At 44.3% G+C, this 121,164-nt stretch overlaps 4 protein-coding genes across 5 annotated transcripts in view; all 4 read left to right on the top strand.

The window, feature by feature from the left end:
• nrp2b (neuropilin 2b) overlaps positions 1 to 14,006 on the top strand; it is a gene marked incomplete at its 5' end in the record, with an annotated part of 60,023 nt that extends 46,017 nt beyond the window's left edge. Inside the window, 3 exons of the mRNA XM_076162006.1 lie at positions 808 to 840; positions 9,636 to 9,698; positions 10,570 to 14,006. Coding sequence (XP_076018121.1) covers positions 808 to 840; positions 9,636 to 9,698; positions 10,570 to 10,901 — 428 coding nt within the window. The remainder of the gene's footprint in view (positions 1 to 807; positions 841 to 9,635; positions 9,699 to 10,569) is intronic.
• A 21,448-nt stretch (positions 14,007 to 35,454) lies between these two features.
• tmem177 (transmembrane protein 177) lies at positions 35,455 to 38,841 on the top strand. The gene is made up of 3 exons (XM_076161887.1): positions 35,455 to 35,501; positions 35,896 to 36,141; positions 36,746 to 38,841. Exons 2-3 carry the CDS (start codon positions 35,941 to 35,943, stop codon positions 37,475 to 37,477), a joined length of 933 nt encoding a protein of 310 aa, XP_076018002.1. The 5' UTR covers positions 35,455 to 35,501; positions 35,896 to 35,940; the 3' UTR covers positions 37,478 to 38,841.
• Positions 38,842 to 39,334: 493 nt separating this feature from the next.
• Positions 39,335 to 90,093, top strand: ptpn4a (protein tyrosine phosphatase non-receptor type 4a). 2 transcript variants are annotated; one of them, XM_076161933.1, is made up of 27 exons: positions 39,335 to 39,854; positions 57,835 to 57,989; positions 63,367 to 63,474; positions 64,001 to 64,043; positions 64,805 to 64,883; positions 65,679 to 65,723; positions 66,023 to 66,075; positions 68,971 to 69,091; positions 69,369 to 69,456; positions 70,208 to 70,296; positions 72,992 to 73,055; positions 73,764 to 73,936; positions 74,693 to 74,761; positions 74,865 to 74,999; positions 75,110 to 75,271; positions 78,338 to 78,497; positions 78,790 to 78,873; positions 79,092 to 79,148; positions 79,407 to 79,563; positions 80,316 to 80,482; positions 80,626 to 80,716; positions 80,928 to 80,989; positions 81,503 to 81,649; positions 82,401 to 82,529; positions 83,975 to 84,123; positions 84,437 to 84,572; positions 84,767 to 90,093. In XM_076161933.1, the coding sequence occupies exons 2-27, from the start codon at positions 57,852 to 57,854 to the stop codon at positions 85,151 to 85,153; spliced, it is 3,093 nt and encodes a 1,030-aa protein (XP_076018048.1). In that variant the 5' UTR covers positions 39,335 to 39,854; positions 57,835 to 57,851; the 3' UTR covers positions 85,154 to 90,093. The 2 variants fall into 2 exon arrangements, with proteins under 2 accessions (XP_076018048.1, XP_076018046.1); XM_076161931.1 differs by having other exon boundaries at positions 63,977 to 64,043.
• A 1,354-nt stretch (positions 90,094 to 91,447) lies between these two features.
• On the top strand, positions 91,448 to 118,677 carry epb41l5 (erythrocyte membrane protein band 4.1 like 5). The gene is made up of 26 exons (XM_076162007.1): positions 91,448 to 91,638; positions 92,650 to 92,862; positions 97,588 to 97,692; positions 98,726 to 98,768; positions 98,963 to 99,041; positions 99,214 to 99,258; positions 99,465 to 99,517; positions 100,717 to 100,837; positions 101,238 to 101,325; positions 101,510 to 101,598; positions 101,689 to 101,758; positions 103,117 to 103,286; positions 103,962 to 104,068; positions 104,332 to 104,350; positions 105,414 to 105,459; positions 105,624 to 105,745; positions 111,737 to 111,888; positions 112,094 to 112,191; positions 112,275 to 112,409; positions 112,533 to 112,600; positions 113,616 to 113,723; positions 114,587 to 114,671; positions 114,904 to 114,984; positions 115,659 to 115,721; positions 115,817 to 115,956; positions 116,163 to 118,677. The coding sequence occupies exons 2-26, from the start codon at positions 92,683 to 92,685 to the stop codon at positions 116,230 to 116,232; spliced, it is 2,337 nt and encodes a 778-aa protein (XP_076018122.1). The 5' UTR covers positions 91,448 to 91,638; positions 92,650 to 92,682; the 3' UTR covers positions 116,233 to 118,677.
• The last annotated feature ends 2,487 nt before the right edge of the window (positions 118,678 to 121,164 follow it).

Raw genomic sequence — 121,164 nt, 5'->3', positions numbered from 1 at the left:
TCCGCACCTCCACCCCTTGCTCGCCGCCATTTCATTTCTTCATCCACACCTTCCTCCTCCATCTCCCATCCATCCATCCATCCATCCCCCTGGCATGTGTGATGGTGGATAAAGCAGTGAACAAGGGAAGGGAAAGAGAGCGAGATGATGGAGGGAGGGAGGGAGGGAGGGAGGGAGAATGACCAAGCAGGAACACACTTCCTGTCTCCCCGCCCTGTTATCACACCCTATTGTCTCCCCTTCTCTGTATTTCCTCTCCATTTTGTTAAAATAACTGTCATCTAGGAAGATTTATGGGCCTGAGACTCTCATGCCATCTTGAAACTCCACAAAGCGTTATTGATTCTCTAAGGACTAACAAGTGCCAAAAAAGTGCAGCATGGAGCATTTTTGCAACTCAGCTGTATTAAAATACATTACCTTTAATAATCACCAGGTTGAAGGCCAACATGGGGCCAATTTAATCAAGGAAATGCCAAATAAAGTTGGTATTTGGCACTTTATCCTAAATCGCAAGACATCAATAGCTTATATTTGATCTTTTTGGGTTAAGACAGACACTGAAGATGGTAGTTTAGTCTCTTGCATAGCAGCGATCCACAATATAACACAACATTAACTCACCAAGTCGGACTATTGTGAGGAAATACACAGCAGGAGCCTGGATTAGTGTTCTAAAAACATCAACAACATGAGTCTAACACAGCGGTTCTGTCCGGGCCATTCTGAACCTCCTGACCCACTCTGCTGCATCACATCCTGGTTCCTTCCGTCTATGTGAACGTTCTTCTTCTCTTCCTCTTACAGAGCCGTTCCCTGCCTTCCCTCCTGACATGACCGGTGAGTTGCACTTCCTCTTCCTGTCCCACTGTACTGTTGTTCTGTCAGAGCCAAATGTTTGTGCTTTCTGCTCGTTGCTTAGCTCAGCTTGCAGCACTGCACTGGCCCTGAATAACCTGTTGGTGTATAACGCACAGTGTGTTACCAATACACACCTGAGCAGACTAAGAAAGGGAGAACGTGACTTAAATGGGACATATTGTGCCTTTTTTACATACAACAACACACAAACATACACACCTGGTTTGACAAACAACCCCTAAAAACTCCCTGTTGTCACTCAGTGTGCACAACATAGAGCTGAAGGGGGGGTCAACGCATTTCAGCTCAGTGAAGCATCGCAATCCAGCCCCAAATAAAAAAAAAATCATAAATAAATGCACAATATGTCCCTTTTCTGTTATTGCACCAATCCAAGTCTCGGGGCGATAAGTTTCAGTTGTGTCTGTGTCATAGAAAATATGTCAATGACATCATTGCGACCGGATGGCATTGAGAGCTGGAGTGAATGTGCCGCATTGTTTCCAGCATGTCTCCCTGCATCCAACCCGTGCTCATGCAGTTTGCTTTGTGTACGTTTCCTCACTGGTGATCACTAGAGGAGCAAACGCCACATTATTTACCACAACAGCAACATGGGCCCACATGAATAATTTACAGCAGCAGCAGCAGCAGCAGCAGAAGCAGCCGGGGGTTTAGCAGAGTGCTCAGGCTGATTTCTGGTCTGTCAGGGTGCAGACTATAGTTTGTCATATGTCACCGCCTATATGCTGCACGGGACATTGGCAGTGTGCAAAACACCATGTGAATAATTCAAAGGATGTTTTGTTGTTTTTTTTTTGTCCTTCGCTTGTACCCTAAACAACCTATGGTGCCGCTGGAGTGAAAACTGTTGTGGTTGTTTTGCTCAGTTTAGAGAATAGAACACGTGTTCTTCATCAGTCCATCTCTCACTACTTCCTCATGGGGAAAAAAAAGCAGAAGTTCTCTTTTCTATCTTTTGCTCCTCTCTCTTCTCCTCCTCCTCTTCCTCTTCAGTCTGTTCTCCTGGCCTCTCCTCTCCCATCTTGCTTCACTTTCTCTCCCCCCCTGTGCCTCCACTTCCTTGCTTCATTACTCTGCCCAGTGAGCTGCTGATCCCACCTGAATGAAATGCAGATCTGTTCGCCATCCAACTTCTCCTTTCCCCCCCCTTTTTCCTGTTTTTGCCTTCATCCTCACACAGGCCAGACTTAAAGCAGATATAAAAGGGCTTAGACAGATTATGCTGTTAGATCTTTCAGTCTGGGTTCTGGGACCCCAAAAATGGTTGTAGGTCTGCATTTGCTTGGGATTATGTGAAATCAGAATCCTGGTATGTTAAGCACTGTGGTCTGGGTATGAGCATGGCCTTGTGTTTGGACTCCAGATTGAAACAGCAGATATGTTTGACATATAAAGGCTTGCATGGTTTTTTGGACTCTTGGGCTATTTGCTGATTTACGACTTTATCAAAGTGCTGCGGAGCCAAAACCGGAACTGATACGTTGCATATGTTAATCCAGCAAAGATGGCGGTTCGTTTGGGGACAATGAGAAGGTGCACTGGTGTGTGTGTGTGAGTGTGTGTGTCTGTAAATGGTCCGTGAATATTGTCCGAGGTTTGAGGAGTGTTTTATTTACTTCACTTCATTCAATTCAAAGTGTAAATATTCAGAACCTGAGTCGTACCTCAAACCCACAAACAAGCGCTCCTTTATCCTGGAATGACACAAACCACCATGGCAAGCTGGTTGGGGTTTGCATCCATGGCAACCAGGGAGGCGTTTTGGCTTTTCTGGCAAGAGAAGGCTGGCAGACTGACCGTGCATGCTACAGACATACACACACACACACACACACGCACACTCACACACACAAAATATACAAATTACGGCTTCAAATCAATCACCCATAAAAGAGACTCCAGCTCCAGCTCTTAATCTTCCCTTAAAACGTCTCATTCATGCTCTCATTCAGTCGGAGGCCCGGAGCGACTGACACGCTTACGTGAATTCACAGAATCACGACTTCCTCGCTCCGGCTTCCATGAAAGCCACACACTTTGGATTGCTCTTGTGAAACTTCCTAATTCTACCCACTTAAGACCTCAAAAGGGAAAAAATAAGATTGAGCTTTTTTGCGTATTAATCTAGCAGTGGTAAAAGTCTGGAGCTGGACAATTAAGGCACATTTAATCCCTTAGAGCGAAAAAAGCCTGAATTTAAGAATAAAGGTCCCCCGGCTTCCCTCTCGCGGCTCCTCTCCTCCTCTTCTTCTTCTTCTTCTTCTACCCTCTCATCATCCCATTCTTCTTCTTCTTCCTCTCTGGATCTTGCCTCCGCTTCCTCTTTTCTTTCTTTCCTTTTTGCTTGCGTGCTTGCTTTCCTTTCTTCCCTTTCCTGGCTTGCTTGCTTTTCCTCCCCCCCTCCGTCTCTCCTCCTCTCCTACAACCTCTCGCTCAGCAGGTTTCTTTCACAGTGAGTTGACAGAGTATTGAAGTTTCAGACAAACCCTTTAATGCAGGATTAAAGATATCATGGCAGGATTAGCTCCCTGCCTGCCTGCTCCCCCCTTTATCCTCTTTCCTCTCACTCTCCGCCACACCACTGCATTCTTTCTCCCAGCACAATGTCCTCTCTCCCTCTCTCTTTCTCTCTCGCTCGCTCGTCTCTCCCCTTTCTGTCATTCCCTCAACTTTCTCTCCCCGCCGTGTGATTAAAGCAGCTTCTTCCTTTACAAAAACACACACACACACACACACACAGCCACTTAACACTCACTCATTCCTCGTCAAAGTGCACATCCAAAGCCTTTCTTTGCACCGAGCCGATCAGATCCTGACGCATGGCATGAGCCTCTGCGTGTCAATGTGCACTTCATGCTTGTGCCAAAGATCCCACAGTGTGTCAAACCAAAGCGCTCGCCACAATATATGTATTAGATATGGAACGTTCCTACTTCTTAGGGGAATTAAAATGATATGGATTGTTTAAATATTGAGACAGTGAGCTAAATTAAAGGCTGTAATTAAGCTGACTGGCTTCTTCTTTGTTTACGCTGTTTCATAGCCAAACTCAATAACTTCAGCTCACTGCCTCAGTAATTAGACGATTAACAGCCTTTAGCTGTGCGATGCAGTCTGCATGCCTGCCTCCCTCACCCACAGAGCCCACTTGTAATGTATCCTCCTGCCCTCCAGGGGGTGCCATATCTGGGATGGAGCCCACAGTAGACACAGTGGCCGAACAGCCCATCCCCGCCTACTGGTACTATGTGTTGGCGGGAGGCGGCGCGATCTTGCTGCTGGCCACCGTAACCGTGGCGGTGATTCTGTGCTGCCATCGGTACCACTTGGCCACCAAGAAGAGCGCCGGCAGCCATCATCATCATCATCATCATTCGGTGGTCTACCACAACAGCCAACACCCTAATCAGCAATGTCACCAAAGCTACTACCAGAACCAAAACCTCAGCTACAATCTGATGCACGGGCCCAACCAGAGCCACCTGTACGCCTGCAGCGGGCCGGCAGGGCAGGGAATTCAACCCGCACTCACCGTCGGGCTGGAGAAGGACGACAGCTACGACTCCCAGTGCTGAAAATGGACCGGACGAAGCGTTATGGCCATTCTTCACCGCTCCAACTTTGATGACGGGAGAGGCAGCAGGTTTGTGTGGTTGACCTCTGCTGACCTCTGCCCGGCCCCCTTCCTTAACGGGTGGAACTTGACAGAAAGGTGCCCGGACTACCCAACTCCCACGAGGGACGTTGGGGGGCTTCATGAGCCGGCTGTGGCCCCCTGCTGGCAGACTTACTTTACTACAGTGCCATTTGATTGATGTTCCTAACAGTAAAGGAAATGATGGCAGACAGAGAGGTTTTTTACATGGACACCAAAGTGTGTAAATGAGATGGATTATCAACAGGGGGGGGGGCAGGTTAAAGGCAGGTAGACCACCCAGGCCCGGACATGCAGCCAGTACGGCCAAAGCAACAGACTCTCAACAGACACTTGTGTGTGTGTTAAACAGCATATTTTCCTTTTCTGTAAACATCATGGCGGGACGCGTCTGTCTGAGTTACTCCCACCACGGTCTGGACACCACCTGCTTCAAAATCCACTGTCTGACAGGGATTTACAGTCGGAATGAGAGGGAGAAAGAGAGAGAGAGAGAGAGAGAGGAACCAATTTTGTGTGTTTGTTTGATGTGAAAAGAAAGGCTATCTCTCGGGGACGGAATGAAGCTGTGTGTTTTGTTTGTCCACTCGCATTTGAGCGAACGAGTGAAAGGGATAGATTAAGAAAGCAAAAGTGTTTGTGTGTGTGTGTGAGAAAGAGAGAGAGAGAGAGAGAGGCAGAGATGTAAGGAACTGAGGTCCATCCAGCCGTGACAGATAGACAGCTACACATCCACTGTGTGCTGCTGCTTTGGTGTGTCAACCAGGAATCAGTGTGTTGTGTTGTTGTCTGCCTGGTTTACACTGGAAGGAAGAAGAGACGAGACGGCTCACTTCTCATCCTGCACACACACACACACACACACACACACACACACACACACACACACACACACACACACACACACACACACACACACACACACACACACAAACACACACACACACTTAAAGACTTCTGAACCGACTCATCACCTGGGTCTGGATATGCCTTCTGGATGTGCTTTATAACCGCTACCTCGTCACCTCCAGAGCGATGGCGGCGCCTCTGCGTCCGCCGGACAGTTTGTTGCCTGAATCTGGATGCTCGTGTCTGTTCATGTTCAAGCGCAAATCACTCGTTGAATGTCTTATACGCGTTAGACCCCCGGAAGAATGAAGCCAAACTTCCACGTGTCTGGTATTTATCCGGTTCTGATCCTTCTGTGCCACCGAGCCGACCCGTTCTCCTCTGTGTGTTTGCTCAACGTGCTGTGATGTTTGATTTTTGCAGCTGTAATCTAGTTATGTGTTGCCTACCAGGAGGGAACCTTTGTGTTGTGTGGGTCATTAATGTGGAAATTAGATCTATCCGGGCCACGGAATTGTCTTGTTTTGTTTCTATGCAACAGGTGAGACCAAATACAGGCTGTGTGTTTCTGAATCCCTCCAGAGAAGCAAAGATCACCTGAGACTGATTCTAGTGGAGCGTCGCTCTTCAACTGAGATTTACATCCATTATTATTCATTTCCCAGTCTTGATTCCAGTATAAATTGAGTTAATTTGAGGAATCACAATCCCAACGTGGAAAACATGGAACTGTGCCCCTCTGATAGATTTTGGCTGCATGTTGTTTTAGTGTTGAACTCTGCACTTTCCTGCTTCCTATCACAGTTTGGTGTCGACTCTTTGTCATTGTGCTTTTTTACGGTGATTGTCAGTTCTGTCACTGCACAATGAGAAGACGCGTCAGTCACCGCGCGACTCTTTGGACTTCAGTTTGCATGTCACACGTAGGTCTATGTTGTCATTGATTGACTGATTGATTGATTTTGTACTCACGGAGATCTTAAGGAGGACGACTTTACTGCTGCCTCACTGTAATTCAGACGGAGACACACGTGTATGCCTTGCCCACCATTTTATGCGTGTGTGTGCCTGTGTGTCTGTGTGTCTGTGTGTGAGCGCTCGCTTGCTACCTACTTCATTTTGTTCACGCCCCAAAAATCTCCCCAGCCGCTTTTATCAAAACTGGCTCGTTCCCGTTCTGTTTCTCCCCTCTGTGGCAAATCTCCCCCACCAGTTTAGAAAAAGGACGTGATGGAGGAGAGCAACACATCTCTCCAAGGAAAAGGGCCCATTAAGCCCCCTCCACCCTCCCTTCCTCCCTTCCTCCCTCCCTCCCTCCACCCCCCATTCCCTCCAAAGAATGCACCCAGAGATGGAGAGAGATGAAAGAAGTTTAAAGAGAAAAGAGGAGAGAAGCTGCCGTCTATAGTTTCTAAAGATAGAGAGAGACGCAGGCTAACAGGGAGGCAGGTTGGGTTGGGATTGAAGGAGGAGGGCAGGTTGTTCCAAACACAAAAGCAGATGAAAGTAGTCTTTTGGCAGAATGATGGAGACACACATTACACACCAAACACGCCACACACACACGCACACACACCATCTGACAAACGCACTACACCGCTCCAGGCCTCAGTCTACTGTAAGTAATGTTTCATGCGTCTACCCATCACGTATTCCCTATTTTCCATTATTTAATGTTATTGTGTCCCATAAAGTGCTGTAGTTAGTGCTTTAGTCAACAAGTATTTGCAGTTATTAAGTGCTTGCATATCCATTTTCTGCCTCGCTAGTCCCGCTCTCTTATATTTCTATCGACTCGTTGTATGATTTACACATTATGTGACTCATTCTAGCAGACTGTGCCTTAACCAAATCAATGTAGGTCTTAAATTAAAGCAGAGTTGTGATATATGATTGTATTTATGTTGTGCTGCTCCTGCACTTTTTCCTTTAAACTGTCTTTATTTTTTCTCTCTGTCAAATGTCTGTTTTGGAAGGTTTGGAGAGCGAGCTGGCGTCTCGTCATGCAGCGCCGCTAAATCAACCTCCTCTCCTCCTCCATCACAGGCGGCGCTGAAGCCCTTTAATATTTCTAATTAGTTAATGGAGATGATTGCGTTCATAAAACACTGCAGTAAGCAGTTCTCGCCCTCCGGCCATCTCTTTTCACTCTCCTCCTCTTCCTCCTCCTCCTCCTCCTCTTCTGTTTTGTGCAGAAATACTAACGAGCAAAAGCACTCAAAAGGGTCCTTAGGCCCCCACTGGAACGACATACGGTGCCAAGCAGCCGTCCGTGTCTTTGCCTGAATAAAAAAGCCCTCTTTTCATTCCTCTCTTTACTAATTGGAGAGTAGAGATAAAATGGGGCTACAGGGACTTTAAATCTCTTTTCAGATCCGCGTGCTGGTTCTTCTCAGGATCCTCGCCCAGGGGCTTTCAGCCTAGATCATTAGAAAGTCTTCAACAGTCCTCCAAAGAGTGTCCAAGAATTGTTTTTTACTCGGCTTCCTCTATTATTTCTCTGTCAGTAATTTCATGTGAAATTGTTCAGGGCTGCAGCGACAGAGCGAGCGAGCCGCACGGTCTCAGCACTGTGAGGATCAAACTGAGGAGATGTTTCCTCAGCGTGCGTCCAACAAAGTCTTACATCAAGACGAAAGATCAATGAAACATAACATCGTCCAAAGCAGAAATCCTTTTTTGTTTCGAGGATGTGTGTGTGTGCCTTTACTATAACTTATGATTTTTAGATTTTCGGGTGAGGAGGAAAAGCCACCTTGATGATGTCATTTTTATCAAATGAATAATAGGTCTTATTTCTTGTTTGTTTTCTGGTCCTGGTAATGGATTTAGCTTCTTTTGAACGTTTTTTTTATGTGAGCTCAAACAGAGAGAAACCTCCAATTGTAAGACTGAACGATCAGACTGATGTCAGATAGTGATGTCATCTCCCCTTTGACTCATCACACTCATGCTTAAGAAACAGAACAACCAACTCTCAACATGCAAATAATCATGATTGGAATTATAATTTACATGTGATATCATGGTTTATGTGATATCCCACTGGTTGGTCACATTTTAATTTAAGGTCTTTAAGGGCCTAAATTGTTGTTATGCTCGTGAAGCTCGTTATTATGACAAAGTGAAGTTAATGTGACCCACACTGTGAGTAGGTGAACTGATCTATTGAGAATTGATCTGCTGCAATTAGGATTTGTTGTTATTTACTCAAACTGGAACCAAGCCGACTCCATTTGGTTGATTCTCTAAATGGAGTTTATGGAGTCAATTTGGACCGATTTGGATCACTTCTTTTTAGATTCCAAGGAATAACATCATATTTAATTCAATTCACAGACAAATCTCACCCAGCAGTGTGTGCGTGTGTATGTGTGTGTGCCATACTGTGGTACCAAATGTACTTTAAGTCTCCAAAGGCGTTCTATGAGATATTTAATTTAATGCAATGACCTTATCTCATGAAGGAAATGAGTCCTGGTATCTCTTTTCATATCTCCTAAATTAGTTTTTCACCTGTTATCTCTTTGAATATCTATTACATTTTCACTTCATAATGTGTTTTTGGTTCCTCTGCCCCGGCTCTAAGCCATTTTAATGCGAGCAGATAGGACTCTTTTTTTTCTCCCTCCCCCTGAAAACTGTAATATCCCATTTCCTTGAATAAATCTGAATTGAATCTGAATTGAGCCCCCAAATCCAGCGGATCCTTGCACTCCGGCCTGCCTGGGATATATAAAGTGGTATTTTAGCTTGTTAAATATCATGCTGTCGGAACAAAAAGAAAATATATTGTGGGGAATGTGAAGGTAATAAAAGTCATATTTTTCTATGAAACGGTGTGTGTGACTTCCTTTCAATCTCTCTCTCTCTCTCTCTCTCTCTCTCTCTCTCTCTCTCTCTCTCTCTCTCTCTCTTTCTCTCTCTCTCTCTCTCTCTATGCTTATCACATAATGAAGCAGGTTAGGAGCAGCAGATTAGTTACTTTCCCTCTCTTGATGGACTGAACACAGAAACAGGCTGCGTTTTTTTCTGGAGATCTCTCCATCCGTGCAACATGTTCGCTCAGAATCACACACTCTTTTTGTGAACCATTTGTGCACTTTTGATTTCCATCTGCGAGTGTCAGCTTTGTGCGTCGACACCGCAAGAGATGGAAAGATGTTATCAGGACACGGCGACGACTCAAATGGCTCAGACTGGACCGTTGAGATTAAAGGCTGTTTCCTTTCTGTCTCTGTTACAGATCCAAGACCTATGGACTTTGGGAAGGACGCTGCATTCAACCACCGGCCCCGAATCAATAAAGGTGAGGCCCTTCTCTCCTCTCCACTCCACTCCACTCCTCTCCCCTTCTCTCCCTTCCTCTCCTCTCCTCTCTTTTAAATGCCGCTGTAATGCAGTGGCTGTCAATGGGTTCAGCCTGAGGCGATACTGGGTGTTTTACAAGTCTCACCCAAAGAGAGTGAAATCACCCTTTAAGCAGGCAAATGCCGATGGCTCTCCATATTTTAACTGTGATTCCACCAGAAAAAAGCCTGTGGCAACTGTGATAGACAGGCTCTGGTGTGTGTGTGTGTGTGTGTGCGTGTGCGTGTTTCTCCCTCGCTTCTTTCCTTTTTCTGTGGTAGACCGCTTTCTCCTGGGCATCTACAAAAACATCTGTCTGTAACAATCACCGTTTACTTCCCCTCACTGTGTCTCCTTCTCTCTCTCTCTCTCTCTCTCTCTCTCTCTCTCTCTCTCTCTCTCTCTCTCTCTCTCTCTCTCTCTCTCTCTCGCGCTCTGTGTGTGTGCGTTTGTGTGTGTATGTGTGACTCCAAACCCCTTGTTTCTCACAGCCTCTTGACAGAAACATAAAGAGGACTCAACTCCTTACCTCAACTGTCTTTTTACTGTGTGTGCGTGCGTGTGCTTGTGTGTGTGCGTGTTTCCATAAGTCACTCTAAATGCAGTACTTAATTGCAAATTGGCTTGTTCATGTGTATACATTCATTAAGTGGATTGGACTGATTGCTTGTAGATGTTGAGTGGATACATACTCTTCACACACACACACACACACACACACACACACTCAACACACCACAGAGCAGCTTTACAGTAATTAAACTCATCGTGCTTCCAAATTTCTGAGGACATTTGCGCCGCCGTTATCCTAACATTCTGTGTCTCCTCAGGAGACAGTTACATCATCCCAGGATGGCCCTCCTCTTCCTCCACCCCCTTCTCCGACGGGGACCCCCCCTCCGTCACCGCAGTGTCGGATCGGGACAAAGACAACGCCTGGCTGTACACACTGGACCCCATCCTCCTCACCATCATTGTGATGAGCTCGCTGGGCGTTCTGCTGGGCGCCGTGTGCGCCGGGCTGCTGCTCTACTGCACGTGCTCCTACAGCGGACTCTCCTCGCGCTCCTCCACCACGCTGGAGAACTACAACTTTGAGCTGTACGACGGAATCAAGCATAAAGTCAAGATCAACCAGCAGAGGTGCTGCTCAGAGGCGTAAAGAGGAGGAGGAGGAGGAGGTTTCTCGGAGAAAGGTGGAGAACAAGGTTTGCTGTGTTCTCCTGCATAATGATGCTCCATCAGTTTGGACAAAGAATAGAAAAACAAGCAGCACTATCTGTTACTTCAAACCCCCCCCGACTTAGAATGCTGCTACTGCATTGCTCTGATGTCTAAAGGGGAAACGCTGATCCCAGATTTCCCCACTTATTTGTGTGTAAGGGGAACTCCTGACCTTTGATCTCCCCTAACCTGCTATGAGGCCTAAAATTGGGGGAAAAGTCCGTCCCCAGTCTCCCCTTACCCACCGCATCCTCCTCTGCCTGCAGGAGAGAACCTGCTCGATTCTAAAAAGCCTGTGAATGAATGAAGGAATGAATACACGAATGATCCAAATGAATGACAGATCTACCGTTGAATATTATCACCCACCAGCCACTGGAATGAAGCTGGAGAACCCCCGACAATCTGGACGTTTGGACCACCAATGACAGTGGCAGACAGTCCGGGGTTTGTTTGTTTTTGGTTAAAATGTCGAGATAAAGATGGGGGGGTTTTGGTGAAGCCGGATTTTGGAATTTTGATGGCGGCATGTGAAAATGGTGACATGACATGATGTCAACGCTGCATCCAGTGGACCTTTTCACTTGGCGTGGGTACTTTTGGAGTGAAATCGACACATATCAAGTGAATGCCTGCCCCCCCGCCCCGCCCTCCCCCGCCCGAAAGAAATACAATTAAAAAAGATTTAAAAAAACAATAGCAAACACAACTCAAAGGAATCTAGATTTCTAAAGGTGAAGAAAGAAAAGGAGGATGAACAAAAGGAGGACATTTTTCTTTCATTTCTTTCTGAAGGTTTTGATTTGAGAAGTCCGTTCGCCCGCCATATGACGCTCGCTCTCTCGCTTGTTCGCTCGCTCGCTCGCTCGCGCCTTTGTCCGCCCTCGGTCTACGCTTTGTGAATCCAGTGGCATAGAAGAGTGATGGTGACTGTTTATGTTCCGTTTTAGACTTGTGTACGTTCTTTGAGGAAAAAAAAACAAAAAAGGAAAAAAAAAAGGAAAAAAGAAGCAAGCTTGAGTTTGTCGCCGCCCTATAGAGCTCGTACGCCATTTTCTTTTAGTCTTTCTTTAGCATTGTGTTGGACTTCATGGTCTTAAATGTTACTTCAGTCCTCTCCTATTTTGGCATATTTTCCATTATAGACTATCGGTCTTTAAAGCATAGAGGGAAGCTAAAGAATGAAGAGAGAAAATCAGAGGTTTATCTAAATCTAACATGCTGTTATTGAGTTGTGCTTTAGATTCAGTATTCTAGAGTTTGTCTTTGGTATATATATATATTTTCTTTGCTTTTCAGACTGTGTGATGCCCCTATGTTACACACATGGACAGACACTGTGTAATCAAAATGTCAGTGATTGTTTTATTGCAACCTATGGATTGCCAAAGAGCTGTGTATGTTCGTACGCGGGGGTCTGAGAAGAGGCTCAGTGGAGGAAAGACTGAGAAGGAGAGGGTGATAAATCATTCTGCCTTTACTCCACCAACTCTGCATGTCACCCTCTGGATGAAGAACGCTCACGCCGGATGAGGAGGAGGATGAGGACTCGTGGTTTGGTCGCGGGCGGAGCAGGATGGAAATCGTGCTGTCGACTTTCTTGGATACACAATTGAGCCTTAAGCTAACTACAGTATACGCTGTATCGGAGGACAGCCATTGAGAAGGGCCAGTGCTGCTAGAGAGACTGACAAAGACGAGGAGGGGGGGGGACACACACAGACACACACAGAATATGACACAAGCAGATACAGAGGTGAAGCAGACATGAGGAGGCCATTTCCTATAGTCACAGTGGCGTTTCCCCGAAGTTCATAGAAAAACAACCTGAACCGTCCGTGCATGCTAACATTTTGTGGACGCGTCCAGATGGTTTTGAACAGACTGCTGCTTTATCGGAAATTATCAATCGGGAACACTGTCAACGGCTGTCAAGTTGTCCAGCCGATGCAACAGTAGGAGATCAGTTCAGTCATACAGTGTCTGTCTGAGGTCAAAGGAAACAGACAGTGGCTTTGTTTACATGAAACAGTTAAGCCAATCGTCCACTCGCCGACTGTCAACGCTTCGGATAAACAGGTTAACGCAAGTAAGACAATTACCGGAGTGTGGACAGAGGAGACGTGGCTCTGGGCAGACAGAAACAAAATGAGACACTCAGCCAAACAGGTGGAGACTGAGACAAAACACAATCACGGCTCAGACAACAACAAAGTTGGTCTCAACAAATGAAATTTGACGGCCAGACCCTGACCTCTTGTCCTCTCATTTTGCATTTGTTTTTTTTCTCTCCGCTCGGCCACAACAGGTGGTGGATGGCAAGAAGGCCTCTGTGTTTTCCAAATATAACAAGATGTTGCGTTATTGTTTCTGTCGCCTGGGCGCGACTGTGATAAAAGGGGGAGGGGACGAAAGGAAGGAGGAGAAAAAAGGAACAATCTCCATCTCTGCTGTTCATCTCTGGAAGCCTGTTCTGTCCTCCGTCTTTCTTCTTCAGCAGCCGTGCAAATATCACCTGTGGGCCTGTTTACACGTGGGATAAAATAATGCGTTTATTATGAAAAAGTAATGAAAGATACAAGATACAGATGGAAGGAGAGAACGAAAGAGAGATGGAGGGTTTCTGTCCATCTAACTGTGTTTTCTTTGGATTGTCAGACTGTTTTCCAAGTGCCTTGGAGCCACTCTGTTCCCCTCTCTCTCTCTCTCTCTCTCTCTCTCTCTCTCTCTCTCGCTCGCTCACGCTCTCTCTCTCTCTCTCTCTCTCTCTCTCTCTCTCTCTCTCTCTCTCTCTCTCTCTCTCTCTCTCTCTCTCTCTCTCTCTCTCTCTCCATCTCTCTGACTCTCTCGCCTCCAGACAGTATTACCTCTCCTGTCTAGATGGATACATACACACAGAAACACTCACTCGTACACACACACACACACACACACAGACACACCTTCGGCACTGGCCAGATAACTCAAACTGTTGTTTGTAGACTTTGTACAGAAAATTTCTTTTTTTAATGTTATTATTATTTAATAAAGGCTAAATAACAAGTGAGTTATGTGTGTTTGATTCTTTTGTCTTTGTTTGTGTGAGTGTGTCTAACATGTGCAAGTGTGTTCTCCTCCCTCTTGTCCTTACCACTAAATAATTTCACAATTTTTCTGTCTGTCTTCATTTGTCTTTCCTGTTTATTTCCTATGTCCTCAATTCTTCCTTGCCCGCCTTTCTTTGCTCACTCTATCCCTCCCTCAGTCTGCTTCACACATTTCTACAGCGTTTTTCCGTATGTGCTCACGAGAGGCCAAAGCATAAAAGATCATTTACAGTAACGTGGCCATAGAAGCTTATTATATCATTAACACGTAACCCCCAAAAACACACAAACAAAGGAACACAGCCTGCAGAGATTAGTTGGCGGATCACAATAGGAAATGTGTCACCCACTCAACTAATTTGCCATAAAAGTGTGAGTGAGTAATAATGAATATATTGCATGAAACGTGTGTGTGTGTGTGTATGTGTGCGTATGCGTGTGTTGGGGGCCATTCTTACTATGAATCAAAACATTTAAGAGGTAGTAATGAAAAACAGCGGAAAGAAGTGGGAAGCCACCATGGTAGGGGAATAACAGGCAATTCAATCCAAGCATATAAAACTTAGACTTCGTCACTGATGATACATTAAAAATCAAATATAAAGCAGAAGTTGGGCAGTAGCCTAAAGTGGAACCACTGCAAGTCCAATAAAAGTATTTTCCACAAAGACCTACAATAGGTCCTTGTGCACAGCGCGACCCAAACTAGAGTTCCTGAGAAAATTTGAGCTCTGATTGCAGGGTGCTATTATTAACGGCCAAGGATGTGATTGGTCAGCTGCCATCACACGAGGCCGCAATTTTACCCAGATTTTGCAGGATTGTGGCCGTATAGTCGCAAGTTCAGGCTACATGAGTCTGCTCCTAACCATGCAATACCATGTTTCAAGATGTTTTGAAGATTCAAGTCAACTACAGTCTGACTAGACGTGTGGTGGGGATGCAACTTTAAACTGGCAGCCGTGTTGTTCCTGTCCCAGATAGTTCCCGGGAAATAAGTTCCAAATTAACTTCTGAACATTAGGTCTAAAAGCTGTTAACCTCCTCTGTGCCACATGTCTTATCATCTTTACAAGTTGGTCTTTTCTTAAGTTTGGTTTTAGCCTCTAATTAGCTTAGGGAGCCATTATCACTGATCTCTCTGGATCAGCATTTCTTCATCCCTCTCCTCTTCTCTTACACCCCATCACTCTTTGCCCTCATTTATTCAGTGCTTGGTCATACTCCTTCCACAGGAGACTGACCCCATTCTCACGCTCGCTTCCTTACAAGCCATAAACACACAGGAACATGCTACTCACACACAGATACATTGTGACACATACACTGAGAAATTAATCAAGTAAAACACATCAATGTTTTTCTCTGGCTGGTTGTAAAGCCATGTCAGGAGCAGAAACACAGCATCACCACAAGATTTAGGAGGCATTTTGGGAAATTAAGGAAAAATTAGTGAAACTCCTCTGTGGACTGCAGGAGTGAAAATGGGCTAAAAGCATTTTTAGAAGCAATTGTTAAATATTAAAATAATCTTGATGGAGAGTTTAGAAAACACAAGTCATCACTTATTAAAATCTGTGTTATAGTCTTGCAAAATGAATGCCAAAAGTATTCAAAAAGTCAATTTTAAAATGTTAATAATGTGTTCTCTTAATAATGACTACATGTTAAATTACAGTGAGTGTGAAAAGTGTGTATTCTGTAACAGTAGTGAGGAAAGGAAAACTCAAATTTGTGTCACATTGTATAAATCAATGTATGCTTTGTTTAGATCCAGTTTGGAAGTTAAGACACTTGATGCCTTGCAAACATGGCCCAACTCCAATGATTATATCACCACACCTCTGCTAACCTCTCCTCTGCTTACTGTATTTCCCTTTGCTCCCCCTCTCTCTCACTCACACACACACACACACAAACACACCAAAATACACACAGCACCCACATAAAGCAACAGGCCCATATGAAAGTGGTGAGCTTGGAATTTATAGGAAGGCAGTAACTCTGCAGCGTCAACAGTCAGGTGAACAAAGCTGTTTCAGCTGTGGAAAGAGCTGGGGTTGTGTGTGTGTGTGTGTGTGTGTGTGTGTGTGTGTGTGTGTGTGTTCCTGATACTATGCTATTAATGAGAACCAATTACAAATATAATGGCTGCGTCTGAGCAGGTTGGGCCCACAACAACACCAACACACACAATCTCATCACCACAGCTCGCAGAATTAACATTACAAGAAGAACTTCTGTTGTATTCGAGTTATTCTGTGTGTGGGCTTATGTTTACCTTCCTCAGTGTGTGTGTGTGTGTCTGTTTCCGAACTGTGTGCCCACACAATTAAGTTTGCAGAGGCACTGTTGATTTGTTGCAGCCTGGTTGGCAAGGCAGACAGAAAATGTTGCCTTCAGCTGGGAGAGATTTGAGTAACGGAGACCAATGAACGCTTTCATTTCTTCCTTCCTTGAAATGAACGTCAAACTTGATCTCTCTTCACTTTACAGAAACTTGTAGCAAACAATTTGGTCCCTTCATCAATACCTCTTCTTCCTAACAAATGTAGCAATCTTTTTTTCGAAATTTCATGTTTCTTTTTCCACTCCATCCAATTGAATATCTACCTTTCCTAATTTCAACCTTCTTCACTGAAATGTCAATTTGTATCCTTCCTTCCTTTTCTCTATATCTGCTCCACTATTTTCATTGTTTCTTCTATTCCCAGTTTAATACCTAATTATTTGAACAGCATTTATAAAGCAAACTACACACACATGCTGGCACAGAGGGCTGCTGAAAGTCATCTCTGTAATGACTGCATGAAATCCACGAGATGTTTTTTGTTCCTCCCCCACCTGGGAGAGGAAGCCGTTCCTGGTCTTGGCAGCTCCCACTCTCCCGTTCTCCTAATGTCCTGAGCTGGATGGTTACCTGCTGCTAAACCAAATTACATTTCATCAAACAAAAGCTTTTTTTCTCTCCGTACAGCCGTGCAAATACGATTGCTGTAAATCTAATCACAGCAGAAGGTTTATTGCTTTCTGATTTGGGCTTTCATTTATCTGGATGTTTGCCAGCTGCTGGCAACCGTCCCTGAATTTTTGCCAAATCAAAAATGTATTCTAAAGTTCAGCAACTGACCTCATGTGTACTTTGTAATTTTCCTCTCTTGTCGCGTTGCGCCTGCCATCTTTAAAGGCGCAGTATGGAAATGATCAACAACTAGAAACAAAATTTCCTGGAGAAAATGCGCTGTGAGAATGAGAGAGAATGAGAAAGAATGCCTGAAATATGTTTCAATGGTTTGAATTTATTTTAATAGGGAATGGCTGAAAAACCTTAACAAAACTGAAGTGTTTTTAAATTGTGCTATCTGAAAACTGTAATCCATTTTAAATGTTAACCCAGTGCCTGAAAGATTGAAGCCCGGAGGCCTGAAAAATGTTTGAATGGTTTCTGTACCTTAATGAATGAAGCAGGTAAAGGGGCCTGGGTGTATGAAGGGCCTGAATGAAATATGAATGTGTTTTAATAGTGAATGGCTTTCAAATGTGATTATCGTCCAAAAGGCCAGAAAGTAAAATGTTTCTTTCATCTGAAAATCTACCATTTGGCTAGATGAGAGCACATAGAGCAAAAACTACACATGTTACACTTTAACAAATTACATAATCTGAAAGAGAACAAATATTCCTACGTTTGTATGTATGTATTGTCTGTGAAGTATTGAATTGTGGACGTTATTAAGACTTGAACACATTTTTGAAGGAGTGTCTGCTGCTTCAGCTGCTCTCTCTCTCTCTCTCTCTCTCTCTCTCTCGCTTCTTCTTCCCTCCCTCCTTCCTGTCCTTCCTCTCTCTCTTCCTTCCTTTCATCCTCAATGTCTCTTCCTTACTGCATAATGCTTGTTTCAGTTATGAAACCTTTTATCATGTTATATCATGACTGTCTTCCTTGGCTGCATCCTTCTTGCTTCTCCTATGTATTGCTCAATATATCATAACATTTTCTCACTGGCTATTACAGGCACAACATTCTCTAACAATGATATCAGTCTTTCCATTCAGTAGCCTTTGGCTTATCTTAAACGTCTGCTCAGCCACAAACACTTGTGCTTTTAGAGGAGGCTGTTGACATTAAGACTCTCAACTATCCATGGCTGTGGTTTTCCCCCCTCAGTGGATTGTGAGTAAGGGGAAGGAGAAAATGTGTGCGTGTGCCTGTGCATGTGCGTGTGCATGTGCATGTGCGTGTGCGTGTGCGCATGTGTGTTTGTGTGCGCGTACCTTTGCATGCTTAGTTTAGATGATCCAGCCTCAGTGCAAATGTAGCAGGTCTTAAAAAACGTTTCAGCGTGAAAGAGGCAGCACAGTCACACAAACACACACACATATGCACAAGCGTTGCACACGAGTACATACAAAATCCCATAAACACACACACAGAGAAAAGATAAAGTACACACTGGCATGCCTGCTGACTCCTCATCCCATAAATAGCAACAATAGCCTTTGAAAGAGGCTCTGAGAGCTGCAGAGTGGCCTGCAACAGAGGCAACGCTTTCATCTGGGTAGGTGGTACATGTGCAGTATGTGCGGGCATGCTCTCTGTGTGTGTCTGTGTGTGTCTGTGTTTGTGTGTGTTGCTGGCACCAATGGTAAAAATGTCTGTGTTGTTCGCACCCTGTCTTCACCTACAACATCTAACTTTACCGTGCTGCTGAGGCACAATCCCTCTCGTACCTGTAAATGCAAACACGTGTTGGCTCAAACTGTCAGGTGTGGTTTTTCAGAGGCGCCGACGGGGCGACTCGACCCGTGGAACAATGCAAAAACAAATAAACAAGTAACAACTGATGTGGTGAGTTGAATTTTAAATCTGTAATCTTGATAAACCACCTGCTAGCTGAGATCAAGAGAGAGGGAGAGGCAAAGATAGAGAGAGATAAAGATAAAGATACTAATACATTTGGAGATCCAGAGTGAGAGATAGTGGCAGAGAGGTAGAGACAGTGTGACAGGGTGATAGAGAGACATCGTGGGACAGAGAGACAGTGATCGGGAGATTACGATAGAAAAAGAGGCGGAGGTATAGCGTCAGTGGAGAAATATCAGATACTGACAAAAATAGAATGAAAGAGAGAGTGAGATAGATCAAGATAGTGAGAGATAAAGATGATAGTAGTCATAGAAAGACAGATATAGATATTGATAGAAAGTGACAGATGTAGAGAGACGTTCAAAGAAAGATCGCCGTTGTAATATTAAGATGAAAAGTGATAAAACAGAGAGCGGCTGATGGAGAGATGCAGCTGGCTACGTGCTGCTGGCCGACAGTGTGATGTGATTGAAAGTTTTCCTTTTCCTCTTCCTCCCCAGTGATGGAGGGAGGCCTCTGTTAGCCCGTGGTCCTATTTAATGAAACATGTCACATAATAAAACCACAGACAAAAATACAACTAATGATCAAAGCTCGACGTGTATCATTAACTTTCTTATAAAGCTCTGTTTTTCCTCTGTGTGTGTGTGTGTGTGTGTGAGTGTGTTGTGCTTTCCAGCTCTCCAAGGGTTTCAAGTCCACCATCATTAATTTTCTAATTATGTACCTATCTGGCTTCACATGTGCACAGGGCTACAACACATCAATCACAGCTCAAAGTATTAAGGAGTACACTTGTTTACATGCACACACATTTCTGCTCTCGGGTCTAGTGTGTTTCTGTGTGTGTGTGTGTGTGTGTGTGTCGCCGTGTTGTGCTATGCTTTTCCCAGCGAGCCCACGGCACTGTGTGTTTAATGGATTGGTGACAGCCTGGTGTATTATTGATCACCAGATGGAAAGTGACGGATGGCTCCATGTATGTGTGCGTTCGTGTGTACCGGAGTATATATGTGATCATGTGATGCTGTGTTCACCAATCAAAAGACACAACTAAAGCCTCCTATCACATCCAGATTGATTAACAGCTCGGCTCGCGTTTAGTCAACAACTCAATCTTACTTATTAATGTGTTGATTCTGATAAAGCCTTTTATTTGTCCACAGTAGAACACAAAAACCTTTGCTTCCCATCAGCTGAGATGCACAAACAACCACTCAAACGCTTCAAATTCTATGTAATTCATTAAGATAAAAATTGGCCTTTAACCTTTAATCTGCTACAGGCCAAATGATTGGCCATCATAACCCTGACATATACTGTACAGCTTCACTCACTCTAAAGCCAACGCCGACATATAATATTGATCTTTAAATTAAGTGCAGCTTACACTTGAGAGAGCGGAAGAGGGAGAGAGAGAGAGAGAGAGAGAGAGAGAGAGAGAGAGAGAGAGAGAGAGAGAGGGAGCACAGCAGAGGTTTATCCATTTCCCGCTGAGTTAAAGGAAGGTGACTAGACTCCAAAGTTCTCCATCACAGCATGGTGTGTTTGTTTGCATGTGTAGTGTGTGTACACCTATGTGTGTGTATGTGTGTGTGTGTGTGTGTGTGTGTGTGTGTGTGTGTGTGTGTGTGTGTGTGTGTGTCCCGTCTCTTGTCTCTCCTCACAGCATGTGAGTGAGTGAGTGACAGCTGGTGATTTGAGCGACATCTGTTCGGCCCTGAGAAACCCTGGAGTGCCTCTGTAAGTAAAAGCTCCTTCTGATTAGCTGGCAGCTTGACGGCCTCCTGACTACCTGAAGAAGCTGAACAGTTTAACTTTACGCTCCAGAATGACAGCCCTGAGATTTTGCTTTGTACTGCAAAGAAGTGTACGTGTGTGACGTCACACCTATTCTGCTGTATTTATGAGAGGGTTCCTGTGCACATCATCTAAAATTGAACACTGCTGTCATTTCAGTAGACGTGGATGGAGACAGTAGATAAGTGTGATAGTTAACATACGCTCACACACACACATACACACACACACTTATCAATGATAACAGAGCGCAATCCAAAACTTAGGCAGTGTAGCAGATTTTGTGAGCATGCAACAGACGGGCATCTAGACACAAATGTACAAAAATACAGTCACTTCCACTCACATGCTGCTATGCAAATGTACATATGCACATACACAAATAAACAAAAGCACACAAACTAATCATGGGGCGACAAAGACACCTAAGGCCAGGAGTTTTTACATTACATCTAAGCTAAGCTACCATTAGCATCTCTAGCTAAAACATGTATACATCCAAATAATTTACACCAATTTCTGATCTAACGTACCAAATCTAAACTTCCCCCTGCCCTTTAACTTAAACACTTCAGATAGCTGCTCTATAATCAGCTCTCTTTTACTGTGAAACACTTCACATGCTGAATTCCCATTTAACATCTGAAATGTGCTCGACTCGGCACACACACTCACACACACGCATACACACCTGCTTTCTAAAACACTCCTTCTCTTACTTTCCCCAGCTGCAGCTTCGTCTTCCAGCTGGTCTCTGCTGCGCTCGTCGTCTTCCCGCAGCTTGTTTGGGGAAGCGCCACGTGGTGGAGCAATACGAACACGAAGACGCCAACAGGTTTTTCGTGAAATCCAATCAAGATTGTATTTAGCATCCTGCAAAGCTACACAAAGAAGAGGTTTAATCCATACATGTGTGCAGGTGGGAGGCTTAATTTGTGCTTAGAGATGTGAGTGTGTTTGGGGACAAATGTCTACAAATCTCTCTTTTTCTCCCACTGTGTGTATGTGTGTGTGTGTGTGTGTGTGTGTGTGTGTCTGTGTATCTGTAAAAGGAAACTGTAGGTGGCTCTATTAGCTCGTCTGAACACTGCAGCTAATTGTGCACATTTGAGAGATGGGCCTTAAAAACAGAACATTTCCCGAGTTTGTCCAAAGTTAGCGGTAAGTGAAAACTGACCAGGGCCCAAGTAACGTTTTAAGGCTTCAGATATTTAGTCAACGAAACTGTAACATTCTGCTAGCATAATGTGTAGTGGATGCACAGTCATGCTAGCGAGCTAGTGCTACATTGTAATGTTTACCTCAGCCAACCTCAGCTAGTGGCCTCACACTTATCTATTTGATGCGACTAGATGCATTTATAATTGTGGAGCCTCTACAGGACGTTGAATCTGTCTCTCAAGTATTTTGGAGACCAAAATCCACAAAATGGTTCACAGGTTACAAATACAGGCCAACAATTAAAGTGTCTTCCCTGAAAATGGGTTTAAGGAAGCAGTTTAAGAGCCTAAACACGTGGAAGAGCATAAAGTCAATGCGGTGGCTGTTCCAAAGCCTGATTCTAAACTTTCTGTGCAGTTGCTGAGTGGCGTTAGCTAACTGCCTGCCTCTACGACAGCTGAGGTCGTTCATACTGCTAACCGAATCGGACTGGAGCAGTCAGCGCTCAACCGGGTGAAAGTGAACGCATCTCTGCCTCGGACAACTTCACGGAAGAGACGCAGTTATCGCACGGTAAAGTGCCATAAAGTGCTGTATTGTTGGCATTTTTTAGCGGTTGCCATAGTGATTTTGTGTGCTCCCTCACAAAAACCAAATGTCTGTCCTGTAAATTTGCTCTGGAGCCAAATCTGCTACTTTACTGAACATACTGTAACAATGTTCCCTCTCTTCACCTCCTCCTCTTTTACCTTTTTCAGACATTTATCCTATTCAGCATCACACAAATACATCCATGTTCCTTATTTCTTTCCATCACTTTCTGGTTCTTTCCCTCTCAAGCTCTGTCTCAACAATTCTTCATTTCTGTTTGCATTTCTACTTTTCTACCCCCTCTCTCTCGCTCTCTCGCTCTCTCTCTCCGTTTCTCCCTACAGGCTATGGCGGCCCCTTTATTATGAGAACCCTAGATCTCAGTCTCAGCTTTACGGCAGCTCAATATTGTACCATCTATCACTCTGCATAGACCTGCAGGCAGCAGCAGCCTCAACGGGAAAGAAACGAGATTTAGTACGGAGGGCCGGGGTCTGCGTTTGTGCTGAGAGCAGAGACAGAAGGGGACGGAGATGGAGTTGGACAGAAATCAAGACTGAAATGTGATGGGGTGAGAGACAGAGAGACAGTGAGAGAGAGGGAGAGTCAGATGGATGGAAAGATAGAAGGAGACAGATCCCGGGAAAGGAGTGAAAATGGAGTGAAGACCGGACAAGAGAGAAGAGCAAAGAGAAATGCATGTGTGAGGAAGAGAAATATGCAGAAAGACAGATGAAGCAAAAGAAGAGAAAGCTAATGAGTTTGAGTGATTGAGAGTTTGCGTGATTGAGTGTGTGTGTGTGTGTGTGTGTGTGTGTGTGTGTGTGTGTGTGTGTGTGTGTGTGTTTGTATGTGTGTGTGTGCGTGTCTGCGTGTGCGTGTGCGAGTGCGAGTGTGCGTGCATGAGGGTAATAGACATAGTGCTTAAAGGCCATTGCCTGGCTGCATGTCCATTAGGTCTTTAGTAATGACTGAGGTGTGTGTGTGTGTGTTCAGTAATCATCAGTGTCAGAGTGATTGATGATGGACCATGGTTACTGTTTAAACATTTAAAGTCTTTCAGGACAGAGTGGAGGGGAGGAGGAGAAGAATGTGGGAAGATGTGAGAAGAAAGATGGAGGTGACAGAATGTTCCTAATGATCCAATTTCATCTTAATATGTTCAAACCCACATCAACGTTAGTGCTTCTCCGTTTTCTTTTCAACATCTGCTCACACTCGTGCACGGAAAATGATGGAAATCCCACGTACATAATGATAGGTTGTGAGTTTTCCAATTCCAAAGCCACTTCGGAACGTGAGGAAGTCTGGTGTCTTCTCAGCTTTCTTCAATATGTGTTTGATTTCTGTTTGCAGGAAAGAGTGAAGGCTTTGTCTACATTTGCGCGAAGAAGACGCGTTGCTCATTAGACTTCAGGTTGATGTTTTAGTAAAGACAGGAGCATGAAGTCATTGGCACCTCCCAGATCAGCTGATCGTCAGCTGATCCCGACTCCTCACCCGTTCACATAACAAACGGCTCTCTTTAGGCTGCAGGCTCCATACATCTGCTTCACATTCACGGGGTGATTCAGTGAGGCTCACTACATCACCAGCTGACACAAACCACCCCAGCATTCATCAAAACTGTTGTTTAAGATGATTTATGGGCCATTAGTTAAACATGCACACAACAGGCATTTCAATCACCTTATATGTTGTCATGTGATCAGAATCCAAAATGAGATTCCTGCAAAAAAACAGGAAATGTGGGGATTCTATTTGGAAATGAATGCGTTTGGATGTGCAATGGGAAAACTTGATCATTCACCGTTTTGCCCATACTGCTGAATGACATTGAGTCTGTCCCCACAGAGAAATCTGACAGGTGTGAGACTGAGAGGTGGAGTTTGTGTGGGGGGACGGGAGAGGGGACACGAGGGACAACAGACCAGGGATAAAGGGAGCAAAAGTTGCCGTGGATGACTGATGAGTTTGAGGAAAATTAAGTGTTTGGGAGAGAAAAGACGTGACGGACAGAGGCGGGGATGTCGGGAAATGGACAGAGGAGAAGCAGTGTGTGAGAGTGTGTGAGAGAGAGAGAGACCTGAGACAACTGGTATAAAAAAGGGTGAGAGAACTGGATGACGAGATCAACTGGGTAGACAGAAGCCTCATATGTTTTTATGCGTGTATGTCTCCCAGTGAGACAGTGACTACGCACACTTGTCTACCCGTATGTGAATGTGTGTGTGTGTATAACCGCCCAGATGGACAGAAAAGAGACTCCAAAAGTCTGGACACTCGACTGTTCTCAGGCTTTTCCGATATAATTCAGCCGTTCCGCCATGTCAAGTTCCCCCAACTCTGCCCTGTGCAGACTGCCACTCCCCCCTTTCTCCTCGCTTCCATATATGGGCATCCTGTCCCCCTGCGGCGCTGAAAGGGATTATTATGTTTATGTCCGCACCGCTCCAGTGACCCTGAAACAGGAAAAAAAAAAGACAGGCCGTTGAAGCTATTTTCACCCCGTCCACTGTGTCGACAAACCGTCTCCAGTAGCTCAGTGCTGAGACAGATGTGTGTGTGTGTGTGTGTGTGTGTGTGTGGGTGGGTGGGTGGGTGGGGGTTGGGGGGTAACATATTGAGACACAGCTAAGATTAAATCGTCAACCAACACACACTGCAAATGTTGTTTTTACAATGGATCTGATTCATTTTTATCAAAGGGAAACAAGCTTATCAAGTCCCATTGGTCAGATTCTTTGTAGAAATCATCAATCCTACTTTAGTCAATATATTCATTAGAGCTAATTCATCTAAAAATTCTGAAAATGTCACATTGGCTGTTACAGAGCGCTAAATGTCTTATTTGTCAAGTATTTTCAATATCTGGAAACAAGACTGAACTTTGAGAACACTCTTCTGTATTTGGTTGTCATGGGAAACGTTTTCGTCTTCCACACTCGCTCTGTAAATAAGAAATCCTTAACATACAACACAAACTTTCAAAAGTGATACTGTAGGCAGGATTACTCACGATGTTAAGTATGTGTGTGTGTGTGTGTGTGTGTGTGTGTGTGTGTGTGTGTGTGTGTATGTGTGTGTGTGTGTGTGTGTGTGTGCGTGCGTGCGTGTGTGTGTAGTCGAAGAAATGTATCTAAGTGAGTATAATGTGGTTAAAAACATAATCCTATTCACTCAGACATGGCAGAAATAGCAAAAGTATCATGTTAAGCTACGTTATCACAGTTCAGACTCCTTTAGCTGCCGGGTTTTGAAGAATTTCTAACTTTATTGAAGAAATATTCATTCAAATCAATGGCAGATTTGTTCAACAAACATTCCACCAGATGACACATTTGGGGATTTTAGTATAAGTAGTAATAACAGTTATCATAATGAGTCGTTTTTGTGACGTTGCTATTGCACAGCACAGATGGTTTGATGATGAAACATTGTGTTGGTATTGTGTCAATCCTGGAGAGTTCCGTCTGTATGTTCTCTCTGACATACAGTCGCGCTCGTAAAGTCACTGAAGTGGATGTAATTTGGGAAGAGAGGTTGAGTTCATGAAGAGAGAGCGAGGAACGGAGATAAAGGAGTGAAGAAAGAGAAGGCTTGAAAAGAGGGGAAACAGAGAGAGAGAGAGAGAGAGAGAGAGAGAGAGAGAGTCTTTAAGTGAGTGTGTGGAAAGCGTCCTGGCACTGGAGCAGACACGCCCCATCACACAACAGTGGAGACATTAACTCCTCCACTCTTCTGTTCTCTCCCGCCATCACTCTTTTCCTCCCTCCATCGCTCGCTCTCTTTTTTCTGCTTCTCTCCATCTGCCCTGCCAATGCACCTGGCCTCTTCACTTTATCTCACTCCGTTTCCCCTCTTTTGCTCCCCTTTTCCCCTCTCTATACTCATCATTTCTCTTTCTTCTTCCTGCGTCCCGTTTCACCCTCCTCCTCCTCCTCCTCCTCCTCCTTCCTCTCGCCGTTTTGCAACTGAATAGCTCTTTCTCTTCCGTCTGTCTTCCTCAATCTGTCTCTTCTCCGCCATCTGACAGCATCTCCATCTCTACTTTTGGCTCTTTTCAGATCCACTCTTTCTTCCTCCTGCATCTCTCCGCTCTCTTTGAAAGATAATCTGTCTCTTCCCTGTTCGGAGTCACTTATCTGACGCGATCGGGTCCAGAATCTTCCTCCAAACTTTTCTCTTATCATCATCATTCCTTTTTGGACCAATCTGTCCTCTCCCGTCCTCTCCCTCTCCCACCCTGGGGTGTCTCTGTCCCTCTGTCTTGGCCCAGCTTGAGAGCACAGTGAGGCAGGACCATGGGGTGATTGTCCCTAAAAAAGTGCTGTGGGGTGGTGCACAGTGACCATATGGCAGAGCAGTGAGCTAACAGCTTCACACACACAGACGGTGAGACGCGACCCGCACTCGGACAGACGCGCTGTGTGAAGGAATGATTGTGTCCCGTGTGGCCGCCGGGCATGTCCACCACTTATTAGCTTCCCATGGAGAATTGATATTATTCACAGAGCGGCTTGGCTCGCCTCAGATCACAACCCTGACCGCATGAATAGGTGTGTGTGTGTGTGTGTGTGTTTGTGTGTGTGCGCGTGTGTGTGCGTGTGTGTTAGTGTGTGTGTGTGTGTGTGTGTGTGTGTGTGCGCGTGTGTGTGTGTGTGTGTGTTAGCATTTGTATACATATACATGAGGTTTTAGTTCAGCATCACAAGATGTTATTTCTGTTTTTCTAATTTCCTTTGAGTTGTTTCCAAATGCTCATTGGGATCAGCGATGCATCACGTGTAAATATGTTTATTTATGTGCAAATAACGTGTCAAATTTAGCATATGATCTTGGAAATGTACCTTATTTGACATTTTAAAGACCTTTTTCGCCCTAATAAGATCATTTTTATTCACGCCACTGCTTCTGCCTGGATCAGTGTGTTCCCAGACATTACACACACACACACACATACGCACACACACGCGCGATGACTAAATTAAAAAGATTACTCACTTTTGACAATTTCAATGTTCCCTTGAACAGCCTCTAAGCGTCATACTCCATGAATGTGATGTCCTCATCCTGCACAAACCTTGTTCATCTTGTTGTTTTTGTCTGCGTATTATCTCTCTGTCTCCAGCAGAAGAGGCTGCTGTGTGATGGATCAGAGTCTCGTAGAACACTTACTCATGTATGAACTGTTAACACTTGTGCAATTGTCGAAAAATGTTCACCTGATATTAATTTTAATTAGAAGAACCTCGGAGAAGCATCAAAAGCGTGCTGTGAACTCATTGATCTGAGCCCCACACACGCTTTGTGTTGGGTAAGAGTGTGCTCCGCTCTGATCTCACCCACGGTGCAGCTTCATTTGTGCTACACTTTCCTATTACTTTCTTTCTTTTGAAAGGAAGAACCCGTCGCAACAAATGTGCATCTTACCCCGAGCCGCGCCGACACCTCCTGTGGCATTTCGAGAGCTTGTCAGGTTACCCTCCATTACGCAACAGACACAAGACGAGAAGGTTCAGCCTCATTAGCTGCTGCAGTGGTTCGGGCTTAATCCATGCAGGCTTGAGCAGAGTCCAGTGATTTTGGCTCCAAATAAAACAGCATCACCTCTGAGATTCAGTCCCTGAAACTAATGCTGTCGTTGAAATTTTTAGACGAGGGCTCATTCAAATCTGAGTTCTTTATAAACATTAGCGGCGTCTGTTAGATTGCTATACTCCAGACAACAGAACAATGGATCTCCTGTAAATGATAAAGATGCATAAAGTTTCTCTTCCCCTTCCCCCCCAACGCGGCAGATCTGATCCCAACCTGGTCCTATCAACACCTCAGTATGTCCCTGCTGTCCATCAGCAGCCTGTCTGAGGAGGTGGACTCAGGAGGCCTGTGAGGTGCTGCAGGACTGTTTTGAGACCACAGACTGAGTTGTGCTCGGTGAACCACATGGGGAGGATATTAATAACATGACGCACCATCACACAGCTTCCCTCTCATATTGGTGGAAAGTTCCATGACTGTGACGGTGATTTCTGGTCAGCCATGCAGCACAGCAGGAAGCATCTGTCACCAGTCGCCACAGAAACAGCAGGTTGACCTCCGAAATGAGGTCATTCTCCATAATATCCCGTCAGCTGCCTCATACACCTTCCTGTTAGCCATCATACCATCATCACTCTTCAAAACACCACTCTGCTTTCAACCAAAGCGTGTAAGCATTGAGATATGGTCTGGACTTGACGTCTTTACTGTCCGTCGGCCATCTTAGCGTCACCGGCTCATAACGCTCAGGGTCTGTGAGTTTGCAAGACCAAAACAAGCAAATGGTAGCCAAGACAAGTTCTGCAAAGGTTCTCAGTCATCATTTGGAAATGACATAAAACAGGAACAGGAAAACAGAGTGTGCTGACCAAAGCAGAGGCCAATCTGAGCCAATGTTGGAGGAAGGAGAGGCAAAGTACAAACAAACAAAATAACTAAGATTATATTTGGATATCTGATTTTCATTTCTGCTTATGTTTGATCAGTAAAAGCTCACGGTCGATGACATCACGACTCCCAATGTTCTCGTCAGAAAACACGTTAGCATCAGCAAACTGCAGGACAGAGAACACAGTGTAACTGAACGCCATAGTGGCCTGTGTCATCTGTCTGTCTGACAGAAAATTAAAAATTAGTATTTGTGTGTGTGTTTCTGTGTTTGTGGAGATCTGTCACCACCACTATTTGAGTGACACCTGCTTCGAATGTGTGTGTGAGCATGCAAAATTGCTTATGTGTGTGTGTGTGTGCGCACGTTCCGGTGACTGCTCGTGCAGCCTGGTGCCAGGTGTTTGTGTGTGCACGCCTGTTTGGCTCGGTAAGTAGGATGAGCGCTTGTGTGTGCGCGCATGTGTGTGTGTGTGTGGGATGACTGGCAGCGCCGGGTTTGGGTGTCATTGATAACACACAGGAGGGTCCACTGCCACAGATGAGCTCCGTCAAACTGTCTGTCAGATTACCCATCCCCCCCCCCCCCCCCCCCCCCATCTCTCTCTCTCTCCCACACACACACACACACACACACACACACACACCTACATCTCTATCTCTCTGCCAGTGACTCCTGCTCTCCCTAGTGTCCTTTATGTTTCCTTCTCTCTGCTCTCAAACACACACACACACAAACACCTCACAGTTTTGGTGTCTTACTCAGCCTCATCCTTTCACGTTTGCTTTCTCTTTCACACATACACACACACACACACACTGCACTCAACAACAACACACACGGACGCACACTGCACACATTAGCCGCCTCTCATCTCTTTTTTTGATGGCTGTCAACCCGCTCCTGCAAGCTGCCATTGAACCCGGCGCACCGATAACGGCAACAATAGCGCCTCTCATCTGCAGGTAGGCCGTCTCATTCATATGTATGGGCGGCTCGTACGCTGCGAAATCCCTCGGCGGCGTCACTCGTTAGTCATCTCGGACAGCTTGAAAAGATCAGGCTGGCATTTGGTCGTGCATATTTAAACAACACACAGATACATAAACAAAATTTGTGAGGGTTGTTTGTGTCGCTGGGTTGATTTTGGAGCGATGCTGGCCGTTACACATCACTGGTCTGTGTCGAGATTCTATTAGATCCAAGATTGTATTTGTGTTATTGTCTGAATATTTGCATCTTCTTCTGTCTCTTCTGTGATTTCGGTCTTCGCTCACCGTCCCCTCTGGTTGCATGCCGAGCTGTTTGAGCAGAAGGAGTCTCTTCTGCCAAGGTTTCCATCCTTTCTTCCTCGTCTTCCAAGAGAGCTTTGGGCCGGGTCGGGCACCTTTGAGGAGCGGGCCTGTGAAACTAACGCCAGGGTTTCTACGCTCGCTGCCAATTAAATGCCAAGACACTCCCGTGATTTTTTTTTTCACTAAATAAAATACTTTGCTGTTGGATATTTGTGCTGGCTGGCAGTCGAGCTGCGTGAACTTGCAACGCAGATAGGAACACACACTGCAGGTGAAGTATGTGGGGAATGTTCTGCTCTGTAGATTCAGCACTTCCTGACCGAGACCATCAGAATTATAGACACAACATTCAGCCCTTTTTTTTTCCACATCTCACCCAAGTCCAGTTTGCTCAGGGACTTACAGCGTCCCCAGATTGTCTAGAGATGAAATGTTTGTCTTTTGTGTTTAATGTTTTTTGGGAGGGGCTTCCTTAAATCTCACTGTGGCCTTTGCGCTCAGGTGTGTGAAGTTGGTGGGAGTGAATGAGGCAGCGTGTAGAAGGAGGCAGGTAGTAGAGGAGAGAGTGTAATTGGATGACATTCATTCCAATTACAAAGAACTTAAAAAAAAAGTCAAAGTGCTGCAACAGACCAGACCAGTGACTGAAAACCTGAACACCAAACAGTTCCTCTTTATTTTTTCATTTTATCGTACATCCCAGACGGGCCAGGATGGGATTGTATGGATGCGGGGTTGGTTGGGTCTCTGGGTGGGCTGTCCTCTCTTTTGATTTTTTTGTTTCTCTCTTCTCTCCTTCTCTTTACCACAGCCTATAATGCGATTTGTAGTAGCCTACATTGCTGTTTGACATCATCCTGTAAAAACTGTATTTATCCTATGAGATCATCGCATCAACATCACTGATGCCATCCTGGACTCTGCGCCCACACAACCTACAGCAGTTTCAATTTCAATCTACTTGTACCTCCTATTGCCTATTTTACCTCAGGGTCAACGTATAAAGTTTAACAACAATAGTAATAATAATATAACCTTCCTTCTTTCTCTATCTTTCTCTCTCTCCTTTTCCCCCTCTTTCTGTATAAATATTTATCTCCAAAATATCCTATAATTGTATGCGCAATATGTTTGCTTCAATAAAAACAAATAGCAAAAAAAAAGTGCTCCAACAGAATCAAGTAGAGCCAATGACTCATCAGCGATTTTTGGATTTCAAACTTTAATCTGTGGTCCATTTCCTGTTTTGGAACCCCCCCCACCCCCACCCCCCAACCACACACACACGCCAGCCCTGACATCTCTGAAGGTAATGCACTTCCAAGCCTTGGGTTTCTATAAACATTTATCCATTAACTAGTTTTATGGCACCAAGTTAAACCCCATGGGACCTGTAGGGGGGGGCGTTCCAACCCAAAAGCTGGTTATGATAATAGAGGAGAGTTAGTATGTGTGTACGGTATGTGTGTGTGTCTGTGTGTGGTCGCTTCAGCCCAGGCAGCAGCCCAATGGTCCTTAAACACAGATAAATAATAAGCTACTTTGACAGAAAGACAAGCTGCTGAAGTGAAAATTAACCGTGCGCGTGTATGTCTCTCTCTGTGTGTGTGTGTGTGTGTGTGTGTGTGTAAAACAGAGGGTAAGATGGAATGTTGAGAGAATGAGAAAGAACACTGTGTGCGTGAATGTGTGTGTGTGTGTGTGTGTGTGTGTCTCAATTCTCCTATGAATAATGAGGCTTTTTAGTAAATCTGGCACATCACCATCTTACCTGCCATGCACATACACACTTCCTGGCACAATACAGCCCTTTAGGGATCAATTACTGCTCACTCACGTCTTTATCATCTCAATGCTTCGACTATGAAAAGCTCCCTACGTCGACCACACACACACACACACACACACACACACACACACACACACACACACACACACACACACACACACACACACACACACACAACACGCACACACACACACGAGTCTAAGCTGGGTCTGATAGCTGAGATGTATAAGCTTCTTTTCACGCCACCCTGTCTTATAATGCTATCAGCTACAACAGCTCGCCAAATGACACAATAGCCTTTATTGTAATGACTGACAGTGTGAATGCCACCTGTGTGTGTCTGTGTGTGTCTGTGTGTGTGTGCATATGTGTGTGTGTTTGTGTGGTTCAACCGATACAAATACATCTGCTTGTTGAGATTCAGTACCTGTTGAATTTCCAGGTCTCTTGAGGAACAGTGACACTCTCACACGCGCACACACACACACGCGCGTTCTCTCTCTCCAGATGCTGCGCCATTTGTTTGTCTTTCTCTGGATGAAACTTTTCGTCGGGGGTCGTTTCATTTCGCCAAAAAACTTCAGCGGACAGGCTTGCGACGCAGACAGACAGCTGTGAGGTCGCGTCCGTTTCAAACACATCTGGATTTTAATGAAAGCATGAAAACCTGTTTACATCATTCTGACTGTGTCTAAACAGGAACGTTAGATACACATTACATTTGTTCTTCTCTCATGTAGGCGCAATGGACAAACAAAAAGCTATTTTGCATTTGAAAGAGGAATCTCTTCATTTTCCCTCTGGCTCATCACAGCACCGCGTTTGCCTTCTTACCTCATTACTGTGTTTTGACAAGCTTAAACATTCACTGTATCTAAAGCTTTTTGCATAATTTCATTGAGTTTTAATATAGTCTTTCTAAACAATATCTTCTATTAGCTTCAAGATATTGTAGATTTATGTTTAGGCTTTATGTGATGCACTATTCAAACTTACTTACTCAGAAATCACATTTTCTTTCCTGTCAGCTTTGTTTACTTACATCATATTCTTCCCTACCTCTTCCTTCTTTAACCCTTGGGTTCATTATTCTCTTCATCAAGCCTGTTCCTCTTCGACATGTGTCCTCACATTCAACCCTTGAGGTGTATTGGATGTTTAAGCGATTTCAGGCACTGTAACATTTGCATTTACTGGGAGGTGAAGCGGTGAGATCAGCATCTGTGAGTTGTGCCAGCAGATCTGTGAATCCACCCAAAGCTTGCAGCATGTTTAAGCAATTATGACCTGGCATACGGGGCTGTGTGTGTAATCAATTATTCATTTGGACGGTGGGGGAACATCAGTCCATCTGCGAGAGGAGCACACGAGGATGTGGGTTAATAACGATCAAACTATGCATTGTTCCTCTGCCTGCACCAGTTGGAATCACTTTTAAATCTCTAGAACACTGCAATTTGCTTAAATAAGAGAAAATACTCTGCCAAAATAAGGACAGAGACTCGGCTTACTTGGCTGGATTCTGCTACTGGGTATTCTCAGAGTCTCCATAGATGTCGCATACGTACTTGATATTAAATTTCATTAGCAGAAATTCTTAAGCAAATGAGACACTAATCTTGCACCTGGTGATATTAGACTGTGATCCACACACAGACACAGTCAAATAAATCCACAGAGCAAATCTCTGCATGTTTTATAAGTCAGTGATGAAGTCTGAGTCATCTGGAGGTTACTAAAACATCAGATAAGAAACTCATTATTCCATATGTTGATTAAGAAATAGGACTAATCTACATGAGCAAACTGTGTGTGGGTTTACCCGCTCTGGAGCTACACTGCCCCCTAGAGGTAAGAACAAGCACTAACACAGTCAGACAGCAAATCTACTTGGTAATGGGAATGATCACGATTAAAGACAAAAGAGAAACTACAGGTGAAACTACAAGCAGTTGAACTACTTCAGGAGTTTTAGAGAGGTCAGACCTGTGTGTGTGTGTGTGTGTGTGTGTGTGTGTGTGTGTGTGTGTGTGTGTGTGTGTGTGTGTGTGTGTGTGTGTGAACTCAAATAGACTGTGACTTGTGACTTCACCTTTGACCCTGCAAGACTTTTGATGCTTTACCCAAACAAAAGATGACAAATTACAAATATTATGTATACCTTTTTGTTTTTTTTAGACATCTTTATTTAAATTTAGCTAAAAAAAACACCCATATTTATGAATGAACGACTCTAATCAAAGTTGATATATGTGCACATTATGACTTGTTTAGGACTCCAAATGAAAGACTTGAAAATCACTTGATCACTGTTCTTGTAGGTACAGTTTTTACAGGATGACATCGTGCAACAGTGCAGGCAGCTTCAGAATGCATCAAAACAATAAAAATGTGTATGTTGACTACATAAAATACACAAAAGTCTTAATACATCCATTGGTGTGGGAATGGCCTCATCTCATACAGATCAAACGTTTTGTATGTAGGTGTGAAGGATAACGTCACTGATGAGGGCCCCTGAGATTAAAAATAATACCGTGCTGCCATCTTGTGGTCAATAGGCAAACATACAATAAATACCAGCCAGGTGTACAAAGATGTACAAGATTATTCAATTGGTTTCAAAACTCAATTTTGCATTTCTCATAACCTCTTATTTCTCCATTTTATCACCAATGTATCAATGTGATATCATTGCTGGGGTTTGGATTACGTTGCTGTTCTGACTTGTTTGTTGGATGACATTGTTGTGTTTATTTAAGTTGCTGTGGAGTTATAATATCGCTGTGAGCATCATTGGAAGCCACACGGTTTTTTGGACGCTACATCTGACGTGGTAATTTTGTGTTAGAAGTGAACAAGTCTTGTCTTGCAAGTGACAAACGCTGTTTGACGGACTAACCCAGGAAGTCACACATCTACACTGAAGAGGGTCCTGCAAGCCGAGTCACTAAACGTTTTGTGGCGAACACATCAGTTGATATGCCCAAACAGTCCTTATCTTCTAGGGTCCAGAGGCCCTGCTGGTGTGCAAAACTCCGCCTGTAGCAGAGCATCACAGACAAGCAGCGTCAGGCAGCAAAACTCCTACACAAGATGTTATGTCAAGATGTCTTTCAATAAAGGAGTGTCAACATTCAACTGAGTTCATCAATTATTTTTTTTAAATCTTGCCCCACCCTTCCAAGATATTAAAAACAGTTTTATTGTCCGTTCCTGCTGTGTGTGGTGAAGATTTTCATTCTCTTCAAGTGAACATCAGAAATGATCTTGTAGCTTTTATTTAAATAAAATCTTTTGTCATTTCTTCCATCATTCTCGAAAGTTACGTTTCTATTACGTAACGTATAAAATACCAAATAAACTATTGGAATTATCCCAATTTAAATTAAATTGCAAGTTGTATATCGCTTTAAAGAAGCAGCCGTAAAAGTGTCGCGCCGAGCCGGGGACGTGAACTGAATCGCTTTACGGCTGTTCTTCAGTCAGCTGCACTGTCCTTGCTGCACTGAACACAACGTGAGTACTTTTAGACGTCTGTTGCCTTCAGGGACAATAAACATTACACTACAGAAGTATTTGTACATTTATATATTTAACCGCATTTGTTTAGATATCGGTTAACGGTCCAGTTAAGTGACGTCGTCGCCTGTTCCGTGGAGGCTTGTTGTTGGGGCTTGTCAGACTGTAATAACTTTATATCTGATAACGATCGTGTTATTTTACAGCCGTTCTTCGTTATCGATTATTGATAATCTGTAAATGTGTTTACATGTGCTAAATTACTACGTGTTATGTGAGCTCTTTATTCTGCTTCATCGTCTACATGTTTATAAATAGTGGGGAAACTGAAACATAAATATCAAAATTTTAACTCTGAGCCTCTGTCGTGTGTATTTGACTGACGCTGCAGGATTGTAACCAGCTCAGACAAGAGCTTCCATCCTTCCAAACAAACATGGCTTCCAGCTTCCTCAAGTATTCGGCGCTTCTCCAGAAGTACCGCACTCCCCTGATGGTTGCAAGCTGCGGCAGCGTGTTTGCAGCCAATATCGTCTACCATGTTTTACCTGACATGTCCTACAGAAAGCTCTACCAGGCCTGGCACAAAGGAGAGCCGGCCACGCTGTCTGAGAACCTGCAGGGGCTCTTCCAGCAGGTACACTGTGTGTGTGTGTGTGTGTGTGTGTGTGTGTGCGCGCGAGCGCGTGCGTGCGTGCGTGCATGTTGTTGTTGTTGTTGGAAAAACGAGAGAAAAGAAAGATGTTGACTGGGGACTGCGGAGTGATACACACATGGATAATCTTGCATATTTTGCTTTAGGTGTAGTTATTCTTTGAAGTTTAAGAAGAAACACCATATCCCTCAGCAACATCTATTACATCTGTCCTCTACTTGTGTGTACATTTCTTCTTCTTCATCTTGATTTGGAAAAGTGGAGCCTTACACTTAAGCTGGTTGAGAGCGAAACGAGCACAGGACGAGACAGTGTGTAGTTTGTGTATGACTTCGTCCCACCAGTCCGTGTGTAGTTGGAGTTCAAGCTCAGCTTCCCAGGCAGTCTGTGTTTTAGAATTAGATCGGTCACCGAGGTCTAGGATGCGGTGATAGATCTCAGAGACGGTCCCTGAGAGATGGCTTTCTAATCAAGTCCAGCTGCTGAATTTGTTTCCATGTGCATGTTCAATGCTCAATCTATATGGTAAACATATAATGTACTCTACATGAAATCCACCATTGAGTGCCACTGTCATCATTTGTAGGTGCTGAAGGACTATGGCATCACTTCACACAACAATTTCTCTGTCTTCGCCTCCTTCGGGTTCCATCCCGTCGGGGCCGGCGTCCCGTGGCTTCCCGCCGGGGCCCATATCGGCATTCCGGCAAACTTCAACAGCACAGTGGACGACCTGAGCGGCATCACCAATCGCACCATATTCATCAATGGCAAAGCGGTGGACTGGGACAGTGAGACTGGAAGTGCTTTGAAAGAGGCGTTGGTGTTTTCCCCCGAGGCGCAGAAGTTTGCCATGGCGCGAGAGGTGGCCCGCTTGAACTCGGCAGGACCTGTCACCAGTGCCGCCGTCGCCCCGGTGTGCCTGGGTGGAGTCTGGGTGTACAGTGTGCTGCTCAAGCAGGTGTTTGGGCTTCACGCCGGACCCTTGCTGCTTCGCTGGGGTGCGAACGTTGCGGCTCTGGGCCTCGGCGCCGTGTCTTACCTCTTCACTTCAGACGCCGTCGGCCAATGGATTGATTACAGGTCAGACCGTCACGCGGCGAGAATGTCGCAGGACTACGCCAAGGGAGGGGTGGAGTTCTACGAGAAGATCTTGTCCAGAAACCAAACGCTGCGCTCTCTGATGGGACAGAAGGGAGCAGAGATGTACGCGCCCAGCGGGAATCTATTTCCGGCCAACCTCCTCCAGATGAAGCACACGGCCTATACAGCCAGGAGGGACGGCATTCTCGCTCTGCTGAAGAAGGAGAAGGCGTGAGAGGAGAATAAAAGAGATGGAGGGAGGCTGAATGGACAACTACAACTACGGCCCTCACCTGAACTGCAACCTTCTCATTTATCCTTCTCCCTGAGAAAGACTGAGCAAAGATGAAACGTGAGGGAGTTTGCGAGGGCGTACGAGTCACGAGTCAGTGCGAAATATGACTGATTGAGTATTTATCCACACAGCAGACATGTTTTTTATCAGAACTGAGATCTAAATAAAACAAATTTTAAGTCTGTTTATAATGTATGGGTTAACTTTAAGACAAATGTGTACAGTCATGAAGAATTGGGCCTGTCTGAGTCCGTTTGGGCTGTTATGGATGTTCAATGTTGCAAATATCAATAGGGAAAAGGGATGCTGGTTTCAGTCTCAGCCGAGGCCTTTCAGTGTGGAGTTTGTATGTTTCTACCATGTCGCCAGGGTTTGGCCACAGGTGCTGTGGTTTCCTCTTTCATGCCAATTACATGCAGCTTAGGAGGATTGTAAACACTAAATTCCCCATAGGTGTGAACCAGTGAAGGTTTGATCAGATCACGTGTCATTTATAAGACCCGAGGTAATAAGTTACATACAGCGCTCAGGTTCACCTAGATCGTCTGCATATTAATAATGTTCTGATACAACATTTTAATTATGTCTCTAGTCTTGTACCCTGTGGGCTGAACTAAATATAGAAGGTTGTTTTACATTATTGAAGGAAGTGAAATCACTTCTTTGTCCTTAGGCACATGTGATCAGATCTCGATCTAGAGGGAATTCTGACTTCTAAAAAATTGGATGTGCTTTGACAGCAAATAACCTTTCTGCCATAGTGCCCTTGAGCACCCTACATGTTTCCTCAATTATAGTATGATAACCCTGATTAGATTGTGCAGGGGATCAATTGACATTTTCCTTCATGTGGACTAATGTTGGGGAAAAATAAGAAAATATATCACTTATCAGGAAGGATTCTGGACAAAAACGTCCTGTTTATTGGACTACAAAGCATCTTTTGGGACATGTCTTTCAACAACACTGGCCTCATTGTCTTGTTTTCACCACTTCACTTCATCCACTTGCTTCATTGAATCCCATTGACAGTTACAAAGCTCCATTGTGTGTTGTAGTTTATGCATTTCCGATGTTAGCCAGACGGGGTCAGCACAGCCTCCTTTACCAGTCCCATCATATTGCTGCCTTCTCCGCCCAAGTGTGAAAGCTTCATAGCCAGAGGAGTTAAAGTGACAGAACAAAATTACTCTTTTATAATAATAATCACGTTGAAATATTGACAGACTATTTTCCTATGAATCAGATGGCAAATACATACAAATTGTGTCAAAGGGACAGAGTATAAACCAACATTTTTACAGAAAAAAACAAATAAATGACAAATGTTGGGATATACTATAAATATCAGAATGAAAGAGTACAAAGCGCTTTCTATAACATTGGGTTGTATACGCAAGACATGATATAATGTGGAATTTGTTTATCCTATTTGAGAATATTTGTCTTGACCCAAAGTGGTTCGTCGTTGCCCGTCTGTCGTAGATATGTCACTTCGTTGGTAAACTTTACACACAGCTTTTGGACGGCCAAAACCCTGTATTACTTCCGATGTCGCTCACAACCGCATTAAATTAATTAATCATTAACTTTAGGAATAGGTCACTGTAGTCTCCCTGACGCACTGTGAGTCCTCCTGGGATTATTACGACAATTTCTTTTCTTTTTTTGTCCCGGATTACGGTTTTCAGTCGCTTCCACCTGGGAGCGCTCGGAAACAAACAGCGCGCCTCCCGTCCCTGGCCCCGCCCCTGTGCGCTCGGGTTGCGCCATGACGTGTGAGCTGGTCCGCCGCTGTGCTGCAGGCAGGCAGGCAAGGCAGCAGCTGCAGAGAGCGGAGAGTGCTGACAACAACGGAGCGCTCAGCGAGGAAAGTCACACACACGCAACATTTCCTCCGCTGCCTCAAAAGTATTCGCTCCTAAACCCTTTTTTGTGACCGTCTCTCGCTTCTTTCCTACGCATGCACTGGATTGTAAATGTCGTTCGCTCGTCCTGACATGTCCGGTCCTCGCCGTGTCTAGCCAATGGTTACTGCAGGGGCTTCTGGTTTGTGGATTATTCGTCGTCGCCGAGCGAGTCGCAGGGTCGAGCCCGGAGGAGGCCCCGCTCTGCTGGATGGATGTGTGTAAAGCAGCGCCGGGCTCCGACAACTGATGAAGACGGTGATGATGTCGATGACGATCGGGTTCCCTCGGCTGCGGGTGAACTGAACTTGGATGTTCGGGCTGTATCATACGCCCCGACATAAACCATTTCCTCCAACAGAACAAATATATTCTTTAAAAACTGGACACCCCTGGAGCAGTTTATGACGGTAAGAAAGAAACACACGCAGGCCACCAGCTTTTACTGCCAGCTGACGTTAGCTAGCTAGTTTAGCACTGTCACTTTTTTGAAAATCCAAGTTGGTTCCAGCGCAGCTAAAAAGAAGCATAATATTTTAGCAATAACACAGCGGCTGCGTCACAGCAAAGTGTTAAACTCGCAGTTGCACTTTTTCGGGAGGTTTTCCAGCGAGGACGGCGAAGCTTGTGCACATATTTTGAGTCAGTAATCTTACTAGCCCAGCGGTTGTGTAGCTTGCCTGGTAGCTAGCTTCACTTAGCTCATTCAGTGCGCGAGCAGCTTAACGTCACTTTCAGTCGGGCAACCAATATGTGCATTGATGCGTTTAAAGCCTTATGGAAAAACAAATGAACTTTATTTAAGTAGCATTTCTGCAGGTTTATTTGTGCAGGTTGGTTTGGGTCGACATAACGCAAAAGTCCATTCATAATTCCAGAAAGCCTTTTAATAACGACGTAACATTGCGTGCGTTCAATTGAAACAAAACGCCGTTAGGTATTTAAGCATAACTGCGTTTGTATCTAACATGTCCGGGCCGTTAATGAGCAGGTTGCGTTGTCACACATTCACGATCTCGGCTCGGTCTGTCATGTTTCACTGACTCCATGGATGTCAGATGTTGCAACAGTGAACACATGATATGCGCTTTTGGTCATTCATTGCTGTGACTGACTGACTGACTGAAGCGCCGATTGTTCCAAGTGCTCCCGTGAACGCGTCCCACTGTGGACATGTCACAGCAGCGGGCCCGTGTGGAGCAGCGGCTGCTAATGGCGAACCTCGTCCCCATCAGCCTTATATGCATCATTTATTTAGCACGTTTAAGCCCAATCGATGGTGTTTTTAAAAGCTAAACGTCTAGCCTGTTACTCTCGAGTGGTGTTAAGTAAATGGATGCGTCGGTTTGCTGTGATGAAGCGTCCTCCTTTTTCACGATGACGTAATCCTCCACCATCCGTGTCACCTCTTTTTTGGGTCGTGCTCGGTTCCTTCGCAGCCCGCCAGTCTTCTATTCACATGCTCTGTTCTGGTCCCGCTTGTTTGCGTCTCTACATCTAGTGCAACCCAACACAAAAACCGACAACATTGGAGTTAAAAGTAGAATGAACTGAGCACCTAAGGGAGTTTGAACTTAAAACACTGTCAACAATTCATGACAGGCAGTGGCTATTTTCAGGTTTCCAGGTGTGCTTCTCAGTGATCTGGTCAGGGGGGGTTGCTTAGTGGCTCGTGGGTGCACAATGCAACGCACAAGGTTGTTGGTGCAAATCTGACTGGAGTTTGTATGAATGCACTTGTTCTTGCATGGGACCTGCATGCGTGGGCTCCTATAGATGATCTGTCCAGATGACCTCATGGTGATTGCTGAGTGCCTGCATGGTGTAAGCGGCTACAGAGGACTGATGAATGAATGTGATGTCGGGATCCCAGAAGGGTGACGTTTTCCCCAACAAAGCCATATATTGTGCGATTTCCCCTTTTCATCAATACCTAATTGTAGTGGAATGCTCACCAAATGGACAAGGAAGTACAACAAAATCAACTGGCAACTGTATGTCGTCAGAATATGCAATATTTTGGTGCAAACGTGTTAAATCTGAAGCTGATGTAAGTCTACTCTAACAAATGAGGCCTGCGTTGTCCATTTCTATTCAGGACGTCTGTGTAGTCTGGTGATTGCTGCCAGATCACATGTAGAATCTATGGTTATAAGGATTATTTTGCCCCAGTCTAGCCTCACAAGTACTTGCCACAAGCTTTTTTTGTGTGCTTGTAAAGTCTCCAACCCTGTAAATGATTAGAACTTTGCGACTCATTCATACTAGTCTCATTCTGAAGTGCACACAGCAGCAAGATGTTACAAAAGTGTCACAGTGCAATTATTTATATTGAGGTTCACTCTTAAGAGCTCTACTTTGTCAACAGTTCCTCCCTTGTTTGATTTTGAGGCGTAGATTTGGGATTGCGGAATATTGTATAATGTTATAGTTATCATCCAACAGTTCTGTGAATGGATTGGCACAGTATCAGGCTGTCTAGTCCTATTATTTCATTGTTGTTTCTCTTCAGTAGCTGGTGTGATCATGCACATCATTCTAGCGGGTCACTAATTGTTCTGTGCTTATAAGAATATTAGTCCATCATTACTGCTAGCGTTGAAATCGACTGAATAACCCTGAAGATAGTTTGCTTCTTTTGAGTTTCTGCATTCCATTCATAAAATCCGCTGATGAGAATCCTGGATTGGACATGGATTTCTGTGGTTTTGCCCTGCTTTATACCTCAGGGCGTTCTTGGCTATGAGAGCGGGGGGGCGGGGGAGATACAGCTGGTAGAGAACAAATGGCCTGTGGCTCCGTGGCTGTGGCCCTTCTGTACTAAAGCAGCACACCTGAACCTGCCATTTCCGTGGTATACAACAGAAGGGTGGAACTGTGGTAGAGGGGGCGAGTGAGAGAACTAAAGAGCAAAAACAGAGGTCAGGCTGAGAGGGGACTAAAGGGAGAGAGGTGGCCAGAGAAGGACAGAGAGCGAGGAAGGCGAGAGACACAGGTGTGGCTGGGGTAATGGGGATAAATTGCACCTGCTAGCTCCGGGCAGGGGGATCCCACAGGAAAGGATGTGAGAGCAGGGTAATATCATCCCGTCCCAAGGCCACTTGTTCAGTGGGAATCATGAGGAAGCAAATTGTAATTTACCCTTACACGTGTTTCTATATCTCCCCGTCAACCATTGAATTGTATCTTGTACCAGCTCACACATGCGGAAGACGTCTAATCATCTATTCCATTTATCTTCACTTCTGCTGAATCCGTTCCCTGTTCCGGGGGAATAGACTGTACGAGTATGAGAAACTATTCGCCAACCTTGCCTGACGCAAGGACAGGTGATGGTAATGAGGGCAAAAATGTGAATAACACTCTCATATCTACTCTCACCCTGTTGCCTAAGGCTTATTCTGTAGGATTTCCCTGGGTCCTAAAGAAATCAGACAATTAAAAAAACAGTCTAATCAGTACTTCTGACAGTGTGGCATTTTGTTTACCCACTATACCCCACTGAGCGGCCAAATCTGCTATGTTTATCCTCCACAAGATGATGTTCTGTCGTTGCCATTGGCGATGAAGAATTTTTTGCCTGAGGAACATTGTTAAAACACATTTGCATGGCGTTGTGATTACTGTGCTGCACTGCCAGCAGCTGAATTTGAATCTGTTGTCGGATAGGCCCCAACTACCGCAAATGTTCAAATATCGTCGGGGACCTTTTGTTTACCACCAAAGCTTTCACTTGCCATGTTAATAAGCTGTTACTGCTCTTTGTTTTAAAACGCAAACTCGACACTTACTCCATCTGCTTCACATTAAAAGACTTAGAGCAGTTCTTGGGACAGCCCTCTCTGGAAAGCACCTACACAAGGGTCCAGCTTTATCAAAAGCTGCTCGACACTGTGAAAAACGACACATTGTAGTTGAGCAGAAGTGAGTGGGCGTGGTCTATATAGGTAGACGTAGATAGACCCAAGGAATCCAGGATTTTTTGTATATTTTGGCATCAGGTATTGATTGATTTTGATTAGGGTTTATCCTTTAAAGGTATAGTTTCTTCTTCTGGTTGCTGTACAACTTTGGGTACTTTACACATTTCTTTCCCTCTGGCCCTTATTTATTTTCATTCATAAGTCTTTATATGATAACTTGATATGGTAAGAGATGCATCTAGGTCATGTCTGTCTCGACCCTTTAGGCGTCGCACCCATGATCGTGGTAGTTTTGCAGGTGTTTTGCCACAGGTTAACTGTTGCCTGGGGCGAAGATACATAAAGCTGACTCCTGGTTAAACATCATAAACCAGCCCGTAGAACAAAGTGGTCAAAGGTCAACAATTGTTCTCGCCTGTCTGAAAGCCTGGGATGTGTGTACACCATGGTATGGGAATATGAAGAAGCTGAGCCTCCAGTGTTCTAGTATCCAAAACGTTATTGGCTGCATGTGGGTCAATAGACATAAGGAAAATCTTTTTGTGTCTAACGCGCTAATGTGGGTTGTTTTCTGTAAATCATGTCACTCCCGGAGGATCTCATCTATATTCACTATTCATTTTCCCTTCCCTGATTTGTGCCTGTTTGACAGCTCACGTCTGGTTAGTCTTCACATTTTAAAGGCACACCCTCCTACTCCGCATGCTGCTCAATAGTGCTGACAGCTTAGTATTGGTGTTAATTGACAGTGTTGGTAGGGAGATGGCTGCGTTGGTGCTGCAGGCAAGAGACATTAGCAGACTTCAAAGGTGTTCCTATTTCAGAATCTCGCTCAAGTAAGTTTGGATTTGTTGCCAGAAGCACTAGGGAAGATTTCTTTCACTTTATCCATTTCCCCTGCCTGTTTAGTGCTACTGGATCCTTTTCCCTATGAATTCACCAGTTACTTGGCAGTTAAGACTCAAAATAAGGGGGTGGGAGAAGATCCGACTATTTGGGAAGTCTTTAATTAACGTATAATTAATTGAGGAGTGTTTCTCTTTAAGGCCCCTCCTTCAGATTCCTCCTTTTCATTTGAGTTCGACCAGGCACCCTGTGCCCTCTGCTGACTGTTGGTGAGTCAAAGAGCAGCCTGTTCATGTTTATCCAAGAGGACCAGCTGCCTGCCCATTCCATTATACCCCTCTGGAACAGTCGCAGTCCAGTTTGCAGTTTGGAAGCACAGTAAGCAGAGTAAGCGGAGCCATTGAAGGGCAGAGTTCAGCCATTAGAGTTTACAGTGGCTTTACTGCAAACAACTTGTAATTCTATGCCATCTATTTATTGAATGGCTCTGGATCTTGCAAAGGTGGCGTCCCTCCAATGACCCATTGTTTGAATGGACAGTAAAATAGGCAGCGTAATACAGTCTTGTTTAAGTGACGGGCGGCTCGAATCACATCATTGTCCTGATCTAAAGTTCTCTCATTCTGTTTGCCTGGCAGTTGTCAACTGCACCGGCCAAACAGCCATTCATTCACATAGTTGTTTAGCCAGCTAGCTCTCAGAATGGCAGCTAGTTAGTGGTCTGTTGCTGGGGCGGACATGGCACTGTGTTTTGGCCAAAATCATCTCAGAAGTCCCAAACACAGCTGTGTTTACTCCGTATGCTCGCTACCACGCCCACAAGATCCCAGAATGAAGGTGCCGTCGGTTCCATATTAGTAGTGACACATTAGATTCAGTTGGTATTAATAAGTATCATGCGGATGTAGTCATATGATCTTGAACTTTGTATATAGTCAATAATAGCTTGAAATTTAATCTCTCGGTAGAAGCATCGCAACAAATGCTCGTTCAAAGTGCTTCTGGTCCGGCTTCCCAAAATCTTTATGAATTCCTTTGTTCCATTTTAGGACTTTATTTTAGATGAGTTATTGTCAGATCAGGGTCACCTCCTTCTACCCCTCCCTTCTCTCTCTCTCTCTCTCTCTCTCTCTCTCTCTCTCTCTCTCTCTCTCTCTCTCTCTCGCTCTCTCGCTCTGTGTCTAGTGCTGGCAGTTTCTGGATCATGCATAACTAATCAGATGAAATTGCATATTATGATAATGGTGTTCTCGGCTACGGGGCAGTCATAACGGCTTGATTAGCTGAAGCAGCATGTTATCTAGAAGGGTCCACACACACACACACACACACACACACACACACACACACACACACACACACACACACACACGTCACGTCTCACAGCTCTCAGATGTAGGTTGATAAAACTGTTAAGCCAAAACAGTAAAACACACTTGAAAATGGCCAAGTAAGAGAAACACAAATACATTCATGATCACTACACATATGTCCCCATACACAATATACACACACATAATGGTAATTACACGCACATACAGTTCAACATGTATTTAGAGACATTTGTCTAAACGGTCATTTGGCTGTAGCGTCCTAACAATAGGCAATAAGATGTCAGTCGTCTCTTTCCTCAGGGCTTTGCAGGGCTTTGGTAGCAAACCAATAGCTTACGTTGCCATCTAGTATCGAGTCATAGCGTTATGTTTTGACTTTTTAGTGAAATCGTCTGCCGATGTTGAGCACAAAGGCCTTTGATGGTTTAACTGCCGCATTCAAATCTAAAAAGAGAAACTCATGACTAGCATGTCAAATTCAGTCTCTCCTGCCCTACATTGTGTAAAGTGTATATATATATATCATTGCCTTTTCAGAAGGTAACCACTGTAGTGATAGGGTCAACTCGTGCTTCAAACCTTTTACTACTGAGAAAGGAGCCCTCCCCTTTGCCCGCCCAGGCCTCCACCTTTAGGCGTCTCAGGTATGTGCTAATAGCTCGCTCTCTTCCTCACTGTTGACTTGGAAAATGTGTTCCCTGCGCATGTTTCAGCTTGCCCTCTCCCTCTACACATCCCCTCACTCACTCTCCCCCCACACACAGGTAACACACGCAGATACCTGTGCATGTGTCCACACATACACAAACACACTCTCGCTCCGAGGTGTGGGTTGAGGACCGATTGCTCAATCCAGGTTACTGTTTGTGTAAACTGAGGTGTGTGTGTGTGTGTGTGTGTGTGTGTGTGTGTGTGTGTGTGTGTGTGTGTGTGTGTGTGTGTGTGTGTGTGTGTGTGTGTGTGTGTGTGTGTGTGTGTGTGTGTGTGTGTGTGTGTGTGTGTGTGTGTGTGTGTGTGTGTGTGTTCGTGTGTGTGTGTTCGTGTGTGTGTGTGTGTTCGTGTGTGTGTGTGTTCGTGTGTGTGTGTTCCTTGAAAACAGCTGTTTCAAGATTTTTGAATGCCTCAATAGGCCAAAGGACACAGTTACTTAAGAGCAGCGGATCATTGGACACTTTTCCCGCCTCCAGTAATTCACCTCTACCTAGGCTGACAATTTTAACATATTGAATATATTAAAGGGAAAGGGTTGGTGTTGTGTTATCTTTTTTTGTACTGTCCCACAAGTTCCATGAAAAGACCAAAATCAACACTGATGTGAGCCAACTAATCGTACATCGAAGCCAAAGCCTAAATAAAGCTTCTGTCTGTGCCTTTGTCTTGGGAAAACTATTCAAACCGCTAGAGAAACACGGTAAGAGCACATTCTGAGAATAGAAACTCAAGTACAAACGTATTTCACCGTGATGGTGAGAATAATCCACAACATGCATTTTCATTCGCTTGCATTGAAATAACTTTTTGGTAAAATCTATTATCGTCCTCGATTTTGTTTAGTTTTTTTAACTTTTTATTTCTTGCCTCCTTTTTCTACCATGCAGTGTTTTCGTGTGACAGTTGACACACACTCGCTATTTCTAGAACACCAGCAGTTTACACGGTTTAACCGAGTTAAATCTGTGGCTTGTTTGGCTTGGAGATGGGTGGAGGAAGCACGAAGTGATTCCACGTCCAAGTCAAGCAAGAACACAAAGAGCCCTATAAATACAAGACTTTAATGCTGCTGTTTTTATTTCATGCCGCTGTAGCCTTTTCCAAATTCTCCACTGTCAAACTTCTTTTCCCCCCATCCTCCCTTCCCTCCTTTGTCCTTTCCTCCCTCCCTTCCTTCCATCAGTCATCCTCGTCACATCAGGTTGTTCAAGGCGAAGCTGTTTCCAGATTTCTGCCCGTCTCCATAATTCCCTATATTTCCGTTAGCAGACGGGTGCTGAATGTAGACGGGGGCTGTGAAAATGTCAAGCCCCGACACTGCGCGTGAGAACGATACGGCGAAGAAAGCTAAAGGGGGAAGGGGCGAACAACCTGTGTCAAGATATCCAGTTACAAAGGCTGACGAGCGTTCCCCCCTCAAAGGGCCGCGCACCCGCGTGAAGCTCGGACACTCCGAGCAGCTCGTACACACAAACACACCTCCCCGCGGCCTTCAGATAACCCCTGGGCCTGTCTTCACCTGTGTCACGCTACAACCGGCAACATCAAAGAATGCGTACTTCTGCCAAGGCCAAGCTGTCTACAAATTATGACTCCGTCTCTCAGTGATGAAACGGACACTCACACCTTGGTATCAAGTTATAGTGATTGTTGTCGGAGGTGCAAATGTACTGTTCTGTGAAATGTGTCATAAGAGCGGAATATGTATGTGGTTATTACAGCGCCACCATTAGGTCATCAAATTGTGTGTGTGTGTGAACATACAGTATTGTGTGTTGTGGGAAGCAAAAGAGTAAAATGGACAGACATATGCTGAGAGAACTGGAGCGTGTGTATGTGTGTGAGAGAACGAGAGGAGAGAGAGAGAGAACATGAGAAAACAGACACACACACACACACACACACACACACACACACACACACACACACACACACACACACACACACACACACACACACACACACACACATGGGAAGAGAGAGGGAGAGCGAGCAGCCTCACCACTCTAGTGTGTGTCAGGCTGTCAGGCAGCGAGGCAGCAGGGAGGGATAATAACAGAAGCTGTTACATTCTTGTGGTTTCTCTGATTTCAGCGTGAGGCAGGGGGCCGGCTCGGCCTGACTCACGGCTGCTCCGTGCCAGCATGGAAGCTGCGAGCGGTGGAGGACGTTACGTTACATATCTCATGCCTTTATCTCCCAACACATTACTCACCTCCAATCTGGGCCTTTTGTCAGCACCAGCTCAGGTGTTCAGTGTTGTTTTTGTGCGCGTAGTGGTGGTGTGAATCATTCAAGGATCAGTTTTTATGTGGTTATATTTTCCATGTCCACATATAGCTTGAAATCTGCAGTGTTTCATAGCAATTGCTGTGTAATTTGAGGAGGTTTTGGGCTAATACTTAAGTTGTAGAAAATAGTTATGGCTCTGAGTATTTGCTTTTTTCATATTCAGCTGTCTACACAACACTTCCCCTCTTAGAAAGTGAAGTGGATTATTAGAAACGTCCGCTTGCTAACGTTACAATGTCCTACATATGTTTACCTCAGCCAGCCTTAGCTAGTAGCCTTGTACTTCTCAAAATCCTCTCAAAATAACCCACACCTGTACATGGCAGCGTGTTTTTGTCAATGTATCTTCTCCTGTTCCCTCCATTGTGCTGCGGCTGCATTTAGCCTCCTGCTTTTCAGGTTGTGGTATCATTATCAAGACGTATAATTTGTTTTGATAATACCATCATCCTCAACTACAACATTGATCTCATCAGCAGTTAGCAACACCAGAGTTAGCAACACCAGAGTTAGCGCTATGCTAGGCGGCCAAGTGAGCGTTAAGTAAGCTATTGTTGTACCATGCCGCTATTATCCTCATTACAACACAGAGTTTGGAGTTGTAGCTCTGTAAGCTACTTCATTGTTATCAGTTCCCCGCGCTAAGCTGTGCTCGTGCATTGCTGTGTCAGGATTTTGACCGCGTGCAGGGTAGAGTGATGTTAGCGCAAATGCTAAAAGAAAACTGAAGGCAGGCACCTGCAAGTGAGCTTTAATCAGCCGTTTTGCACAAGGATCACAGTCGTCTGGAGCCCACATCGTTTCGCGCAGCATGGAAACACTGTAGTTTGTGAGGTGATCGTCAGGTAGGCCCACGCTTTCCTGTTTTGGACCTGTTTACCAACCACAATGTGTTCCGCCCACCTTAATGTCTTCATCTTCACCTCCTCATACATTCAGCAGTACGAAGACACCTCTCCTACTCAAACGTTTCTTGTTATGTAAGGTATAAAATATAAAAACGCACTTTAATTAATTACAAACGGCTTCATGCCACCTTTTACCATGTGGTATTTCTGTGGCTTAGCAGTGAAACCTGCAGTTGAGTTTTCCTATTTCCCTCTTCAATCTATGTAAAACATCTTCGCTTGAGCAACAGAGGTAAAAAAAAGGGCAAAACCAAGACATGGATGTCTGACAAGTACTTCTCACAGAAAATAAAGCAACATGGTGGCCAAATACGTAGGCGTGAGAGAGAGAGGGAGAGAGAGGGAGAGCGAGAGGGAAACACATACACACCAGCACGGCAGCAAGTCGTTTTCTCAAATCGGCCTCGAGCAGGTGATCTTTTGTTTTTAAGAGATTTACCGAGAAAGCAACGCTGACCTGCAAAGACGATGATCCTGACAGAATTGTGTTGACGGAGATGCCGGGAGAGGGAGAGCGATGAAGCGGTGTAAATCTCACGCTAAGCTCACACTTTCCTGAATTATGCATCAAGCTGAATCTCTTTCATCAGCAAAATCGAGCCCGGCTCTATTAGCGTGGGTCCCATCCATGACCCTCCCCCCCTCCCCCCAACACACTGGCACACACAATGTATCAGGTACAGCTCTGTGAAATATGCTGAAGGCACAAAGTGTTTCTCTCAGAAGTGAACATGTTTGATGAAGGCACAGAGACAGTTAATTTTCGGAGCAGATGTTCATGCGACGTGTGTGTCATATGTAAATGAGAACATACAGCGTCGACTTTACACTTTGTTGTGTAGCGACAATGTGTTTGTCCCTACAAGGTTTGTTCAACTTTGCAGAGGTATGAAGAGGCATGATTAGAAGGATATCACGAGGCAGTTTGTGTATTGTTGTCTGTACGCATATAGGCTGGAGTGCGTTTCTAGCCATTGAAGCTTTCTTAATTCATCCAAACCATAGAAACGGTTACAAGTAACAGACGGTTACTTGATAGGTTAGATACATGAGGCCACCATAGAGCGGATGTGTGAGACGGCGAGGCGGGCGAGTCTGGTGTTTTCTAGTCGGCATCATGGTTTTCTCTCATTAGTAACAGCTTCTTCTGCATGTTGTCTTGGTCTTATACATGAGCCGCCCACACCTTATGTCCTTCACGAAAACCTGCTGGCAAAAACAGGCGAGTCACAACGTTATAGAGTCTGAAAACATTGCTTTAGGCAGAACATCTATTATTTGGCACAAGTTTCACCAATACTCTGCAATTTTAATGGGGTCTTTAAATTTAGATTTGATGGAGACCCTCTGGTGAAGATCCACGAGGACTCAAGTGTGAGACTGCTGAATAAGTTAAGACCAATGTGCTGGATTTTCAATTTTATAGTAACCACTGCCACTTTTCATGTGAACTGAAAACGACTAGATTTCTCGTTGGCTTGGTGCTTTTAGGCTTAGAAAAAGACGGCCGACAAGACAATTCAACCAATCGTGTTGTTTTAACGCACTGAAACGCGCAATGCATTACAATTTGGGATTTGTGCACAGTAGAGTATATTTGACCATCTGAAAGCTTTGTTTCCCCATAACAGAGAGTTTTACTAATACCTTTGCAAAAGCGTAAATCATCACTGTCTGCAAATCATTATTACATTTTACAAAATGCATTGGGAGAAGCAGAATCTCCTTTAGTACCCAAACAAATATCACCTGTTGGAGACAGATGGTGTCGGCTTAGCATTGAACTAAGTAAGTTATAATAAGTGAGTTCCATCTGCAGGAGGTGAGTGGCTTTCTATGAAAGTGGGTATGAGTATTGATCTGATAAAAGCCTTTTCCTGGTATTATTTTTTTCTATTGCCTGCTGCCTACACACATCTCATTTTAAATGTCAGTCCCAACCTAATTCTTTCTTGGGAAAGAGCAAGAATAGCAGATCCAATACTCAGAAAAAAGCCTTTAGTGTTTGAGGTGAGTCAGTGCATGAGAAAGCTGGGATGAGATGAGTTCAGATTGGTTTAGTGTTTAGTTTCTAAAAATAGGAATAACGGCCACGGAGGATTAAGAAGCAAAGTCAATCATGTATTAATTCTTCTTTCATTCTCTTTTTTCCCCCTAAAAGATAGATGGATACCACTCAGCTTTATTTGCTTAAATGTCAGCAAAGTTTAAACTTGTGCATTCTCCTTTCAGGCCTTCTGCAGTGAGAATTATCAAAGGTGGCATTCAGTTCTCAAGTCTAGACTAGCACAGTACATGTTTTTTTCTGCAATGTACCTACTATTAATGACATCTGAGAAAGCTAATACATCGAGCTAGCATTCCTGCCAACACCACTTCAAAAGTCAAAAAAATCTTACAGCTCCAAGCTACAAGTGATGTGGAATGGAGGAGGTTGTGGTAGTGCAACAGCTGACGTTCAGTAACGCTACACGGCCCCCCGACGGAATGTGAGTGTCGAGGGGGGACAAGTGACCAATTAGTTGACAGGGTCCTGAGATTAGTGGGCGGCCCACTGGTAATTTTAATGTTAGGGGAGACCTTGGCAAAGAAACTGGTCTCTAAATGAATTTGCGGCACCGTGGCTACGGGATTTGTGCAAGACATTGTTGTGGTGTTGGGTTCTGTTGCTTTAAGAGAGAGACAGGTGCCTTCAGGACTGTTTAGGCAGTATAATTCTAAAGCTCCTCTTACACAATAGGGAACCGTCCATCAGAGTGCTTAACACCACATAAAACCATTCAGTACTTTTAAGCGGAGCTAGCGCTACAGCCAGAATCAACAACACCTGCCCACTGGAGCTCCTCAGTTTGATACAACTTCGACCTAAGGTGACTCTGACATCAGGGACAACATTGGTGGCGTTGAAAGCAGTGCTAGACTGTTGTCACGTGACTTTACCCCCAGAGGCTTCAGTCGTGTATGCAGTTACTACTGTGAAATTTCACATCACATTCAGTTAAGTCAACGCATCAGGAGATTCTCTCACAGGCTCACGCGTTAACGCTTCCTCACCCAGCCTAAACTACTGAAAGGACAAGAAGAAACGCTTTTAAATTCAGAAAGAGGAAAATAGAAGAACACTCCAGAGAGACGATTCAAAGAGTTTCCTCCGTCTTCAAGGGGTCAAGTGTGCAATAGGAGCTGTTGGTGGAGAATCAAGCAAACAGACTGTGGTACTATAAGGTTCTCTCTGCCCAAGATTGATTTTTCAGATGGGGCTTTAAAGGTTTGTCACTCTGTTGAGCTCATGTTAAGCACTTGTGCACATTTGGCATTCGATATTTACTTAAATAACCCCACAAGAACATATAGCTGACCACGTTTATGTGCTGAAATGTCAGAGAGAACCTTCTAACACTGAGGGCACAAAATACAGTAAGGGTCTCAAATCCTGTGGTCAGCATGAACGTATACAGCCGCAAAGGAGTGAACACTCGGTCTGAACAGGTTCATTTATTTATCTAGGCTTAGCGGCGTGCCAGGTGTACCACGGCTTTTGTCCTTTTGCCACTCAGCCGATTTGTCTGATTGATAACCCGGCCTCGCGGCAGGGGTGCGCTCAGGCACCGAAAACCTGGCCTCCCTGCTGGTACAGCTGGTGGGGCAGGAATGTGCAAGGTCGTGGCGGATGCAGGTGGAAAATCGCAGCGCACTCAGAACACGACCCCTAGTAACACGTAAAGGTGCCAGCGTCAGCACGAGAGAGAACAAAATCATGGGAATGTGCTGCTTTTAATCAGACCTGCTTTCATGTTTCCCGGCGTTCTCTTCCTCTGTTTGTACGCAAGTTTCTGTCTCTCTTGAGTTTAGTTGTTTTATTCAGAATACTTTAATTTTTAGAACAGGAGCTTGTACTGAAAAGCCAACAATTCAAACAGGAGTGTCGGATATAATGCATAAAGTGAACAAAGATGTGTGTGTGTGTGTGTGTGTGTGCTGGTGTCAGCCGTAGGGAAACTATCTTGAGTTTCTTTCTATTTGTCAAGATTGTAGCTTAAAGCCATTTCCTGTGGTGAATTTACCCCAAATGCTCATTTCCTCCTGTGACACACGGCATCAGGCATGTGACGCAAAGATGAAATGTCGCTTTGGTTGTGTGTTTGCGTGCGATCTTGTGGCAGAGGATAAGACACTCAATTGATTGTTTGGCTGCTGCAATTTCTCCCATGTGATTGTGTACTTCATTGTGGTTATGTCAGTAACCGTGGTTAACGCCACAGTGTGTTGTTGTGTTTCCAGGTTCTGCTGGTTCCCTAATTGGTTTTCTTAAAACAAACATCAATTGTTACTGCAACAAATAGCCTTTTCTTAAGAAGAGCTGAGTAAATACAGTTAGAACGATGACGTACTAATGTGTTATGCGCAATTTTGAGTCAAGGGTGCTCATAAATTCGTACTGTTGTGTTTGGCTCTCCGGCGCCCCTCTGTGCCCCTCAGGCTCACTGATCTACCAGTAGGAGTCACTGTACAGTCCAGACTCACGGCAAATTGCGCACAATTCGGAGGAATAGCTACCGTGGAGCATTGAGGCAGTAACCTTGTACTTTACCCCACGCCACCTTTCCAACAATCAGTGATCCCAAGTGGCTTTGTTCATGTGGTCACCTGTAACTTGGTAACCACCCACAAACGTGTACCTGTGCAGCTAAAATACTCCAACTGTACACTACCCAAGTAAGAGACAGACCGTACCACACTTCCACTGGTAAACTGAGAGCTTTACTTTTTAGGCTTTGACCTCGTGCTCTGCAACTAAACTCCTTTATCCTGATCTGCTGGATTAAAATATGTGTTAACAAAATAACAAGCAAGCTCTTTTTTTCTAAACGGTTTCTTTTTTGCCACTTTTCAATACTTGTGTTCAAACATAGAAAGAAGGGTTGTAAGCGTCAGGCAGGCTGACTCAGGCATTTCATTCATGCTGCTGCAGAGGCTTATTCCACAGGGGTTCACTGAAGTTCAAGCTGAGGTCTGCAGACATTAGCAAATCTGGATAAGGGCAACCTGTGGAAACTGAATCCAATAGCGGGAAGTCAGACTGGATGTTTGCCTCTCTTAATCAGCGCCGTCAGTCTTATCCAGACTTGGGCTTTTCATCAATTCGCCAATACATGACTTCCAGGTCAGCCCGGGATCCAAGCAAAGGAGCTGCGAATGCAAAGGAAAAGGAAATCCTCTTCTCCTCCTTTCTCACTGTATGGCTTTAACATTAGCCGGGGCCACACACGAAAACACATGCCTATCCACAAAGGAGATCAGAGGTCAGTCGCTGCCCACATTCCCTAAGCAGCGACCTCCCTTGTATCCCCCCCACCCCCCACCTCTACCCCCTGACTCTGGAAACTGCATCTCTGTTGTTTTTCATTCTGTCACCCTATATAAGTACGCAAAGGAATTGTGGGGGAGGGTGGGTGGCAGAGGGGGAACAGAGGGTGACGGCAGATGCAGTTATGGTGAAAAGGTGTGCAGAGGAGAATGATAGAGAGCTGATGAAGGTGTGTGCGTGCGTGTGTGTGTGTGTGTCATCTCTGTGGTATTTGTCAGTTAAAGCAGGGAGAGAAAGATGTATTACGCCATTACCAGTTTTTCACAATCATTTATTAATTTCACAACAATCGCAAAGCATAAACACACATAGTAGTACACACACACACACACACACGCACACACACACGCACACGCGCGCACGCACGGCTGTAATTGACCACCTGTTTGTCTGTGGCCTAGTTTGTGCCACATGAAACATTGTGGAGCAGCACTGTACGCGTCCTGTGGGATTCCTAATTGCTGGCCTCTTATACCAATTGTTGCAAAGCAACACAATGGGACAAACCAAGCAGGCATTGTCTTTCAAATCTCTTTTGAAGAGATGAATTATACTGTAAATATAAATGCACGTGGCCATTCTGTGTAACTTTGTCTTTGTATAAACAGGAAATCCTGGAAGACATATTGTAGTTTAAAGGTATTGTTAGGTTATATGTACGTTTTGTTGTTATGCTCAAGTGTGGAGGCATCTGCTTTTTGGGGTGCGTTTGTGTGTGTGTGTGTGTGTGTGTGTGTGTGTGTGTGTGCGTGCATTGACTGTGTTTCTAATGAGCTGAGATAGGAGGCCACCACTGAGAAGGAAGCTTAAGGGTCAAGAGTTCCCACACACACACACACACACATACAAATTTACAAACATGTGAATTCATACATGCGACCACACACAAACACACTCTCCTGTCTTTCTGTAAGCTCCAGTGACAGCAGGAAGCAATAACGACAGCGGGTTTCCGGAGGCTTCTCTTCTTGGCGGGTGGGGGAGGGGGCGGGTGGGGGCAAAGGGTGGCTGTCTCGTCCCGATCAGCAGAACAGAACGGAAGAGGAGACGGCGTAAAACAAGACAGAATATAACAGACATATACAGGAAAAAGGTGTGACACAATCAGGAGGGAGAGCAAACATCAGAGCAGAGGCAGAACATGTGATAGAAGTGATCAAACTATGGACAAACATAAAGCAGAATGAGAGAGATAAGAGAGTAAAGATGCAACTTGTCTGGAGTGGTGAGACTTTTTCTCACGGCCAGCTGCAGTCGGCAGTGTAAACCTTCACTCTTCCTCTGCTTTGCATGCTGAGTATCAGCCTGTGTGGTTACACGCCGAAGGTGAAAATAAACACTGGGTGGTGTAACGTATTAAACAGGACGACCAGTAGAAGTATGAGTCACTACGAACGCGGTTGTCCGGATCGTTTGCACTTGTAGACTGGATGTCGACCGAAGGCCAAAGAGTCAAAGGAGCCCCGACGGCATTCAGACACTACGGGGGGGGAACGCGGTGTGATCGGGGCCTGAACCTGAATTGGACACGCGAAAAAGTCACAATAGCGGCGTCTGACTTCAAAATCGTGTAGAGAGCAGAGAAGGTGAGCCAGCATTTACAGTGTGTGTGTCTGGGTGCGTTATCTGTGTGTGATGACCCTCCCCGGCGTGAGGGAGAGAGATAAGGCCGTCCGTCCGACCGACCGCCTGGCAGGCAGGCCGTCCTTCTGCATGGCTTCGTCTCTCTGCGTGTGCGCCTTTTGTCGCTCTTTGTTTGGCCGTCTCTGTATGCTGTGTGTGCGCAAATGCCTGGAGTGTGTGTGTTTGTGTGTGTGAGTGAACTGGAAATAAGAATGGGAAAGAGAGTCAAAGGACAAAAGGGATAATAGAGCAGTTATACAGGCACATTTATATACTGCATGTATAAAAGTAAAGTAGGGCTGGCGTGTTGTCAGTGGTGACCTATATGTGTGTGTATGTTAATGTAAATGATTGAACTAATCACTGCACTGTGGTTCCTCAGGGGGCCACTTCTACCATCTCACACACACACACACACACACACACACACACACACACACATTCCTATATAACCGTATATACACATCTTCGCAGTATGCTGGCCATCGGCCTGTGGTCCTGTGAGTTTTGTTGTGATGTGTAGTGACAAGTGCCTCAAACACACACAGAGCCGTACTGTACACACACTCGCACACACACTGAGCCGTCGGCACTAACGCAGCAGCTGTTTATGACGAGGCCATGAGCTCTGTTGGGTTATTGTGCGTCCTGTCATGACGGATCACCGAGGAAGAAAACGAGACGGCAGGGGACGTTGTCATCCCGGGGTCCAGAGGAAAGAGAGCAGAGCGGCCATGAGCCCACACCTTCACCACAGGCCTCAGCAGAGAGGAGATACCATGGCAGTACTCTGATGTTACGTGTATACAGTACAGCAGACCAATTTATTTGTTGTTGTGGTATTTCTCTTCAGCATAAACACGGATTTAAGCCACAAGTCACAGCCAACAACCCTTACATACCCATGTGTTCATCTCCCATCTAGACCCTCAATGTGTGGAACGTGATAAACAAGCGTCCATCAAACCCTGCAGGAGTTTTTGGAATGAATTATTTGCGATCATTTCCTTTGATCTCCTTCTTAACGAGTGGTTGAGAGCCACGTTGCCCGATCATGTCCCCGTCTCCCCGTCCTGGTAGGGAGTCTTCTGCGTGCCTTCTCATTGACATTCTTTGCTCATGAAGCAGTGGGTTCCTGCCGCTCTCCGTTGCGAGTAAAGGCTTGTCGTGTTGTGCATCTGCACTCGCCCAGGGAGAGATGGAGCCCTGCATCATGTCGAACTCTGCTTTGGCCCTTTGTGTTGCTTCTTTATGGATTTCCAAAAGTGAACATTTGTTAACTATAATTATATGCATGTGCACATCGTCAACACTCAATGTCTCAGTTCCCTCACTGCTGTTTTTCTCTCCCCTGTGTTTGTGTGTGTGTGTGTTGCTGTCTGCAGACCCTGGTAGGAGCGTGATGAGCGCGCGCTTCCGCTTGCCTGCTGGCAGATCCTACAATGTCCGGGCGACGGAGCTGGAGCGAGACAGGCAGCACACACAGGTTGTGTGCAACGTACTGCTGCTGGACAACACTGTCCAGTCCTTCAAAGTCAGCGTAAGTACAAACACTCTCACGTCTCTCTCCTTCTCTCTCTCTCTCCTTCTCTCTCTCTCTCTCTTCTTCTTCTTCTTCTTTGTTGAGACGACTGTGACATTGCGAGGAGGGAACTTCCCTGTGTGTCTTGGAAAATATGACCCCTCTAATAACATCCCCGCTGACACATCACATCCTGTGTGTGTGTGTGTGTGTGTGTGTGTGTGTGTGTGTGTGTGTGTGTGTGTGTGTGTGTGTGTGTGTGTGTGTGTGTGTGTGTGTGTGTGTGTGTGTGTGTGTGTGTGTGTGTGTGTGTGTGTGTGTGTGTGTGTGTGTGTGTGTGTGTGTGTGTGTGTGTGTGTGTGTTCCATTGCTCAGAAATAGTTGGAATTCCTGAATCCACAGGAGCCTCATGAAAGTTGTGGTCTACTCAAGTACATACACGTACATATTCCACAGACACACACAGAGATATTAGCGATGTATGCAGATGTGCGCTTAGAAAGAAGACACATATGAGTGTGTGTTTGTCACTCGCTGGCTTGTGGGTGATATTACGGTGGAACAACAGACATATTGCGTGAGGTTTATCACAAACAGACGGATGTTTAGGCGCCGTCCTGTGTGTCTCACTTCCTGCCCCTCTTTACTGTGCTGCTCTTTGATGCTTCCTACCACAAAGATTCCACATAAGACAAACGTATGACCTCATATGAATGTTTTCCTTATACATTACATACAGGTTTTAGTCGTCTTCCTAGAGCTAGGGCTTGTGGAAATGTCTGAATTGTGTTAGAGTGCGACAGCGGCATTCACGGCACTTTAATGAGGAAGCAGCATCAGCAGAAGAGGAGAACTTGTCCTCAACTTTGTTCTTGAACTTCAGACACTGAAGTAGTTTGACCTGTAAATCATAATTCCAAGCAGAAAGCAGAAACTTTTCCCCACGCCTCGTTTCTCTCGTTTGTTTGTTTGTTAGTTAGTTTTTTCCGCCTACTCAACAGAAACACTTTTCTCTCACTTGCCCTCAACAAACGATCTCATTTCCTGCCGTTTCACTCGCCCGTCTTCCTGTCTGATGTAATCTAAAGGGACGCAGTGAGTCGTGCGAACACGTGAGTCCATTAGCAAAATATCAACATTGTGTCGTCTTAGCAGAAATAATGGCGCTCTCTGTTCTGGACTCTGCCTACACTTCGCTCTGTGTGTCTCCCTCCCTCGCAACTTCTCTCCATCCCGCTCCAGCCCCCTCCTCCCCTCCTGCCCTCCCCCACTGCCTGCCTGGCTGAATGAATGAGTGAGTCTCTGTGAGTGTCTGTGTCAGTGTCATTGATCAGCTCCCCCCCGAACCCCCGGCAGCAGCAGTAACTTCCTGGAAAGAAAAGCCACCCTGGGAGCAACAATACTTCTATTGATCCTCTCCCTGGCCCACTGGCCTTGACTCTGGCGAGGCGTGCGGGGGGGTTGGGTGGGGAGGAGAGATGGGGGGGGGCGGTCCAGATCGGGTCTTTTAGTGTCATGGGAACTGGCGCAACCAAGTGTGCGTTTTCATTTGGGAGTAATTTCAAAGACAAAGATATTGGCGGCCCGACGATGCAATTTGTTTGCGTCAACAACACGGCTACGATTGTGTTAGAAATTCCACGTCACACTGCGATTCTTCCTCCTCACCTTCTGCGTGAGGATGACGACGCTGCAGGTACAAAGCCCCGCCCCCTCCTGACCCCTTTCCTGCCCGCCAATAATTAAAAAAAAAGGGTAAAAAGGCAGGATCAGAATCAGGACTTATTCAGTGCGGTCTGACTGAATTCAAGGGGGCAAATGCATGCGTCACCATGGCGACCACTATACGCCACATTAACATTCAGCTGTCTAGCAAGTGGTGCTTGGTAATCAATGGTAAGAAGAAATGCTCTCGGGGTAGCGGTCTGCCCGCCTGCGTTTTTAGTGTTTCAGAGTTAGGTTTGACTCGTTAACGGGTCACAGCTGGAGACTCTGAACTGAATATCAAGTTTAAAAAAAGATTGAACCTTAAATTGAGGTTTTTTTCAGGGGGTCAAAGGCAGCAGCCCTAGGCGTGGTTACATGTTCAGTACGTTTGTCATATCTGCGGTTATTAACAGGTCGACATTACAATGTTTTGCAGCGCCCGTGAGTCGTCTCAGTCAGGCCACTTGACGCCATAGCAACCATAGATGTAACTCTTCAAGGGACGGCTTTGGCTCGTTTCATTCTTGTGAGTGGCTTTATAAACCCAATGCGTGGAAAAATGTCAGCCGTCTTTACCAAGTATCGTCATGTAACGCAAACGAAACTTGGCACCATAATCCGTCCTCTTGTCCTCTTTAATTTAACGGATGTGTCATCGCTGCGAGTGGAACAGGAACGCCGGAGCTCAAACACGTCCCGAAAACGCAGAAATGTACACCTGCTGTGTTTTTATGACGCTTACTTCGTTTTAATTATGTGTGTTAGACTTACACCTAGAGTTTGTGCTAAAAAAATCGTGTGTCTTTGTGTGTGTGTGTGTGGGATGGGTGTGGCTGTGGTAGAATTTGTACTCGCTTTAGCTTCTCTGCCATCTGCTTGTGCTGCAACATGGAGATGAGCAGAAGTTAGGGGTGTCGTAGTGTCTGTGCGCGCCTGTGTGTGCGCGCCTGTGTGTGATCTTGTGTCACTTCCGGTGTGTACATGTGTGTATATCGCGCGAGGAGGTGTTATATTTGTAACACACTTTCTAAAGTCACACTTAGTAGTGTGTGTGTGTGTGTGTGTGTGTGTGTGTGTGTGTGTTGTGTGTTTAGTAAAGGTAAAGTGAGTGAGTTCTGTTCTTGTCGGGACAAGCTGCCTCATGCCTTCCTGAATTTTCTGCATTCTTTTGCAGAAGTACACACACCACACACACACCCCCCCCACACACACACATGAGCAGTGCACAGTGTTTGTTGAAATAAAAAGGAATTGACTTGTCATAAATGTGGAGCCAGAGGGGAGTCGGCTCTATCGTGTGTGTGTGTGTGTGTGTGTGTGTGTGTGTGTGTGTGTGTGTGTGTGTGTGTGTGTGTGTGTGTGTGTGTGTGTGTGTGTGTGTGTGTGTGTGTGTGTGTGTGTGTGTGTGTGTGTGTGTGTGTGTGTGTGTGTGTGTGTGTGTGTGTGTGTGTGTGTGTGTCATATCTCAGCATCTCTCCCTCTCTTCACTCTGACACACACACTCACACTATTTCACTGAGTGGTGCTGGTGGATTAATGAAGATCAACACAAAGAGTGTTTGTCTCCGCCAGCCGCATCGTCAATCACTCCTTTTCTTTCGCTCTCTGCTCTCTCTCGTCTTTCTCTCTCAGCCTCTGTGACGCTCCCTTTTTTACTCTCTCTCTTTCTCTCTCGCTCTCTCTCTCTGTCTCTCACTCTTTCTGTGTGTGTCTGTCCATCTTTCTTATTCTATGTTGTGTTACTCTTTCTATCCTTGTCCTTTCTCAGACCATGAACTACAGTATCTTCAAAATGGAGTTTGCTGTGTAAAAGAACAGAGACTGTGTGTGTGTGTGTGTGTGTGTGTGTGTGTGTGTGTGTGTGTGTGTGTGTGTGTGTGTGTGTGTGTGTGTGTGTGTGTGTGTGTGTGTGTGTGTGTGTGTGTGTGTGTGTGTGTGTGTGTGTGTGTGTGTGTGTGTGTGTGTGTGTGTGTGTGCGCGTGTGTGTGTGTACGTGTGTTGACCCAATAAAACAAAGCCACACACACACACACACACACACACTCAGCTATTGATTAGGTTTATCTGTATCGTTTTCAATTGGCGTAATAATAATTCCAGCTTCTCCGTATTAAAGAATGTTTTTTTGAAACAACGACAATAAATTAGAAATGAGACGCATTTGAATTATGGATTACACAAATTAAAACATGAATTGAATTGTGTGACTTTTTAATAAATGCTTTTCAGCGGAGTGGAGGTAAAAATAGTTCCAGTTTCTGATTAAAATAATTCAGATTACAGGTTTGCATGTTTCTTCACTTCCTCTTTTGACTGTGTGACCTCAGTCTGTCTGCCGATGGGTCAGACAGTAGTCAGCTTTCATAGTTACTCAAGTCTGTTACACACAACATTAGCCTGTGTGTGTGTGTGTGTGTGTGTGTGTGTGTGTGTGTGTGTGTGTGTGTGTGTGTGTGTGTGTGTGTGTGTGTCTGTCTGTGTGTCTGTCCTTTTATCTTCCTTCAGACAAATGTTTGGGAATGAATCAGAAACTTTATTTTAGCAGTTGTGTCTGGATCAGGAGTGTCTTTGGTCTTCACAGTCCCACTCCATGGAGCTTATCAATAACTTGGTACACAGGGCCCCGATACACAATCGCTCAGTCTGGCTTTCTCACCACAAGACAGTGGGTTTAGCTTTCTTCAATCTGCTCCGAAGCCCCTTGGCGCTGACATAGTAAATATTAAACATACTCAACATTACAACTCCTGTACCTCAGGGGAGTCGCAGAGGATCACAGAGAACGCCGAGTGTGAAGTGGCGACGTGGGGAGGATTGACGGCCAATCAGGAGCAACGATGTCAGTGACTTAAATTGTTGCCTTCTGTTCCTGCCGTGTTTATATGCTGAATAGGCTCTTAGAAAACGACTTCCGGATCCAACCTAATGTGACGGGAAGCAGTCGGATCCAGTCGTGTTCAGACAGAGATGTCTTGCTCGAACACACACACACACACACACACACACACACACACACACACACACACACACACACACACACACACACACACACACACACACACACACACACACACACACACACACACACAGACACACAGACACACAGAGCTGAGAGACTGTGATCCTACAGTGCTTCCATGTCAACTGTCATTAGGTTCGTTCCCTAGACGCACACACATAAGCACACACTACTCACATGCTGTGCAGTAAAGTGTGTCACTAGGGGAGGGATAGAGGAGAGAAGCGGTGGCTCAGGTGTGACTCTGGGCTCCTCTCCTGGCCCACAGTTTACCGTCTCACCTCTCCGTTCCACTCTGCAAGCCGGAGCGTCAAATGCCTTATTAATGATCAGTTTCATAAATTATTCCACCCTTTTTGTCCTCCTCCTGTGTCCTCCTCCTGTGTCCTCCTCCTGTGTCCTTCTATTGTAGAGGAGGGCCATTGCACTCCAATAACAGCAAATGTCACTTTTACTCAGTTCTTTCATCAACCTAAACCTTGTAAAGCGCTTGACCGCAGAGACAACAATTAACAAAATTAGTTGGAAGCAAAGATAGAGGTCAAAGGTTAAAGACCGTTTTAATAAATCCATATTATTGATTTGTGTGGTTACCCTGAAATTGAAGAATGAAAACGCTCAACGCTTCTCTTCTCTTCTCTTCTCTCTCCTCTCTCCCTCCTCCCACAGAAGTCGGATCACGGTCAGATGTTGTTGGACGTCGTCTTTAAGCACCTGGAGCTGACGGAGAGAGACTACTTTGGCCTGCACTTGGCCGACGACTCCTCCGACACGCCGGTCAGTATGTCGGTCAAAGGCGCTCCAGATATATGGACCACGCACTTTACTCTGTATCTCACTATGTTTCATAAACTCATAAATTAGGTATTTTATTTTGATTACGATAGTCCCTGTCATAGTTTAACTGCCCGGATACTTAGATCCAATCACAGTTCAGGCAGCGTCCGGATACTGAGACCACAGTATTGAAGTAGACCCGTGTATGTGTGTGTGTGTGTGTGTGTGTGTGTGTACATGTATGTGAGGACTCTGGAGATGCACTTCAATTCAGAGCAGTCACATGAAATCAGACAAATCACTACTCTGTATAAATATTCAACTACCTAAAGAGTACATTTCTGTCTGTGTGTACACTTTGGTGCGTGCTTCTGTCCGTGTGAGCAATGTTTCTGATGTGTGTGTGTGTGTGTGCGCGCCTGCCCGCCCGCCCGTGCAGCCACGGGTGAATTATTGAAGTTGTGTGGTCGTGCAGTGGAAGAAGCCTTCTGGTTTCTCTAAGTCTGTCTTCATCCATATTTTACAGCGCTGGCTCGATCCCAACAAGCCCATCAGGAAACAGTTAAAAAGTAGGTGAAATCCACCACACACACTTACACTTACACTTACACTCCCCCCCCCACACACACACACACACACACCCACACACCACCTGAACTCGAAGCTTCAGTCCATTTTCAGGATAGATCAAATGAGTCTCCGAGCGAAAGCCAGTTGGAGCAGGTATCCTAAGTGCCGGGGGAAGACGGTTGTCCGCAGTCTCACATTCCTCATTTGGGAATGATTGGAAGAGTTTTGAATCAGCCTTAAGCAATGATTAAACTCGATTTCAACTGCTGCGATTCTGTTCGATAGAATGATTAATAGGAAGTGAGACACAGACAATTATAAAGTAGCCAAAGTGACATCAGCAGTGCTTCTGAACTCCACTTGAACTGTTTTTTTTTGTGCTGAATGGAAAAAGAAACACCCAATAGTTTTCCACTGCAGATGAAGTTTCTCATGTGGGTTTCTTATATTTGACACCATAAGCCGCTCGTACCCATCTATAGCCTTTTACATGAGAGGCTGTAATGGGAAAATGAAAACAGGCTTAGCTCCGGTTTCTGCTGGACTACTTCTACATGTAACAGTGATGGAAATTTCTAATGCAAAACACGCATTTATTATCCTCTAAATATATCTTAGTTGGAAATACATATCTAAACTCAAACTGCAATCCATTTCCTCAGCGATCAGGCATCGGACTGTCCAGGCAACATCCAGCGGTCGCAGTGTGTTGCATTCACAGCCGACTCAAAGTTTTCTCTTGTTCATTGCTTTCCCCCAGGAGGGTCCCCCCATAACCTGAGCTTCAGAGTCAAATTCTTTGTGACGGAACCCAGTAAACTTCAGGAAGAATACACACGGTAAGAGGCTTTCAGATACAGCCAGGATTTTAGGAGGAAACGCTGTCTGAGCAAATGCGTCTCATGGGGATTTAGCGATCTGATCCCATGTCTTACTTGCGGTTTGATTGTGCTACCTTCATTCTAAAGGCCTCACGCTGTTTATTTCTGTCGATCGTAAGTAAATAATAAAGCATAAATAGGTTTTTGGGAAGCTTTTCAGCAAACGGGTTCCAGGAATCATCGCTTCATTTTCTCCTTTATTGGCTCATTAAGGCGAAGTATGTTTTGTAACAAGGCCATAAGCTGCGCTGCTACCCACCATTCTGCAAGCATATGGCGTGCACCTAAGCCTGCTGAGGCACCGCAACGCCTCGTCTGCGTCGTGTTTATTTCAGCCTCTCACTCCACGTTATTAACACGTTGCGTACGGCTGGCAACAGTCGGGTGGGATGGCGAGCGCCGGACCTGGCACGCTTTTTTTTTGCTGCTTTATCGTACATTCCAGCCACGATTTAGGAAGAATAGACACACTGGGCCTCGCTGAAAGTTATTATGACAAATCCATGTTAGCGACTGTTTGTTCAGCAACACAGTGGATGCTGAGATGCAGAGCGCAGTGTGAGCGATGCGATAACAATAAGGACATTACAGGTTTGATTTCCTATAGCAAAACATATGGATATAGTGAAAAGGCTTTAACAAAACATATACAGAACTCCTCCACATCATCCATCTCCAATAATCCGATGCTACTTTAGAGAGAACAGCTCCCTGCTCTCTCGTCTTAACACGCTGTGCTCCTCCTCCCGGCAGGTACCAATATTATCTTCAGATCAAGCAGGACATTTTTACAGGAAGGTGAGTGTTCCAGGCTTATTCTCACACACGCTGCTGGATTGGCAGGCGAGTCTGCCTCAGATGTCCTAATAGAGTTTCAGTTTCAGTTGAGAATGTCAAGCACGTGCTTTCCATCCCACTAACGTCCTCCCAGCTCTATATATCTCCAATACTTTCACATTTTTTGCTGACCAGAATGTTATTTCTTATACACGTCATCGTCACAGTTTGAAAGCAGCTCGAGTATTCCTTTGTACTGATCCAAAAAGTAGTGTGTAAGTGTTTGTTTTTGTGTGAATTTGCGTGCCTGTGTCTTCCAGATTGCCCTGTCCACACAACACAGCCGCGCTCCTGGCATCCTATGCTGTTCAGTGTAAGTACCGCTCCCTGGACACACAACACTCGCAACAATGGAAAGGCAATTCATTAGGTCTTCTCTCAGCCGCACACACACACACACACGCACACTGTTAAATATAATGACTGCGGTCGCTCCAGTGCATTTATAGTTGGTGCTCTGAACCCATTAAGATTCCATTAGGCTGTGCTGTGTGTGGTGATATCTGACACCGTGAGCAGTGACGGAAATATTCTGTGTGTGTGTGTGTGTGTGTGTGTGTGTGTGTGTGTGTGTGTGTGTGTGTGTGTGTGTGTGTGTGTGTGTGTGTGTGTGTGTGTGTGTGTGTGTGTGTGTGTGTGTGTGTGTGTGTGTGTGTGTGTGTGTGTGTGTGTGTGTGTGTGTGTGTGTGTGTGTGTGTGTGACACCGCGGCTTCTGCTTTGGAGTCTGGGCTTGTCCAAACTCAGCCAAATGTTTGCACAGACACAAAGACGGAATCATTGACCAAACACTCTCATCAGTCTAGTTGTTTGATGGTTAGAGATACAGAAAATTATCCATGACTGAAGTGTAAAGGCCTGAAAAATAAGTTTCTGTACCTGAACGTATGAGGACAAGCAGTTTGAAGCTGTCATTTGTTTATAAACAACAGCTACTACCAATGACGCTGAGACACATGTCCTTTGATTGTGACTATCAACAGGTGGATTAGAGTCTATTGTCAGATAAAAGTGAACTCTCTTGTATTTCTATTTAGTAGGACAATTTGGGAAATTGAAATGTCACGTCTTCTGATGCAAAGTTTTTAATTCATACACTGTCTTGATAATGCTGACATATTTGATTTATAGATATTAAATTGCCCCTGACCCTAAGGAACCTCTGTGCCGTGGTGCATGTCAGACATACACGCCTGTGGTAATAACGTTGAGCTGTAAAGCTAATCTCATCCAGTGTAGTGATTTAGCATCCAGACGGGAGTTTGCTGACTGGGCCCCTCTGTCATCAGAATAATGACTCTTGACATGGCGGTCTGTATGTCTGTCGGTAGCTTCTTATTTTTAGGCTGCGTTTTGTTCGCTCGCTCGCTCTCCCTCTCGCTCTCTCTATTCCATTACTCTTTATTCATGTGTTTTTGCTTATCTCTCTTTCTCTCCTGTCTCTGTGGAGAATGTCACAAGGAATGTCTGCCGCAATATAGGTCAAGAGAAAAGATTTGGGACTACCAGCCTCATCATCACACTGCCGCTTCTATACACACACACACACACACACACACACACACACACACACACACACACACTCTCACACACACACACATACTCCCACACAAACACATACACCACAGCGAGGTCGATGATGGCACTGTCACTTAGTGTGCCAAGTCTCGATTATGAAGATAAATGTTTGCTTTGGGAGAAAACGGTTTTGAAGCAGCTGCCTGCGCCGCTGATTCAGTTAGCTCGACCCAAAGCGCAATGGGCCGATCGCGTTAAATCCAACGGCGACATAAACGCCTCATAATCCAACCTGGCAAATCCACATTCCTCCTTAGGATGGTCTGAAAACACCTTCCTCAGAAGTGATGTCATTTTTTGTTTTTGTAAAGCAGCTGTTCATGTGTAGAAGAATGTTGCATCAGCAAACGCTCTCGTTCTCTTCGGCTCCTCTCCGCTGGGTTGCGTAATGTTGCATTTGATCATTTATTCAAATTGACGGTGGGAGGTAGCGGGGGAGTAAACATGCATTTGTTCAGGTTTTCCTTCAAGCGTTATGTAATTAAGACACACACACGCACACGCACACACACACACACACACACACACACACACACACCGTCCTAAATGGCACAAAATCCAAAGGAGAGATGATTGATTGACGAATGATTCATTTTTGGGTTTTTCTTTGGATTTGTTTTTTTTGCTGTAGTTCTTTTGTAAAATAGTTTTGGATTCCAGTCCATTTATTACTGCTGGTGTGTCTCTCCCTGGAGCTGTGGTTACATCAATATGTGGGCTATTTGCAATTGATTGGTTGGTCAATATGTTTAGGTTGCAGGCCCTTAGGTTTGCTCGGAGACGACTTGATTAAATTGAAGCTGTTTTTTGGTCTTCAACCACCAGTGAGAGAGCTTAATGGCTTTTAAGCTCCTTCTATCTGAGGCTCTGGAAACTGATTTGGAAATAATGTCACTCTTTGTTTGTGTGCGTTCCCTGCGGTTACTCCTTTCATTCTCTCTCATTAAGAGCTGGGTTGTTGATCGTGTTCTTTAGCCGCATCTCAATCCCTTCAGGAAATGCACAGTTCATGTGATGAGGGCCAGAACGGTTGCAATCCCTTCAGTAACACATTGAGATTATGGTCCGATTGCTGATAACACGTGACAAACTATAGAATCCTAATAACTTTGTCCATATAAAGAACTTTCTGTCCACTTGTATTTCTAGTTTTCAGTAAACATCAACACAGGAATGTAATCAGTTGACCGTTTCCTTCCGGGGGTTGTAAACACGCAGGTAGTTGTTTTATGCTGAGCTCGTAGCGCTGATGTCTTCTTCTTTCTGAATAGCGGAGGACTGTGAGAAATCTGCAGCTGATGTGTGAGGATTCATTGTTTTTCACACTCGAGCGTTTCTCCCCTCTTATGAAGCGGATCCTGCTAGATTAGTAAATCATTCTCACAAGTGCTTGAATCTTAAGATGAGGTCTGTTAGCGGTAGAGCAGTGAAAAATGTCGCCTCTTGATTGACCCGGATTTGTCACTTTATGACACAGTGAAGGAAGCAGGAGAAATGTGCCAAAGTGTATCATGCAAAGGTATAGATTTAGCTGAAATGTATTGGTTTGTAAAGACGTACATAAGGAATTCAATCTTCATCTGAGTTCACTCTCACTGTGTCTCCTCCTCTGCCTCCCTCTCCTCTCTATAGCTGAGCTGGGCGACTACAGTGAGACAGAGAATCCTTCGGGGTACCTGTCCGAGTACTCCTTCATCCCCAGCCCTCCTCAAGACTTCCACAAAGAGGTCGCCAAACACCACCAGCAGCACAGGTATCTGAAGATGTCATCCCTCTAACATTAGGGGCATTGTGTAGAAATGTGGAGTTTTGAAATGGAAAACACATATTTGATTGTGCGCACAAGTATGTATGGACACACACACACACACACACACACACACACACACACACACACACACACACTCACACTCACACTCACACACACACAGAGGCTGTGTCTTACCTTTTCCTTCATTCACTTTTATCTCTGTTTTCCTGTTTTCTCCCTATCTACCTATATTTCCTCTCTCTCTCTCTCTCTCCCTCAGTGGTCTATCTCCTGCGCAGTCAGAGTTTAATTATCTAAACACAGCACGGTCGCTGGAGCTCTACGGGGTAGAGCTGCACTATGCAAGGGTAAGGCTTCATTTTGCGTCAGTCTACAGTGTGTACACAGTGTGTGTTTCTGCTTTTGTCTATTGCATGCGTCAGTCTGCGTTTCTGTCTCGTGGTTTAGCCCCATGTGACCTGACAGACATGTGTCTGTGACCTCAGTGTTTCCTTGTCACCCCACCCCCCCCAACCCCCACCCCACCCTGCATAAAACAAAGCAGTGCATATTATATATATATATATATATATATATATATATATATTTGTTAAGAGAAGCTGGTGTCTTAACTTTCTTGGAAGGTTCTTAAAGTCCTTTTTGAGGTATGAAAGTGGGAACTGTAATGAAGTTGTTAGATTTGTTTCAGAAGGCAAATTAAACAAGCATTTTCAAGTGTTTATGATGAACAGATAAACTTGCAACATAACTTTTAAGACCAACTGATAAAATGAGGCTGATGAGAACGTGGGTCTTAAATGGCATCAGATATAATATTGGTGCAGTGTTGTAATGATGTTTATGAGACACTCTACCCGTCCTGTCTTACCCTGTTTTCTGTCAGGCTGCTTGTATTTCTCTCCATTTGCCTCTACTGTTGATTTAAAGGCAGGCAGCGCCACAGGACGGCACCTCTATTTTCAGCAACCTGTAGTTGTTTTGTGACAGATATGTTGCCTGGGTTCAAAGCTGCTCAGTCTCTTGTTTATTTGTTACACTCCTTTGATCTCTTGTCTTCTACCATCTTCATAACTTGCACTCTGCTCCCTACACTGTCAGGACCAGAGCAACACAGAGATTCTCATAGGGGTGATGTCAGCTGGCATCGTGGTTTACAAGAACAGGGTACGAATCAACTACTTCCCATGGTGAGTGACACACACACACACACACACACACACACACACACACACACACACACTCGCATACACACACACACACACACCAATGTACGCACACAAAGACAAAGGGTCAAACCAAGTGCACATAGCTAGCAAGCTCTATGATATTTTTAAACATTTAAGATTGTCAGACTAAAAGATCAGCTCTCAATGTGTCTCCAGAAAGGAAACACTGACACTCGTGGCTATAGATACGGAACAGAGAGACGGGGAGGGGGGCGGGGAGCGCAATCCACAGCCACAGAATAACATGAACAGAGATGCGGTGCATATTTGATAGAGCCACTAAAAATGACGAGCAGAGAGGCTAAATTTTGCATCGTATTTACTGCCACTGGAGGTGAAGTTTCGGCTGCTGCACGCTTTAGAGACGCAACCACACGGCAGGCAGGACAGTGCACAAGTGCCTTTTCTCAATGTTTCACTTTTACTAAACTAAGACTAATGGAAAATCACAATAGAATCATTTCTGAGACTTTTGGTTATTCTGTGAACACTTAAAGCTCAGGTTCTGGGGCTTCATTATTCATGAAAATGGCTTCCGGCATTTTTGCCTTGTTATAAAATGTTTTAGGAAATGTGCAGTCATAAATCTGTGGCCATGATAGCAGACCCTCGAGGCTTCATGTAACAGCAGGACATGCAGGAACACTGGATCATGTGTTCCAGCGTGACATCTGACATGATTGTGACGTCGGCAAACTCGTTAAGATTCACCCTGTGAGGATCAAGAGTAGACAAAGGAAATTTCACGGAAATAATTGATAAACATTCACCCTCTGGGAAAGAGGAAGGGGAGTGTCTAATATTTAAATAGTTATCTACCCAGTTGGACTGTAAGAGGAGAGTAGCACTATTTTAGGGTTTTTTCTGATCCTTTACTGCTCTGTCAGTCCAACTCCCCAGCAGCTCCCAGGGGTATGCACGGACAAGAAACCAGGGAAAGCGCATCGACATACGCATTGTTGGTACCGTTAGATCATCAGATGGCTCCATGCATCCCTTTTTTTTACAGTTTAAATGGAAATCGTTCACCAGAGTGGAGATCATCAACCCCCCCTCCCCCATCCACATGTTCCCTGATCTCAAACTGGCAACAAATCTTCCTCTCTATCCATCAGTCTGCTTCCAGCACGGCTTGATCCTCTTCCAGGAATCCCTTTTGCTGAGAAAAGCACTGTGTAATATTTTGGTAACCTCTCACACAGTGATTAGTGACATGGCATATCAATGTGTAAACCACAGTTTATCTCTCTGTGGAATTATTGTGGCCGTTTCGTCACATTTGTCTGGGGGAGGGTTTGGTGTTAAGCGAGAATTCTTGGAAACGTTGCGTGCGCCCCCTCTGCTCTCTTTCTCTCTCTCGCTCTCTGGCTCTCTCTCTCTCCTCTGCTTTCCTTTGTCTCGTCCTCTGTCTCTCTCTCTCTCATTCACTGATCTTTCCATCTCTTCACTCTCGCTTGCCCCTGTAAAGCGTCGATTCTTAGAAATCTCCTACACTCTGCTGCGTCGTGGGTGGCTCTCAGTGTAAAATGTGTGTCAGGGGCGTGGTGGTAACGACTCAAATCCCATCATGTACAAACACACATTTTAACCCTTCGCTCCCTCCGAATTAATACAGGAGGAATTGCACAGACGCACGCACACGCCCACCGACTCATTTTACCACAAATGTCTCGCTGTCCTCGGACACCGTACACTGGCGTACACACACTCCCTCACAGCAGCTGCTTGGTGCATTTGGTCGGGGCTGTATATGTGAGTGTTGTCAAGCTAAATTTGGAGCCCAAAGGTGGTGTCCCCAACAGCTGTCTGCTGAGAGGGAAGGAGGGAAGGAGGGAAGGAGTCAGTGGTTTCACTTCTTTCTTTCTTTTCTTTTTTATCCCCGTCTTTGTGTTTTTGGCGGCCGTTCTTCCGCGAAAAAGGTCTCCATTTCTGCACGCGGTGTTTTCCAGCGATATTTAACGGGAAAAGGTTTGGGGTGAGGCGAGAAAGACAGAGAGAGAAAATGAAAGAGGCATTTAGGTTTTTGTCTCGTTCCTCTTTATCCTCACAGCAGCCTGACAAATGAGCCACTCTTAGATGAGGCATGACTCACACTCTGCTCAGGCGTATGTGTGCGTGTGTGTGTGTGTGCGTGCCTGTGTGTGTGTGTGCGTGCGTGAGTAAGTATGTAAAAAATATATTTAGCAAGGAGCAATGAGTCACAGCAGCAACAGAGCTGTATGAAGGGATTATGTTACTGTTCATCAGCAGACCTCTAACTGCGTGTGTGTGTGTGTTCATGTACTTCTGTTTCTCTGATTATATACAATTTCTGCATCGTGTTACCCACACTTAAAACACCTGCACACTTCATACACCGTATACGTTCAAAGCCTTCAGCTCTGATTGGAAAAATAGGAATGGGCTTTACTCCAGGTTATTGGGAGATCACTTCATTAGAAGATCATCATTCTTCCATTTCTCCCAGTTAATCACCTGATGCTGCTAAAGGGCTTGTTTCTGCATTTAGAAATAGCCTATATACGTAAGAACCTTTGTACTTGACTGATGTGGAAAGGTTGCGTTATACCTGCGAAGAGGAAATGACGTTCAAGCCGACAGAAACAAAGCGAGGGACCCGTGTCTCATGTCACCTCTTCTCGTCTTTCTCTCCCAGGTTGAAAATCGTCAAAATCTCCTTCAAATGCAAACAGTTCTTCGTCCAGCTGAGAAGAGAGCCGGTAGGTGGATATGCACTCACACACACACACACACGCACACAACTCTTAGTCACATCCCCCAGCCCCTCCCCCAGCGTTCAAGTCTGTTCTCTAGTTTGAGATAGAATGATTTTGTTTTTCTTGTGTGTATGTGGTGCTAACAGTGTGTGTGGATGTGTGTTATCAGTGTGGGATTAACCCCACAGACAGCAGGTCTGCTTAGTGGCGACCCTGACCCTGGCTTTGTTTACTCTACACACCGTTATAATCTAAATGTTAAAGTCAATTTAAAATGAGCTTTGACTCATTTCCCTTGCGTTGGGGCGGTGTGTGTGTGCCGCTCTCTTTGTCAGCATCGTTTCCTCGCTGTAAGAAGCTCTGGGGTTGGCGGAGGCTCTCCTGTGTGGATTTTGCATGTTCTCCACACGTGTGTGAATGTAAGTGTGTGTGCGTTAGCCTCGTGATAGGCTGATGAGCGTCGCCTCGCACGCCCAAGTAGGTTCCGGCAGGTCATGTTCACTTCCTATGACAACGCAGGACGCTCCCATAGTTTTCCACTTTTTGTTGTAACCAAACTACACATTGATTCATTTGTTTGTATTTTTGCATATAAATGTAGGAACCTCCTATTCTCAAACTGAATGACGGTTTTGAGCTGACACTAACAGCACGGCGTTCCAGGAACTCTCAGCATTTGTTTAATCATTGTAATCTGCCTCCTTGACACAGAATGAGACCCGGGAGACACTTTTGGGTTTCAACATGGTGAACTATCGGGCCTGTAAGAACCTGTGGAAGGCTTGCGTGGAGCACCACACCTTCTTTAGGCTGGAGCGGCCCATCCCCCCACAGAAGAACTTCTTTGCTCACTACTTCACCCTGGGCTCCAAGTTCAGATACTGGTGAGATGGCTACTGGGTAGAAGATGGAAACACACCTGTGCCAAATGCTGCAGACATTCTTTTTGTTTTGCAGGAAACCTTTTGTGTTTGTGTGCCAGCATGTGCATGTGTGTATGGGAAAGGAGTCGACCACAGGTTTTTCCCCATTATGCATTGTCCCTTGACACACACACACACCACACTTCTCTTTACTGGTGGCGTGCATTTTTCCTCTTTTGTAGGGGAAGGGAATAGAGAAAGCAAAATAAATTAAACTCTGCCTAGACTTTACTTTGCTCGACATTGACGTGACAACTTAGAACTTTTCCTTTTCCAGGAATTGTCAGTGGGAGGTGAAATCAGAATTGAGAATTCTTGTGATGCATTGTTGAGCAACTGTGTGTGCGTGTGCGTGTGTGCGTGTGTGTGTGTGTGTCTTTGAGATTATGCTTAATAATTATGATGTAGGGAAGTTGTTAGTCTTCAAAGGTCATACAATAAACTCAGTAAAAGAAATCTGGCACATTTGTAACATTACACTAGACTGCAATTTAGTCTAATCCCTCTTTTATGGTAAAGAAAGCAATTGGGCCTATTAATATTATAGTCATTTCTTCTCTTTGGCGCGGTGGTTAGCACTGTTGCCTCACATCCAGCAAGGTTGTGGGTCTGAAGCCACATGTTTTATGTGAACAAGACACATTTTTCTCATGTTGAACACTTTCTGTTTCGAGTGTAATCCACTTGACGATTCTTTTCTGTGATTTATGTCTGTAGCGGGCGTACAGAGGTGCAGTCGGTACAGTATGGAAAGGACAAGGGCATCAAGGACAGAGTGTTCGCCAGGTAATGAATGAGCAGCAGGAATGAGGGTGAACCTTAGACGAACTCATCCAAAATCAACTTTCCTGCAATCTGTAACCAAAATTCATTTCTGGGCTCTGAGCAGGTCTCCCAGTAAGCCATTGGCCAGGAAGGTGTTAGGCGGGATTGATTGGGAGGCAGTCAGCAGGAACAGCCTATCAGATGAGAGACTGGAGACCCAGAGTCTGCCCACTCGCTCGCCGCCCGGGACGCCCAACCAGTAAGTCCCAACAGCAGTATGCACAGCAGGGATCAGTTCTCTGATTTACCTCAGTTTTTCAGTAAATGTTGGATCCTAATGTTGTCATGTGGCATTTGTATGTGTGGCAGAAACTCGTTATTTGTGCAAGAGGGCACGCGGATACGTCCGTCGTCCGTGGGCCACCTGGTTGACCATGTGATCCACGCCTCACCCAGCCTGCCTGTCTTCTCCTCCAATCACAAGTCGGCATCGTCCACTCAGGCCAACAGCATCAGCTTGGACTCCTCACCGTAAGTCCTGCCCCCCTCGCCGTACGCTCGCTGCACTTTTGGGTAACAAAACAGAGATGACATGGTGGAAAATGGTAGAACACTGTTTACCAGCAGTCAATACTCAAGAGTGTTTGTCCTTGTTGAGATTGATTGATGAGTCTGCCCATAGAGGAAATGCATCAGATTCTGCTTAGATGTTAAGTTGAAAATGTCCAGAGCCACAGATGTTATGCAGTGATGTGCAGTGGTGGCTGTATTACCCCTGCACCACCCACGAGCCCGGAACACACTTTATGTGAAGTGGTTTGGATAAACCAGCACTTGTCTGGGTGTGTGTGTGTGTTTGCTTTCCGGCCCTCTGTTATGTTAGAGACACTCAGACCTGCAGGAAGTGATTTCTCACAGTAACAGCGACTCTCCCTCTCTCCCATCCCGGCCACATTCCTCTTTCCCTCTTAGAAGCATTTCTCAGTGGCAGCGGCGTGGATTTGGCTGTATAAAAGGGAACGGAGAGAAGGAAAGAAAAAAACCTTAGTCATAAATAACGCACCCTCCCAATTTACAGCCGCCTCTTAATTTTTTTGGTTTTAATTGAAGTCGTCAGCGCCAGTGCCGCTCTGTCTGGCCGTGCTGCTGGGACTGCTTTTAACTGGTCTGCCTGTGTGTCTGTGGCTTCTCCAAACAGTTCACACCCTCTCCCAGTGTCACTTAGCCGGCCTAAATAGAAAGATGAACCCTTTGAAAAACGGGCTGTAAAATGTGTTTATGGCGTGTAGCAGAGCTGGTACAACAGGGCTGAACTGGGAATTTGTGTGTGTGTGTGTGTGTGTGTGTGTGTGTGTGTGTGTGTGTGTGTGTTTGCTTGGACATTCTAAAAAGGCTGGGGAATTCCTTGAACTGTTGCTGCTTCAGCCAAAGCAAGAAGTGAGATGTTGTTTCCAAAGTCTTCATACTGAAATTTTACTTTTCGCTGAACCTGATCGGATGACATTGAGGATCACGAGCTGTCTCATCCTTTAAAACCACGAAGAGTGGGTTTTAATGTGGCATACAACATTAGAGCATTCATGAAATATTCTTGAAGGTAGCACTGCACCAAGGATTTCTGTTAATAATTCATTCTGTAGCTTTTTGAATACGGAAAATGGTTAAGACCTCTCTTAAAGGAAAGCGATGTCATTATTCATCTTTAGGTTCATACCTCCCTGTCTCAAATATGTGTTTACTTTGTCTGGAAATGTTTTAGCACAGCATTATGGGTATAATTGCATTGACACTGATGCTTAGATTAAGCCTGCGTAAATGTTATCATGAGCTCATTCTGTCACATCAAACACAATATGTATGTGTTATTCCAGTGCATTTTTACATGAGCATATCACATTTCTTGGACAAATCCTTATATTTTGTACTGTAAAAATTGCAGAGTGTACCAGGGATCTAAAGGTTTTCAATGCTTAAAGTTCCATTTAGGTGTTTTGAGCTTTTCTGTTGATTTTGACTCAATCGAGCCTTTCCTCATGAAGTTAGAGCAGCAGCTATATCCAGTGGAGAGGTGTCAGGAGGCGTATTCCACTCTGTGAAATGTTGCTCTCTTGTGGTGGTGCAATTTTATGCAATCATACAAAGCAGTCTCTGGATGAACTAAATGTGAAACCTGTGATGAATGTGAGAACCAGTTGACTATAATTGAAATGTCAGATGTAGGCAAGGCTTTAGTCTCCCTTTAACCCACAGTTATTGTGAGGTATGATGTCGTGATCAGCTTCATGTTTATATATCGCTCTGTCTGTTTCACTCATCCGATGCTGAGCTGTGGCGATCCTGCGGGGATGCCGTCAGGACGTGCAGCGTGAAGTAGATCAAACAGCTCGAGCCTGCTGTGCGCTGACCTCCTTCTGAAAGCCTGACCTTGTTCTGACCCATAATAAATCGTAGTTTGCGTGCGTGTGTGTGTTTAAGGCACAAAGTGGCACCGGCGGTTGCAGCCAAAACAAAGACGATGCGCTTTGACTGGTGCTCCCTCCTTTCACGCTCGCCTCCACTCAGCCTTATACACATGCAGGCCAACTCGCATAGCGTGCCATGAGTTTTACAAGCTTTTACCCCCCGGAGGGAGCTGTGATGGCACTGAAAGCCTCACCTGAGTGACCGTGTTGCTTCAGCTTATACACTCAAACACACACCTTTTATTGTCTGGATGATGGGGAAACGCGCCCCTCTTCTTGCAGGCTTGTATTGAGGTTAATGCGTTGTGACTAACACAGTGCCATTAAGCAACTCAGTCTTGCAATCTCTTTCTCTCGCTCCCCCTTTCTCTGTCTCTCTCCATCTCTCTCACCCCACAGGAACACCTTCAGTAAAGGCCATTAGCTCTGCTTTTGTCTCTAACTGTAGGTTTGTGCCTGTGGTTTTCCCAGCCAGGCTGTGGTTTGTATTCCATCCACAGTTTTTCTACAGTGTTATCAGCGAGGACATGAAAGAGCACTCACACGTCGAACAATTTGAGGTCAATTTCTTATTGAGGAATCCGTGATAGTAATGTGCTTTGCTCGCACACGGTTACAGTTGTGATGAGTCATACACCTGTGATCCAATAGCGAAGATGTGTGTCTATTGACTGATGTGTTTTGTACGGTAATAATATTGATATTGTCATCAGACTCACAGAACAACTACACAGACGGCTAATGTGATGCTAGTGTCTGTATAGAAAAAGCGCTACACATGAATTTTTTTATTTATTTGGAACATTTGTGTGTTCCACTAACATTGCATTAGGCACTTAAATGGGACATACTTAGAATACAGATTTCACTATTATGTGTTGATGTCAAGATGTTGCAAAGCTTTCAGGACCTTCAGGATGCTTTGACGTTTTCAACACAAACTCCTGTATGTTGCATTATAAAATGACAAAAACGACCACATGTGTACATAAATGGGTAAAACAATTCAACCCCCTAATCTAACTGTCATCCCCTCTATCTTTTTCTACCATATATACAGTATATTTCTCACTATCTCTGTCCTTGGTTTCCCCTCTGACCTCTCTCTCTCTCTGTGTCTCCCTGCCCCCCTCAGGTCTCCAGAGGGGCTCGATGGCCAGCCCCCGGCTCTGCCTCCTAAGCAGCTAAGCAGGAAGACCTTGAGCCAAATCATCCAGGCTCACTCCCAGCAGAGCCTGCTGGACAACCACGTCAACGAGATGTACGACGTCCCCGTCAACGCTGACAGGACCACGGTCAGTGTGGGAACACAAAACATTTGTTATGTCATTCTACACAAGAACTGCGATCTGGGCAGGGAAATAGCCACACTGTGTTTGTTCAGCAGTTTTTATGTATGTCTTCATATATGCCGGTGAGTGGTTGCTGACAGTTGTTCCCCAGCAGTATGGGTGCTTGTATTCTTACCAATCTGCCACCAGAAGGAAAACTGAGAATGAAACTTTGTGTTCATTCTGTCTAGGATCAGCTGCACAGAATGAACACCGACTTGTCACAGCAATTGTCTCTGTTTTTGTTCTCCACCAGCTAAATGGAGTAGTCCCTCACGATAACCTGGTCCTGATCAAGATGAAACCTGACGAACATGGGCGCTTTGGCTTTAATGTCAAGGTGAGACACACACACTGACAAAATCCTCACCATGGCACAAACTGTAAATCATCACCTCTCACCTAAATCTGTTGACTTTATCCATGATATTTGAGGATGTTATGCACTTTTCTTAGATTCTTTAGAAGAAAACAACTCCGCCGCTTCCATCATATTGCTGAGAAAGTGAAAATGAAACTTTAATGCTCATTAATCGATGTGTGTCTGTGGGCCTTCAGGGTGGAGCTGACCAGAAGATGCCCATTATCGTGTCTCGAGTGGCCCCGGGAACATCAGTAAGTAGACAAGCACCACACAGAGTTTATGAATCGTGTGGTCCGAGCCCCAAACAAAGAAATAAAAATAGAAACTAGGCTGATTCTAAAGGCCCAAGGATTGATTTTATGTGATAAAACATACAGTTGGGTTCAGAGACACTGCACTCTCTTATAGTCTCTCTCTCTCTCTCTCTCTCTCTCTCTCTCTCTCTCTCTCTCTCTCTCTCTCTCTCTCTCTCTCTCTCTCTCTCTCTCCCTCTCTCTCTCCCCCTGTAGGCCGACCTGTGTGTGCCTCGCCTTAACGAGGGGGACCAGGTGGTCTTAATTAACGGACGGGACATCTCGGACCACACCCATGACCAGGTGGTGATGTTCATCAAGGCCAGCTGTGAGAGCCACTCTGGGGAGCTCATACTATTGGTCAGACCAAACGGTAAGCTGGAAGCCTTTGGTGTTATTTCTGTTTCATAGAAGCCATTGAAGTGCTCGATTACAAGATCACAAGTCACTGAAATGCTAGTGTACACTTCGATGTCTGCTCTACACTAGTCTGAAGGTGCTATGTCACACGTCAAGTCTCTCGGTGTGCCGGTTACACATGTTTCCTGTTCATCTTCGTGACTATAAACAACACGCAGAGCCAAAGCGTTTACTTCAATCAGGATCAGGGGTGGGGGATGGGATGGGATGGGATGGGAGAGCTGAAAGATGATGAAGCTTTGAAATTCTTGGTACTTAAATGGGTCAAATAGGGATTTATGCTTTCAGTCTGTCTTGCATCAGAGTGTGTGTGTGTGTTCATGGCATCAGTGCACTGAATGAGGGAGGTTCTGTTGTACACCTAAAGATATATTTTGTGCTGGCCTACATAAATGGTAATGCATATGAACAGTAGCTGTGTTCCAAGGATGAATAAAACTCCACACAGAGGGAAGCACAGAAATCGCTTTACTAGTTTCTAGATGAGGAAGATTTCATGCGTGTGGTTGACCAAACCATGCTCACTTCCTCCCTCACGCAATGACAACAGAATGATCTGTCCATAGAGTTGCGAAATAATGGAAATTTTGCAGCGTCAGTGAGCACCCTCAAAAATATAGGACACATAAGATTTATTTGTTTTACTGTGTTACTGTTTGGATTGGAGACGCAGTGTGTGACCCTTTCCTCCCCTGTATCATTCAGCCATCTACGACGTGGTGGAGGAGAAAGCGGACTCGGAGCCAGACTTTCAGTACATCCCAGAGAAGTCCCCTCAGGACCCCACGCAGCTGGACCAGCATGCTTTGAGGGACTCCATGGTTTCACTAAAGGAAGGCCTGGCCAGTGGAGCCATACTGGCACAGTTTGATGTGAGGAGACTAGTTTTTAACTTTGACTTATTTTACCACGATCATATCTACAGACATGTAAGCTTGCAGAGAAGAGTAGTCATACATGTATACAGACGAGGCTTCTTGTAATTGATCTTTGTTCTGTGTCGCTTTTCTTACAGCAACTGTACAGGAAAAGGCCGGGGATGACCATGCTGTGTGCCAAATTACCTCAAAATGTTTCCAAAAACCGCTACAGAGACATCTCTCCCTGTATGTGACTAAAGAAAAAACATTTAATTTCTGTTGACTGTCATGTTTTAAATGTGAACTGAAAATATTTGTTCCTCACATCACTCTCTGTCATTTTTACCCCTCTTCATCTCTTCTTTTGTTTTCCTTGTCCATTGTCTTTTCCTCTGTTCTCTACCTACAAACCTCATTTCTCTCGATTCTCTCCCGCTCTCTCGCTCTCTCTTTTTAGATGATGCCACGCGGGTCATTCTGAAAAGCACAGATGACTACATCAATGCAAATTACATCAATGTGAGTCTCTTCCTCCTGCCTCGTTCCTTTTCATCTTTCTGCCTGCGTCCCCGCCACGTGCAGAATGTTAACTCAGTATCGGTGTCGACATGTACTGCATCAAACCACAAATGTAATAAAAAAAATTCAAAAGGCATTTGAACGAGACAAGTTATCTGAAATGTTGAACACAGGCCTTGTTTGAAGCGTGGTGGGTGGTCTGTGCTAACCACCAAAACAATTAATTAAATTAACTAACACCATCTTTACAAATAAGTCATGTAACGAGTGCCTGCATTTAATGTCAGCCAGGCATTTTCAAAGTGGTTTTAGATGGCACTGATATTAGGAAAGTTAAAGTTGAAGTGCTCTGTCTTTTAGAAAAGAAACTGAAACATACAAGGCACAACCGTGGGATTTGAAGATATAAGAGGAAGTGAAAAATCCTTGAGAATAAAGTGGTTCTTTCAAATGTGGCATCAGCATTGATTACATCATTACAACCACAACATCTCTCTTCCTCTCTCTGTGCAGATGGAGATTCCGGCCTCCAGTCTGATAAACCGCTACATAGCGTGTCAAGGGCCGCTGCCCAACACCTGTCCCGACTTCTGGCAGATGACCTGGGAGCAAGGCTCCTCCATGGTGGTCATGCTCACTACGCAGGTGGAGCGAGGGCGGGTATGTATAAGTACTCTTCAAAGACTAGGTTGGAAACCAGATGTAGACTGCAGAAGGTTCGCTAATCGGTGCCGGATGCTTAGCTTGCCTGGTAGAACACTGGTCGGCTCCTGTCTAGAACTCCACTTTCTGAAGCTTACATACCAGTCAGATAAAGCTGAGACATTAAAAGGGGAACATTGGTCATGGAAGGCTTTGCTCACCATCTGCAAACTGGTATAAAAGCCCTTGTGACTGCGTGTGTAGAATTACGGAAATGGACCCTTGTGATATCACAAGAAATGCTTCTTGTGCTGAAAATTGGAACAACTGCCAGAGCTTTGGTCTCGTTAATTTGACAATGAGGAACTGCAGTAATGCAATTTGTCTTTATGAGTGTGTGTTATCAAGATACTTTACACAATAGCTTTGATCAACTCATGTCTGTTATTCATCTAAACGCTTCATGGATGAGTATAAGTCACATTACTGCTCTGTTTGGTGCTTTTGATCTTCTTCATCGATGTTCCAAACCCAAAATATTTTTCCATGAACTATAGCATACAAAAATAAAACAGCCTCTTTTTTCTAAAACACATAACAACAAAGAGCATCGCTCATATTGTCGTGTTCGGCATCTCATCACCTCCAGATCACAAGATGCTGCTGTGTAGCAGACCTGTGACCGCTGACCTTTAAGGAACAAACAGACAGAGTGCAAACATTCAAAATTAAATGTATGGATTTAATGGCTCCTCTTCTGTTCTTCTAGGTGAAGTGCCACCAGTACTGGCCTAACCCGGACAGCAGCACCACCTACGGGGACTTCACAGTAACATGCCACACGGAGGAGGGCAACTCTGCTTTCCTGGTCCGGGAGATGACCCTCATGCACACACAGGTACAGTGCTTATACTGAATTGTTAACACACACAGGGGCAATACAAAAGAAAAAAAGGAAGAAAGAAAGAAAGAAGTGCGTATGTGTTGAGGGAGGACAAAGACGTAAAAGCAAAGCGAGCGACCAGCGTCTGAGTGAGGATGAGCCGCTGCAGGCTTGAGGAGGTCTGTTGCCATAGTGACCAGTGTGGGCTGTTCTTTTTCTGGATCCCGCTGCTGCATGCGGGCCACGTATTCGGATCCGGTTGCTATGACAACCTAACCACCCCAGTCAGTCACACTGCTGAAACGGAGAGAACAAACAGAGGCAAAGTGATGACAGTTAGGAAGTCAGAAAGGAAGTTTGTTTTTCTGCAAAACTGATGCCATTGGATGCTTTCTAGTGTGTTACCACTTCGACCATTTTGACTCGCTCTTAATTGTAGCACATTACTATGCAGAGAACTTAGATTGAAGTGTGTTTTAAGTCACAGTTTGCAATAATTTGAAAGTGAGCATGCCAGCCTTGCAATTAGTGTTTTGACACGTGAACGTGCCAGTTTCAGTGTAAATGAAGTCTTTCCTCCGAATATTACTGTGGGTCTAACATCTGACATCCAGGTAGGACGACAAGTACAGGCTGAAGGAAGCGCATTCCTCGGCTGGACCTTTGTAACCAGTGTTAATTCTTCAGGTCCATATGTAAATGTGAAATGATTCTCCTTCGTAGTGTTGCTGTTTTATGCAGTTACGCAAACAGCTTATCTGGACGTTCAACAGCACTGCCCTCTGGTATGATGGAATGATAGATGGAATGATTAAATAAAAGAATGATGTCTCCAGCAATTATGGTTTTATTTTTAGAGGCATTTCAACAATAATAATACAACAATTGAGTGCTGAGGCTAATTCTACAACTGTTGTCAACACTTCCCATTGATTTTTATCAGAGGATCCATTTCCTCTCATCCCCTCATCATTCCCTGCTTTCCACGTCGTCCCTGGTTACTTCTCCAAATGTTTCCCGTGTATTGTGACCTTTCAAAGTGTACGGCTCCGGGAAGAGGCAATTAGCATTCTCCTCTGCCTGTGATGGTTGCCATGGAGATAGATGTGTTGCCATGGTGACGCAGCGAGGGAATGTTAAAGAGGAACACAAGGGCTCTGAGTCATACATGAAGCAGTGGTCAGTAGTTGGCATTCGAGGTTCTGCATTAAGTGGCTTTATTACGGAATATGAGTAAATATTTTCTCAGTACAGTATCCTGCTCGCCTCATTTTCTCCTCCTCTTTAAATAGACATTCTGCAGAGGAAACCCCATCTTAACGTATTGAAGGTTATATTTTAGGGGAAAACATTTACAATTATGACCTGTGTGACATCCTGAAATTCATGATTTGTACAGATATCCCAGTATCTAAATCAAATAACACAGTGGGGATTTTCTCATCTCTCTGTTTGTTTAGAGTGAGGAGGAGAGAGAGCTGACCCAGATCCAGTACCTGGCCTGGCCAGATCACGGCGTCCCTGACGACTCCACTGATTTCCTGGACTTTGTGGCTCTGGTACGGACCAAGCGGGCCGGACAGGACCAGCCCATGGTGGTACACTGCAGGTACAACACCACAGCTCTACAAGCACACTAACTCAGCACTCGCACATACGTTTACAGGCATTTTTTCATGTGATAGAGACTGATGCACACAATAGAAGAACTCAAAATTGTGATATGCATTCATAATTTACAATTGAGCAACCAAATCTCCTTTCCAAATCACATTCCGTGAAATTGAATGAGATTAAATCAGGTCTCAAGATGATGGAAGGATCACACTGATCCCCCCTTTGGTTTCCTTAAAATGTTGATAGAATTGAAATTGGTTGACTTGCTCTGTAAAGTTCATATTCTGTCCCTGCTGCTTTTTCAGTGCAGGGATTGGTCGGACAGGGGTGCTGATCACCATGGAGACAGCGTTGTGTCTAATGGAGTGCGGCCAGCCAGTTTACCCTCTAGATATCGTCAGAACCATGAGAGACCAGAGGGCCATGATGATTCAGACGCCCGTATGTAGACTTTAATGTGTGTGTGTGTTCAGCTTCTCTTGCCAACTTTACACCATCAACTAAACACTGCTGTTGTCGCTCTCTCTCTCTCGCTCCCTCTTTTTCCTTCTTGTCTCCCTGTCTCTCTTTCACTCTGTCACACTCTCTCTCTCGCTCTGTCCCTCTCTCTCTCCCTCCCTCACACACACACACAGAGCCAGTATCGCTTTGTGTGTGAGGCCATCCTGAAAGTGTACGAGGAGGACCTGGTCCAACCAGTCCTTAGCGGCCTCTACCAGCAGAGAGATGTGGAGGAAGAGGACGGAGAGGAGAGGACAGATCCGCCGAAAGCAGCAGGAGAGGGAGAGGAGGCAGCAGTGCCAGAGGAAGAGGAGGCGGCCATGGGGGAGCTGCTGGAAGGAGGACTGGATGAAGAAGAAGACGACGATGACGACGACGAAGAGGTGGAGGTGCTGGACGTGGGAGAGGTGATTGAAGACGAGGAGGAGGAGGAGGTGGAGGAGGAGCCAAGTGTTGCTAGCGCCACCAGCGTGACCAGTGAGACCAGCTTGAACCCTGACCCTGATCCTGCTAACCCGTGACCTTTGACCCGCGGAGGTGGTCGGGGGTTACAGGAGGCGGCCAGAGGAGAGAACAAAAGCACTGTTGCACTTTAATGCTGACAAAAAAAATGAAAAAAAAGACAAAGAAATGAACAAACGTGAAAATCTCGGACTACCAGTAGAAGAAAAAACGAAGTCCAGCTGTGTTGAATAGGTACCGCTAGGGGGCAGTGTGTGTTCAGGGTAAACGAAAAAAGTACACAAAGAATAAAAAGATGAAAAGATAAAAGAGTACGAGAGAATAAAATGTGGATGTGGAATTGCTGTAGTGCCATAAGTATGAAGGGGAAGGGCCGCCACCACCAATGGATAGTTATTTTTCCTTTACTTTTCCCAAAGGGTCGCCCTCTCCCCTTCTGAGCGAGTCTGCCAGACGGACCTGCCTTTTTTTACTTAGTGTCCTTTTAGCTGATACAGAGATAAACCTTATCTTTTGTTCCTCAGAAAAGAGTATTTATTGTGTTTTAGTTTGTGTCAAACCCTGTCCACTGAACAAAGCAAGTTGTATGTTTGTACGAGTCTAGAGCATCATGCTTCCCTGATTAAATCTTAGGTAGTAATTTAGTGTGATTCCTCTTCTTCTAACGACTTCTTTATTTCGTTTGAGTTTTTGTGGAAAAAGGTAATTTTTAATTTATTGTACTTGATTTAATCTTTTCTCGGCTTTCTTGTCTAAGTTTCTGACAGTACAGACTGACAGACGGACAGCTGAAAGCACTTTTGCGTCTCACCTCGTTCGATGCTGTGGCCCGGCGGCGACCTTATCCTGGTTTGGACACACACACACACACACACACACACACACACACACACACACACACACACACACACACACACACACACACACACACTCGTAGGCTCTGAAGTGGTTGTGTTTAGTTTGGTTTAGAACACAACTGGTTTACAATATGCAGGTCTTATGGTCTACCAGCCACCTCTCTTTCTCTCAGCAGTAGTCGTCGTCATCTTAGAGCTGCTAATCTCAGCCTTTCAGCTTCAGGATTACATGGAATGCTCTAACACAAGAATATTCCAGCATGTCATAAAGAGAGGCTCAGGTAGACGTATTACCTCATCAAGTTGCAGTGTAAGCTATTTTATAGCCATAAAGGCTGATGAAGCTATGAAACAAGGCTGGGGTCAGGTCAAATCTCTCCATATGCAGTCTGATACAATTATAAATGTGTCCAGAGTGGGCAGCAGGGCGACATGATGTGTATTTCCATTGACGAGGTGCTTGTCCTGGAGCTAGCCTGGATCCTTACACTGTTCGACAGGTTTGACAGTTCAATAGTTCATTGTTCATAGTTCTTTCTTTTTATTTCCCTCGATGACCAAGTCGCTAAACACGTTTTTGCCTTGTCCTGTGGATTTAAACGTGTCGCCCTCTCTAACCTCATTGGAACCTTTTTACCAGCGCCTTCCTAAGGCCAAATCCACTCCCACTTCTCCAGTCGAGAGCCAAGGAACGATGGCTACTAGGCACCAGGACCACGTCTTTAGAAAAGCCAAATGGTCCTCAAAATTGTCAAGGTCCTCCCTGCAGGTGAAGACTAATTGTTGGCAAATCAAACGTTCTCCAGCTCAATTTGCTTGTTTTGCAGAGATTATTATTTTATAACCTAATAAGATAACAGATAGGGAGGGCTCAGTATTTACCACTAGTGTTCATTTGATCTTAATGATCTAAATGTACTGCATAATGTAGGTAAGAAGCTTTATGCAGTCAACCTTATGTTCTGTGACTAAATGCATTTGTTTATCATCGGCAAACGTGGGATATTTAGCGTCCGGTTTGGTCCCATTTCTTTGTACCCCAAGTATCCTCTGTGCTGCTCTCTTCTTATTGGATGGAGGCAGGAATTGCTGCTTGATATTATAGTTTTATTTAACTTTTAAGAGTAAAAGATGGTCTAGATTACAGAGAGTCGCAACTTTCACGCCATATTCTTAGTATACATAATTTTTTGTGGGACTTTATTTGAAGTCCTAGCAGCTCCAGATCAGGCGCTCTGTTGCTGACCTCCCTGAGCGTGAGGATGTCTTACCTTTTTGAAATAATCATTGGTAAAAGAAAGTTTCCCATGTTCTAATTGACAGTGAGCTGACCTCAGCCTTGTTCTGAAGGGAGAAAACAACTTCAGTAGCTCTGCTTTACTTTCGTGATTCCCAAACTTAAGAGCAAGAGAAGTTTCACAGAAGGTTAGAGTGGAGTCCTTAAATCCTTGCTCTTTAATCACTATCAGTCAGCTGACAGTCAACAGAACTTTCAACCAATAAGTGTTCTTTTCATGGATCTCCCAAATGGTACGTCATCGTTTTAGGTACTTAGGTTAATGGTGATGTTTTCTAGTGATTATTTAATTTTGATTTTGTAAACCCAAGTAGTGAAGTGTCTACTTTACACACAGTAGTGGTGGGGAATGTGAGTGTAGCCTTCACGATTTTCCCATTGCTACATAATAACCTGCTGTCATCGGTTCCTTCCTTTCATTCTGCTGGAAGAACTTGGATTCCTGCCTTTATCTTCTATGTCTTGTTTTCCTCTGCGTATCTCTCCCTCCCTCTCGCTTTGTCATTGCATTTAGCTTTCGGGTCTTAGCCTGCTTGTCCATTAACTGGAATAAAGGTTTGTGACACAAATCAGCATCCCTGATCCAAGCAGATGTGAAGATCTGTCAGAGTAAAAAAGAACTAGTCTGAAACTCTCATACATCCCTGTCAAAACAGCTGAATCAGACTTTTGGCACAAGCAGAGGTGGGATCAAGACGAGCCGAGAAACCGCTTTCCTCTTCTGTCTTCTTCTGTGATGCATTTTCGAGCCATGTTTTTGCGTTCTCCTACAGTCTTTCAACTCCTTCTCTCAGGCTACATCAGTCATCTCAGCAGAGCCCACGCAAACATCCATTCTCCAACTCTCCACTCTCCTCATTGTTCTTCCCCACACTGCTCTCTTTTGGATTACTGTACATGGATCCCACAGTCTCTGCTGGCCTAAAGGCAGATGACACATCTGAGCAGAATACCATGGGTACAGTAACCTGGTATCAAGGGGCTCTTTTTACACAGAAAGGCAAACTGAGCCGAGCAGTGATCGACTCACCAATTGAAACGTTTTATGGACAGTTTAGAAATAGTTGAACCAAACATGATCCAACCCAGAAATTTCTGTCTCCATGGTCCAGCACAGCCAACCAAACAGTCCTTTACCGTCAAAACCAGCATAATCATAAACAGGCGGTGCCAAGTCATAGTTTTGCAAGTCAGTCACCAGGTTGTTGGTCTCATCTGCCAGCAGTAGTTGAGAAGCTCCATTAGTTGTTCAGGGCAGCAGTCTTGGTCTTGAAGATAAAAGGCTTCTTTACCTCTGAAAACCTCTCAAAGCTCTTAGAAATTCTTCAGTAGCTTATGAAGTTCCGCATTTCCGAAGTCCTCCTCAGATGTTCTTTTTGTCAGATTCTGACGTCCTGACATTTTATAAGAAATCCTAGAAATTTTTTTCAGAATGTCAGCTTTTGTATTTTGGAAGTTCCCTCGGCTATTTTCTTCAGTAGCTTTATCTGTTCTGAAGTTCTCATAGAACTTGTAGAAGGGACATCAGAACTTCTTCAGTTCTGATGTCCTCTCTGAGATTTTCTCTGAACTTCTACAGTGTCTTTGGCAGTTCTAATGTTCTCTCAGGCCTCTCAGATGCTCTTAGAATTTCTTCATTGGCTTCTTCAGTCTTCAGACGTGATGAAGCTGTGTGGATGAATCTTCCAGACTATCTCCTGAGTCCAATTATCTTGAACTTCTGCTGCTACTGACTTTCCTGACTTGATATGGTTGTCTTTGTCGAGGCTGGACTTACAAAACACTGACTTGGTTCCTCCTCCGAGTGAATGAATTAAGCTTGTAAATTGAAAACAGAATCAAACAATTTTCTGAAAGATAACAAATCAAATGTCCAGCTATGAGCTCTCTTTGTGCAAAGTGTCGACACGTTGAGGTTCTGTCTGTGCGTTTAGGATGCTGATCAGCAAATGTTGGGGGTCCGGGTTAGACACGTGGTATTTTTGTAAGATAAATCCGTTGCATCTGGGTAGGGAAAGGGCAGCACTTTGTATAGACGGCTGTGTGGCAGGTAGTGCTACTGAAACACGTTGGAGACATAAAGCATTGTTAAAATAAAAGTTGTTCTTTTTATTAATTTATCATTTTGTTTTTCTTTTGAAAATAAGACAACTAGGGAACAAGGAAAAGAAAACTCCTAACTACACAGTGCCACTTGTTAATTTTGTGTAAATATTACTAGACCATGTAAATACAATGTTGTATATGAAAAAAATCTTTAAAATAAAAGGGAAAATCATTTGTGAGCTGAAACATTTTGTTTAAATTTTTGTTATTTGGATGATGACTCAAATGTGACACAAATGGTGTGTATTTCAAAACTGCTATTTCAGAAATTTGTTTTATTTGAAGTTTAATCTATCGAGTGTATATATGATGAAACACAAAATGGCAAATGTTTTACTGTATATACCCTTGGTTCTCTACTCCTCTACCTGTGTCATACAAACCTTTGTCCTGGGTTGCTTGTTTATTTTCTGGTATCATGGTTTTACGGTGCTTTGGACATGTCTATAAGCTTGATTGTGAACAATTAAAGCTTGTCTGTCAAAGCATGGAGAAGTGGCTTCACCTCACCTTGCTGTTCCACACTGTAAAAGTAAGGTCAGGCAAAGAGGAGATGATGAAGAGGAAGAACAAGGTCGTTAAGTTGTAAAACAATGGCTTATCAGGCTGCGACAAAATAACCGGAACCGCATTTCGGATCAAACCTCCACCAAGGCCTGAAGAGCACAGACAAAATGTGTCTGGTTTTTAGAATATTTTTCTCAACCTTTTTCTAACTATTAAAGATGCGTACAAGCTGTTTGCATGCTAGTGATTTGGTGTCATCTCAGCTACACAGGGATTCTTTCATATTTCTGCCATATTTGTTATTATTCAGCATTGGCCTCTGTCCAAGCATTTAGTTTAGCTCCGCAGATTGGGATCCTTATCCAGATCGGGACCTAATTTCACCTATTGATAGTCTGGGGGAAAGTATGCCTCATTATTGAAATATTGACATTGTTGAATTACTTTTTAAGAAGCTAAAATATAATAGCAATTAAAAACAAACAAACAAGTGTAGGAAATCATTTAAAAACAACAATTTACAGATGAACATCAAGACTTTCCATCTAGGTTAGTCAAAATTAGTTTCAAACTTTTAACAATCCTGCTCAAAAACAAACCGAACAGAAATACTATCATGAGTGACCCTGGTCTCCTATTTTGATGGTGTTATCAACCCAGATAAGCAATAGGAAGCGTCAGAGCAGATTAAAAATGCATCTACTTTGTGTTTAGATAAGTACCAACCACTTATGAATGGTGTAGATGCAGTAACAGAGAGACTAAATGTTTGTTCTGCAAAGTTACTAGCTAAGTTTTCGGCTTTCAGTCTTGACTTGAGACCTATTATTAAGTTGCTCCGACATCTAAAATGCATCACACACATCTTACTTTCTAATTTATCTGTGGAGGGATGTCTTAAGAAATCCTTATACTTTGTGGATTATTGCTCCTTCCAAGAATAACTCAGGGAGATCTAGCTTCAGTAGTAAAAGCAAATATTGGTTATCTGCCTGTGTGTACAGATCAAATAGAGCTGTGTGTAGTAAGAAGGAAATTCCTGTTCTTGTTGAAAGGAACATTATATTTTATGAAGTTAATGAGCCAATGTTCTTCTTGACTAATTACTTCAAGGGATTTCTTTGTCCAGTCCCAAGAGGTGAGAGGTCAGAATCAGCTACAGATCAGTGCCCTTATGACCTTTTCAAGGATTATTTGCTTTCCTCAGTGGACATTTTTCAGATGAATCCAAAACTAACCAGGTGGGGGAGCTGATGTAAAATGAAGTGATGTAAAAAAAAAAGATAAGAAGCGCAAATCCAGAAAATAAGTGATATACATGGCTGGAAGTGACACACCCATATATTTAAATTTGAGTAAATGTATAAATATTTACCATTGTAGTTTCTTTATTATTAACACGTAACTATTTTAGCGTAAATAGAACCGCATGTTGAATTGCCTGGAAACACACCTTATATACATCATGGATATATTGGTATTGTATGTATATTAGCTGCTAAAAAAAAACGTCCAACCGGAGGAACCTGTCGCTTTAAATATGCTAATTAGGCTTTTGTTAGGGATTTCATCCTGACGTCACTTCCGGAACAGATCCCTGCCTCCTACTTTTGTTGGGACCGGAGAGAAATTTATCCCGCACAAGTGGAAAATTCCAGAAGAAAGGGGGAAAAAACAGCAGATTTACAAATCATGGGAATCTAAATCCGAGGCTGCCGTTTGGACGTGTAAAATGCGGGCGGAGGTGTTCTCACAGTGAAGCCAGGAGGAGGTTTTTGTAAGTATCGACCATCAAGACTTCTTCGGATCCACAAGTGGCTGTTTGTTACGGAGCAGCTTAGAGAGTGTGGATGTTTGTTTTTGAGCATGGATCGGGCTTGGACGGGCGGGGTCCTTTTGTTGCTCTATACTTTTGATGTAAAGATAACCCCGCGCATGAAAACGAGCGCACACCTGTTGCCTTCGCTTGGAGCAGGTACTCCGAGCCGCATTGTATCTCTAATATCTTACGTTTGCTAAACACTATGCTAAGAATTAGATTGTTAACCCTTCACACAGGTATATACAATATATTTCCTGGTCCATTTTGTCAAATATACCGCTTCATAACTCGTATACTCGTATAACTCGTATAACAAAGTGAATTGAAGATACTCTTTCCATTAAATGTAGCACATGACTCACTGAATTACCTGTAACAAACTAAATTTAAATGTTACGTTTTCATATAACTTTCCTGAGTCAGTTGTTGGACCTGGAGCAAGAAACGTCTGTAATTTTACAAATTCGAGCTAGCATTTTAGGTTTAAAGTGTATATGTTTCAACATTACATACCTATTAGTCAAATAAATCAACATTTGGAGGAGAAAAATCATTGCAATTACATTTTGCTGCATCATTCCAGGTATTGAATAACATAAGATACAAAGTGGATTAATTTTTTGCTAACAAGCTATAATTAATACAGATATCAGATCTTTCTTACTATTTCTTAATCAATTCAACTAATGTCCTTTTCTTCCATTTGGTATTACTTGTATTTTTGTAATGTTGTACCTTTTTGATTTATTGGAAAAAGGTTAAAATGTTGAAAATATTCTGGCTTTCTTATTTTTATGTAAAGCAATTTGACCTATTTAATGAAGGAAGAGTCCTGCACAAATAAAGTTTTGTTATTAATGAATATCCACATTAATATGTAATTTGTCCTGGTTACGTTCTGTCTTGTCACCTCTAATATAAGCTGTCAGCTCATCACCCGCTCATCTCTTTCTCTCTACCTGACAGGTATGGTAGTGTGACCTCCCCTCTCCCCCCATCATGCTGAGTTTCCTGCGCAGGACGTTGGGACGGCGCTCCATCCGGAAGCATGCGGAGAAAGCCCGCTTACGAGAGGCCCAGCGCGCCACCACGCACATCCCTGCAGCCGGTGAGGCCAAGTCCGTCATCACCTGCCGAGTGTCCTTACTGGATGGGACAGACGTCAGCGTCGACCTGCCGGTAAGACACTTTCCAGGTTCTAGGATCAGTGTGTGTGTACATGGTGATGGAATGGATGCAAAAGGCAGGTGTAAGAGCTATGACAGTGTGTTTGAGTGTCAGAGGAGCACTAAGCTGTGTGTGTGTGTGTGTGTGTACAGTTGCTGATCACATGTAAGTCCATGATCCTCTGACGAACCCATGTCTATTACAGTCACATGATTGTAATGTACTCTCATGGGAAACCGTCAGATTAGTACCAGTAGTACTAGAGCAGGTACATGGAGATCTGGATCGTTCCTTCTGCTGAGGTCTCAATGTTTCTTTGTGTCACATACTTCTCTGCTTTATAGAATTCCACTCACATTCCATCTTTCTTGCTCTGCTGTACGTCTCTGTCTCAAACTCAACATCCACATCACTGTTGCTTCCATTGAATTGGTTTTAGATTAAATTAATGTTCCTTTAAGAGGTGATTATTATTTTATTATTATTATTTTGATTGTATGTGCCCTGATGCTGAACATGCCCAGTTGGAAGCCTTTGTGTTTCTGAGTTCAATCAGCACTTTGTCTGGCAAAGCAGTGAAACAGACCTTCAGATTCCCTCGAGGTCCATTGTCTTTGTAAGTGCTCGCAGCTTAATGAATGAAGAACCTGTCAAACTTTAGGAGTACTTTGTCCAGCTTGTCTCGCAGGTGATGTCACACATTCCTGAGGTTATTTAAACATACTGGCGCAGTCGCATCGATATCTGATCCTTTTTATCAGCTCCCCATTGTCTGCTTGGAAACAGAACGTGTGCTCACATTTAGAGTTTCTCCTGGTGGAATGTTATCATCTCTCTCACACACACACACACACACACACACACACACAATGTCTCCCCCAGCGTCTCTGCTAAAAGGAGCTTTTGTCTCTCACCCTGGCGATTAAACACGTTAGTGGTTGTTTACAGTTGAGTAGCAATGATCACTGGAATTTTTACTGGCTCTACTTTCATCTTGTGTGCGCTGCCGTGTTACCGATGGAGATGTCCAGAGCGTAATTTACTTCCTTTCCTTGAAAGCTTCCAGGCTTCCTGCCCTGTGCACCTGAGCTGAATTGGATTCCTGAGCACATTCCAGCGGGGCCCACAGACTCTCGTTAGGATTCAGACTTTTTTTTACTGCTCTTCTTCTTGCTGTACATGTTGCGTAAGGTCGCTTCTGTAAATTCCTACATTCTTACATGTGACCTGCACCATTATCTGTTCTGTGTCATGGTGCAATGATCGCCCTGCAAATGACAGTGTACATGCTTACATTGGTGAAGTCACATCACCAACACCATTCAGCTCAACTAGGGAAGCATTGAAAACAAGCTTTGTTACCTCAGAACAGTATAAAGCCTACTAAAGATATCAGAGAGTCCTGAAACGTTAAAGAAGTGTCCTGTGGGAACACCATACTGGACCAGTGGTTAGGGTTGTCGGCTAGGTCTGCTATGTGGGGTGCGTTGCTGTGTTCTCTCAGAGGTGTGTGTGGGTTTGCTTCCACATGCGTTTCTAGCTTATGATAGCTCATGCGTATATCACTTTGGATCTGCCAAAAGCATTTGTGATTTGAAGAAAATCCAAATTCGGGGCAACATGCTTGTTTTAGTGTAGCTTGCACATGCCAAGAGGATTGTTTCTCCTTCAGAGTTGAAATCAAATATAAATGAAGGTTTTCCTCCAGGATTCTTGCGCTTCATTAAGTCTGTGCTCGTGGATACTGCATGGCAGTACAGTTGCATCACTTTTGTAAAATCCTCAGTGTTTGGCTTCCCTGAGGTTGTGAGGAAGGCTGTACCATATTTATTAGGAGTAGCACAGAAAAATAACATCAATTATGGCTAAGATACAGCCAGAGGATCGCCTGTAGTCTGCTTTATTGTTTTCATCTCGGGAAAGATATTGGAAAATACAGCTCTAAATACATTGAGTGAAAGTTCTCTCTTTGTAGATGCCTTTTGTCAGAGAAAACTCATTTTTGTAATGAGGCTAGATGAAAAGAATTGGTTGAAGAAAACAAGTGTTTATCTGCGCTCTGGGGCATTGATTGTTTGGAACTGCTAAGTGCTCAGTTGGCCGCTTAACCACTTAAGCCCAAAGGGAATGTTACAAATTTTGCACTGTGTGCATATCTCTTCTCTCAGGAGACCTGCAGGGGTAAATCTGGAACAGTCACAGTGACGATGGTTCTGCACGTTTTGGTTTAACAGGCAAAAATGTTAACCTCACACCCAATTAATGATTTCATGTCAAAGTTTGAGCAAATGGCACCTTTCTCTCTGAAGTTAGCGCCGGGTTAGGACAGTAGCTGTCCTCCTTTCTATTCCTTCGATTTCCCCAGTGCTACACTCAGCCTAGGTCATGGTTTTTATAAAAAGGGATGTTGATGGTGTGCAGGGCGTCCACTATCAGTGTTTCAGCCTCACTTATCTTAGTAAGTAAGTCAACAGTCTGTGGGAGAAAGTTAGACATACTGCCATGTGCTGACTGTTTCTACACCAAATGTAACCTTTAACCCTTATGTTGTTGAACAGCGTTGTCGCAATGTTAAAAATGTGACAGCATTCCGTAGCGTAAACACACCTCTATTACAATTTATACTCTTTTTATATTCAGCTATATGCATTCAATTCATTTCACATTAAGGACATCTAAACTTATGAAGGCAGTTGACAATTGAGTGAGTAGAAGAAATCATATTTGCAAAACCTTCAGAACAGACTGCATTGTTACTGTTGTATTGTTCTGCCTCATACCTAGAAATGTTGCCGTTGTTGCAGCTTCTATTTTAGGTTAATAAGTTGTAATGCTGGCGAGTTTATCAGCTGTTTCCAGGTTGCAGTTTGTTTACAAAGACATTAAAGCAGTTGTAATAAAGAGACAAAAGGGTAAACTGAATAGGGCTCGTTGACATGTTTTATTGTGTGTGTGTGTGTGTGTGTGTGTGTGTGTGTGTGTGTGTGTGTGTGTGTGTGTGTGTGTGTGTGTGTGTGTGTGTGTGTGTGTGTGTGTGTGTGTGTGTGTGTGTGTGTGTGTGTGTGTGTGTGTGTGTGTGTGTGTGTGTGTGTGTACTCAGGCCTATCTAAGGCCACCCAAGCCCGTCTCTAAGGGTTACCCCTCCTTGGCAGTTTCCACGTCCATACATAAATGCGAAGAGGCGCAACATTCACATTCCTGTTTACATCCTTCCATCCATCTCTCTTTACTGGACTCTGCTCCTCCTACCGTGAGGTGCTTTCCTCTCATTGGACACAACATGGATGTGTGACTGTAATTTATGTATTAACAGAGGCTTACATAATGTTTACTACTTCTACATACTTCCAGGCCCTTTGTGGGTCAAGATCCAGTACTACATCAATAATACTTTAGCATAGGAGTTTGAACGCTCGCACTACAGTAGTCACCCCTAGTAATACCATGGTATTCACCTTTGAACTTGCTGACCTCTTACATGTCCCAGGCACTGTGATTCTGCCCCTTTTAACTAGACCGCTGCAGTTAATTGTCTCGTGTGTCGCTGTAGACAAGAAGAGAGAGTCAGCAAAATGCCTGAATGGGTAGAAAGACGGAGATGAAGCAGGCAGAAAGTCTGTAAACCTCTGAACTACATTTGAGCCACTATAACAAGGCCTTGGGTGCAACACACACACACACACACACACACACACACACACACACACACACACACACACACACAATGAGTCCTTTGTGCTGGCTCTCTGAGGCTACAGTAGGGGTGCGGTATGCTTTGTCAGCCATGCCTGCAAGTATGTGGAAGCACCCCCTGAGCTGCCTACAAGTTCTCTTGGGTGTTTGTTTTTGTGTGACAGACGGCACTTGGCTCCTCCCTTGTACGCACTCAAGCTCCACATCCAATGTCATGCATCTGGAAACCGGTCTGCCCTGTATCCGTAGATCCAAGGGGCTATCATGTTTGGAACCAATTTATTTTTAGTGTATTGTGTTTCAAAATCTTCAGGCTCTATCTTGATTTACTGACGAGCTAGAAAAGTCATGACATTCAGCTTTCCAGTGTCCTTTGGAGTTACCTGCTTGTGATTAAGAAGCAGGTTGACAAATCCTGTCCCTGTTTTTGCACCAGCAAGTCCTCCTGGTCGGTTGGCAAAGTCGCAAGAGACAATAAATGATTCTTGCAGATGAAAACAGGAATACAATTCAGAGAGGAACTCTGAGATGGAGAAGGCGTCTGCAGCCTGATCTTGGTTGACGTCTCGTCCCTTCATCCTAAAGGCCTCACTGAGCCTCGTGGTCACATGATGTGGCCAAGCACCCTGACTAACTCAGCTGCTGGGCGTCTGGGGCACTTCAATCCCTGTTACCTGGGCAACCCTGTCGCTGTGCCTCCTGTGTCAGTGTTTGGAAGTCAGGTGCCTCTGTGTCTGTGTGTGTGTGAGAGAGCGAAAGAGAGGCAGAAATCTCTGCCCTGATCCTAACGCAGGCAGAGACTGGTACAGAAAAGGCAACACCCTGTACTGCTACAGTCGAAAAAATTCATCAGTCTGGGTTTGATAACGTTTTAATTTAATCTCAGCATTCTTTCAGAGTGCTTCATTCATGTTGGAAGCCCTCGCATAATAAAAGTACTCAAAATGTGTGTACTTGAGGAAGGAAAGTTGCATACTATCCTCCTTTTGTTGTAACGTTACTATTAATGTACTTGTATTTGTTGTGTGTGTGTCCTCTGATCAGAAAAAAGCCAAAGGCGAGGAGCTGTTTGAGCAGATCATGTACCATCTGGACATCGTGGAGAAAGACTACTTCGGCCTGCGCTTCATGGACTCGGCACAAGTGCCGGTAAGAGTTTGGATCACTCACAAAAGACGTTTCTCTTCTTTTTATGTTGGCGTTTGCTTGCACAGACTGTGACTCAGACACTGTGAAGCCGTTTAAGAGAGAGGACTTTGCTCCGGACTTTGAGATTTGACTGTGAATAGGGTTAAAGGGATTGGTTCTGGGACCATTGGCAGCTCTGCAGGTCTGTTTCATCTTCTCCCTGACACCGGACGGCCAGACTGATGGGGAGTGAGAGCTTGGAGAAAAAGGAAAGAAGTAGCAAAATAGGAGGGAGGAAGACGTATTGGAGAGAGAGCAAAAAGGGTGGGAGGGGGTAGTTTGGAAAAGAGAGAGGGAGAGAGCGAGGGTAAGGGAGGGCGGTTAAGGAATGTGTGGGAGTGGGAGTCTCTCTCTCTCTCTCTCTCTCTCCCACTTATTCATGCATGCACACACACACACATAGCACCACCACCGTTACCCTTCCTTTCTTGACCTCCAAAGAAGAACAGAAAACACCCACGTGTGTGTGTGTGTGTGTGTGTGTGTGTGTGTGTGTGTGTGTGTGTGTGTGTGTGTGTGTGTGTGTGTGTGTGTGTGTGTGTGTGTGTGTGTGTGTGTGTGTGTGTGTGTGTGTGTGTGTGTGTGTGTGTGTGTGTGTGTGTGTGTGTGTGTGTGTGTGTGTGTGTGTGTGTGTGTGTGTGTGTGTGTGTGTGCGCGCGCGTCTCCACAGGCTTTGACACTTTGACCCAGTGTCCCTCTCCATGCTCAAACACCACAATTCATCTTTTCATCTTACTCAATGCAGAAATGATAGTTTGCGCTGGTTACTGCAGCATTTAGTGGAGGTCAAACGGGTTCCTAAAGGATTTTTCACAGAGGTCGTGGTGGAAAAACACGATTCAGACGGCAATAAAATCACAGACTACCTCCCGTAAATGCAGCATTTACCTCATGTAATTAATTCCCTGTCTGAACAGAGCTAACATGGCTGCTGTACTGTATTATTGGAGCTGCTTGTTTTTATTAATGCTGTCTCCCCTTCATGTGGTTTCAGCATTGGATCGACGTTACAAAAAGCATCAAAAAACAAGTCAAAAGTAAGTCAACGCATCCCTGCTATTCTCTCTCCACTCCCTTCTCTTTTATTTTTCATTCTTTCACCATAACAAAACGCCTCTGTATGTGCAGGTGCATGATGGGACATAACGCCTGTGACATAATGTAATTGTCAATGTGTGCAACGGCATCTAAGCTCATCCATCTCACACTTTTTGTCATCTGTGTCCATTAGTTGGCCCACCTTACTGCCTTCATATGAGAGTCAAGTTTTACTCCTCAGAGCCAAACAACCTCCACGAGGAGCTCACCAGGTGGGTTCACACACACACTCACACACACACACACACACACACACACACACACTTTGGCTTCCTGTAAGCTGTTGCTTTCGCTTAATATTCCAGACCAAATGTGACTCATCCTCTCCATGTAACTGCCCACTTTAACACTTTGGGTCATCATGTTTGACGCTCCTTCTTTCAGATACTTATTCGTGCTGCAGTTAAAGCAAGATCTTCTCAGTGGGAAGTAAGTGATTTTCCTTTATTTCAACACTTTTAGCTGGCATCTTTTAGTCTAGACAGAGACGGGCAGATAGATTGATCCCATCGTTCGACATGTTTACATTTTCAGTCAGTTAACATAGCATAAACCCAAAGAGAATGCATTCGTTAGGGCCATAGGTCGGAGTTTGACTCTGTGTTGTTGACTCTTGCTCTCTTATCTCATTCCAGACTTGAATGCCCATTTGAGACGGTGGTGGAGCTGGCTGGCTTCTCACTACAGGGTAAGAACTGTCCAGGGTTCACTCCAAACTATTTGGGCTGTGACATCTGTTAGAAAGGTTGTTGGTTTGCTCATTTTATGTGTGACATTAAGAGGAGAATACCCCAAAGCCTTGCGTTGAAATGTTGGACAGACTCATACCAGGTAGATTTACAGAAGAAGACAGACAAGCTTTATCCAGCTATAGGTTGGATCACAGTTTGCTTTCATACCAAAAGGTTCCCGCAGTGGTTTAGTCCAATATTGCAAAAGCAATTTTCTCGGTCTACATCGCTTAAATCCATGCTGACTTTCTCCCTTTTCCAACTGGCATTGCATACAACCCCCTACCCTTTACTTTGTCGTTGTGTAGCTCATAAAGTAACGGTCTGAAGTTGTTTTCTTTAAGCGGTGCCTCTCCGGGCTTGCAGGGGTCGCCGGGTGCTTCCCTTATAGCCTCCTTTCCCGTGTTTGGCAGCAGTACTTCTGTCCGGGTGTCTCTATTCTCTCAGATCTTGTTGAACCAATCATATAGCATTCTTTGTGGGTTGTTTTTTTGTCTGGCCCCTTCCCGTTTGCCTTGCACGACCTCAACAACATTGTTCTCAGGGTCAGTGAGGCACTCCGACCCAGACAACAGGACTGCATGATGTCAAGATTTGTCTTTTCATGGATTTTGACTACACATCCAATGGGAATGTGCAATATGACTGGCCTAGGACTAGTTAGAGGAATTAATTACTAATTGATTGAACGATAATGATTTAATGATGTGATCACTTCACTTTTTTTGACTACATACATGTATTGTCATGGCTGTAAGTGCTCAGCTTTCACTCAGCACTCAGCACAGACATTTATGGAGTGGGATTATGAGCACACACACACACACACACACACACACACACACACACACACACACACACACACACACACACACACACACACACACACACACACACACACACACACACACACACACAGAGAGTCTCTGCAGGGTAAATGCCAGCTCATTAGTGCTCCGTCCTCTTCAGAGGCCCCCTGATCCAGTCCCCTCTCTGTCTTTCCTTCTGTTCATCATCCTTCCTCCCACATCTTTTCTAAAGGAATGCATTCATTTCAGCCATTTTCTGTACACTGCAATCTTGTATATATATTAATGAATTAGTACTCTGTCTGAAGTTATTGATAAGTGTGACCTTTGTGTGTGTGTTTTTGCAGCTGAGCTGGGTGATTTTGACCCAGCAGAACACCTTCTGGACCTTGTATCAGAATTTCGCTTCATTCCCAACCAGTCAGAGGACATGGAGCTGGCTATATTCAACACATGGAAGGAGTGCAGGTAAGAAGAAAGCTAATGTGCTGATGTTCTGCCTTCAAATGTGTCTGCGTCTCTGCCCAATTGGCTGCACCTATTGTTTATAAACAAACAGCAGTGTCAAGAATTTGAGCTTTAGCTGTCACTCGAACTGTTTGGAAGAGCTCAATTCTTTCAGGCACAGAAACCATTCAGACATTTTTCAGACATTTTTATTCTTTTAGGCATTTTTTCAGTGTTTGCAATCACAGCCCATTGTCTTCAGGAAAAGCATTTCTAGTTGCATATCAACGATGGTGATGCTTTTAATAATAAAACAGGGATAATGTGGTAGGTGAATAGGTATTACATTTATGAGTGCTGACATGTAAGGAATCTCCTCCTCATCCTGTTTGTCCATCTGTCCTTCCTTCTCTCTTCCCAGAGGACAGACACCAGCCCAAGCTGAGATCAACTACCTGAATAAAGCCAAGTGGTTAGAAATGTATGGAGTGGACATGCACATGGTCCAGGTAGCACACACGCTCACGCGCACACACACACGTTACAGAAACATACACAAAGATTCAGCCAACAAACACATTATTAGGGCAAGTATGCACAACCACATACATTGTTTTACAATCTACGTCTGTATACTGAGTTGAGGGAATTCAAATGAAGGTTAGGTGAAATGACGTTTCTCTCTTTCTCCAGGCCAGAGATGGTAATGAGTACAGTCTAGGTTTGACCCCCACTGGTGTTCTGGTGTTTGAAGGACAAACTAAGATAGGACTCTTCTTCTGGTATGTTTTGTTACATCACCATTCATTGAAGCACTGATTTGTGCAGATGTACCGTGTTATCTCTTCATCGTTACTTCCTTGCCATTGCAGGCCCAAGATCACCCGTCTGGACTTCAAGAAGAGCAAGCTGACACTTGTCGTGGTGGAAGATGACGAACAGGTGAACACACACACACTCAGATATTGCTCATACAATCTGGATGGTAAAAATAGATGTGACACAATCTCTGTCTTTGCTTGCGTGATACCAATAGTAATAACAGCAACTTAGATGGTGGATACATTCTGACACATCAGCTGGGCTATTGTGAGTGTAGCCAGCAGGTGCATGAGGTCACCATGTGTTTGTGAGGAGTATGAGATGGACAAACAAGACGAACATTCAGATCTTGACTGTGGCTTTAAACTACTTTTGTGTGTGTGTGTGTGTGTGTGTGTGTGTGTGTGTGTGTGTGTGTGTGTGTGTGTGTGTGTGTGTGTGTGTGTGTGTGTGTGTGTGTGTGTGTGTGTGTGTGTGTGTGTGTGTGTGTGTGTGTGTGTGTGTGTGTGTGTGTGTGTGTGTACCAGGTGAAGTTTATTTTTTTTTAGATTCTTCAAGAGGTCTGTGTGTAAAGTTAATAAAGTAGCCTGCCTCTTCTGGTATTTCTGGTATGCACCATTCTGCCGCTCTCCTACACACACACACACACACATATATATACAGTATACTGCATACACACACACACACACATGGAACGCTCACCTCCCACCTCTGTCATGACCAGCGATATGAGCTAGTGTCCTTCACACTCACCTCAGGAAACTCTTGTCCATCCACAAGGCATAAACACAGACATACCACAGAAGCCTCAGAGAAACAAAGAGGGAAGCACCAAACCAAATCCTGTTACCACAGCATTCCAGCTATCAAGACTAGTCTCTGAGGGAAGTCATCACATACCATTGTTGTGAAATGAAACCTCTGAGAACATCTGTCATTCCTATGAAAGCACCATGTGTCTGTCTGTGTTTGCAGGTGTGTTTCTCTGCCTTAAACACCCATACACACATTGTTGCTTGAGGGGGGAGAAAATGTGCTTTTTATGGTTGTTTGCAATCAGGTTATAGCATTCTAATCCTTATGTCTTAATCGGAGACAGAAACGACTGAAGCAAAGCAAAGGGAAAATGAGTTGAAAGATGTTGACTCCAGTCAGGTTAAAGTAACTAGCTGAAGCAGCAGGTAAGCTTTTATCCAAAGCACCATGGGAAATCAGATTAATGCGCCAGCACCTTCACACAAGCTCAGCTGCTCATTTGTCACATGTCCTTCCTCTTCACATGCTGGAGCAACCACATGAGCTGTGTGTTGACTCAGTTTTTGTGTCCAATTTGATCTTGTATGGCTCAAGGTTGCAGGTTCTAATCTCACTGTGGATACCCATTGATTAAAAATACACACACCCACGGGAATAACACACAATTACTAGTAATTGATGTTTTATGTTCTCTTCTCTCCACACCCTTCTCCCTCTCTCAGGGTAAAGAGCAGGAGCATACCTTTGTCTTCAGGATGGACCACCCCAAGGCCTGTAAACACCTGTGGAAGTGTGCTGTTGAGCACCATGCTTTCTTTAGACTTAGAGGGCCCGTCCAGAAGAACGCTACCACCTCCGGCTTCATACGGATGGGATCACGCTTCAGATACAGGTAACGCACACATACTAGTAAAGCAGTTCCACATACATGGCAGCAGTTCCATCCCGACGTGTTTTGTTTCTGTGTGGGATGACTTTCATTCAGGAACATTTAGCGTTCCAATGTCCAGCGTTGTACAAGTAGTGTTTGTATCGACACTAAGTGTGTGGTCAAATGCAGATGGCCTTAGGAATGGAATAGTTTGTTTGTGTCTGTACTTGAACGTACCAACACAGATAATCCTAGTCTGCTATGTAACATCATTACCTGAACATATACAGTAGAGCGGTACATGTGCACACACACACATAAATGCTATATGTAAATGACCAGACAGGCACACGGTATCAACATACTGCAGTAACTGGCTTCTCCCTCTGTGTGTTTAAACATTACCCAGTTGGATCAGCTCTGGCAGTAATGTTGGTTTAACATGTGGGTTACAGGGTTTGTTGTTAGTGGAAGGTTATCGCCTGAATGGGCAGTGAGTTCAGCAGGGGTCATCTCTGCGCCTGTTGATCTTACAACAAAGGGATTTAGCAAACAAAAGTCAAGACGGGGGGTGGAGGGGGGTTGTTTTATACGAATGCATTGGTAAGTGTTATCACGACAGTTGCTGAATAAAAGGGATGTTGAATAACGTCTGAGTGTGTGTGTGTTTGTGTGTGTGTGTGTGTGTGTGGCCAGTGGAAAGACAGAATACCAGACCACCAAGGGCAATAAAGCACGACGGTCATCCTCCTTTGAGAGGAGACCCAGTCGACGTTACTCCAGGAGAACCATGATGAACAGAGGTGAGCGAGACCAGGACACCACACACACACTGTATATATGTCTGTATGCATACAGCTACGCACAGGAAATGGGGATACATTTTTCACACACAAAGAAATGTAATATAGAAATATCTAACATAATATAAACACCTACTTGTTGTATGTATTTGTTTTCAGAAATACCAAATCATATCCCAGAAACACACATGCTGTATGTTTTCATGTTTATGTTTTACAATCTGTACATACACTCACCATCTGTTCTGTTTGTGTTTTTACAGGACCATACACTCCCCATGAGTAAGTACAATGATAATTAAGCATGTTTATATGTGCAAGTGATTAAATGGTCTCTTCCTGCTGCAGCGATGATGTCGCTCACTGTATTAACAGAGTTCTGTGCCATTAAGCTTATGTCTCCTGAATAAATTGTTTGTGAAATGAAACATGTTTCTATTTAGCGGTTTTATGCAAATAAGGCTTTTCTTTAATCTGATCTCATGATATTTAGATCTGTGCACCATCTAGTAGCTATTGGGAAACTCATAACCATGAACACTAGATGTCATATCCCATGTATCTATAGAGTCACTTGAGACGGTTTCTTTATTAGTTTAAATCTGTCTCAAGTGAGCTTAGTAGCATTTTGTGACATTTGTTTCCATTTCCCATTTTTCTTATCAGCGACTTCAAATCACACAAAACACAGGCCAATAGAAATGCCACTACTGCTGGCGTATATTAATACATTACATTCTGTTAACCTGTGTGTCCCTGTAAACTCTTTAAATAAGGCAGTGGGATCCTCTTGTAATGTGTGTGTGAAGCTCTGTGACTCACGCACTCTGCTATGCCCTCAAGTTTCAGTTTTACCTCCAGGCCGGACTGTAATCTTGTTACACAGGCAGTCTTTTTGTTTCTGAGGTATGAGCGGCTATACATGGGGATGTCAGTCACAGCTTTAAGCTGTCATGAGATCAGTGGAGTCAAAGCATTCAGGAGATAAATGGGAGAATTCCCAGACCACATCTGATTGAATTACACAATCAGATTATCAGGCACCCAGACCTCTCAGGCATTTTTCACTTTTGCAGAGCAGCGGCCAGTGGAGTGAAGCAATTTTATAATATGACAGAGGCACTGAAGTGAGAACAAGTAGATTTATGGGAGACAAAGATGAAAAAAGGAAGACAGAGAACAACAGATAAATTGCCTTCTTTCTTGGGACGCAAATGTGTTTTTATAAGCCGTTTCTCCCCAAAGTGTGATTTGCATTCTGTTTGCCAAGAGACAATCAATGGAGAATTCCTTATAGTTTCTGTTGAAAATGAAATCTGAAATCTAACTTTCTGTCATTGCTCAGGGTTGTTTCCTCCGGCAATGGAGTGAGCTCCAGCAGAGACACCAAGGTGAGGATCCAAAACACTGCATGCCTTGGAAACGCTGTTACACACTGGGACAGGTCTTGAAGACAAAACAGAGGATTGATGTGAGATTAATAAAAAAGGACATCCTTCTTTCTCTCTGTATTTCTAACCCTGCCGTCTCTTTTCTCTCCCGAATTTCTCCTCAGTTGTCTTTCCCCAGTCGAGGTGCCTGGTCTGGTTTACCTGTGGTCAGCCCAGCTCCTGCAGCAGCCTGTGCACCCATGGAGATTGAGGCCCTCCCTCGGAGTCCTGGAGGAGAGAAGAGGAGGTGGGTGGATGGATTAATTCATCAAGGGACATCTCTCTCTGTAACGATGCAGGAAACTGCTCTTCTTGTTTTGGAAGGCGGCTCTCGGTTGACTGATCCGTGTGTGTGTGTGTGTGTGTGTGTGTGTGTGTGTGTGTGTGTGTGTGTGTGTGTGTGTGTGTGTGTGTGTGTGTGTGTGTGTGTGTGTGTGTGTGTGTGTGTGTGTGTGTGTGTGTGTGTGTGTGTGTGTGTGTGTGTGTGTGTGTGTCTCATGGTCTAATGCTGTAAGAGTAGCTTAACGGGGCTTATCCACTCACGCTGCCTTGTTGTCAATGTGTAAGGAAGCGAGGATGGAAGAAGAAGGTGGAGAGAGTGTGTGTTTGCGCGCCGCTCTGTCTTCAGTGCTCGACCCTGCCACGCTTTAGTGACGGACAGTATATCTGTGTTTACATATTGCTGCTCTGTTGTAGCATTGTCCCTGCATGTGTTCTTGGCACGAGCTCTGGAAGATATCATTGCCTGCAGGCATGTGTGTGTCTATGTGAGTGTGAGTGCGCAAGTGTGTGTGTGCAGGCTGTGATGCTACAGCACAACAACCACGCTGGCGGCAAACAGACGTACTTTTGATAAAATAACAATCCCCATTTCTTCTCTGGTCTGCATTGCTTTTTGTTTCTTTTCAATTTTCCTCCTCATCTCTCCTCTTATCTCCTGACTCTCCTCTCTGAGTTCTTGGATTACCTGGCTATAAGGGCAAGGTTCTCTTTTCAATTTCCTCAGATATTACTTACAAGAGACAGATGCTGCCTCCGAGCTATGTGCGTTTGTGTGTGGAAGCGAGGATGTGCGTGCGTGCGTGCGTGCGTGTGTCTGCGTTTGTGCGTGTGAGCAGCAGGTTTATTAGATTGTGCTTTTTAAATGTAGCTGTTGTCGTCGCAGGTGTGTAAACCTTCATATTTGGCAACCTGCACCGTCCAGAGTGATGATGGACTGATCCCAGATCTATCTTTTTGGGTTTATCATGGCGTGTGTGAATGAATGAATGAGCCTGTGTGTCTGCGTGCGTCTCCCTCAGTTATAAACCTGTTGTGTTCTCCTGTGTGTTCCAGTATGAGGGTGTACTGAGGACTAAATAAGCCCGGAGGCAGGTAAGGTGGGCTCACACTCTCAGGCTTGCTCGCTTCAAACCAATCAAGCGCTGTACAGTAGCGGAGCCGGGTGATTTTGGCTTTGGAAATCGTGCTTTCCCCCCCGGCGGTGTGTTTCTTTTGCTGTCTGTCCACTTATTGATCAGCATGTGAAGCAAACCTAATCATACTGGAAATTGATGATTTCAGGGATCTGGCAGTTGGTGTCGGTGATGAAAATGATTTGTATTTAAGCTTTTGGGTCTTCTGGCATGATGTTGGTGTGTGGGTTTCTTCTTATGTTAGATATTGATCTGATGCACACTGTAGCGCCTACTTTTCTTCCTTTCCGCTCAGTTACTCCTTTTAGAGAAACTGTTACTATGCAATAAGTGATGCTAGTGTAGACTTTCAGTTTAGCAGTCGGCAGGTTTGGGGTCTGTGTTTGTTTCGGGGGGGAGAACAAAGAAAGAAACAGCAGTAGGCAACAATCGCAGAAACTTTTGAGGTGAAACTCTGCTAAATTGCCAAGATCTCATCTGATCTATGATGTCACTGCTACTGCTATTCTGCTGTGAACAATGAAGCCTGGCTTTGTCAACAGTGCTAATAGTTAGGGACCGTGTACTTTACTTTTAAAGTGTGTGCAGTGGCAGTGGCATCAAAATCTAACCAGATCTAGCAGCTCATTAGTATTATCTGCCTAGTTTTCACTTCATTCTCAATTAATGGAAGACGTCTGAGCTCTACTCACTGTTACAAGAACACATTGACTGTAGAAAAAAACAAGAAACAACCTGGTTTAAAACAATCAAGTATTTTTCAGTGAAAATAGATAAAATGAAAACACTGAGGCTTAGTTGTAGCCATGCACTTTTTTTGAAGCTGCCATGTTTAAGTTTCTGTTTGAGCTCTGGTATCTTTGACCCTCTCTGACCTTCGCCTCTCTCTCGCCTCTTATTCTACACATCATCAAAACTGCGAGTAGATGGAGTTTTTCTTTACTTAAGCTCTGTTGCTCACTAGAGCGTACAGGGAAAGCGTTAGAGAGGAGGCCAGCAGAAGCCCAAACCACCAAGTCACAGTGACACAACTTAAGTCAGTGCATAACAATGAGGGAAAGTCTCCTCCATGGTCGTCCACTCTCCTACTACAGCTGTCAGCGTTCATAAACACCAGCAGCTCCGCGCCTATAGTTCAGAATATCTAAGCGAAGGTTTGAGACCTCAGACGCTCAGAGGGCGAAGCGGGGTCGCCGATGCTCTAAGGGAGATCCAGTCCACTTCACTTAACTCTAGTGTCCATGTCACAACACTTGTCATGTCACAGGGACACTTAAGTGTGTGCATATGTGTGCAGTGCAGGAGGAAGCCATATGGCCTCACAGTATCCTGACACTGCAGGGCCAAACACAAACATACAGGCTTTATTTATTCATGGCACTCTTTTTATCTTGGCCACAGCACCTACAAGACCAGAAAGCACAGAGAGCAGATGTGCACACAGCTCTCCACATGCTTCACATGGGTTCAAAGGTTCCCCCCCCCCCCCCAGATCAGTAGTAGGCGCTACAAAGTCACAAATCTCTTCAAATTCGTTCCATACTTCAGCTTTTAATTGGCATGAGAGCAATAAAGATTCCTATTATAAGTTTATCAAACACCTACTTACCTGAGTAAATAGACTAATGTTTAGTTATCGCATCATCAAGATCTGTTACTTGATTAATGCCACTTAATCCAATTGCAATGTTTCCATTATGTTTTAAACAAATTTAGCTTTTATAAGTTTTTCAGTATAATCAACATTTAATTTGCATGTAAACGAAACGTCTTTGATTCTGCTTTGTGTTGCAAGCTAGGAGATCACAGGTTAACCCTTTCTATAAAGCTGTATGGCCTCTGTAGTTTCACTTCACACACTCTAAGCTTGCTCTCTCTCTTTAATCAGCTATTGCCACCTCAAACCCTTCTCATCGTTTCCTGTTCTCCGTCTCCGTAAACAAACGTTCTCCTATTTTTGCCTCCCTCTCCCCCCTTCCTCTCCTCTTTTGCTGCTTTCATTCATTGTTTCCATTTCTACTCCCTTTTTGTTTTGCCTCCACTTTCCCTCACACCCCCACCCCCTATATCTCTCTCTCTCTCTCTCTCTCTCTCTCTCTCCTCCTGCTTTTCCTCAGGTCTCCTATTCCCTCCATCCTCCCTGCTCATGTCTCATCCACCGTCCCTGCACGGATTTGGACAGACCGCAGCCACTGACGGCAGTCTCATCCTCTCTGTACTGACAATGAATTGGACCCAACACGGGTGGACACACACACACACACACACAGCCTTTATTTACTGAAGCGCTCCTCAAAGTGTCACATACTGTCAACACCTCACACACTGACTGACACTGTGTTCCTAAGTGATTTGTCCTTTTCTTCCCGCCGTCCTCTCATCCATCTGTATGTCTGGTCTTTCTCCTTTTGTCGCAATACTTCTGCAATTTTCGTCGTGGTTTTCAGGTCAATGCCCGTTACTTAGCGTTTACTTACGTAGTCCTTTGAATGAACTGGAAAAGCTTCAAACACTTCCTCTACAGGAAGACTTTTCCCATGACATTTTACTCTGAAATGTCTGCATATAATAATATCATGTAGCTGTGAGAATGTTGTGGAGATGTACCGTCCATCTTACACAAAGAGACCTGAGCTCATGAGTAACACAGTTCTGTTTGAGAATCCACCAGATGCATTGGGCTTTTATTGTGTCAATCATAAACTGGTGTCTTGCTGTTGAAGTGATATCAGAGTTCTATGAGGCTCCACTCAAAGGCATACAAACCTAGGAAGTGACCTAGTCTGGACCTAAATGATCTGAAGAGCTGCCAGCGTCTCTCTTTCACCCTTTCCTCTGTGAAAGAATGTGCAACCTTTGCTCTTGTCCTCCTTCTTCTTTATCTCCCTGTCCTTCTCTTTGCTGTCCTCCGCTCTTCATCCCTCCTTCCTCCCACTGAAACCCAATATGGACTCTAGAGAACCAATAGGTCAGCGGGCTTATTTTGACCAGTGGACACATCTGTCATCTTATTTCAAACACCACTGCTGTATTCATTTTGCTTAAATGAATCAACAAATATTTTTTATATGAAAATTGTGATTTAGTTTTTTTGGTTGTATTTTCTATTTAATCTGTTGTGCTACATTGCAATGATCTGTTGCGTGATTCTTCAAAGATTTATATTGATTTAAATGCATTCCATCTATTTGCATTTCATTTTTTTAATTTGCTAACGTGTAGAAGTGTGTGTGTGTACAGCGTTTACCCCCTGTACACACTACAGCCTCTACAGCTGCACGACTACTTGCACAGCTCAACCAATGAAGACGACTTCAAATGATTGCTTAGTTATATGTTTACATCAAAACTGTGACCAAAGGATGTAATTCTTATCAAAACTATATGAATTAAAATCACTGAAGGCAATAAAAGCAGGTTTATTATTGACACAAATGATCTCACAGCTTTATATTGTTATTATTGATGTAGTAGTCTTTTATATCTAATTTAATGAGAGCTATGAGAGCTGTATTTAATACTTAATTTACTTAGTTTGTAATTTATAATATATGTAATTTATATGCTGATGTAATTGTTTTAACTTTTTTTTACTGTATAGTTTCAATGTCATTCTGTTATTCATTCATAGCATTGATTGTTTTGGAAAATGGGTGGTTTAGTTTTTTTCTCAGCTGACATTGTGCAACACTTGAGACCGGTCAGCACCAGTCTGAAAGTTGCGTAACGTGGATGTGTGTGTGTCTGTGTGTGTGTGTGTGTTGTCAGCCGACATAAATGTGTTTTTATCTTCAAACCCCAAAAACAGCAGGATGCACAGGTGGGGAAAGTATCAGTGGATACTTTTGTAGAACTCTAAATATGCATTACAAATACATTTATAAAAGTGATGAAATCGGTGAAGTGATTCTTGTCAGTGTTTTATCATCGGCATCAACACCATCCAGTAACAGGCGAGGCTTTCGTGCGTTATCTTCCATGAATTGCAGGGGGTTGTTGAAGTTGAATAAGAGCAAAGTGCATGGATCGGAAAAATGTAGCAATCATCGAATATGATAAATAACAAAACAGGTCTGATTTTAGTTTTGAATCCACCCCTAACAAGAACTCTGAAGTGAAGACAAGCTGGATAAATAGAGCAGTGTTTGGGCTGGTGTGTGTGTGTGTGTGTTGTAAGATGTACTTGTCCTCAGGGCAGCAGAGGTATGGGCCTGATTAAAGTACTTCTCCCAAAACCCGAAATGGAACAAACGTTTTGCTCCAGGTTGCTTTCAGTTCTGAGGAGATTACATGGAATGTTTCCCACACGCGTTGTTGCTGCTCTGAAGATTTCTATCCGTGGGCTTTAAACATGTTCACCTCCGGGAACATCTTTAATATTCAGCCATGTGATTTATTTTTAGGACTTCACTCTCTCATGCAGCTCCCCAATTGTTTGTTTGCCTACTAGGAGGCATCAGTATTTAAATTGAGTAAATATGGTGAGATGTTTCTGTTAATATTCTATCTCATTTGATTTGTTTTTAGTCATTTGCCATTTTGGTCCATTTGTTGGCATGCATTTGGTTTTGTTTTCTGGCCTAATGTCATCATAATGGCCCAGTTTTACCGTCTCTGCTGAGTCTGTTCATTATCTTAAGGATGCCACAGGTGAGTTGTAAAGCTGTATAATAATCATCATCATCATGTACTTCATAATTCTGTTGAGTAAATGCTTGTACCTCATTATGTCTCATCCTCCATTCAGCCTTTGTATTTAATGGAATCTTAGTCCAAAAGTAATTCCCCTCCCTGTTGTTTTCCTGCCTCCCTCTGCTCTCCAGTGTGCCCATGGTCGCTGACCTGCTGGAGACGTGCATTGATGAGGTCATCAGGGCGCCTGTTGTTCCCACGGTGACCGCCGTAGAGGAGGCGGGACCGAGCAGCAGCTATTCTACCTCCAGCATCAGCGGGGATGAGAGCCTCTGCCTCTCTGGTGAGGCTGCAGAAAACTACAAATATAGCACACAAACTAGGAATGACAACTATTTATACTCATCTCACACAGGGCGAGTGAAAAGCTTGACATGTACAGCCGAAATAATGAATGGAGTCTCCTCGTAGTTGGATGCTCATCGTGTGGAAGCAGAATAATGTGAAAAATAAGAATAAAGTTCATTGTTTTTGTCACGTCTCTCCAGAAGCAGCAGCTCGTCTGAAGCAGCTGGAGTTGGAGATCAGTGCACTCGCCGCCACACCAAGAAATAACATCAATGTTAACATGGCCATGAACAATCAGGTGGGCATTCTGTGATATATGTGCGAGTGTTTATATTGATGTAGCCTCGTGTCCCATATTTGACGTTAACTCATCTGCAACAGGAGGACTTGATGAAGCTGACGGAGAAGTGCTGTCTGGGCAGTGCGGGCAGCAGTCCGGCCGTCACTCCACTGCGCGCCCCAGAGGATCTGAAGAGCAACATCCTGAAAGCTCAGGCTGAGGCTGCTGCAATGAAGGTGAGCAACACTGTAACAAAAACAAAACAAAGGCAGTAGCAAGAACAAAGACACAGAAGGAGCCAAGCATAATTTAATGATTTCTCTTTCTCTCTCTCTCTCTCTCTTTCTCTTCTTTTGTAGGTGTCTGTGGAGGAACATGTTGTGATGGTTGGAGATAAAAACTGCAACGTACAGGAAGGTGCTGCCAGGTATAACAAAGTATTTTCCTTACTTTTGAGTGTGTCCTCTGTGTAATTGCACAAGTATGATGAATTAATGGAGAAATTAGCTTGTTGTTTAACCTTGACTCCTGTTGATGAATCAAGATTGAATCATGATAAAGAATAAAGGGGGACATTCCAAACATCCCAAACTGTTTTTCCGCTACGCAAAACGATCATTGTGTTTGAATGTGCTGGAAGTGGAACAATGGCTTCCTGTCAGGGTGATGGAGACGAGCTCTTCCCCCTGTCTCTCGGGATGCGACTGGGCCTCTTTTCTCGCTTTGCCTCTTATTGAGTCACACCGACTCGACTGAGTCTCGGCCAATCACAGCACCCCCCTGTGCCAAGAGCTGATTATCCGCATGCGTATTCATGAGGATTATTTGCATAGCTTACAGGGTGACGTCACCCACGGCTCATCTCCACATGCGGCAGCGCTCTGCAGTTTGATTGACTGGCATGGACCGGTTCTGTTCTCATAGGCAGTGGAAGGCCATCAGTCATAGTTTGGTTGGTAAAGATGCATTTTGTTATAGACAATAAAAAAACACATACATCCCTTACATATTGGTATTAAAATCATGAAATATCTTTTTTAAATGTGATTAAAAAGTAGGAATAGATTGGTTTGATGGCAACTCTTCAGTCATGGATGTATAAGCAAGTGAATCAGTTTATTCAGGCGCAGGTACTGTAAGCGTCCTCAATAGGTACCCACCAGTGTTATTTTGTTATGGGTCATATTTAGCATGTGCTACTCCAACTAAACACGCTTCCAGATCTTTACGGGAGACAAAGCAAGAAGAAGATAGCCTAGAGCTGAAATGACTCATCAGAGCGTCATTGTTGCAGTCCAGTCTGAAACTTGCATCTACTGATTCAGCTGCTATCTTACTGTGCGCGTGTGTGTGTGTGTGTGTGTATTGCAATGTGTATGCCACCATTGCTTTTGTTCCTCTGCTCTCACACATGCTTATGTTGTGTGTGTGTGTGTGTGTAGGTTGACCGTGCGCCCCAACCCGTCTCCATCTGTTAACAGACGCCCTGACATACAGGACTCCTGGGACCTGCTCCAGCCTTCACCGCTGCTCTCATCATCAGGGGCCAGGTCTGTTTTTATGTGTGTGTCTGTCTGTGTGTGTATGTGCAGTTTATTGGAAACTATGTCATCATCAAACGGTTGTTTTCAGTCTAAATGAGTTCTGAAGACGAGAGTGAGCAGATTAGTGGAGGAGAGGATCTGTAACGTGCCTGCGGGTTCCTAATCCTTCTGAAAGAATGATCACACACACAGGCACTCTCACACACGCACACACAGTCACACTATATCTCTTTATCTTAATTTTTAGTAACCACCAGTCAAACGCTGTGCTCAATTAAATCCCTCTGGTTAATATTCCGTTGCTTATTTATTCAGTAGAACACCATCATTCCTGTGAGTGAGGATACGTGACATTCCTCGCCATCTCTCCTTCGCTGAAGGTCGTGTAGGAGACGTTGCCGCCGCTTGTCGTCTGTCCTTGGTCTTTGCTGACATCTGTTGGTGTGTTTGAGTTATGCACGCATACAGTATGTGTCTGCGTGTACAGTATGTTGAGTCTGTGTGGAGTCACATGACTTTAGATCTGCCTGGATACTGCTCAATCAGTGCACACACACACACACACACACACACACACACACACACACACACACACACACACTCACTCATGCATGACCAGACCAGACGATCCACTGGTTCTGTATGGCCCCAGGCGGTTGAGTGTAGTAAATGGCCCTATCATTCATGCCGTCCTCCTCCCGCAATATGGAAGACGTAGACGCCTCTGAAACTGCTGTGTGTTTCAGTTAGCCAAGGGTGAAATATGTTCAATATAATCTCTCAATGTGGAATGGGTGCCGGACGTCCAATGCATTCATGTGAAGTGGAATTCTCTGTTGTCCAATCATTCCCTTCTGGTTCCTCTTCAGTGCTGAGAGGATAGCAGAGGATGCAGTCCCCTGTGTGGCCGTGATGCCTTGTGAGTCTGCCAACAACAACATGGTGACACCAAAGGTAACAGAAAGTCCAGATAATCCACCGGTGTCGTTCAATAATCCTCCTGCCTCAGTTAGATCATTCATAAAGCCGATCCCTGGTATGTGTTAAATAAGGTTGTAATAAAATCCACCCTGAATTTAATGAGGCAAAATTGTAATTGAACAATGTAGTATTGTAGAAGATTAAATATTCACTCCAACCTAAGTGATGCTCTTCAGTGGTGGTAAAGATGATGTCGACTCTGTAGGTGAAATCAGAGGTGGAGGAGCTGCAAACTGCTGCCTTGCTGTCAGACAACCTGATCGACTTCACTGAGCCGGCTGCAGTGGTAAGAGCAAATATACTGTGTGTAATTGTGTGTGTGTGTGTCCACCGCCTGCAACCGTTTCTCAATCAATGAAGTAATAATAGACATCTATGTCATCTTGGTGTAAAACTCGGGTTTAGCCATCATTTAAGTCACATGCAGCAGATATGCAGGCTTCTCATTTTCAAACCCCCCATTATTCTGTAATTATTGTTACAAATCACACCCGTGACGTTCACATGTCGCAGTAATAAAGATTGATGACAGCTGCAGTTAATGATGACAAACTTCAGAGAGTCACATTATGTTGACAACACTCCACTGCAGCAGCCTGAGCCACGTTTTAACACACTGACAGGACGAGCTGCATGATTCACAGCTTTCATTTGTTATCCATTCTCACTTGTGTCAATTCCTAACCCGATGAACCGTACTAAGGGGAAAACGAACCCATGTCCATCTCAAGTGACCCTTACAGTTCAGGTATTGAAATTAACGTTAAATGGCTCCAGCTATTAAATTGCTGCTGAGTTGTCATTGAGGTGGGCTGGTTCAGAAATGAGAGGTCAGGAAGCAGCGACCTCCTTCACCAGGCGCACACCCAGCTGCTCTGCCGTGTTAAATGGCTTATTTACCCACCATCTACCATATTATGAGTAATGTAGCATAACAGTGTTTCTTTGGTTGTGCTACAGCTACAGCCGGTGCAGCCGCCCAAACCTGTCATCACCCCTCGCTGGATCATTCCCACCTCTGCTGTGAGTGACCCAAGTCCTCTCTCTCTCTCTGGAACCTTTCCATTGGCTTTCACAGACTTTCCGCTGACCCATACTGACCTTTATCTCCCATGTAGCCTCCTGGTATCTTCAGTAACGGCCTGCTCGACCTCGACCCCCCTGTTAAGGTCACACCTTTGCTCCCTGCAGATGGAGGAGAGGCTCTCACCCCGGCCCTCTCCCACCTCGCTCACTCCCGTAACATCGTCCCGGCCAGGTAAAGTCCTTATGTGTGTATGTTTCTGGGAAGGGCTCCAACAAATGCACCAGTAATGCCTAGGTATGCAAGATTTGTAGATTGTACAGTGGAGGTTCCATGCTTTTACCATCAGAAGTAGATGATACTAGATGACTTCCAAGGATGTCTGTTAATGTGTAGTTTGTCTCAGCCTCTCACCTTCTTTCACACCCCACGTCTCACAGCACTGTGGCTCAGCAGCCAGCGTCGGAGGATGGAGCCAACCCCAGAGGTCTCCTGACCACCGAGCTCTAAGGAGAAGAGGCGAGGAGCAGCTCTCACCACATACATCTCACTCCCTCACCCACACACACACTCGTCTAGGGTGCACTGAGGGCTGAGGAACATTCACAACACACACAGAATCCCTCTTTCCGTAGTGTATCAATATAATTCAGAGAAATGATGTTGAAGGAAGTGAGTGAGGCTGATATCATGAAATGGAATGTTGGACGTGCTGTATTTGAAAGTGAATTTATGGCTTAGACCCAGATCCTGTGAGGAAGTTGAAACAAATATTCCCTTCCCTAAACCATCCTTCATTCATCACCTCCAGGATTTGACCTTTGACACAGGGATGTGTGTGTACTGACTGAACTGAAGAGAATGTCTGCAAACACCCCTGCGTTCGTCCCGTCTTTGCCCCAGCAGCCTTCAGACCTGCTGTTGAGCTTTTGCCTTCCACTCCACCACACCTCTGTCTCTACCATAGACGCTGCCTACCAATGGCAGTTCAGTGCTGAACTTTGTAAATAACCCCTCCCCTCACTCCCCCCCCCCTAATTATTTCACTGCAGAGGTCAACATCCCCTTTGTCCTCTTTTGTTTTATGTAATTTGGGTCTTGTTATTATATCACTGGTATTGTGTACCACTGGATCTCTGCTCCTGTGAGCTGTACGTGCTGAACACACAGCGGGCAGAGCTGCTGAACGACACTGGACGAAGGACGGAAAGAAACTGATGAACGTATCGGCCCTGAACTCTTCAAATGCTGAAACCTGTGGGTAAGATACTGTAATACACTAAAAAACAACTTTTTTTATACGCAGTCAGTACTAAAGCTTGTGCAGACAATACGTGTGTGTAACACTAGTTCTGTTTACAGCCACTGGAAAGAAGTACGTTTTTGAATTCATCACTGGATTAACTTTGAAACACTTGATATTGAAGTGACTCGTGGAATGAATGAGGATAATGAAGGAGACCACTTCAGTTTTTAATTGAATTCGAGGTTCTGTTGTTCCTTTTTTCATGTTTTTATTTGCCCATTTCATTAACTTCTGACTTCATATTGTTATGGTACTACAATCATGGAGCATTGACTGTTACTCTTTGTCTGTTTCACTGTTGTTAAAGTTTGCATCCTCTTTGGAAGTCAAAGATCACGTGAATATGGGTTTTTAGCGTTTTGACGGCTGATTCTATCTGATTTGATTTTTACATTAACCCTACTGTGAACTAAGCAAGCTGGGATGTCGGTCCCACAAATGAAAGCAAACCACGTCAGATGCTGTTGAGGGTTTATTTATTTTTGCTATAGTCTACCTGGAGTACAAGGTGTGTAGGATTGTTGGTGGTCCTAATCATTTATCTCAATTAGTCCGACTTCAGTAGTCCTTAGATCCTGCCTCAGAAATAGCTCCTGCTTAGTTCAGGTCCTGATTACTACTTTAAGGATTCAAGTGTTAGCTGTTTGTTCTGAAAAAGTATTGTCATAACCAGCCACCAAAACTGTTACTCTCTGCAAACTGCGTCCAATATAGTTTTTAATATGTCCAGCAAGCAGCAGCATTACATCAATACGACAGGCTGAAACAGCTAAAACTACAAATGAACTACATTTGCTGTGTGTGTGATTACATATTAATGTTTTTCACACGTATAAACTCAACCAACATTAACCAAGGATAAGTTACACAATATTTATTTCTTCTACATTCTTCTCTATCCACTGTAGGTCAAGATATTTTTCCACAAATACCCCCATTACTCATTTTGAACTTGAATACCAGTGTAATGTTTTGAATAGTATTTGCTATACTCAAACAGTAGCGGTCAGCTCTTATTCCTGGTATGTTGTGGTTCCGTAGTACCCTGCCTTATTAAGATGAATGTATTTAAACTGTGTCTTCTGAGAATCCACTCTGAAAATATCATTGTACTTTTGACCACTGTTCATGTAATATCCCTTGGTTACTGATGTATAACTGGAAAACACTAGAAATGATCTCTGACGTATTCATAACACTTGCAGCTCATGTTACTTTTAAAGCTTATCATATACAGTTGTCCTTTGTATTCACCGTGTTCGGACCCTCGATCAACTCGTGTCTATGTGTAAAATGTAAACTTAGACCCACGTTAGACTTCCCTGTAATCATGTTGCTCTCATTCTGTCTTATAAGGGAAACCCACCCAAATGTCTCTTTCAGTCCTAATTTATGCCGTTACTCAGTGTTATAGTTCTATTACGTGGTGTATCCTCAGTATGATGACATCAGCAATGCTGTAGATATGGAGTAGATTTCTGTTTTAAATTAAGTCTACATTGTGACCACACGCTGAGGTGAATTTGATCACTGTCATGTTCTCTAATCACAACATGAGGTAGAATGTTTTCATGATGTCGCAAATACATTTTTTTACAATTGTTTTTTTTTTGTTTTTGTTTTGCAAACCCGACCATTGTTCAGTAAAGCCTTGCATAGGAAGCCTTTGTACTTCATTTGTGTATTTTTCTCAGATTCTATTGGGATACTGTGTGTGCTTCTGTTTGCAGTTGTGTTGGACCGAAGAAGTTTAAACTGATGGGAACGGAAATGTAGTTGTTATATGAGTTGTGAAGCAGAATGTCACAACAACATGAAGCTTTCCTGAAGCATTTCACTTATGAATGCTTATAATTTTATTTTAAAAACTGCCCATCTCAGTTGTGTGAGAGCCAGTTCGTCTATATGCGGTTTTCAGGCATGTGCTTGCATGTGTCTGTTGTTTATAAACAAATAGTAGCTTTAAATGATTTGCGCTTTAGCTGTCACTCAAACTGTTTGTAACTTCTTCATTCTTTTCAGGTACAGACAAATATTTTTCAGATCTTCACACTTCAATCTCGCAGGCACTCAGGATTCGAAACGCATTCGGCAAAACCTTTCAGCAGTTATTATTCATTTTTTGCTGAATTCCATTGCACACCTGGCTGTTCAAAGAGAATCCCTCTTGAAATTGCCTCTCCCAAGGTTTCTTCCTTTTCCTTCTACAGGTTTTTGGGAGTTTGCCCTTGACTTCTTAGAGAGCCCCGGGAAGTCAGGAACTGTGTGCGTTTATGGGCCTGTAAAGGCGCTGTGATGTTGGCCTATATAGAAATACATTTGATTTGATATAGATACATAGATAGATTGCTGTCATCTCACCTGTGTGTTAGAATATAAGCAGTTGCTCTATAATGGTGTCAGTTTCTTTGAGTATTCCAGTTTGTAAAAGTCTCTGAGCAGGTTCAATGGTGCTGATGAAGCTGTGGTTTATGCACTAGATGGTCATTTAAAACCAGTCACACTAGATCGAATTTCCCTGCAACCACTGAGTGCTCCTACTCTAGGAAGTGAAAGATAAGCAGTAACTACCATTTCACACAGCAGCAACTAAAGACACAAACACTGGTAAGTAGTTGTTGTTCTTTGTTGCACGATTGTGAGGATTAAGTACAGATGATGCTTTAACCTGGATGCCTTTCAACAGAATTCTGGAAAAAGATTGCAGGACTGTCATGATAAAGGTGAAGGGATTGTTGACAAGCAAGAGACTCAAGGACCGGCACAATTTTGTGTGTGTGTGTGTGTGTGTGTGTGATCAAGTCACAGGGTCTGATGAGCCTAGTGGAAAGAAATGGCTCACTACTGTCTCCATGGTAACAGGTAGGCAGGAGGTGATGGAAGCTGTGTGTGTGTGTGTGTACGTGTACATAAGCGTGTGTGTGTGAAGGAAAAAACAGAAAACCAGTTTCTCTAGATTGCATCCATGTCGGGCATCAGTGAGATTCATCTTTATATTTTTTATTTAATATAGCGTATCTTTTGGAGCTCTCCTCCTTGGATGCATGAATGAGCCTTCACACACTCATGGCTCCAGTCTATAATGGCACAAGTAATAATAGTAGTAGCAGTGGTGATGTGTATGCTTAACATCCATGTGCCCTCCTCAATTCAGGTGGAGTCTCTAAGTGGTCCGTTGTATTATTCCTGTGATGGACCGGGAGCCTAACCGTGGTGAAATCAGACCCATCCATGGAATCCTGGAGGAATCTGGTAAGTGGACATATTGGAGGTAACATCCTGTACAGCAGCCAGGCTTTGGTTCTAAGTATTTTTAAACCAGCCCAAGGGGAATATGGTGAACCGAGTCGGCAGCCAAACTACTGCAAGTAGATGTAGCTGTAAAACCAAACTCACTTCCAAACCTAGGTCTCATTTGCTTAATTTACCCTTTGAAGAATACCATAGTAAGTGCTTGGATTCAACCAACAAATCATTCTGTCACTCAGAATCAGACGTATGTTATTTTTAAAGAGATCCTTGGCTTTCAATTTAGTGTATTCAAAGTCACAAATCTGCAATTATTTTGATGGGACTGAGCAAAAAATTCAGAAATATAAAAACACAAATGAAGAAAATCCTCAATCAAATCCTTATCATCATTATCCATATTTCTGTACTCTGAGTTCTTACTCTGCACAAAAAGATACAAATAAGGTGAACATTATCTTGTGTAAACACTGATTGCTGTGACTAATTTCCTTAAAGGGAAAATCAACATTTGAAATAGCAGAAATGGTATAACTCATATTGTCACAATCAATTTCCATTGGATTCTGTTACCTATGGCTATTAAGTGTTATATGAATGGATAATCAAGTTTCAAAAGATGAGCATATGTTTTCAAGATGGAAAAGTTGGTAACAACTCCCATTAGCACCTTTGCACTTTGCACTCTTTCATAAGTTGCATGGCTCCAGCACTGCACTCTGTCTGACCCTGCAGTCCAAACATCAGCAACCATCTGAAGACAAATTAAGATCCTATCAGCTCGCCAACCAATCCAGTGGAGTGACCTCTCAATGGATCAATCAATATCCCAGTCAATCAATCCAACACCTCTTGATGGCTTCCTTACAAGCCTCCCAAAGCCCTCG

Source organism: Genypterus blacodes, unplaced genomic scaffold (assembly GCF_046128005.1).
Source record: "Genypterus blacodes isolate CSIRO-AG114 ecotype Tasmania unplaced genomic scaffold, CSIRO-AGI_Gbla_v1 ptg000118l_1, whole genome shotgun sequence".
Taxonomy (NCBI): Eukaryota; Metazoa; Chordata; class Actinopteri; order Ophidiiformes; family Ophidiidae; genus Genypterus; species Genypterus blacodes.
This window is presented reverse-complemented; position numbering and strand designations above follow the sequence as displayed.

Excerpts from the sequence above, each read along its gene's own strand:
- epb41l5 (XM_076162007.1), top strand. The coding sequence starts at position 92,683 with ATGCTGAGTTTCCTGCGCAGGACGTTGGGACGGCGCTCCATCCGGAAG. Across the intron at positions 111,889-112,093 it reads TGAGAGCCTCTGCCTCTCTG|AAGCAGCAGCTCGTCTGAAG; the intron begins GTGAGGCTGCAG and ends ACGTCTCTCCAG. Across the intron at positions 112,410-112,532 it reads CTGAGGCTGCTGCAATGAAG|GTGTCTGTGGAGGAACATGT; the intron begins GTGAGCAACACT and ends CTTCTTTTGTAG.
- ptpn4a (XM_076161931.1), top strand. The coding sequence starts at position 57,852 with ATGAGCGCGCGCTTCCGCTTGCCTGCTGGCAGATCCTACAATGTCCGG. Across the intron at positions 75,000-75,109 it reads CCGCCCGGGACGCCCAACCA|AAACTCGTTATTTGTGCAAG; the intron begins GTAAGTCCCAAC and ends TATGTGTGGCAG. Across the intron at positions 79,149-79,406 it reads GAGTGGCCCCGGGAACATCA|GCCGACCTGTGTGTGCCTCG; the intron begins GTAAGTAGACAA and ends CTCCCCCTGTAG.
- tmem177 (XM_076161887.1), top strand. The coding sequence starts at position 35,941 with ATGGCTTCCAGCTTCCTCAAGTATTCGGCGCTTCTCCAGAAGTACCGC. Across the intron at positions 36,142-36,745 it reads TGCAGGGGCTCTTCCAGCAG|GTGCTGAAGGACTATGGCAT; the intron begins GTACACTGTGTG and ends CATCATTTGTAG.